At 40.3% G+C, this 144,179-nt stretch overlaps 3 protein-coding genes and 1 pseudogene across 6 annotated transcripts; 2 read left to right on the top strand and 2 right to left on the bottom strand.

Annotated features, from left to right (window-relative positions):
• Positions 1 to 32,980: 32,980 nt before the first annotated feature.
• On the bottom strand, positions 32,981 to 51,065 carry LOC108701791 (annotated as a pseudogene).
• A 2,966-nt stretch (positions 51,066 to 54,031) lies between these two features.
• tmc6.L (transmembrane channel like 6 L homeolog) lies at positions 54,032 to 87,114 on the bottom strand. 3 transcript variants are annotated; one of them, XM_041575603.1, is made up of 21 exons: positions 87,021 to 87,114; positions 83,358 to 83,457; positions 76,625 to 76,701; positions 74,174 to 74,251; positions 73,125 to 73,271; positions 71,200 to 71,305; positions 70,774 to 70,858; positions 70,317 to 70,571; positions 67,893 to 68,083; positions 67,578 to 67,722; positions 67,107 to 67,262; positions 66,652 to 66,824; positions 66,184 to 66,265; positions 61,400 to 61,497; positions 60,566 to 60,661; positions 58,529 to 58,604; positions 57,767 to 57,900; positions 57,152 to 57,328; positions 55,819 to 55,897; positions 54,767 to 54,859; positions 54,032 to 54,670 (listed from the first exon to the last, which is right to left on the bottom strand). In XM_041575603.1, the coding sequence occupies exons 2-21, from the start codon at positions 83,405 to 83,407 to the stop codon at positions 54,623 to 54,625; spliced, it is 2,346 nt and encodes a 781-aa protein (XP_041431537.1). In that variant the 5' UTR covers positions 83,408 to 83,457; positions 87,021 to 87,114; the 3' UTR covers positions 54,032 to 54,622.
• Positions 87,115 to 87,248: 134 nt separating this feature from the next.
• LOC108701032 (transmembrane channel-like protein 8) lies at positions 87,249 to 122,789 on the top strand. Of its 2 annotated transcripts, XM_018235165.2 has the most exons (18): positions 87,249 to 87,341; positions 92,448 to 92,602; positions 93,664 to 93,809; positions 97,907 to 98,044; positions 99,109 to 99,170; positions 104,453 to 104,543; positions 106,013 to 106,119; positions 108,940 to 109,079; positions 111,334 to 111,481; positions 111,601 to 111,771; positions 111,854 to 112,005; positions 114,442 to 114,562; positions 115,632 to 115,729; positions 116,864 to 117,047; positions 118,061 to 118,191; positions 119,385 to 119,543; positions 121,443 to 121,521; positions 121,622 to 122,789. In XM_018235165.2, the coding sequence occupies exons 1-18, from the start codon at positions 87,291 to 87,293 to the stop codon at positions 121,703 to 121,705; spliced, it is 2,217 nt and encodes a 738-aa protein (XP_018090654.2). In that variant the 5' UTR covers positions 87,249 to 87,290; the 3' UTR covers positions 121,706 to 122,789. The 2 variants fall into 2 exon arrangements, with proteins under 2 accessions (XP_018090654.2, XP_041431867.1); XM_041575933.1 differs by lacking the exon at positions 121,622 to 122,789 and having other exon boundaries at positions 121,443 to 121,557.
• Positions 122,790 to 128,018: 5,229 nt separating this feature from the next.
• Positions 128,019 to 140,284, top strand: LOC108701031 (meteorin-like protein). Its single transcript, XM_018235164.2, has 4 exons — positions 128,019 to 128,355; positions 130,402 to 130,802; positions 132,866 to 132,925; positions 138,832 to 140,284. The coding sequence occupies exons 1-4, from the start codon at positions 128,147 to 128,149 to the stop codon at positions 139,137 to 139,139; spliced, it is 978 nt and encodes a 325-aa protein (XP_018090653.1). The 5' UTR covers positions 128,019 to 128,146; the 3' UTR covers positions 139,140 to 140,284.
• Positions 140,285 to 144,179: the final 3,895 nt, after the last annotated feature.

The raw sequence follows: 144,179 nt of genomic DNA, 5'->3' as shown, positions 1-144,179 counted from the left end.
CAGCAACGCCCCTCTAGATGTGTTCCTGTGCTTGCAGAGCCTTTGTTTTGTCTATTGCAGTTGGTAGGGTGACTTGTAGTTAAAAAAACTGTAGTGCACAGTTGGTAAACTTCTAAGAAATAATAAGGAGGGTGCAGTCTCTTAATCAGGTCACAGCTTTATTCTTAAACACTTCACATACACTCTTGTGGCTTCCACACCAAGGCCAAGGCAAAACTGCTGCTGTTGCCCATCCTTTTCCTAAGAGCTTCTATCACTGTCTGAATGGCCGCCACCCCCTGTCTTCCTCTAAGTCTTATGTCCTCCCGCTTACAACTTTATTCACAACTTGACATTCTGAACAACACATTTTACATTGAGATATTGTGTGTTTTGCTTTCTTACAAGCTAATTCCCTTTAAATGCATAATTCACATCTAAATGCCATTTCAGATTTTGCAAATGAAAGAAATCTAAGCAACTTTGCAGCTGTCCCCATTTTTACATTTGCAGGTTTTCTTAATTGTTTTACTTTCTATTCTGCTGCCAAATGCCATCTGCTTGCTAGGATCAGTGTCCCTGGCAACCAGAAAGCAGGTGGAGTCTAGCATTTTTGTTCAGGTCCTTCTTTTTCATAATTGAATCTCATTTTCAAACAGAAGCAGAAAGGTTTCTACAGAGGACTTGCTTGTTGAAGTCGCAGATTGATCACATCTGTTGCAGATTTCACCGTATGCCGAGGTGGAAATGTTTTAAAACAGGAAAACTTCTGCAACATAAAAATGCAGCTGGTGAAATGCTACATTCCTAAATGTGTAATAGCACAGTCTGTGGGCTCTGTCACAGCTTGAGAATCTTCCCTTTCCACTGAGGGTCTGAGTAATACAAGTGCCTGCAGATGGCTGGCGGATTGGAAGCACCCACAGCACAGATAAGGTTTAAACCTCTTAAAGGTATCCCATTTCTCTTTTTATGTAGAACAAGAAATCTGGTTCTGTTAGCATTCCTTTGCTTATATGTATATGCACTGCTATTAACAAAGGGTGCACAATGATAACTATAGTACAAAATTGCCAATAAAATGAACTCCTTTTATCATAGCCATTATATTTTCAACCCATGGGGCAAGCAGCAAACCTGTTAAACGTGGCTCTTCATAGACTTCAGTGAAATATTCTCTGACCCTATAGGTGCAGGACCCTATGAAGAGGCAGATGCAAGCCTTTTTTTGCCTGCCTGAAAAGTTTGAAGTCATACAGTTGGCAAAATGCTTACCTATGCCCCATGTGCCATTGCCCTAATAAGGTTTTTCATAGGACATTAATGGTGGGACTGTGGATAGATACAAAGCAATCTTTGGAAGTCTAAAGTCTAAAATAGAATAAGGCTAGAAATGCTGTATTTTGTATACTAAACATAAACATGAACTTACTGCACCACAAGCCTAATCAAACAAATTTATGCTTTCAAAGTTGGTCACAGGGGGTCACCATCTTGTAACTTTGTTAAACATCTTTGCAAGACCAAGACTTTGCACATGCTCAGTTTGGTCTGGGCTGCTTCGGGACCGTCATAGATAAACAACACAAGTCAAATAATATCTGCCAGAAGCCAATACAACAAGACTGATTAATAATCAGAATATGCAGACTGCACTGTGTTGTCATGTGATCTAATGTGGATTTTATAGTTTTTGTATTGTTTAATACGAACTTTCTACAACTCTGCAGAACCAGTGGCTGCAGCAAAATAATCCTCCAATTTCACTGCATACAGTCAGGTTTCTTATAAAAATGGTACATATTTTTTAATTAAAGTATATTGGAGATAGGTTTCTTTTTCATTAAAGAAAGAAAAAATGGTATTTTATTTTTTTTGCCTTTAAATGCCCTTTAATTAAGAGTGAGGCATTGAACCTGTTATCCAGAATGCTCAGGTTTTCTGTAATTTGGATCTTCATACTGTACCTTAATTCTACTAGAAAATCATTGAAACATTAAATAAACATAATGGGCTGATTTTGCTTCCAATAAGGATTAATGATATCTTAGTTTGGATCAAATACAAGGTAAAAATTTGGATTATTTGGATAAAATGGAGTATATGGGAGATGCTATACCTAAAATAATAATAACCCTGCCATATTAGGTTATTATAATGATCTCCCATCTGACTGTAGGTGCATAGGCAGGGTAAGTGTGTCTATAGAGAGGCAAACACTATGCCTTCCCATCAAGTAGGAAATCATGTGGGTAGCAAAATGTTTACATTTGTCCCATGTGCCTTGGCCCTAACCAGATGATTGTTGGGACAGTGATGGTGGGACTGTGGATAGATACAAAGCAATGTAAGCAGGGAGTCTGTAGTTAAAAAAAATGTACTGGAGTTTCTCTTTTTGTGGCGCAGGAAATGGGAAGTTAGTTGGCCTTTCTGATATTGTAGTGTTCACAGATTTTAGAGCATTTTTCAGTGATGTTACAGAAGGCCGCAATTCTTTAAATGGAGGCACATAAGAACTATTTTTCTTGTGGCTAAGTGGTTCTGACTGCCAGTGGGAGGGGGTGGGGGTCTCTCTAGTTGGTTGTTTTCAACCCCCTCCCCTTGGCTCAAGGCAGGTATGAGAGGGGAGGAGATTAAAGTTTATAAGGCGAGGTGGGGTGGACAGGGGTCAGATAACCATTTTGTTTTTGTGTTTTTCATAGCTACGTTTGAGACAAAATGTGCCAGAGGGTAAGGATAGGGTTGCCACCTGGCCGGTATTTTACCAGCCTGGCCGGTAAAAATGATGGCTGATCCCAATGTTATTAATAGGGGAAAAAATAAATATATAGGAAGGCCGGTATTTTTTTCCAGAAAAGGTGGCAACCCTAGGTAGGGACTATGCTCAGGCTAGCTGGCTGTGATCGTACGGTTAGGCTTGTGTGGAAACCTGGCGTATGGACCACCATGGGGAGCGCTGAGAAGAAAGAAACCAGGGAGAGCAGGGAAAAGGGCTCTGTGCTGTTTTATTTTATTCAGTGCATATGAAAAACAGCAGAATGGAGGAATGTATTACAGTTCCCGAGCATTCTGGGACCTGTTATCCAGAATGCTCAGGTCCTGGGAGTTTCTGGATAAGGGATCTTTGGACCTTCATACCTTAAGTCTACTAGAAAAATAATTTCACCAATAAATAAACCCAAAAGGCTGGATTTGTTTCCAATAAGGAATAATTACATTATAATAAATTTTGATAAAATGGAGTCTATGGGAGATGGGCTTTCAGTAATTAAGAGCTTTCTTGATAACAGGTTTCCGAATAACACATCCCATACCTGTATTACATAAAACAGTGTCATTTAGAGTACATAAAATTCCAAAGTTATATGATGGAGTGATTAGGTGTTGTTAGGCCCAGTAGTGCTATATAACACAGGCTGAAAGTGTTCCCAGCATATATTATTATCAAGTATTTTAATAGAGCCAACATATTGTGCAGCACTGTATAGATATATAGATATAGATATAGATATAGATATAGATATAGATATAGATATAGATATATAAGCCTGGTGTATAATTTTACATTAAACCCACAAGTGAAAAATACAGATGAATGAATGCAACAACCACAATGTGTCTTTTTGCCATTTGGCAAGGTTCTCTTGTGCTTTTAGGGACAAAAAAGTCACAGCTTTGTGGTGCATTAAGTGTAATATATGGGAACAGCAATGTAGATTAACTATAAAACTGTTACTTATGGGAGCACTATATTAACTATTATTATTCCATGATCTCAAAATAAAATCTCTTTTCCTCTCTAGGAGGGGCTGAACCTGCGAGTGCACAAGTCCAACCTTCATGCCTGAACTCACTCAGTGTCTCCAGTTACAACTTCTACTCTGATTTGGGAGCAAGAGGATCCGGCAAAGTTTGGTTCCCATTAGGCGCAGCTCATTTTGTTGGATAAAGTCCTAAATGTGGTAAAAAGCAAAAGGAATGAACTATTTTCTTGCCTTTATCAGGTTATGTTGGCTTCATTAGGAGACAGGAGGCCATATGTGTCTTTTACATTCATCAGCAAACCAGAGTAGTTTTCTTTCTTTATATATTAAAGCCATTACAAATTACATTACCCCACATAACAACCAAACAGATTATACAGTACAGTTTCATACACATTATATAAGACCTCCTTGACTTGTACTCCCCTTACATGTTCATGCAGGATTTATATATCCATTCTGCAGTGTGCCCACAGAGATTAATAACAACATGCAGGATACCCATCAACTACCCACAATATCAATGAGCTGATGCCATACATTCATATTATATATTTTATTATTTTTGTGCAGCATGTACAGAAATGGTTATTTATTACTCATAAAAACAGGTGATATTTTGGCCCATCCTATTTGGCTCTACATTAATTTAATAAATAAAATATGTACTTCCCTATGTTGTAAGTGTTGTGCCATTTCTTCCACTAATTCACAATATATTGTCTGTGTTGCCAATGGCATGCCTTCTATGTAATGGAGTTCCTGAGTGGAGGAAATCTCGAGGATGAACTGAAGTGACCTGGGATGCTACCCAAGAAGTATTACATGCTAGTAGTACAATATTACTAAATAATTGCTTTATACCAATTACACCTATAAGAATGAAATATAATACAATATGTACTATTTGGAGCTATGGACCATCATATTCAAATTTAGTAGTTGATGGAGTTAATAATTTTTTCCCTGTTTAAAAGGTTCCATTCTATGAAGATGGTTTGCGGCCTACAATACCTGCATGGCCTCGGCATTATCCATCGCGCAGTATAGATTTCTTCATTTCTGTAATATTATACTGCAGAGACCACACACAGGTTGCTCTGCAAATCAGCAGCCATCATCTTCTTTGTGACTCCTTTTATCATTTTATAACAGAGACATAAACCTTGATGGCCTATTGGACCATCAAGGAAATGTTAAAATCTCGGACTTTGGCCTGGCGATGGCGTTCTAACCATCGCCTGGTCCAGAACCATAGAATACATGGCCCTGGAGGAGAGATTACAGTTTATTAACCATAAAATCAGGAAGTATAGGAAGATAACAGAACAACATAAAAATTCCAGTTGATTCCTTTCAAAGACATAGAGATTCCCCCTGACAAATAAGGAAAGATTAGTATTGGCATCCCCAGTGTAATAAATTGTTAACTTTTTTCCTCGGACCAGTGCTCTTGTATGAAATTAATTGCAGGGATCCTATGAAGCTTTGAAACTTGGCAAGTGATTTTCTTTGTCCTTTTAAGATTCTAAATAGAAAAGCATATAACTAGTGATGGGCGAATTTATTCGCCAGGCGCGAATTCGCGGCAAATTTGCGCGTTTCGCCGCCAGCGAATAAATTTGCGAAACGCCCGTGAAAATTCGCAGCAAAAATTCACCGGCGCCAAAAACGGGCGCCGGCGTCGAAAAAACGGGCGCCGGGGTCAAAAACGGGCACCGACGTCAAAAACTAGAATTTTTCGCGCGAAATCCGCTAATTTTTCGGCGAAACGGCGCAAATTCGCCCATCACTACATATAACGCAGCAGTAGACTGGTGGTCATTTGGCATCACCATCTGCTAAATGGCCACTGGCAAGTCACCCTTTAACAACAACTGGGGCACTGATGAACTCATTTGTTCCATGAAAGTCCATTAACCCAAGGTACTTTTTTGGCTGGATGAAGATCTAAAACATCTTATGGACAAGGTGGGTAGCAACAGTGGGCTAGAAGTGTTGCCACAGTCACAAAATATATTTATTCACCATTTCTGCTGGGATTCAAATAATTGTCCATTGATCCTTTAGCTGCTTGAAAAGAATCAGAAGCAACTCCTTGCTGTTCAAGGAGACATCAGGTGCCACCCATTCTACAAACCCATCAATTGGGTGGTGCTAGAAGACAAAGGATTACAATTCCCTTTCCAGCCAAGTACAGTAAGTACATGGTTGGGGAATAATAATCAGAAATGATTATAGCCCTGGGTGAATAGCATTGACTAGTGAAATCAGAAAGCAGCGGGTTTAGTTTGGGAAACTTGCATTTAAGCCTATAGGAAAATCTATACACTTAAGGCAGAAGGGATGCTCTATGGATAAAGGTAATGAGATGAATAAAATCACCAAGCCTGGATTCCTCTGTTTAATAGATAATAAATCAGCCCTAAAATGTCCCAAAACAAGAATGGAGCTTTCCATACAAAAGAAAAGGCTCTGAATATTTACAGCCACTAGGAGTGTTGTAGCATTAGTATCTGCAAAGGCATATATAGCATTTCTGTAATGCTCCGACACTGCAGAGAGGTACTCAGAAGGTAATAGGTAAGGCTGGAAGCCTGGGGTATACCCACAGATGGCAGGAGAGCCATCAACTTGAAGCCATAATAACACAGTTTAATAAAGAATAAACTTACCGAAATGGTGCAAACCGCAGTATGGGCAATGATGAAGAAAACAACAACAGGAATCGTAGTCAGATACAGGCCAAGGTCAGAACCGGGGAATCCACGGCGAGTGGCGAGAGAATCGTCGAGGTCATGAGTTCAAACACACCAAAACACCGTACAAAAGCAGGATCTGAAGAATTGTCAATACACTGGCAAAGGTCAAAACCAGCAAAATCCACAAAGGTAGAGATACAGGAGCTAGGGATACAGGCACTTGGAACAAAGACGGCAAATCTTTCAGGGAAACTGCAATGACCAAGCGCCAAGCAAGGGTCAGGGCTGGGCTTATAAATGGAAATGGGAAACACATGAGGATAACGAGATGGGAGGAGACATACTGGGAACAGACAGAGTCAGGAACATAGATAACAATTCAGAACCAGTCCCAATAGCTTCCAGTGGCTCACAAGGTAAGTGCAAGTCCAGGCTGGTCCTGACAACTTCCATCTGTAAAGTGTGTATATTGACATTTACACACTTGATTGTACTCTTTATAGTATAGTGATGAAACATATGGAAAACTGAAACACAACTACTATTTTTACAGAATCAAAACGCTTCACATGAACTGCTAAAAGCAAATACAATGACTATTCTCTTGTTCATAATAGATATTTTTAATTGTGTTAAAATTATGTTTTCCTGTTTAATGCCGCCATAACTTTGCCTTGACAAATTCACACACTAAAAATGTCTGTCTTTTTTCCTTCTCTACAGACACATTTTCAAAAATGTAAAGCTTTAAATGCAAATTGGATTCAATATTGGGCTGAAACTTTAAGTGAGGACATTCCTTAACGTCTACTCTCTTGACAATACTTCTATATAGATATGTCCTGCAATGGTCAGGCACCAATAGAATACTTGCAAGCAATTGGGTTTTAAGTGTAAAACTTCTCATCCTCTGACTGTGCAGGTAGTCAACAGGTATCTGGCTTGGGTACCCAAGTACAGTGCAGGCTCTAATAATTTTCAAGGAAAAATGTTAACCTGGTTGATCTGCTTCCTGAAGTGGTCAAATCCTATCCACATTGACATCACTTCAAGTCACTTCATGGGTCTGAATAAAAATAGCCACCTGCCGGTAGGGTTAGGTAATATGTCTAAGGAAAAGTCACTTGAGTAGGTGTGTTTGGGTGGGGTTGTGGATTGCTCCAAATGGACCTGCGTAAGCCGTACTAAACTATTATTTTCACCATCTTGCCCATCTGTCTTTATCTATTCCAAACTCTTCATATCTGCAGCTGCTGTGGTGGGCAGTTATAACTATTTCCACCCTCTACACTTATTTGGAGTGTAATCCAAGCTTACAGGTTCCAGACATAAATGGAATTTGTGTTGTATCAGGATGCATTTAGTTGTTATCATCCCCTTTGGGATTTATCTATAGATCCAGTATAACCCAAGAGACTGTCCTTCTGCTGAGAAAGATGTGTTATTATTGGTTCTTGGGATTCCAACTGAAAAATTTATTTTTGTAAATTTCTGATGTTATGGTGCTTTAAACGAAATTTACTAATTTTCTTATCTGCATACTATCTGGGAAAAAAACCTCCAGGATTAAAGCTCTAAAATAGGATAGAGTATTTTAATATTTTATGTTAGGGTTGTGGCTATATTTTGTTCCTGTTGTCAAGCTGGTTTGCATGTGTTCATTACCACACATATATTAATAAAGTTCATTAAATTCTATGGAGATAAAACATGGAAATTCCATGAACTGCCATCCTCTGGTGATGGGACTTCAGGACATGTGATGTGACATTAGGAGCTGCCACTGAGGGCATGAGTCTAGTAAGCTAAGGGCATGAAGGGCAGGAGGGCAGGATACTAATGAGCTAATCAGTAAGAAAATTCACCAGTCATTGTTGGAATTAACTGATTTTTTGGAAACAACAGTCCACTTGAGGAAGAATATAATATTTCTAATATATATTAGAATTAGAAATATTATATTCTTCCTTCACAACTGTGAATTTGAATAATACTATATGTGTAATGTATGATTCAGTTGTAGCGTGATTTAAGAACCTTGAAATACATTTTTATGTATTTTATGTTATTTGTTGCTATTTTAAAATACAGTGTTTATACTGCCACAGGAGACACACATAGGTTGTTACTGCTAACTGATTACTTATATTAGGCAGGCTATACATTTCAGCTTCTTGATTAGTCACTAGTGGGCACAGTTTCTTTCACTTGTATATTCTTCAACATGCGCTCAGTAAAGACTATAATATGAAGCTAGACTCTGTTGGCCAAAATATGCAAAATATGTTGGCGCTCTATAAATATAAGTTAATAATAATAATAATATTTATCAGGAGGACAATATCAAATCTGTGCCCACAGACAGGTGAAGACCTAAAACATACAAAGCCGTGTCTAAACTAATGGCCGAAAAAGAGAAAAGCTGAACGAAGAAAATTGCCGAAGACGCAAGGTAACCAGCAGAACACTGTGTTGCTGCAGGGGTCAAGAGTAATAGCATCCTAATGATTAAAATTGTTGCATTTAATGTATTTATCATGTTGAATTAACAAAATTAGCAAATGCTTAGTGAAACAGACAGTTACGTGAAGCAAACAACTGATTTGTCAATAATTGGATCCGTAAGCTGTGGTTGAAAATATTGATCTGAAGCAACCGGTTAGAATGTTCAGTGGTTATACAAGGAAGTGGTAAATGTGTCGAGAGGGGTAACTGCTGAGCAGGTCAGAAAGGTGGGGAATATCTCTAGGAAACCTTCAAGAGATCAATTCTCAGACCTTGATATTAAAAGGAATATTTTTATCAAAGCACAAAGTGGTTTGCTTTGCCTGGAAACAGTTGTACTATCGTGTTGACAAGAATTGCCTTGGAGAATAGTGTTTTACACTGCTTCTAATATTGTGCTTGTATGGGGTAGTGTATCCCATAGTGCTAAGTTTAAAGCAACTGGATTTGCCAGGCAGTCTTGAAAACTTACCCGAAGAATCCAGATTCCATGAGTGGTGAAACGATAATAATATAAATATTTTAACTATTAGCTACTGTATATCATGATATGGATGAATGAACCCTCTCACAAACATGGGGGAGTGGATTTTCTGGAACAGGTATGGGACATGTTATCCAGAATACTCTTGGACTAGGGTTTTTTTGGATTTCTGTAATTTGGATCTCCATAATTTAAGTCTACTAAAAATCATTTCAACATTAAACAAATCCTAGAGGATTGTTTGCCTCCACATCAGTTACAGTATCTCATTTTATGCACCATCTTGATTTCTTGAAAGAGGGTTATCATTGGGAGAAAATCATGAAGATTCTGGAGACAAGACCCTCCAGTGCAAGGCAAAATCTGCAAGTAAAATTAGTGATGCATCAAAGAAAGCAAAGCAACAAGAATTTTATAATAAAAATTAAAATGTGTGTAGCTCTTGGGAAAAGAGACCTACCTAAATGTCATTGTCTTAGCTCAAGATCACAGTAGGGGTGTTCTTCTTAAACATTTTTTATCACTGACTTAAATGAACATTGAAATATCTTGTATTTCATATTGGCATCCACAAGATGGTGCACTGGAAAATGCAAATGTTGTAGATTATATATTGTAACCGTTTGAGGTAACAGGGTCGTCGTCTCCTGGGGGTAGACGGGTGCATAGCAGTATTGGAGTCCACGCAAAACAACACAAAACTGTCTGGTAATGTGCAACTGGCCGCAACCAGTTTTATTTGTCTGGTTGGCAGGAAGACATGAATCAAAACAAACAAAAATGAAAACCTTGCCTGTCCGGCACTAACTAAACAATTAGCTTCTAACTAACTAGGTGAGGATCTAACATCCAGCACCTAACAGAAAACATTATTTGTGGCACAGCACATACTCACATGAATCTGTCTCTCTCTAACAGGCCTGCACTGCCTGCTCTTTTTCCCCAGGATTGAGAGAGACACACAATCCCTTCCCTACTTAAGGAGAGAAAACACCTGTTCCTCTCTCAGGTGTTGGGCAAACCCGGACCATCTGGAATCGGATCCAGCCCAACACTCAACGCTGTCGTAAACCGGGTCCTTTTTCCGGCTATTACAGCTAGCCACAGACCCGTGAAAAAATGTACATTTACCTGGTTGCTTAAAAACAGTATGACAGAAATATGGATGATACATACACCCCTTCAACCAATTTCCCAGCATTTTTGTTACAATATAAATATAGTTTCTTGTTTTTTTTCTCCCAAATGTTATACTGCTGTTTCTGACACAGACCACAGTTTAAGTGTTGCCTTAGCACTATTTACTTTAGCTTTGCAGACAATTCTCCTTATTTCCCTTAAGCTGGCCATAGACTCAATATGCCACTAACGGCATGGCTATATCGGGGGTAGGGATGTAGCGAACCGCCGAGTATGTGTTCGCGAACTTCGAACATCCGAAAATCGTTCGATTCGAACGATCGTAGGATTTTTAATCGTTCGATCGAACGATTTTTGTTCGAATCGAACGAAAATCGTTCGATTTTAGCGATCGAATGGTCGAATGGTCGAACGATTTTGACGCGAACGCCTATTGGCGAACGTCGCGCGACGTTCGCGAACTTGCGGCGGACGCGAACAGCCGATGTTCGCGCGAACAAGTTCGCCGCAGAACAGTTCGCTACATCCCTAATCGGGGGTAATCCAAACGTTTGACCACATGGTCGAACTATTGGATTATGATACGCCAAGGGGCTCCGACGGGTCGGTCGGGTTAAAATCAAACCTTCCCGAACTATATCGTGGGCAGATATCGATCGGGAAGATCCGTCGGAAGCCCCCATACACGGACAGATAAGATGTCAAATTGGTCTAAACGACCGATATCGGCAGCTTTATCTGCCCATGTATGACCACCACTACATCTCCTATTGTGTTATAATCACCTTGCAAAGGACTCAAAATATGGCAAAGCATAGCATCCTCAAACAGGTCTGTACATGTAGCTGCAGTGGGAACTACTAATTAGGTTTTGTAATCGTCTTTATCCTACTGTGAGATATCATTAAGCTATGCTAACATAAGTATTTCCTGTACTAATTACGAGTCTGCAGGAAACTTTGAGATTGTACAGTGTCTTAGTTGTTTCTGATGTGGCAAGATGTCAGGTCAGCCAGTCAAGTCAATCACTGCGTCAACAAAGTCTCTAAATTTCAGGCAAGTGAACCTTAGCATCCCATGATGATTACTTCAACATGTAGATTGGGACTTGAGGTTTTCAACTAAAACCCAGAATAGTAATGTTCATTAATATTATATTAAAGCATTACTGTTCTCAATTTTTTCTCTTAGAAAATATAATGGAAAAGCATGAAGGACCCCCCATGTGGCTTAATTCATATGTTAGGAAGTTAATTGGGATTGGAAAGGATGCAAGCATTTAAAAATGTTGTCAGTGGGGACATGTATTTATTTTAGGGCCTAAAAATACTGCAAGTGTTGTAAAGCAGCAATCAAGAGGGCAAAATTAGAAAATGAGCAACTGATTGCTTCACTTGTAAAGACATATACCTCTCCCCCCCCCATTATAAGAATATGCATAGTAAAAAGATGCATCTTGATATTAAAAATTCTATTTTGGCTACAAATGTGCTTAATTGGTTCTTTTCCTTGTTGAACAGGGGTAACTTTGTAGAACTACACTTTACTCAGTTTAAAAATGGTGTCTATGACATAGGATACAGTACGCAAAGTTAATACAAACAAGGTCACAGCTGCTGATGCAATACACCCACAACTCCACAAGTAATTAGAGAGCCTAGTTTAGTTTTAGCCAGGTCACTTTTTAATGGAACCAAAGAAAGCAAATGTAATTCCATTATTTAAAAAGGGATTACGATCTCAGCCTGGCAATTATAGCCCTGTAAGGTTGACATCTGTTGTAGGAAAGTTGTTTCACTGTTTCTTAAGGCATCACTTTCAAGAGTATTCTCTGCAGATTGGCATTATAATTAGTATTCAGCATGGCTTTATGAAGGATAGATAATGTCAAACAAATGTGATTACTTTTTATTATGAAGTAAGAAGAAACTTGGACAGTGGGGTTTCAGTAGATGTGATCTAATAAATCTAGCTGTAGCAAGCAATTTCAGCAACAGAAGCAGGCAGGGCTAGAACATTTTTGTCCTGTATTAAAATGGGTATAAATTGATGGCACGAGAGGGTAATTCTTCTACTTTGATAACTCTGTTAAGGCCCCATCTAGAATTTGCAGTGCAGTTTAGATTTTCAGTGCTTAAAAGTAATATGAATGAAATATAAAGTTCAAAGAACAGCAACTAAACTGATATAGGATATGAAAGGTGTCAGTAACGCAGATAGGATGGTCAAATTGGGATTGGTTACATTGGAGAATAGAAATCTAAATGGGCACTATACTATATGTTTAACATTAACTTATTTAATTGTGAACATTATAGTGCCTTGTTGTCAGAGACTTGCAATATTCGTGGATTATGTGGTAGTTTTATTGGTTGTTATCAGCCCTGTACCATGGAAACTATTGTTCCATGCAGCGTTTCCCAGTTCATATCCTCCAGCTGTGTAGCAGTGTTTTAGTATATCACCATTTGGGAATTGTGGGTTCATTAACAGATTTTATATTATTTATATTATTTAATGAGGTGGTTTATCAGCCCATTTATTTATTCTGGCTGTAGAATGGGCTGCATTTAATGCCCTAAGCAGACTATGTGAAATGTTATGATTTTAACAGTGGGATTGAAAGGGAAGGTAAAGAAAATATGACTCACGGGGCTCTGCTTTGATATTTACCCTCAGGGCACCCCTTTATCTGTGTAGGATTTTGCACTCTCCTCAAAGAACTGGCCTGATCAATATGTGCATGAGAAGTTATGACAGATTTGCCTGAGCTGGTTGTGGTTAGTCTGAAAGCATTCACTTATGTTGAGTCCTGGGGTGATTTTTGGAAAGCACCTCTCTTGGGGGCGCATCTTATCTCAGTGTCTGGGGTTAAATCTGGGTTACTTCTAAAAGGCTTAGTTTAAACTCAACCCTTTTTTATTGATACGGTGGGCTCATATATGTAGCCATCACTGATTGTTATCTCTGGAGCCATTGGCTAGCAGAATTTCAAAGAGCAGTTAGAATGAGATGGTTACAGGAACCACACATTTCTTTTGTGTTTGAAATCATATTTTGACAGGGAAAAGCACAACAGTGGTGTAAACTACTGTTGTTTTATTATAGCAATGTGTTTCTTCCTGTGCAAACTCTATGTCAAACCTGAAACATTTTATTACAAAATAGTAATTACTGCAGTTTAACCATGCAACAGAACCATGCAAAAGAAGACATTAGGCATGCTAGACTTTTACTGGGGTGTAATTAATTATGAACAGAGTTGATCTCTATGCGAAGCTGCCAAACCTTCTTAATTAGAGCCTTACTTATACTTAAATGAGGCAATAGTTTATGGTAGCAACACAACTGCAAGAGATAGGAGGATGGTGAGTCTTTTAGACAGGAGGTAGTTTAGGCCCAAGAGAGGTAATACTGTAGCAAGGACAGGGAGCAACATTCAGATATAAAAAGAGCAACACAAGAATGAAAAAAGTTCCTAGGAGATGCACAATAAGGGCTTTAATTGGTTATTTGGTAGCCCCAATGTGGTCTGGCAGCCTACAGGAGGCTCTGTTTGGCAATCACCTGGTTTTTATGCAACCAAAACTTACCTCAAAACCAGGAATTCAAAAATAAGCACCTGCTTAAAAGCTACTGGGAACAACATCCAAGAGATTGGTGAGCAACATGTTGCTCACAAGTCTCTGGTTGGGGATAACTGAGATAGGCACTAGATAAGTCTCAGTTAAATCAAATAATAGATAAAGCTGCTGAGATTTTAAACACATTGGGGAAGACAGATTCTACAGCTTTTTGGATGCCTTCCTGGCTCAGTGTATCAAAAAAATACATTCTTACACGTTTCATGCTTTCATGGGGGCAATTAAACATAGGCCTATGTGCTATTGGCAAGTCTACACCCTAAGTACTTGGTTTGTTATTGGAAGAATTCCTGGCTCAGTGGCTAGGGAAAGGCATTCGGAAGAGAGGGGATGCTTAGTTCAGATCCCTGAAGAGTGTGATTTCTACTTTAATTAAAGGTTTAGTTGATCTACCACAAATAGGGTAATGCTTTCCACTTTCATTACACTTTGGTTCCCCTCTAAATAACCCACATAAGTAATTAGCCTTCTATTGTGGCAACTGCATTTAAAAGGATTGTAGAAGAAGAAAATCTCAGAGGCTGTGCTCTTCTTGTTTGACTCTTGTAGGAGCAGCTGTTTCCCAACATCAGAGCAAAAGCAGAAGGGACCTCACTTGCACCAAATGGATCGTGCAGCCCTACGGCTCTTCCTGGCTTAGTAATTTTAAGATGAATCATAGAATTTGTTCTACACATACAGCCAGTCCGTTGAGACATTTCTATCTCTGTATGCTTAAACAAGCAAAATTGCATTTTTAATTATGCCTCTTTCCCCCGGGGGTGGCTGCTCCTTTGTTAAGGCAGAAGGTGCATTGGTGAATAATTAATTAATTGTGTTTGTGTATTGTTTAATTAGTTCCAAAAGCCATCAATAATGAATCAAAATTGGTTGGCAACATTTAGACTTCCACTCACATAGGAATGCAGGAAAAAATAATATCAATCAAAGCACAGAGGGAATGGAACTATCTGTATTCAGGTGATTAGTATAAGCGGCATTATAATATGTTGGATTTTGTATTCCTTGGGTTGGCCATGATTTGTCCCATATCAGATTGTTCTACTGTTCATGTACTGGTTTGGCCTTATATTTTGGACAAACACGTTTTTTTTCCCTACTCAGTATCCCATAGCAACCAATCAGCAGTTAGCTTATACACGGTTACAGCTGTTATAATATTGAAAGCAACCATATGATAGGTTGCTACAGTCTACTGGTTATAATATAACCCCTCACAGGGATATTATGTACCTCATCAGAAAATATTCAACCTGTGACCCTAATACCTAGAAAGATGTTGTGCTGCAAATTCATTTTAGCACTTGCCACCCTGAAAATCCCTTTGTTTCTATTTAGATATTGTGGGGGTTCACTCGCTGGTAGGCTGCAAAAGAGGCGACTTCACACACCAGGAACGGTTTAAGGGCTTCCTGCCCGCGTTTATTTTCCAGTGGCAGCAGAAGTTTCCCCTCGCAGGGGGAAGGTAACCAAAAAACAGCAGTTTAACAGAAATATCCAGCCTCCTGGCTAACACAAAAGAAATGCTTTGCTTTCTCTCCTGAAGCTGAGCAATACCAGCAGTTTGTCTCACACACATTCAGCACTGCTGCTCAGCATCAGGTGTACTAAATAGGCCTAGGGCCTCTTGAAAACCTGGCCTACGGATTTGGGAATCCGCCCCACCCTACTCTTGCGGGTTACCAGTAAGACCAGTCCCGGATCAGCAATTACAAAAACCTTGCAGAGAGACATAGTGTTTCTCTGCTAACAGCACTACTGGTCTCACCTCAGCAACAATATCTGAGAATCCGTGGCCCAACATACATTCCATCAATCACTTTTCCCCAGGAAACTGGGGACCTTTTTGTCACCATACCACATATCCCCCCCCTCTGCTCAAGCCCGTAGGGCTGAGCACAGTATGCCACCAATGCATGTACCCTGGAGAGAGCATCTGCATTCCCTTGCATCTTTCCAGGTCTATGTTCTACTGAGAACTTGAAATTTTGAAGGGACAAGAACCATCTGGTGACCCTGGCGTTCTTTTCCCTATTTTGGGCCATCCATTTAAGTGGGGCATGGTCAGTGACAAGTTTGAACTGCCTCCCTAAACAGATAGTATCTCAAGCTCTCCAGTGCCCACTTGATGGCCAGGCACTCTCTCTCTACAATGGCATACCTGCGTTCAGCGGGGGTTAGCTTCCTGCTTAGGTATGCTACTGGGTGTTCTTCCCCATTCACTACTTGTGACAGAACAGCCCCTAACCCAACTTCAGAAGCATCAGTCTGTACAAGAAACTCTTTCTTGAAGTCAGGAGCTATCAGCACAGGGTATCTGCACAGGGATGCCTTCAAGTTTAGAAAGGCTTCCTCTGCCTCTGGGGTCCATGTAACTGTTCCAGCTTTACTCCCTTTTGTGAGGTCAGTAAGTGGGGCTGCTAGGGTGGCAAAATTGGGGACAAACCTCCTGTAATATCCCACTATCCCAAGAAAGGCCCTCACTTGTTTCTTGGATTTGGGCCGGGGCCACTCCTGAATTCCCTCAATTTTGGACACCTGTGGCTTGACTACCCCTCTTCCAATCACATACCCCAAATAACGGGCCTCTTCTAACCCCATTGCACACTTTTTGGGATTTGCTGTCAGACCCGCCTTCCAGATAGAGTCAAGGACCGCTTGTACCCGGGGCAAATGACTTTCCCAGTCTGGGCTAAAGATAACCACATCGTCCAGGTAAGCTGAAGCATAACCTTGATGTGGTTTGAGAATGCGGTCCATCATTCTCTGGAACGTTGCTGGGGCCCCATGTAAGCCAAACGGTAGGCGTTTATATTGCCACTGCCCCTCAGGAGTGGAAAACGCAGTCTTCTCTTTGGCCCCTTCAGTGAGGGGTACCTGCCAATACCCCTTGGTAAGATCTAGGGTGGTAATGTAGCGGGCCTGCCCTAGCCTTTCTATCAGTTCGTCGACCCGGGGCATTGGATATGCATCAAACTTGCTGACCTCATTTAACTTTCTGAAGTCATTGCAAAATCGGATGCTACCATCCGGTTTTGGGACAAGGACAATGGGGCTGGACCATTCACTATGGGACTCCTCAATAACATCCAGCTCCAACATCCTTCTAATCTCCTCTGTCACTGCCTGACGTCGTGCCTCGGGTATCCTGTAAGGTTTAACATTGACTTTAACCCCAGGTCCAGTTATAATGTCATGTTTAATAATATCAGTAAGCCCAGGCTGGTCTGAGAATATTTGTCTATTCCGGATCAGAAACTCTTTCATCTCCTGCTTCTGACTGTTAGTAAGGGTCTCAGCCACTTTTACCTCAGGCACCTGTGGGATCTTTACCTCTACAACTGCAGGACAGGCGGACAGCGATTCCCTATCCTTCCAGGGCTTAATTAAGTTAACATGGTAGAGCTGCTCTTTTTTCCGCTTGTTTGGTTGGGACACCTTATAATTAACGTCCCCTACGCGTTCTATAATCTCGTAGGGGCCTTGCCATTTGGCCAGGAACTTACTTTCCACCGTAGGAACCAGGACTAACACCCTGTCCCCAGGATGGAAAGTTCGGACACGAGCCGATCTATTATATATGCGGCTTTGAGCTTGCTGGGCCTGAAGCATATGTTCTCTCACAAGGGGCATTACTTTTGCAAGACGGTCCTGCATGTCTGCAACATGCTCTATGACACTTTTGTGTGGGGTGGCTTCAGACTCCCATGTCTCCTTTGCCACGTCCAACAGCCCTCGTGGGTGGCGGCCATACAACAACTCAAAGGGTGAAAACCCTGTAGAGGCCTGTGGGACTTCTCTAATGGCAAACATGAGATATGGAAGTAAACAATCCCAATTCCTCCCATCTTTATCCACCACTTTTTTTAACATCCCCTTAAGGGTCTTGTTGAACCTTTCCACCAACCCGTCAGTTTGGGGATGATAGACAGATGTGCGTAACTGTTTGATTTGGAGAAACCTGCACAATTCCTTCATCACCCTAGACATGAAGGGAGTCCCCTGATCTGTAAGGATCTCTTTTGGAATTCCTGTGCGGGTGAACATGTGGAACAGCTCTCGAGCTATGGTCTTTGAAGAGGTGTTCCTTAAGGGGACAGCCTCTGGATACCGAGTGGCGTAGTCCATGACTACCAAAATATACTGATGCCCCCTAGCAGATTTTATTAGTGGCCCTACCAAGTCCATGGCAATACGATCAAATGGAATTTCGATTACGGGTAAGGGAACTAATGGGCTGCGAAAATGGGGCATTGGGGCCGATTTCTGACACTCGGGGCATGATTCACAATAGTTCTTTACATCTGCATGTACCCCCGGCCAAAAGAACCTCTGTAGCATTCGGTCTTTGGTTTTCTCATACGCTAGGTGGCCACCTAGTGGATGAGAATGGGCCAGATTGAGAACTGTTCTCCTATATGGCTGTGGGACCACTAGCTGTTCCACAATCTCTCCTCGAACCTTATCCACATGGTAAAGCAAGTCATTTTGTACAGCAAGGTGGGGAAATACACATTCTACCCCAGGATTTTCGGGGTTCCCATTTTTAACCTTGACATTTTCCCAAGCTTTAGTGAGTGTCGGGTCCCTTAGCTGGGCAGTTCCGAAGTTATCCCGGGAGACCTCTAGCTCAGGCATGCTAGGTTCCTCAATGGTCTCCGCAGTTACCTCAGATTCACCAGCTAATACAGCTAAGGGAAACAACTCACTATCTTCCAACCCATCCTCGGTACCACTTACAATAACACCTGACATGGGTGGTTCTGTTTTCTCTCCCCCAGATACTCTATTGTCCTTAACAGTTTCTATAGAAGTATCCAGTTCAATAGGGTGGGGTCTCACCTCACCATGCTCAAAACTTTTCTCAGTCTCTGGAGCTTGCTCCTGGCACAGTTCACGAAATAAGGGAAAGTCTCTGCCCAAAATTACACTGTGCAAGAGTATGGGAGACACTGCCACTTCATGGCACACAGTCCCTGCGGGGGTCACAAAAGTCACTAAGGCTGTGGGGTATTTCTTACAGTCCCCATGTACACACACCACTCCTACTTGACGCTGTGTTAAAGGACAGTCCTTCAGGAGCTGTGTGTTTACCAGTGTGACTAAGCTACCTGTGTCTAATAGTGCATTCACAGTGCGCTTACCAATCTGGACGACACAAGTTGGTACATCAGGATCCGCAACGAGACCTGGTCGAGCGAACAGAGACAACTTCCCCTCCGTTCCACACTCCATGGGTTCTGGATCAGCTGGGCAGTTGGCGGCAATATGTCCCCACTCTCTGCACCTCCAGCACTGGGGAGCTCCTCGGGTCTGGCGGGGGCTGTCTCCACGGGGTCTTCCTCTTGTTGAGTCTAGACCTGGATTACCGGGGTCCTCTGGGCTGAGCCTTTCCACTGTAGCCGACTTCTTGGATCGGTCCACTGCAGGAGTCCCCTTCGAGGTGGGCACCGCCCGCGTAGTGAAGTCCTCAGCGGCAAGGTATCGCTCCACCAGTTCCACCAACTGGTCTGCTGTATTTGGGTCGCCTTGGCTTACCCACCGGCGTAATTCAGGTGGAAGCGCTCTCAGGTATCGGTCCATTGTGACCCTTTCCACTATCTGAGGCGCGGAAAGCAAGTCCGCCTGTAGCCAGCGTTTCACAAGGTTAATGAGATCATACATCTGGGAGCGGGGTGATCCCTTAACCTTAAATTCCCAACTGTGGACCCGCTGTGCCCTCACAGAGGTGGTTACTCCCAGTCTCCGCAGGATTTCAGACTTCAGCTTGTCATAGTCCCTTGCGTCCTCGGAGGACAGGTCATAAAAAGCTTTCTGGGAATCCCCCACTAGTAGTGGTGCAACAATCATCGCCCATTGCTCCCTCGACCAGGCTTGCTGCTCCGCCGTCCTCTCAAAGGTACAGAGGAAGGCCTCCACATCATCCTGCCCAGTCATTCTCCGCAGGAGGTGGCTGCCTGGGATGGAGCGTGGCACTCCGGGGACTAGGGCAGCATCCCCAGAGACCCTGGCTGTCAGTTGTTTTACCACCTCAACTTGCAGCTGCCGATCTTTCTCTGCAGCCTGCGCCAGTGCAGTGATCTGGGCCTCCAACAGACGATTTGCCTCCTGCTGGGTGGCGTTACACTGCTGCTGTAGCAACTGGCTCTCCTGGTGGGCCTTCTGTAAAGTTGCAGTGCACTGCAGCAAAGCCTTGAGGACATCCTCCATTTCACAACTTTTAAGTGCACTGTCTCTTTAAATCCCACTTATAAGCTATACAGTCCGCACAATACCCACAGGAGACTTACTGTGGTTTGGCAACTTCCGCGTGTGGCAATCGCTGCCCGCATCCGAAACACCAATTGTGGGGGTTCACTCGCTGGTAGGCTGCAAAAGAGGCGACTTCACACACCAGGAACGGTTTAAGGGCTTCCTGCCCGCGTTTATTTTCCAGTGGCAGCAGAAGTTTCCCCTCGCAGGGGGAAGGTAACCAAAAAACAGCAGTTTAACAGAAATATCCAGCCTCCTGGCTAACACAAAAGAAATGCTTTGCTTTCTCTCCTGAAGCTGAGCAATACCAGCAGTTTGTCTCACACACATTCAGCACTGCTGCTCAGCATCAGGTGTACTAAATAGGCCTAGGGCCTCTTGAAAACCTGGCCTACGGATTTGGGAATCCGCCCCACCCTACTCTTGCGGGTTCCCAGTAAGACCAGTCCCGGATCAGCAATTACAAAAACCTTGCAGAGAGACATAGTGTTTCTCTGCTAACAGCACTACTGGTCTCACCTCAGCAACAATATCTGAGAATCCGTGGCCCAACATACATTCCATCAATCACTTTTCCCCAGGAAACTGGGGACCTTTTTGTCACCATACCACAATATTTAAAATTGGCCATAACTCATGATTCTTGTTGGGCCTGCCTGGTCTCAAGCAGGAGCTTGGTGTATATTAGGGTTGTGAAAGTTAGTAGGGATGTAAGGGTGGTCTTGAACCCATGGGACTTACAGGTTTGATTAATTCAGGCTAGCAACGTTCATGCAGGTGGCCAGCAAAACTTTCATTACAGCCCACCTGCCCACAGGCTTAGCTTCCTCTGATTCTGATGGTGGGCTTCTGTTGTCGGTGTATTTATATACTTTTGCTTACCTACTAGGGATGGGCGAATTTGACCCGTTTCATTTCGCCAAAAATTCGCCACCGGCGAAATGTCACAGACACCTATTAAAGTCTATGGGCGTCTTTTTTTTTTTACGCACACCGCCCTACAAGTCTATGGGCGTCATTTTTGCTGGGAAACAAGGCAAAAATGTGCCCATCCCTAATACCTACCCCACACATCTCTAACATCACCAGAGGGGCGCGGGTACATAAAGATCTCTTACTGGGTCAGCTCAGATCAGGATATTATTGGTTAGTATTTGGTGCAGACTGCTTGCCTCCAACCCGCACATATATCAGCCATGTTATAATTATGAATATACTGTATGATGTCCTGTGGTCCTTATGTTCTTCTCTTGTCATTATATTGTTACTTTTTGCATGGTATTTTTTCCGTGAATGAGTAAAAGTTGTGGATTGTTTATAAGGAAAATAAAACATTAGGACACGAGGAAGTCTGTTCAGTGAAAAGAAGTTTAAAGAGACCTTTTTCCCCAGTGTAAATGCCTTCTGCATTCTTAACAGTCCTGCTAAATGTATGCATTCAATGTATTGCACAGATTAAAAGTGGTTTCTAAGCAACTAGTGCCAAGCAGAACATTGTTAAACAGCACCCGTTAGGTACATTAATCACCCATTAGACAAAAGGAATAAGAAGGAATAACAAAAGATCCTACAAAACCCTCTAAAGTCCCTTTGACTCCTTGCTTCACTAAAAGTACCATCCACTTATAAACATTAATGCATCATGGCACCTCCTATCCCTCCCTCAGCTCGTACGTATAAATGCATTGATTTTGTCCTCTCATTTTCAATTCACATTGGCAGAATCACTAGCAAAATGTGGTTTATTCTCATGCAGAGCATGCCTAAAATACATCTACAGGTATGGGACCTGTTATCCAGAATGCTTGTGACCTGGGGTTTTCTGGATAAAGGATCTTTCCGTAATTTGGCTCTTCATGACCAAAGTCTACTAGAAATTCATATAAACATTAAATAAACCAAACAAGCTGATTTGGCTTCCAATGAGGATTATTTATATCTTAGTTTGAATCAAGTACAAGGTACTATTTTATTATTACAGAGAAAAGGGAAATCACTTTTAAAAATTTGGTTTATTTGGTTAAAATGGAGTCTATTGGGCAAATTCACTAATTCGCCAGCGTGATGTCTTTTCGTTACTTCGCTGATTTACTAACGGGTGCTGGCATAAATTCGCTAGCGAAGTGGACCTACTCTAGCACTACATCGCACCCTTACGCCAGGCGAAGTTGCGTTATGGCGAAGGGACGTAACTACGCTAATTCACTAACTTACGCATTTTTCTGAACGTTACCTCTTGCACCAGACTTGCCTTCAAAAAAAGTTGAAATTTTTTCTAAGTCCCAAAAAATGCTGGCGTCTTTTCCTTCTTTAAAGGTGATAGGCTGAAAAAGATCGTACATTTTTTTGGGGGTACCCTCCTTCCCCCTACATTTCCTAACATACGGCACCTAAACTATACAGTGGGCACATGTATAGGGCAATGTAACAACTCTATTTTATCTTATGAAGCTTTCCCAGGCTTGTGTAGTGTAATGTATTTGTTGCTACAAATAAGCCTGACGAAACTTCACCTGGCGAAGTGCGGCGAAGTGTTGCGAAGCCTGCGCTAGCGCAACTCCGCAAGTTAGTGAATTTGCCCCTATGGGAGACACGGGATAATGGGCTTCGGTATAATGGATCCTATACCTGTATTATGTATCCATAATGTTGCCTGAATTCTAATTTTCTAGAAACACAGTTCCCTTTGTAACCAGACGTTGCCTGATCTTCCCATCTATGGCTGTCATTACGTTATGAATGTTGCCACCTGAAGGATCTGCATTTAACCTTCTGCTCCATCTGTGCCTCTTCCTACACTTCAGCTGCCCTTCCACGCATACCTAATGTATATTTTTACTTATGCTCTCAATCACCCACAGTAACAGGTCCGTCACTCACTTTCAGTAATTTGCACCCAAAAGCTAACTTACCCAGAATTTAAACATATATAATTGTCATCTTGTATCTCAAATATTGTCTGAAGCTTTGGAACAGGGAGAATGGTGGGGTGGGGTTCTATGCAAAATGCAATAAAACTAGGGGAAGAAATGTCAAACCTCGGCACAATTGAAGAAGGGCCTGGATGCACCAGAGCCCATGCCATGGGGACTGGGAGCAGATTGCATCATCTATAGAATTGGACCTCATATAAAAAAGCTCATAACTAAGTGCCCTCTATGGCGCAAAAACTAGTAAGGCTTAGTCTGCAAGTAGCACCTTCCTGCAGCCCATTCTTTCTTTCTTCTATTGGAGATAAGCAAACAAAGGGCAAGAAAAGGACTGATACACCAGATGTTCACAAGTACAAGGTAATCATTGTTTCTCTGTGACACAAGTAACATATATGCCTGTACTCCCCCACACATATATTATAGTCCTTTTATTTTATATCACTACTATTCAAAAAAGTGCCACTCTAATGGCTCTAGCGGCTATCAATACAGCACCCCTTCACATTCTCTTATATCCTTATAAGACCACAACCTACAAACTGGTCTTCTCTATACAGCAGGACTAAATACAGACCATAGGCATTTATCCAAAGGTAACACTTGTGTGCCGTGGGCATCATAGTAACAGACCACCAATAGTTAATGATGAGCAAATTTATTCCCCAGTCATGGATCCGCGGTGAAATTCAGAATTTCCTCATGTTTTCACAAAACTGCGGTGAAAATTTGCCCCGAAAAAACGCCCATAACAAAGAAACTTTAATGCATTTGGAGAAAAAAAGTCGCCATAAGAAAAAACACCCATGGACTTTAATGCATTTGGAGAAAAAAAGTCGCCATAAGAAAAAACATCCATGGACTTTAATGCATTTGGAGAAAAAAAGTCGCCATAAGAAAAAACACCCATGGACTTTAATGCATTTGGAGAAAAAAAGTCGCCATAAGAAAAAACGCCCATGGACTTTAATGCATTTGGAGAAAAAAAGTAACCATAAGAAAAACGGCCATTGACTTTAATGCATTAGGACAAAAAAGTCCCCATAAGAAAAAAAAACGCCCATTGACTTCAATGCATTTGGAGCGAGAAAAATGGTTGCATGTAAAAACGCCCATTGACTTCAATTCGTTTTACGAAATTTCGGAGTTTCACAAATTTTTTCAGTTTGTCAAATTTTTCTCTGAAGTAAAATGGGACAGATTCGGCCATCACTACCACTGGTCTATTGCTACATACAGTAGTAAACTGGGCAAATGATTTGATTGGTATAGATTATGTCAACAGCAATGCTTGATTGCCAGTGTTTATAGCCTTTCCACTTTTACTGGTTCTTCTGTATACCCTTATTAATTATCCTTAGAAGATACCACAGTAGGTGAGGTTGAAAAAAGTCACGTATCCATGTTTAACCTTTTTTGTCTATGTGAAACCTGTCTAGCTGCTAGGTAATCCAGAGGAAGGAGAAAAACCACCCATCTGAAGTCTCTCCAGTTTGACAATTACATACATATACTGTATCATCATATTTGATCTGACTATCTGAGTATTTTTTTAACTGTACAGAAAATACTAGGTATAGCTGTGTATTGAGAGGTTAAATGACTTGTCTGATGGAGCAGGAGTCCCTCTATTGGTCAAGTCAGAAAAGGCAACAAAAAACACATTCTGTATATAAATGTGCTTTTTAAATGCAACTAAATAAATGTTGTGACTTCCAAATGCTACCTTTAATTCCACAGAATTTGGAATGCATGCCAAGCGCATGAAAATTCAGCAAGTTGCATCTAAAAAAAAAACAAGAGAAAAAGAGAATGCCTCCGAATCTAGGTTTCTTCAAATCTGTGTCTCAAACACATTAAACACATAATAAACATATGTAAGAGATAAAGAAGCAAACAGATATAGGAAAGTTAATGTTTTCCTAAAGTTTCCTAAAGTAAGGAATCCCTTATATAGAAACCTGTTAGCCAGAAAGCTCTAAATGATAATATTTCATTTAAAAAATGATTTCCTTTTAATCTGTAATAATAAAATGATAGATCCTCTACCTCTATCTAGGAAGGCTCAGAAATGGTCACTGCAGTACAGTAGCTTTATTTTATCTTACATTTTTAAATAAATAAATATTATGATGTATTTTAGCACTGGGGCATATGCTTCTGTTTATTCCCCCAGAGTCTCGTTAAAGCCATGGATTTCTCCATTTTTATTAAATACCAGGTCACCTAGCATCCTGGCAGTTGGCATGTGATACAGTGGGGGTATGGAGAGCATTTTCTGGGCTTCTCTGTAGTGATATCTGACAGTGCCAGGGGTCCACCTTGTCGCCCTCCCCCCTCTTACTGCAGGCTGTGCCTGAGGGCTATCCAATGCAGAAGGCTCTGAAGCTCTTCTTATTCAGTATACTCAGTTACAATGATGCTGTAACCCTCACGGTAGAGTCTTGCATAGGGTTTGAACATATGCTTTATAAAAGAATATATACTGGAGTGTATTATCTCCAGCCCTACCATATCTTTTTTCTTTCCCTTTGAGGTGCCAGTCCCTACACAGGTTTGCCCAGAGAACCATCTGTTCCTACACCTTTAAAGGGGTTGTTCACCTTTTGAGTTAACTTTTAGTATGATTTAGAGAGTGAAATTCTGAGATTTTCTGTTGGTTTTTATTTTTTATTATTTGTGGGTTTTAAAGTTATTTAGCTTTTTATTCAGCAGCTCTCCCGTTTGCAATTTCAGCAATCTGGTTGCTAGGGTCCAAATGACCCTAGTGACCATGCATCGATTTGATTAAGAGACTACAAGGAATCACTCCTTAATATGCACCCTGGTTGGTTCTGCTTTTCTCTGGTCTCATATGCCCTCTTCTCCCTTGTAGCTCTCCTTATATTCCAGGTGTTCTCAGCATTGATTGGTGTTACGTTCTGTTGAATATAGTGGCCAACTGCAATCAACAAGGTTTTTGGGGCCTGCCCTAAAACTCTCTTTGGTCCCCAGTGCCAGTTGAATGATAGGGCTGACCCAGACCCAGCTGAAGTTGAGGTCCCCTTACTCAGAAAGCCCCACATTGTCATTCTAATTTCTAGAAATAGTCCATGGGCTCACATTGACTAATGAGGACAAATAATATCCTGTTCATGTGTAACTGTGAATTTAATAACACCTATAAATAAAAATGTGTATGAATGATGTCTTCTATTTAGGCCTTGCTGGAAGCCTGACCTGTATCCTCATCAGCTACCTCTGTCCATAACTTGCCGTTTTCCATGGAAGGGGGCCGTTCAGCAATGACAATGGGTAGTGCTGCTCTAATTGGCAAAAAAAAACATTTCACACCTTGCAAATATTGAATTTGTGTATTATTTAAACAATGGAGAGACAGAACACAATAACTATTATGGACATGGGATAATACATTGCTTAATATGCAGAGCAGTCTCCAGTGTAATGTGTTATATGCAGGACTGTTATAGATATGTAGCCCTTTTTTGCTACTGCAGGAACTCTAGCACTGATTTTATTCCTTGTGGTGCTACAGGAGTCCTGTGTCTCCACTACATGGGAGAGTGCCGGCTTGCCAGGTTGGTGGTATTATAGCCAAATTGGGCTACTTATAAAAGTTACTGGTGGGTTTTAAAAGTCCAAACGCGCCAATGTACAGCATTTGGCTAGTTTTGGAATTGGGTGTGGGTCTGGACTTTAAAAATCCGCCCAATTTCCCAGCCCAGCTTTCCTGCTCTTATTATGTATGGCTGTTATTTTAATTTAAAAATCTTCTTATTCCCCTCAACCCTGGCAGTTTCACTATAGAAACAGACATCGATTTCCCCTGAGTGTGCCTGCTGTTCATTTGGGGGGGTGATGCCTATCGCCTCCAGTTCTGTGCACCTCTCCCCTCCGGACACCTGCATAATTTGTTTCAGTGTACAAATTTGGGCTACTTTTAAAATGGCTTTTGGCTACTTTTTTGTAGTCTTTGGCTGGTGCTGAAATGTAAACCTGGCAAATCTTGAGCAGGCGTGCATTCACCTAGTGTCAAGACAGACTGTGCTGTGATATCCCTCACTAGGAACTTCCACAATCACATGCACAGAGGAAAAGGTTGATGGTTTCTTTGCAGGACTCTGCGCCTTTAAATGACTGTGATACACTCAGCCTGTCAGTCAGGAGAAACTTCACTTAATAAAGCAGATTGTTTTGTCTCTGAACTACTGGGGGATTCCCACTTATGTGGCAGTTTCTTCAGAGTCCTGAGAAGAACTCCCTTTGGCTTTCCATGCCCTGAGAAGAGCACGCTTTGTTCTTCAGAGCCCTGACAAGGACTCCCTTTCCTTCTGCACCCTAAATAGACTGCTCTTTTCTGCCACTGGGGTTCCCTACTGACTTGTCACACATGGTAATATCTTGCAGCACCGGCTTGCTTTCACTCTGCTGCTTCTCTCACAGAACTTTCTGTGCAGGCCTTCCTTCCTGTCAGCAAACAGGAGTGGAGACTCCTCCCCCTCCCTGGGACTCCTCCCCCTCCTCCCTGCACATAAACAACACAGAGGAAATACAAGTGTACACACACAGTAGCTCCCTATAGATGTAGTGAAGCTGCCTCCATCGCCAATATTCAGATCTTATTTTATGTAACATATACAGAGCTGCTGCTGCTGCTGTTAGGGCTCTTACACACTGGCATTTTTTGCTGCACTCCCTGCGTTCCCCTTTCTTCTGTTCAGCCGCAAGGGGATCGCAGGAGTAAACGCACTCAATTATTGTCAAGGGGGCTGTACTCACACAGATGCATGGTAGCGCCAAATGCAGGTGGAATGCAACTAGCTGCGTCCCACCTGCGTTTGGTGCTTACATGCGCCTGTGTGAGTACAGCCCCCCTTGACAATACTTGAGTGTGTTTACTCCTGCGCTACGCAAAAAATGCCCGTATGTAAGAGCCCTAAAACAGAGCTGCTGTTGATGCAATGCCATGTCGTTCAAACTTTGTATGTTTCCATTGACTTTGGTCTGGCAGCGGAAAATCTGTTTGGGCAATTATTGTAACCCTTCTGCACACGGATCCAGAGTTAACGAATTCAGCAGAATATCAAAGGATATCCTGGATGAACCCAAGACTACAAACTTGTACCTGAAACCGGCTCTTTCTTTAATACAGTGGTTGCTGAGAAATGTACAACAAAACCATCCATCCAACACTTAAAATGATGATTGTGATTTACTGATCTCTAATGGCTGGCGGAGTTTTGAAGTTCTGCTCTTTTTAGCCTAATATCATATGCGCACATAGGGAATTATTTAATAACATAGGGGCAGCATGTACTGTGCAAAAATGGGCCTGGAGATTACTTGGTGGTGTTACAGTTTGCACTATATGGACGTTTTCAGCATGATCCGACCCGCTGTGAAAAAATGCCTGCGACAAGTCGCATGTGACAGAAATAAGGTAAGGGATAGAAATGTCGGATGAAGTCACATCATTGATGCGACGCGACACGACTGTCGGATGCAGACGTTGCACGCTGCGCCTGCATCCGACAGGTGTTTCACATCGGATTTAAAGGAACAACTATTGCATGCAGCAGAACTCCATACATATAACAGGCAGTATGTCAGTGCAGAGCAGGTTTTTTATATAAATATTGTCTGCCCCTCCTCTATGCCTATGGCAACACTTACTAGATGTCACTGCTCTTCACACATTCCTCCGTTGTCTTCATCATTTAATTGTGAAGCCTGGGCATTGGGATGGACGCCAGGTCCCATATTCTGGTGCACAAATAAGATTCTGAGATGATGCAAGGCTTTCCTTAATAACACTGTCCACAAAAATGGCTCCTGCCTGCTTGCTATAATTATGAATTCCCAGACTGAAGGTAATAAGATTCAAATAATTTACATACTGTAATTAAAGTTCATTTTGTTTGACTAATGTGATAAAATAGGATTTTGAATAATTGTTTTGGGTGACAGGTCCCCTTTAAAGGGGGCATCTCAATATCTATATCAATGTATATGAGAAATTTACTTACTTATCTTACATATTATTTCATTATACAAAACAATTATTTGGTTCATATTGCTTTTAAATCTAATAAGCAGGTACCAATCCACTATCCAATACACTGCACACATTTTTCTACAACCAATAACATTAGCTAATGAGTAATATAGAGCCAGTCTACATTCAAAGTTTTTATCGCCCCCCTTGTGGTTCCCACTGACCAAGGCCCGCTCCGTGCTCTTTGGGTGTTCCAGCTTGGAGGTTGTCAATGTTTTCGAGGGGTGAAGTAAAGCGTTTGCTCCTGAGGGGCCCTGAGGTGCAGCCTGACAAAGGGGTTACGCCCCGAAACGTTGCATCCGCAATAAATGAGCAAGGGTTTTCCCTGCTAGAAATAACCCATGCTGTGCCAGTGAATTTTCTCCTCTTCACGTTGAATTTGAGTTTGCCAACGCCTCCTTCATTGAGCACCTGGGACTCGTGCAGATGGGGAAGGCCAGGGTGTGCGAGGGTAATTTCTTCTCTATTCCAGGGGTCCCCAGACACCCAGTCCAACAATGATTACCCACATTTTAATGCTAATAATGAAATGTTGCAATCCAACAAACGTGATGCTGTTCTTTTTCAGTCATCTTTGCTGAAACCCACCAAGGAGTCATTCTTAGAGGAACTGAATCTCAAACATTGATTTGTTGTTGATTTGGTGTAAGTGACAGCTGACATAACTATCCATCACCACTGTAACATTCAAAGTCAAGCTATACCACCTTTTGCTTTAAACCATGACCCTTCTTCAGCTAAGTTTCCAGCCCTTCCACCAAATCTATAATAAGCCCTACCATCAGCAGCTCAGCCACTGCCTCCATCTCCAGTATGATCACTACCTCCATCTTCAGCCCTACCATCGTCTTCACCTGTGTTGCTTCCACCAATGTTACTTCAAGCAACATCATTTTGAAGCTGTAGTGCCAAGAACTCCAAGAGAGTTTGATAAATATGTTGTAGAATAAGATAACTTTATATTATACAATGCAATATTAGATATAATCAGTAAATGTTTGAATTCCTTAATAAGGTGAGGGTATTGAACAGACCACAATGGGGATGGAATAAATAGGAATAAAAGACAGCTGTTAAAGATAAGCAAAGCACAGTATAACATTTTAGCACATATCATCCAGGCTCTTGTATGGCTGCCAGATATTGAGTCAGGAAGGAATAGTTTTTTTCTCCTTCTGGCAGGGCAAAGCCCTTGTTATTTATTGCGTGATGCAACGTTTCAGAGAGGACCTCTTTGTCATGCTTGACAAAGGGGTCCTAACCGAAATGTTGCATCGCGCAATAAACAGCAAGGGCTTTGCCCTGTCAGTAGTATCCTTGTGTGCCAGTGTTTTTTCCCATATTTACATGTTGATTAGAGTTTACCGATCCCTCTTTCACTGTGCAACAGGAGTTCCTAGTCCGAAAGACCAGGGTCTGCAAGACGGACCATTTCGTTCTTTCTCCTTCCTCAGAAAAAAAGATTTCATTTGCTTTAAAAAAAGTCTATGGGAGATGACCATTGTGTAATTCGGAGCATTCTGGATAACTGGTTTCTGCATAACGGATCCCGTACCTGCCTTTATTGAATCTTCATACTGGTTGAAAAAGGTGTGCATGGCTGGCATGTTCTAAAACCAGACAAATATGAAAGTGATACGGATATGGGCAAAATAACGTCAGCATTAGATTTCTGACATTCAAATACCCAAGGTTTGCAGTGAATGTATGGGATCTGTTCTCCAGAAAACTCAGAATTACGGGAAGGCAGTCTCCCATAGACTCATTATGATAAAATAACTAAAAATTTCTAAAAATGTTTTCCTTTTTCACTGTAATAATAAAGTACCTTGTACTCCAAACCAAGATATAATTAATCCTTATTGGAGGCAAAACTATTTTAATGGGTTTATTTAATATTTAGATTATTTTTAATTTAACAGAGCTAAGGTATGGAGATCCAAATTACAGAAAGACCCATTATCTGGAAAAATCTGGATAACAGGTCCCATACCTATCTGGTCATTTTTATATAATGTTTATAAATACACCACGTATCTGATAACTATGCACAGTGTGCTTTCTGTTCTGTAGTGTGCCAGGGGTGTCGCTCAACAGGTTTTGATTCTTGTTTAAGCCCAGATTTAAATATTTTGCACCCCTAGACCACAGGGCCTGCTCATCCCCTCAACCCATCCGCTTCTCACTGCTTCCCCCTGTCGCCACTGCTACTTTTTCTCCTTTTTAGCAATCCCTTTCACTGTGAACTGGGCAGGAGGGAGATGCAATTGGTTTTCAAAATCTCCTGCTCCCCACTGGAGATGCAGCCCCAAGATTTTTCCTGCCCTAGGCCTGGGCTTTTGGGACCTGCCCACAAATCTGATCTGTTTGTACTCAGTTCTGTCAGACAAAAACATTCCCCTATTTGTCTGAAGAGTCCTTTGTAGAGAAAGCCACACCCACATACACTGTAGAACAGAAAACACACAATGCATGACAAAATAATGCATACTACTTGAACTTGCATGGAAACGCATGGGTAATATATAATAACGCTCATTTACAGCAGGTACATGGAGGTTATGATAACATTGAAGGCTTGGAGAATAAACCCATTCTCATTCAAGGTCATTTTCAAGGCAAATGAATATTTGTCAGGTTAATACACTGCTGTTTGCATACAACTGAATGCCTTTTTGGGAAATTCTATTCGAAGCAGACATATAGAAGCTGAGAACAGAAAATAATCTAATTAGATATAAAAGACATTACATTCCTGTCTGAAGAGGCAAGCTCTGTGACTAGTAGTCAGCACTGTTACCTTGCAACACTGGGGTCCTGAGTTTCATTCTGACGTAAGAACTATGAATTCAGTCAATGTAATATGGTAGGAATGTTCTACATTTACATAGCAAGTTAAAGGGGAACAATCACAAATAGGAAAATGTAATGTGCACTAATAAATAGCAACCAATCAGCATAAAGAATTTGATGGACAACTGTATAAAAGCAAAAGTCTTACGGTTGATATGATTTACTGCACCAGGGCAAACTTAGTACCTTGTATTACATATACTGGTTATGGTGTATCATGGAAAAATACTAAGCTTGAGGAGGGTGAAGACTGTGAGACTTGTTTGATGGACAACGGGATTTCAGAAGGGGTCCAGCTCTAATTCTAAATTCTTGCAAATAAAGGCAATGAATGAGGCATGATGCTAAGGAGTAAATCATTTAGAGAGAATAATGAGAGGATTTCTGAATGCGTGGAGCCAAGTTCAGAGATTATAGGATAGGGCTGAGCTGTTCACTGATTCAATTATGGTCAGTCTTTTTGCATTAAATGTGTTGGCTTACTGATACGTGAATCTGTCTACCAAAAAGCTGCATTAAAAGTATATAAGGCAAAGCACTGTGTAACTTGTCAGCGCTATATAAATAAATGATAAAAATTAGGGAAATGTGTTTAAAAGGAAATTTGGGTATTTATAGTATTTTCCCTCAAAATGAACTCTTTTTGAGAGCTAAATATCATCAGCAGTCAATTTATTTTGTGTTTATAGTCTCAAACTTGTTCTATAATTAAACTCACACACTCATATCAATAATATTTGGGGATTTTATTGTATTTAGCATGAATTGCACACAGAGCATTAAGTTGATATTAAAGAACTTTTCGGACCTCTGGTAAATCTTGGGATATAGAAATCACCCAGCCGCAGTTTATTTTATAGTGGCCTATACACAGGAGTGAGTAGTCACGTTTTCTTTAGGAGCGACCCCAATAAAAAAGATCTTTTTTCTGTATAAATCAACTTCCTCAGGGTTCAAACGGACTTTACATTGATGAAGTCTGTTTATACCGATAAAACGATCTTGTTACAGAAAATAGGACTACATTGGCAAATATCTATAGCCTCTTTTAAGCAGTTCACAACCGTCATGCACATGAGTTCAACATAATTCCCTGTTGTCTGCATTATGACAAAATATGTCGTCCATTATTTGGAAATTCCCCAAGCGTTGGGTTCTTCATATTTGTTGTAGTGAGACTCCAGCTGTTGTTTCTTCTGCTTACTAAGCTTGGTTGTACCTGAAACTTTACAGAAAGTAGCAACACATTCTTGAAGACATCTGGGATCTATGGTGGTGACCTCTGATATATATTCCTTGGTGGTCAGGACAAGTTCATGATATACAACCCTTTAAAGAGAAAAGCAAATTACAAAAATCAAGGGACATATGAATTAAATCATTTGTAAGGTTATGGTATCCGTTATCTGGAAACCCATTATCAAGAAAGCTCCGAATTATGGAAAGACCATCTCCCATAGACTAAATTATAATCAAATAATCCAAATTTTTTAAAATGATTTCCTATTTCTCTGTTTTAATAAAACAGTACCTTGTAACTGAGCCAATCTAAGATATAATTAATTATTCATTATTGAAAGCAAAACCAGTTTAATGGGTTTATTTAATGTTTAGATGATTTTCTAGTAGGCTTAAGGTATGAAGATCTAAATTACAGAAAGATCCATTATCCGGAAAACCCCAGGTCCTGTGCATTCTGAATAACAGGTCCCATACCTGTATTAATGTGATCATGCAAGGAAAACTCACAGCTTTGATAAGTTTCTACTAAAATTCTTACAAAAATGCAATTGTTTCTACAATGGGCCAAGGAATTCCTGCACCCACTCATAAATAAGATTATAAAATGGATATCACCACCACTAATGAACACTAGATGACAGTATAATGACACTAGATCCCCGCCAAAGTGGTGCCCTAACCACATAAGGATAATTTTCCATAAACTGTGAAAAGGATGAAATACAATTCCCCTATCAGTAAGTTTACCCCAGAAAAAAAACATTCTGCTGGGTGTGCTGTATAGTTCAACCTTGCTGTCCCTACCAGTCCACTGCAAGTGAATGGGTGATAGGGATGTTGGTGCGGCAGATGATATTCTGGCAATGGGGAGGGGCTGGCCAAATATTCTCGGACCATATAGTTTGCACCTTAGTGATCGTGTAACCTTTGTATAGCTTGAATGAACTGTCAACTAGGGATGCACCAAAACCAGGATTCGATTCGGGATTCGGGCAGGATTTAGCCTTTTTCAGCAGGATTCGGATTCTGTCAGACCGAACCAAATCCGAATCCTAATTTGCATGTGCAAATTAGAGACGGGAGGAAAAGCGTGTGACTTTTAGTAACAAAATAAGGAAGTAAAAAATGTTTTCCCTTCCCACCCCTAATTTGCATATGCAAATTCGGGTTCGGATTCTGTTCTGGATTCGTCCGAATCTTTCGCGAAGGATTTGGGGGTTCGGGCAAATCCACTATTTTGGATTAATGTCTTTAATTTACAATGATGCAGCAGAGTTCAATTTGGTGGTCTTGTGTCTGGAGGATTTGTAAATGTCCTCTCGGGTCTTTAGATCACATCTGCAAAAATGCTATGCTTGTTTGTGATTGTATGCTAAACTCTTGTTTAGGTAATATAAACTGTGTTTGCATGCTTGCAGATGCAATGTGCCATAAAGCAGCCCTTTTCAGTTCCACGGAACATCAAGTCAATGGCAGAAGGAAAGGGCATTTTTATCACCACACTGCTTCCTCATTAGGCTACAAAAAAAACAGAAATGCCTGTCTACTATGGTGATCGGTGTAGAAATAGTTGAAGAATAAAAAATACATACAGGTATTGGATCCGTTATCCGGAAACCTGTCATCAAGAAAGTTCCAAATTACGGAAAGGCTGTCTCCCATAGACTCTATTATAATCAAATAATCCAAAATCTAAAATTATTTCCTTTTTCTGTGTAATAATAAAACCATACCTTGTACTTGATCCAAACTAAGATATAATTAATCCTTATTGGAAGCAGAACCATCCTATTGGGTTTATTTAATGTTTTCTAGTAGACTTAAGGTATGAAGATCCAATTTACAGAAAGATTTGTCCGGAAAACCCCAGGTCCCTAGTACAGATACCTGTACTAGAGCACATTCCTACCATTCTGGCTGCCTGTTGAAAAGAGCACTGGATGGGTGAATGTAGACAACCTGTTGGTGTATGAGAGTCCAATATCCCTCCTGGTGGTCTTTTTTTGCTGCATTTTGGAAAATCCAACTGCATATTGCCTTCTGTACCCACACAGTGGCTTTTCCACAAGATACTACATCCAGTTTATGCCTGTAAAGATGGCATAATGTTTACTAAACAAATAACCCTTGAAGGTGATACCGCCTTACTCTGAAAGAGGAAAAATACATAAAAGTAGTGAGAAGTCTATAAAACACACAACATTTGCAGCTAGACCTGCATTTATTGCCTTCTTGCTCCTTTCCTTTATTTTTTCCTGTTGGGGGTTAGCTGTGTTGTGCGAAAGAAAAGGCTCTAAAAGGTTCCTTCTCTGTGGTTGGTCAACATTTTTTGTTATTGCTCCTCATTCTGCATGTGATATACATATCACACACTTTCTACATTTATGCACCAACTAAATAAGGAGATCTAAAGATTTACCAGAGCTTTTTATAACATTTGTGTTAGCACTGTCTGTAATGAACTCAATCAATATATTTTAATTAACCTGCAATCCTCCACTTTGTAAGGACAGATAAATGTCCAGTTTGATTGGATGTAATGCCCTGTCTCATTGTATGTGGCTGCTTCCACACTTGGGATTATTGGGAGATGTTTTCTGATACTCTTTATCATAGAAAGTAATTTAGGGCATGAGGACATGGAGGTAATTGAGAGCAAGGCAAAGAGAAGCCTCTACAATTTGCTTTAAAGTCAGCCTTCCTGCCTCCTATAAGGCAACCAGACTAGTCCCAGGGTCAGTCCTTACATTCACCTGTCTACAGTCTCTGAAGTTACTTTTATCATTTGTGAATTTACAGCACAAAGACCCAAAACAGCAGATTTATAATATCTACCTGCCCATAATGCCCAACATCTGTTTCCAGGATATCTTGAGCGCGGTCTAGGGAACAAGCCTGACTCAAGTTTTCAGTTTGTTTTTCCAGGAATTATAAACTGCGAGTAATATCAGATTATCACCCTCCGTCTGATAGAACTTTTCTTTTTTTTCTGGTTTATATGAGCCTGTTTGTCCTAAAAAGAGAAAAACCAATCAATCATGTCCATTGTTACACATACAGTACTTCTGCACCATTCCACTCCAAGTTATTTATGGAACAAATACAAGCAAGTTTTTTCATTGGTACCTAATGACGTGGCAGATAAGAAGCTGGAAAGTGCATTGCAATTAAGCCAATTGGGAATAGAAGGACTTCTGTTCTAGATTTCCAGAGTCAGATTTGTAATGGAGAAGATTCAGCAGTCGGGCTCAGTATCTGCACAAATTTATCTTCACAAAACCAAAAGCCATCCGGAGAAACAGAAACATAGATTTAAGCTGCAGATGCTGCTGCTAAAGAGACTGACTGGTGCAGCTACTCTACTAGGAAGCTGTCAGGCTTGGCCACAGGTGACTGGCTGGTAGTTAGGAGCCTTGGTGCTGTATAACACGGCCGGAAACATGTTATGCAGAAGAGTATTTTAATAATGAAAAGTATGGCAATATAACTGATGAACAAAAGATAAATAATATAAGTTCTTACACCAGGTTGGTGGTCGAGGGCAGGCAACAATAAAGCAAGTCCGAGAAACAGGCTGAGGTCGGGGGCAGGCTGATGGCAATAACAAGTCCGTATGGCAGGCCGAGGTCGGAGGCAGGCTGATGGCAGAGGGTAGTCCAGTAAACAAGCCAAGGTCAATTACCAGGAGATCCAACAGACAGCAGGTAAGGGGAACTGTAGTAGAGAACAAAGGCACAGGGAACAAGGCAGGAATCTCAGGAACAAAGCAGGAATCTCAGGAACAAAGCAGGAATCTCAGGAACAAAGCAGCAATCTCAGGAACAAAGCAGGAATCTCAGGAACAAAGAGTCGCAGGAACAAGGAGTATGCAGGATCTAGCTTGGGAGCTTCAATGATCAAGCACCGGGGTATCATTAGTAACAGGCTTATAAAGGCCCTTAATTATCAAATTACCAACACCTGGTAGAGCAAGAAGGAGGAGGAGGAGGTGAGCAAACATAAAAGGTAGAAAGTCTTTAATCATACCAGTAGAATCAGAATCCAAAGGTCTCCAGTGGCTCAATGAAATAATGCAGGAGCTTGTAAGTGTAAAGTTCAGAGTTCGATCCCAGGTAGCTCCTGACAGAAGCAGACTTCTGGGTCAGAGCACACAGAGAAATGCAGGTCATCTGTTGACCGATGTAATTCTGGGTAAAGCAGTTCAAATATCTAAAGGGGAGGGCTAAAATATACCTATTACAGCAGTTCAGGTGGATTAAGCACTAAAAGACTATGGTCCTGGTGATGTCTGAGTCCAGGTGACCCCGAAAGCTTGCAAAACCAAACCAAAATCCTTATGAAAACATGAGCTAATGGGTCGCTTAAATTATACCTGTCTGTTATGAAGTGAAAAGTTTAAGAAGGCCAGAACCCCCAAACCAAAGTCCTTGTGAATACATATGGGTTTAAAGCGTTTCCACCTGTAATGACAATGGTACAGCAGGAAGCAAATCAAATCATGGGATAGTAAGAATCTTTTGGTGGTGGAAATACAAATATTAAAATCTCATGTACCACCAGAGATACAAGCCACCAGTAGTTCTCCACTAACAGAAAAGACCCCCAGTCACGTTATCACTACAGCTACTCACAGGAGGACCTAACTCCTTACCTTGGGCCGGTAGAAGTCCTTCATCATCCAGTGCACCAAGAGTCTACAGCTGCTCCATTGTAGCGATCAGTTTCTCCATTGGGGGCACATCCATAAAATCAAATGAGAGCAAATCATTGATTCCCATAGCCTGAATAAAAAAAAAAAATAAGAGTAAGCAGAATGATGCAAAACTATTTTAAAATACAGAATACTTAGAGGTAATTTATTAAAAGTTGCAAAGTCTGCACCACATCCAGTAGCCCAAAGCAACCAATTGGATGTTTGCTTTTAAAAAAGTGTCCCGTACATGCTACCTATTCATTGGTTACTAGGCTACTAGATGCAAACCTTGCACAATTCATCAAATTGACCCCAAGACATTTTGTGGCCCATTAGCTCATGTTAAAATGCAATCCCAGCATCCCATAATGAAAGTTTAATCAACTGGAGGCTTCAGATGGGCCACCCCTGGTTTATGTATCTTAACCCCCGATACTACTAGGGGGTGAAAGTATGGATTCCAGGAGAGAAACTACATTGGCAGTGGTGCAATTGAAAATAAAGTTTACAACATATGTACAATATACAGAAATACAGTTCTGCGGAGTTAAGCTTATGTCGTCATCTGGCCAGTTTGGGACCAAACCACCAAGTTTTACATGGTGGGGTTTAATGCATTTTTTGAGAAGTCACTTTTTGTGTATGGCCCATTTGATAAAGAATTTTACATTCACTGGGTTGGACTCTAAGATGGACATCTAGCACCAACAAAGTACTGGGCTACTGCGCGGCACCAGAAATAGTGATGGGCAAATTTATTCGCCAGGTGCAAATTCGCGGCGAATTTGCGCGATTCGCTGCCAGCGAATAAATTTGCAAAACGCCCACAAATAAATTTGCAAAACGCCCGCGAAAATTCGCTGAAAAAATTCAAAAAAACGGACGCCGGCGTCAAAAATGGGCGCCGGCGTCAAACACGAGATGCCGGCGCCGTTTCGTAAATTTTTTGCCGAAACGGCAAAAATTCGCCCATCACTAACCGGGAACAAGTTTCTAGTCATATTTACTGTATGTACAGGTAAAGACAGTTCAACCACCATTTACATTCCCAAGTTCTCAATTCACTTGTATGTAATTTTTGGTGAACATACTGTATTTATCAAAGGGTGAAAATAGACCTTGCTCCAGTATATATGCCCCATAATCTAGTACAAGTACACAAACAGCAGGGGAGAGTTTTTGTATGATGTAGAGAAAGATATTCTGAGACAATATGTAATTGGTTTTCATTTTTTATTATTTGTGGTTTTTGATTTATTTAGCCGTTTATTCAGCAGCTCTTTAGTTTGCAAAATCAGCAATTTGGTTGCTAGGTTCAAAATGAACCTAGCAACTATGCATTGATTGGATTAAGAGACTTGAATATGAATAGATGAGGACTGAATAGAAAGGTGAGTAATAAAGTAGCAACAACAATACATTTGTAGCCTTACAGAGCGTTTGTTAAATAGGTTTCAGGGACCCACTGTAAGACGCGTCGGGAGAGTTCAACGCTCTCTTACCTCCCGACGCGTCTCGTCCTGGGTTCCTGTGCGCAGGCGCGAACTTCCGCATAGTTTGACGCCGAGTCATGACGCACACGTCGTGGTGCGGTGGATTCGGCACCGCATATGAATTTGGTGCCAAAACGCCTTTAAAACTCCAGTCCTCCATCTTGTAAGTGCCCAAGCTAAGCTTTAGTTTACTGTTCCTGCTCAAGTGTATTCTTCTATCTGATTATCCAGTTTTTTTACTTCTGCCCGACTTACGATTCCTGCCACCTGCCTCTGATTCTTCCGCCTGTTTGACTAAGTCTATTCTAGATCCTTGCCAGTACCTCGTTTTCGGACTATTTGCTATAGATCTGCACTTCTTTGTTGGTTTTCTGCAGCAGAAAGCCTGAGGCCCCAAAAGGGTGTCCTCAACACCGAAGACCGCAGGGTTTTCCTGTGCAACCGAGTGTACTCATCATCATGCTAGGTTCTGATAACTAGATCGTTACACCCACATTTGAAAATTCTAAAGCTTAGCTTGTGCCCACAGATAACAAATCCAGAGGCAAAAATATGAGCAAAGTACTGTATTTTCACAGTTCCACATGGTATCTAACAAACCAGTGATGAAATATATACAGTACCCACCAATGAATGGTTTCCCCCATATATGAGAGAATACAAGACATTAACAATGAAGTACTAGAACCAACATATCTTTATCTTTAACTATTCAAAAAGAAAAAAACATTATATAAATAAAATAACAACTCCATATCTGTGAAATCGGAGTTACTATGAGTTGATGAATTCCTGTCTTGGAGTTGTAAACTTTCTGCTTCACAAATCCTGGATCCACCACAAAATATATTCCATCGATAGTAAGGGAGGTTTCTGCAATGTTGGTAACAATCACAACCTGGAAGATTTTTACTTTTAAATCTCTCTGCATGACTAAAAATATTCTTATTTAAGCTCGATATCTTGCCTGACTTTTTGATATAAAAAAAAGACAGTGAATTAAAGCCTAGAACTTTTTGCAGCCGTTTCACCAATGGCATAACTATCATACAGTGTATGCTGTATAGATGTCCCCCACCCGTTCAGTTGAATTTCACAATTTGCCACAAACAAGTAAGTTCCTGGGTGCACTATGATGAAGTGCCGTTTGTTCTGGGCAGGAAACGCGTAGGCTTAACTGCACCTTTGATTGCCACTGTGTGTCACATTGTTTGCTGGAATAAAGCCATATTTGATGAAGATTATAAATTCCCTATTTTCTCCGGCTGAGCGCCCGCACTGACTGAACTCATCTTGTTTCCTGGGTGCACTATATTTACTATTATTTCTAATTATCTGGTTTCTGACTCTTGGCTTTGTTTCTAACTACCCTTATTATTGCCTGCTCTGACCTGTGCTTTAATCTGATTCCAAAATTAAGATATCCAAAAAGTGAAATAAGTTTGAACTTTGGCCTGTTCCTTCCAACTTTCGCCTTTAGAGGTTATGTGACCTTGACAATTGGCCTTTTAATTTTCAATCAAGCTCTGAGACAGTGACCAATGCAATTTACCCAATATGGGGATCAGTATATGGTAGAAAAGAAACATTATCCTATGTCTCAGCTAGCTTAAATATATTGCAATATTAGGACAATATTTGGACAAATAAGCCATGAGCAGGCAAAAATATACAAACTTCATTGCCACACAATATAACATCCAACTACCTTTCTGCTCCCAGAAGGTGCTGGGTCAAATACCCTTGTCTGCATTTCACTGGACAATTATTATTATTTTTATTATTATTATTATTATTAACATGTATTTTTAGAGCACCAACATATAAACAAGTAGGATAAACAACCTTGGCACAACAGGTGAAAGAGAATTCATTCTTTCATAGAGAATTTCAAAAACAGTATCAATTTCATCCTGTCCTGTAAGGAATACTTAAATATACCCTGTAAGGAGCAAAGAAACCCAAGATTATCCATCCATATTATGGGAGAAGACAAGGGTGGTTTCAGCCCTGAAGAACCCACTAGAAGACAACCTGGGTCTTAAATCTACACTGTTTTTACCGGCAACCTACCTGGTGGTTCTGTCAAATGTATCTGCATGACTGTAATTAGACTGGCATCCAAGTAGACTATCTCTGGCTCCTTTGTATAAATAATCTCAACAGGGTATGTCCGACCAGGAATGGTGAAAATTGGAACCTCATAAAAATACTGGGAGAATTTGCCAGCATCCAGTGTTGCGGAGGATTACTATGAGTTTCATATCTTGCTGCTTCTTTACAGTCTGGAACAAAGTGAAACAAGATCAGGTATTTGACGATTATCTTTCTTTGCAACATTTTGTGTTGTTTCACGTTAGGAGCACTGCCTTGTTCTCCTTGATCTATTTAAATATAGTGACATGCTGGGATGGGATGAGGAAAAATGTCTACAGAGGCTGCCTTCCATTGAATATATTAACAAACCTTCTTATGGAGACCAAAAACCACATGGATATGAATGGTTCGCTCATGAGCCTCATCCAACATGATTATGGCATTCTGTGTCCGGTCAGGGTCTATAAGACATTCTCTCAGTAGCATACCATCAGTCATGTACTTTATGTTTCTGGGCTTGTATAATCCTTAAATTGAATAGTGTATCGAACCTAGAGCAGAACCAGAAAATAAGTTTATCACAGTGCTGCAAGCATGATATTGCTTTGTAAACAAAGTATTGTGTCTTTTAATCAAGCATGCTCAAAACTAGTCTGCTTCTGTATGAACACTTTCCTTTCTTTCTCTGGTGTGCTTCAACATTAATACATCAGTTTCTGAAAAGCAATATTTAGCATTGGTAAGACAGTTGCGGGTGTCCTAAAATTTTAATTCAATAAGGTTTTTTTAAAGTTTTTTAAATAACATCCTTGTCGTAATTGGAGGAACCAATAGAGGAGATTATTTGGTTAATCCATTTATGGGTTCACCAGTATACTCCCACAAGCCAAAAAGCAGGCCCTTTAATTAGCATAAAGGAGAAGCAAAGGCTAAAATTAAGTAAGCTTTATCAGAAAGGTCTATATAAATACACCAGTAAATCCTCAAAGTAATGTTGCTCTGAGTCCTCTGTCAAAAGAAACACCACATTTCTTTCCTTCTATTTTGTACACATGGGCTTCTGTATCAGACTTCCTGTTTTCAGCTTAAACATCCAGGGCACGGCCTTGAGCATGCTCAGTTTGCTCCTCTCCCCTTCCCTCCTCCCCTCCCTGCTGTAATTTGAGTCCAGAGCTATGAGCGCGCGGGAAGAAACTCGGCAGGAAGTGATGTCACACCAAGCCAATATAGCATCATATGCTATCATAAACAAACAGAGAACACTTCAAGAGCTATTTGATCAAGTATGGTAAAGCATTCTGCAAAATAAATATAGTCTTCTAGCTTGCACTATTGTGGCTAATCTATTGGCAATAAACTGCTTTAGTAGCTTTCCTTCTCCTTTAAAATGATATCAATGCTAAATTAGGCTTTGAGCTTCAAAGACTGGGACCAAAACAAATGATTGAACATTATTGTGCATTACATTGCCATGGACAATTTATTACATAACTGTTAATAAGGTCTGGCACAAGGCAGAACAGAATATTCGATGGGTGAGAATTTATAGAAATCCCTACTGATGATCAGAGAACAGGCTTAAGGGCACAGTAAATCCCCAGATTTGTGCTCAGTATAGGGAAATGCCTATGCTGGCATGGAGTTCTGACCCCATGGAGTTAGTAATAGCTCTTACAGTTACAGTATAATGGCTATGGGACATATTTCAACCATGGATATATATATATATATATATATATATATATATATATATATATATATATATATATATATATATATATATATATATAGCCATGAATATCCCTAAAAATAGAGCTCAGTGATGTCATCAGTTACAATCTGTTCTTAGTGATGTAATTTCGGTCACATGATTCACTGAAACATGTCTATTATAATAAATAACGCACCCTCTGTTGTTAAATGAGGATTTTAAAAGTCAGCTTGGAGATCCAGGACCTGTATAAAAGCACTCAGCCTTTGGCCTCATACATTTATATGGTCACGGGACTCCTCTTTGACTTATAATATCCTTATATTTAAAATAGGGGGTACATCATTCACTATTTATCAATACTGTTCCCTTTTTGTTGTGTAGGTTGCCTCCACAGTGCAATTATAATGTGAGTGTGTAAGTCAGAAGCTTGCCTCTATTAACAATATGGAAAGAAGGAAAAACTATGAGTTTGCATACGTTTAACTCTTGTCCCAAACAACAGCCATATTCTTCAGACACTCTCTTAGCAACAGACATGGCAGTGACTCTTCTGTGTTGGGTCCAGCCTATTTTCCCTCTGGTAGTGTAACCGGCTTCTGCCAAATACTGAATGATGTAAGTTGTTTTTCATGAGCCAGTTTCCCCAAAAACAATGAGAATCTGGTTTTCATGCACAGCCTAGACTAGAGGATAAGAATCAGGACAGACTATGGTTATGAGATAACAGAGAGGTAGCTGACCATCTGTCTTATCATATTTTCTCATTAGGCATTGACTATCAATCACTGTGCTAGTCCTATATTCATTTTCTGCTGTCTGACTAGTCTTGTTCTTTTCAGGCCAATTTGGGACAACATTAAAGCTCAGTTGACACCAAATATAATAAAAAGGTATTTTAAAAGGCATAAAAAAATAAAGGGGCATAGCTTTCCTGAATCCAAGTCACCAAGCAACACTTTCACATTAGGTAACAGAATTGCACTTTGTTGCTGCAGAGTTTCTTCTGGGAAGCTACTCAAATCTGCAAATAGTCATTAACGGCTACTAATGTTCACACTTTCTAAAAACCCTTAAACTTGAACAGGGCAACATGAAAGCCACTTTGAGCAGACTACTTTGCTTTTCTTCTGTTTCTCAGATCAGCAGATGGCCTGCTATGGCAGTTAAAATGCTTTAAGTAAACCTGAGCAGGAAACATTTGTTTGTTGCTTTTTAGTTGGCCCGGTCATCTTTATGACACAAATTTTTCTCCTACCATTCATTCAAAAGACCCAGCTATGTTTTTCTGTGACTTTTACCTGCACAAGTTGCTCCTTCAGCTTGTAAATGGGGAGACTTTCCCTTTGTTCCACGATTAACCTCTGTATCTTTTTCCCATAGGATGCTTTGTTGCCACCAAAAAGCAAACTTCTTCCATTCTGGAATATCATTTGGCATCATCCAATTCCACTCATATTAGCAGCAATTTATCTTCCATCAACTGTAATGTAAAGATATATTTAATATTATCATAAAAATATGTGCTGAAAACAATTGGTAACGTTTAATAACAGAAAATAGTTCATCAGACTTGAGCATGTATATTACAATATTTTCAGTCAATCAAATATTTCTACCTCGTTGTCAGGCCTTACGGTTGTTCTTTAAGCTTTGCTACCTTGAGATTATTGTGAGGATCTGGGAAAGCCCTGCAAGCTTGGTACACTCCTTGCAACATGCTACATTGGGAAGGCTGTAAAAAATTTGAAAGATAAATGCATGGCTAAGAGCTTGGTGTAGGGAGGAGGGTTTAGAGTTTGCTGCTAAATTGACTTTCTAGTAACTGGTTTAGATCAGATATTTCATGACAACCAACTTTGAATAAAAATAAATGTAATACAACATGGAGCAAATCTCTCCCAGCTAGACAACATTTCATGTTTCAAATAAGCAACCCAATCTCGAAGCAGCATTTTGATCAAAAACATTCTTTAATTTAATCAAACATGTACATAGTGTTTAAGGGGTTGCTCACCTTCCAACACTTTTTTCCGTCCTGTTGTTTTCAGATTGTTCACCAGAAATAGAAAGTGTCACGACCGGTACCCAATACCAGAACAAGTGCCAAGCACCCTGGTCTCGGCTCGGGTTCACCAGTAGTGTGACCACCGTTGGGCTTCGGGAGGAGCCCTCAACTTACTTGGGTGCCACCTGGACTTAACGAGAGTTGCAAAGCGAGTGAGATGTTCTGGCTGGCAAAGGGGCACGGCTGTTAGCAAAGTCTTTTGGGCCGAAGGTCACTGTACAAATGGAGCAGGCAAGAGAATTGTCAGACAGGCTGGGTCGAGGCAGGCAGATATCAAGAATCGTCAGGCAGGCAAGGGTCAAACAGGGTTGTCAATCAAGGGGTTAAGCAGGAAGAGTTGTCGTAGGCAGGCAAGGGTCAGGATACAGAATGCAGAATAGTCAAGAACAGGCTGGGTCAAACACGGGTAATCAAACAGACAAGATACGGAACAGATCGGATGCACAAGGCTCAGGAACCACTAGAAACAAGTTCTATCACGGGCACTGGCTGGGGGTCAGAATGGGCCTTAAATACACTAAATTTTCATGCCAAAACGTGCGCCTGTACCTTTAAGAGGTGCACAGGCACGCCGCGCGCGCCCTAGAAATCAAGATGGCGCTGGATCCGGCGCCAAGGAACCACGCAGCGGGCGTCCCTGTTGCACAGGTAATATTATTACAGAAAGTCCTTGAAAAAAATCTTTATTTTCTATGCCAGATGGTTAGTGCTATTGAAGTGGGTATGCCCTGTTATTTGTTAGTGGATGTTTAATTGTTTGTTTTTGAGCAAGTGCTGCCCTCTTGTGGCCTAAGCAGTGCTTTACAGATTAGTTTAAATTCAATATTTAAAGGGATACTGTCATGGGAAAAAATGCTTTTTTCAAAATGCGCCATTGCTGCTTTAGCAGAATTCTGCATTGAAATCCATTTCTCAAAAGAGCAAACAGATTTTTTTATATTTAATTTTGAAATCTGACATAGGGCTAGATACATTGCTAGTTTCCCAGCTGCCCCGAGTCATGTGACTTTTGTTTTGAAAAACTTCAGTCACTCTTTACTGCTGTACTGCAAGTTGGAGTGATATCACCCTCTCCCTTTCCCACCCGGGAGCCTAACAACAGAACAATAGGAAGCTAACCAGAGAGCAACTCCCTAACACAAGTTAACAGCTGCCTAGTAGATCTAAGAACAGCACTCAATAGTAAAATCCAGGTTCCACTGCAACACATTCAGTTACATTGAGTAGGAGAAACAACAGCCTGCCAGAAAGCAGTTCCATCCAAGTGCTTGCTCTTTCTGAAAGCACATGACCAGTCAAAATGACCTGAGATGGCTGCCTACACACCAATATTACAACTAAAAAAAAAATAATACGCTTGCTGGTTCAGGAATTAAATTTTATATGGTAGAGTGAAGTATTTGCAGTGTAAACAGTGTAATTTAGAAATAAAAATAACATCATAAAAATCATGAATGAATCCCTTTAAGTACATTTGAGTTCAGAACATAGGGTTTATTGTTATATTTCTTAGTTATATGCCAAGTTAGCTGTTGGTTTTGTTTAAATTTTTGTTAGTGAGTGCACCACTGTAGTAAAGGCCTCCAGCTATGTAGTTAAAGTTGGAATTATTGTGTATAAACCGCCCTCCTGTGACTGCAGCATTTCTGTTACCGCTTGTGTGGATGTCTGACTAGCAGTGTTTTATGTTTTAATAAGTTGTTTTGCAGTGGGTTTGAAGCAGAGCAATTCTAAAATGAGGCCATCTTTTGGGCCCGTCGCCCGGAAATCCCAGCTGAATTTGTTTTATTTGGCATATGGGTAATGGCTGTGGGTAGTAGCACAGCAACTCTATTCTATATAATCTAATAGACATAATGCTATTTTGGCTTTAGTTCACCTTTATGCTAAAACGGAATAAGAGAAAACGAACTACTACTTTTTTTTATAAAAATTAGTTGCAATCTCTGTAGTTTGTTACAATACTGACATGAAGTAATGGAGTCAATAACAAGCACTATGATGTTTCACCCATCACAGACATGGGTAGGGAAGGAAGGTTGCCGGGGGTAGGCTGGTGGCTTGTCAGACCCACCTCCTTCTGTGGGTTTCAGGCCAACCCGTACTAGGGTGGTGCTATTAGGGAAGAAAAAATAAGCAAAGGACGTTAGGACTCATTTACAAAGTGCTGATAAGTGCGGGTGCTCTAAAATGAATGCAATGGAGACTGAACATAGACAATACATTCAGCTACTTGCATCCAGTTGTGCTCCTGAACTTCCACATGGTTCCAATGCATCCACCTTGCCTCTTCTGGTGAATGGTGCAACTGCTGAGGAACCCCGGACCTGTTGGCAACTGCAGAGTTTGTGTCTTAAAAAAAGGGAGGAGATATTCCTAAAATATATCATAGCAATGAGTTGAAGATTTATAATTTTTGTCATTTATGTTTATGAAGCTAGAGAAACATTGAGTTAAAAGCAGCTAAGTCCATGTCAGGGGCCCAGTATGAACAGCTCACGCTAAAAAACTGCCACTGGGTATTGTAAGGCACCAACCTCAGTATTCCAAACAGCTGTGACAATCCACATTGCTCCGGTCCCGATGATGAAAATTTGCATGAATAAAAGGGAGGGGACAGGAGTGACTAATGGCATTGGGCCCATGGCCGCTATGTAAATCCGGCCCTGGTAATTAATCTGGGGTGATTGGCACAGGAGAGCTTGACCCACTAAAGATGGCCATAGATGTAAAGATTTTTAATCCAATCCAATCATTATCGTGAGACCACGAATATTTCGAAACAATTGTTTAAATGTACAATGTGTCCATCAACTAAAAAGACCATTTCAGGCGATATTGCCAGCAAAACTGAAGGTTAGCTGCCTGCTTGGCCCTGCAGACATAGATAGATTGCACTTGGAACGATAAAGATTTTTTAACCTGGCAGATAAATTTTCTGACAGATGTCGGACGAAAAATCGTAAGATGTTCGATCGTTCGAATCCCACTAACCGCACGATAATTTCGAAGGATTTGTTGGACTTGGTCGCTAAAATAGGTCATTCGGCAAGAAAAATCTTTGCGTCTATGGGGAGCTTTAAGGAAAGCAAAGCAAAGATCTGCTTAAAAAATGCTGAAAAACAAACTGTAATACTGTATAGCATTGCTCAGAAGAGCACAGAATACACATATAAAAGGTTTAGTGGAGGTTTTTATATATATATATATATATATATATATATATATATATATATATATATATATATATATATATATATATATATATAATACGAACGTAGTCAGAGCAGGTTGACTACAGAGCTAAGAAGAAATGAAAGAAATGATGCAAGATAAAGCTTTACTGAATTAACACAACACCCTTTATATCTTGGTGACTTAATTTAGACTACAGTGCCACCATGCAAAATGTATTCTCATAGTAAACAAATTAAATTGACTTCATGAATACTTTCTGACTAAAAAGGAACATTGGGACAAGGGGTATATTTCAAAATAAATGAACCAGTGAATAGAGAAGTGTTCCTAAATGTGACAAAACTAAAATTGCTTGAAAAATGCCAGGGATTCCAATCTAACTCTTATTAATACATGTATAGATTTATACTTATTACTTTTTATTGCATAACTTTACTACTCTACTTTCCAGCAGTATACTGATTAATGGAGACATTTCAGTATAATTTTATATAAATTTAGATCCAAACTACACACAGATTTGAATTGTTTCTAAAACTCAAATGTCTAAGGTTTATTAAGCACAAAAAACTCGAATGTAAGAATTTTGCACCTAAACGCTGATATGTTCATATAGAAGTCAATGGGAGTTGACCTAGCAATATTCCAATGGTTTTTTTTAAAAGTTTTTTTTAAAGTTGCTAGATTTATTGAAAATAGCAAGTAGAATGTGATTTCACCACCTTCACATTTTTTCTTGTTTTTAAGAGATTTCATTTTTAATACATAAGTTCACATTCAAGTCTGGTGAGTTTATTCAAATAATAATTCAAATGGTAATACACAGGCCTCTTAAAGTTATTATCCTTTCTTATATAGTTTGGCACTATATAAGAAAGGATAATAACTTTAAGAGGCCTGTGTATTACCATTTGAATTATTATTTGAATAAACTCACCAGACTTGAATGTGAACTGTGAACACCTGCAGTATCGTTTTTTTCATTTATATCAGCCACTCAGAGGACAGTTTACTTTCTGAATTGGAGATAAAAAATAAAAAAAACGTGATCGCACAAAAAACGCTACAACACTTTTATTTTTTCCCCTATTGCTTATTTGTGAAAAAACTCAAACAGAACAGCCAAGGTCATGTTTTTTCATAAGAAAAACCTGCACACAAATAAGAATCATGTTGTTTCTTTTTGAAACACTCACATTTTCAATAAACTGTGAGAAAAAAAAACATTAACTTGCTTGAGATAATTTCCATTGACGTTTCTAGAAACTCAGCCCCTTTGACTTGCCAAGGTTTTTTTTAATGCAAATTTTATTTGTTCATTAATAAATTGGAGCCGTTTGAGCTACTGAATAAAAAAGTTAAATAACTAAAGATGAATTACAAATTGTTTTATGATAACACCATCATCGTGGAATTTAGTTTCCAGGAAGAATGTGAGGAAAGGTATTGTAGCGGCAGCAGCGCGGTTCTTCCTTCAGTCGAGGTTTGAATAAATCATTATAATACACAAAAGCCATGAATATCCTGTAAATTATATCCTTATAAACGGTGAGTTCTGATGTCATCAGTTATAAACGGTGAGTTCTGATGTCATTTCAGTCACATGACTCACTGAAACTTCTGTATTATAATAAATAAAGTACCCCCAGTTGTAAAATATGAGGATATTAGAAGTTACCTCGGAGTTCCATGACCTGTATAAAAACACTCGGCCTTCGGCCTCGTGTTTTTATATGGTCATGAAACTCCTCGGTAACTTATAATATCCTTATATTTTACAAGTGGGGGTACTTTATTCACTATATATTTATCAGTTCATTCACCAATTTAAAATGTTAGAGGAAACACTTTACTCATTTTGCTGGTCTGGGTTACTTTGTCACAATAATAAATTACAATTTGCTTGAGATAATTAAAAAAAACAAAATAAAGACAAATGACATGTAGTTTTAGAATGACCATGTTACTTGGCAATATAAGATATACGTTTAACCACATTGACTACAGTTTAGTTAATGCAATCCCATAGTTTAATTAGCACAATCTTATTTTATTCAAGAACAATATAGTGATGAAGAATCTGAAAGCTCTAGCAGCGATCTTTTCCCCCATTTTCAGGTTTGACTTAAATATTGTACTTGATCATTTCAACACACGGAAGGGAACATCACAAACACTTTACTCATTCTGTGGGTTTCCTCTATAGTGTTCAAATCCTCCTCCCCTCCGCTTTCTTCTTTAAATTGCACGAGCATGAGGCGGGGGAGGGGGGTTGTGGGCAGGCACAAGCAGGAGTGTCTCTGCACCCTATACGCCCCTGCCTACATATTATTGGGTAAAACTCCAGAATTTATCTTAGGGAGCAACACATGATTTTAGATAGATGATAGATTAGTTGAATAGTGAAGTAAAACTTACAGTAGAAACCTGTCTTTAACACCTGACAGAAATAACATTGAAGAACAGAAACCTGTCTATAAACACCTGACAGGGATAACATCGAAGAACAGAAACCTGTCTAGAACAACTGACAGGTGTTCTAGACAGGTCTCTGTTCTTCGATGTTATTCCTGTCAGATGTTCTAGACAGGTTTCTGTTCTTCGATGTTATTCCTGATAGGAATAACATTGAGGAACAGAAACCTGTCTAGAACATCTGACAGGAATGACATCAAAGACCAGAAACCTGTCTATAAGGGCAGGACTAGATGATGCGTTTTGACCCGACACTTTGCAATGCGACTAAACGCATGCGTCGTGTCGGATGGTTTAGTGAAAACGGAAGTGAAGGAGAATCGCACTAAACAACTACGCGCGCTGCGTTTCATCCAACAGTCGGATCAGTGTAGTTGTTTACGTGCGATACTCCTTCACTTACGTTTTTACTAAACCATCTGACATGCGTTTAGTCGCATTGCGACGTATCGGGTCAAAACACATCATCTAGTCCTGCCCTAACACCTGACAGGAATTACATCGAAGAACAGAAACCTGTCTATAACACCTGACAGGAATAACATCGAAGAACAGAAACCTGTCTATAACACCTGACCGAAATAACATCGAAGAACAGAAACCTGTCTATAACACCTGACAGGAATTACATAGAAGAACAGAAACCTGTCTATAACACCTGACAGAAATAACATCGAAGAACAGAAACCTTTATATAACGCCTGACAGGAATAACAACTAAAAACAGAAACCTGTTTATAACGCCTGACTGTCAGGAATTAGTGAAAAGGGAAGTGAAGGAGAATCGCATGTAAACCACTACGTGCGCTGCGTTTCATCCGACAGTATCGGGTCAAAACACATCATCTAGTCCTGCCCTAACACCTGACAGGAATTACATTGAAGAACATAAACCTGTCTATAACGCCTGACAGGAATTAACAACTAACAACCAACATCTGCAAATAATAAAAAATAAACACCAACTACAAATTGTCTCAGCAGTCTTCTCTTCATCCTAAAATTTACTTTAAAGGTAAACAAGCCCTTTAGACGCCCAAAGATTTATATTCTGGTCACTGACCATGAGAATTGCAACTATGTAGTTCTGTGTAATTCCAAGGGACAAATAAAAAAAGAAAAGGTAAATGAAAAAAAATGTAAATTTAAAAAAATAAGGTAAATTAAAAAAAAAAGGTAAATTAGAGACAGTTCTCCATTATTTAGACATCTGTCACAAGTGATATTCCTAAACTATACAGGGAGGAGAACCTCCTTCATCCTGTGTCTCACCACATGGGCTTAATCTGTGCAATGATATATATTTTATTTATTGCAGACATTGTTCTCCCAGTTAGTATTATTAATGCTAGATATACAAGTAGCGTTATATGTGTTGGGGTACTAGGTCTATAAAGTATGAGTGGGTGATAGTGTTCCCCATCTACGACAGACATTCCCTTCATGCAGTCCCTGTGGGGGGGAGGAGCTCCTTTATGAACAGGGGTGCCAAACTGGTTCCCTAATCCATAAAAAGGAGGGGAGTCCAATCTTTGTTCCAGATAGAGCCTTAGGCAAAGTTAGCCTTATTAAAGAATATTGTAATATGCCCCATTAACAAACATGAGAGAGTTAACATGGATAATGTTCTGCAGGGCTCAGCATTAGAGTGAGGAGGTATGTTCTGTATTTACAGGAGATTTTTTCTGAACATGTATTGTAGCATGGCAATATCGCTGCAGGTATGGGATCCATTATCTGGAAACCCATTTTCCAGAACCCCAGGTGCTGAGCATTCTGGATAACAGGTCCCATACTTATACTATGATTTTATCTGACTTGCACTACTGTGTGCCAGTGTTTATCTGGGTGCATCATGGGTGATTTGAAGCTTTGTGTATCAGATATGAACTTTCACTTGTTCTAGGTACCTAGGAAGTTGCTTTATGCAATCAGCTTGGGGTTGTAATGGGAATTTGGTGAAGTAACAGCAGAAATTCAAAAGCCACTAAAATATAAAATAAAACTAAACCGCATAAGTGCTCATAGGACCACTATGAGCAAAAGTTTTAGTTTTATTTCTTGGGTTTAGATTCCACTTTTGTGAACCATCCCTTGTTACTGAACCTTAGTTGGATGGTTTGAATTAGGGCCTAGAGATCCTCATAGTTGCTCTGGATGTAGACTTAAAGGGGTGGTTCACCTTTAAGCTAATTTTTAGTATTTATTTTTTTTATTTTTTAAAAAAAAAATGTTTTAATTTTTTGCCGTTTTCTTCTGACTGCTTCCAGCTTTCAAATGGGGGCTACTGACCACCATCTAAAAAACAAATGCTCTGTAAGGCTACAAATGTATTGTTATTGCTACTTTTTAATATTCATCCTTCTATTCAGGCCTCTCCTATTCATATTCCAGTCTCTTATTCAAATCAATACATTGTTACTAGGGTAAGGTGGACCCTAGCAAACAGATTACTGATGCTGCAAACTGGAGAGCTGCTGAATAAAAAGCTAAATAAATAAAAAACACAAATAATAAAAAATGAAAACCAATTGCAAATTAATTAATTAATAATAGGAACAGTTAACTGAATTAACCCTTTAAAACACAGATTGTAGTATTTATTGGTGAATATATACAAGACCAATCAATACTTGTGGTTCTACTACTGTTTTCTAATGCTCTGTACATATGTTATTAGTGTACAGCCTTAGAATGTTTGTATGTCAGTGTGAGCATTGCAACAGAAATATACAGACACATGAAAGTGTATTAAAGATTTATTGAAACAGGAAATATAAAAGGCAAAGATTCTCTGGCAGTTTAATACAGTCTTTCTTAACTTACGGGGGAACCAAAGTAAGCCAGTGATTTAGCTTTGTGACCCAAAAATTGCTTATGACTTTTACTATTTTCCACTGTAGGAAGAAGCATCACATTGTAGGGAATCATGAGGAGTCACCCATAAACAGTACAATGCATATTTTTTTTTTCGACCCATAGGTATAGAATCAGAGTGTTTCAGTAAATCACGCATATAGTCAAAAAACCCAATACTGTTTCATAAAAAATAGGTTCAGTAGTTATGTGAGCACACGTCGCTAGTAGTCATAACACAATAGGTGCAATGCTTCCATGAAGGCACATAGTGGGTAAAACAGTGTTTCACTATCCTAATTCGTAAGGCTCCAATACTTGTATCTGGATAGCAGGTACAGCGGGAATCCATATTTCCACTGTATATCCTACTCATCCCAGACTTGAATCTGGAGAGCAGGCATGAGCATTGCCCGCAAGCCTCCAACTCTTTAGCCTGGACAATATGCACGTATGGGAGGCAATTTTTCAGCGCAACCGTTCAGTCTTCTGCGAGCTGCTTATTGAGTTTTCCCTGGAATAAAGGAGCCTGCAAATGCACAAATGGAAAAGTTAGCACCCAATGTACATATCATACATGCAAATCAGTGACATAAGAACTTGAGGTATATAATAAGAGTCTGACCTTTCGTTGCTGAGAATGATGCTGGTTCTCTGTGCTCCTTTTCTCATAAAATGAATGAAGCCTGTTGATCAAAAACCGCTTGTCCTCTCCTTCCTGCAACCAGAGACAGCACATCATAATATGGAAAGCACTTTAAACGAAGGGACACTTGGAATAATGCCTAATCTCTCTCTCTCTCTCTATAAAATATATGGTGAATAAATTATGCCTATTGTTTTAAAATATAAATCACAAGGAGTTCCATGACCATATAAAACTACAAGGCCAAAGGTCCAGTGCTTTTAGAGAGGTCCTGGAACTCCAAGGTGACTTCTAATTGCCTCATATTTTACAACAGCGGGTACTTTATTTTTTATATTACACAGGTTTAAGTGAGTCACATGACCAAAATGACATAACTAAGCACCGATTATAAATTGTGACATGACTAAGCACCATTTATAACAAATGACATCACTAAGCACCTTTAAAACTATATAATTTACAGGATTTTTGTGGCTCGTGTATTATATATATTACCACAAGGAAGCTGGAGATGTTCAACAGGAGCCCTGCTTTTAGCAGTTTCTCATGACACAGCTTCCTACGACTTTTCTAAGGGTAGGACCACATGGACGTTTTCGGCACGATCCGACGCGCTGCTACAAGTCACATGCAACAGAAATAAGGTAAGAGATAGAATTGTTGGATGAAGCCTCAACGTTGATCCGACGCGACACGACTGTCGGATGCAGACGCAGCGTGCAGCATCTGCATCCGACAGTCGTGTCGGATCAATGCTGTGACTTCATCCGAAATGTCTATCTCTTACCTTATTTCTGTCGCATGTGACTTGTCGCAGGCGTTTTGTTGCATCGCTGAAAACATCCATGTAGTCCTACCCTAGACTGTGCTTAATAAGATACAGTATTTAAGGGGGCACAGTTACACTACTTGTTGGCATACCATGTACATCTTAATAAATTAAATTTCATGATGTTTTCCTATTTGCCAGTCATCATGGGTAATCACAGATATTAATCATAATAGAACCCCCCTTGCATGATACTCACGTTAGAGATCTGCTCCTTCAGAAGGTTTATAATTTTCCTCTGTCCATTCACTATTTGAATGTGGAAGTAAATTACAATCCTGGGGAAAAAAAATCACACATACGAATTCATCAATCATCAATCAATGCGAATTCATCATTATATAAATCATTTCTCTGAACAAAAATGAATCCTATTGAAAATGCCTAGGATCTTATCTACAGCAGGTCAGGAGTCAACAATTCAACTAATTGCTCTTCTAATAAAACCTACATATGAACGTGTGTACAAGGTAACGCATAGAGCTCTGGCATTTTTAGAGTAGTCTATCACATGTTTATGGTAGAAATAACAATGGTGTTTACCAGGGCCAGGAGCAATGACATAACTGTGAAATCACTGTACCCAACAGCAAATTTTTAGGACCCCCATTAACCAAACCTTGGGATGATCTGTTACACACACAAACATACTGAAAAACTCCAGCCTCCCAACTGTCTTCTCGAAAGTACAGATCATGTATTGCTTAGGTGTTTTTTTATCATTGGCATATATAAGCAGGTAGAGAAGCACCCATAACCTTCCATTCCTGCTCCCATATAATTATAAGTCTGACAATGGTAGTACAGGAATTGCATTTCTTATCTGGAAACCTGTTATCCAGAAAGCTCTGAATTACAGGAAGGCCATCTCGCATAGAGCATATTTTCAGTAAATAATTCTATCCTTTTTCTCTGTAATCATAAAAAAAAAAACTTGTACTTGATGGTAAGTAAGATTCATTAATCCATATTAGTGGCAAAAAGTGATGGGCGAATTTGCGCCGTTTCGCTTTGCCGGAAAATTTGCGTATTTCGCGCGAAATTCACAAACGGCGGAAAATTAGCGAAACAGCGATTTTTTTCGGGCAAATTTTCGTGGGCGTTTCACGAATTTATTCGCTGGCGGTGAATCGCGCAAATTCGCAGCGAATTCGCGCCTGGCAAATAAATTCGCCCATCACTAGTGGCAAAACAATCCTATTTGCTTTATTTAATGTTTACATTATTTGTAGCAGACAAGGTCTGCATTGCAGATAATACCTGTACCACCAGCTTGTAGCCTGAAAATAGTAGCTGCATCAGTTTAGTGCTTCTATGCCAGCTAAAATATTCTGATGGAAAACCACCTCATACATGTGTGAGATATTTATTATTATTTTATTATTAAATTCTTATTTCCCTTGACTCACTGCTACCTTGTCTCAACAACAATTTTGCTTGTGTGAATGCTTTTTTTTTTTTGACACTTGGTTTCATTAAGAAAGAACATTAACTAAGGACCCTCTGTAGGTTCTCCCTTCCCCTGATCTTACAGAAGGACTCCAGCTGCCAAGTACAAGAAGAATGTATTCTCCACAAGATAATGATGAATCCAGCTAACCCAGCCCAAGCCAGGATTAGATTTCTCCAGCTCCCGCATATAAAACTTCCCAGCTTCATACATTGAGGTTAGAGAGCGGAAGGGGCCACATATTCCTGATGGCTTCACCCTGATGGAGACAGACAGTAGCAAATTTAGGAAAACAGACACATGAAAATAGGAAAAAGTAAAAGTGCAAAAAAGATCTGATAAGGGAAAAGAAGCAGAGGAAAATAGAAAAGGATGAGCAAGGATACTAAGGATAATCTTCATATAGTGTCTATATTGTTCATTATTAGAGCTCGCTCATTTATACAATAATTCTTAATTATAAATTTTCCTCTAGAACTTTTCTAACATCAGGCAAGCTCCCACACGTACACCTTAGTGAATGCTAAGAAGTCTATGACCATCCATGGACATGATGAGAGATAGAATTCATAATGTAGTAATGAATTTTGGCTAGCTACACCAGTAAGTGCCATGCTGAAAGACTTAGTTGCCCATACAGCCCCCTCTTACTAATGTTTCATCTCACATACATTTTTTTCCTGGTGGCAATACTTACGACCAGACAGTGTAGGAAAAGAATACAGAGGCTCCCAGGAAGGAAGGGAAGCAGAGCAAAGTAAGAAAGGCGGTGTTCATATGAGAAGCTCTCCAAGGTTTGGTGGGAGACCTGCAATTTCTCATCAGACTGGCCTGTGAGAAGGAAACAAATCAATTTTAACTTTGAATAGGAAAATCCAAAGTCACTGTGGCAAACGTTTTTGTGGTTGCAAAAGTAATTTATTGGCTCAAAAGGTAGACATCAACTTGGCTATTATTTTTGTATTTCTGGCACGCAAACATTTTAAATGTGATTATATTTTTAAAGGATAATGTGGATGAAGCATTTTTAACTTATTTAAACATAATTCTTACTTGGGCCTGTATACAGACATTTTATTTTTGCTCTGCTCACTTATAACCATCCTTTGCACAATGTGGAGGCAGATTTAGAAAAAAAAAAAGAACTCTTCTCAAATGCTTATTTAAGAAAAAAAAACACGACAAAACGTCACATGCCAGAGAGAATATTATTGTGCCATTCATTTTGAATGAGGCTGAAAATCTCGAATGTTTTTATAAACTGGGAAAATAAATAAAGTTATTAGAGAACATCCCCATTGATTTCTATACAACCTTGCTTGCTTTTACTAGCAGAGTTTTTTCTTGCGACTTTTCACTGTGCTTTTCTTTAATAAATTCAGACTATTCAAGGTTTCGGGTAAAATAAAATAAAAAACAACTCGATATTTAACAAGTCAGCCCCATAGATGTTTCTCACCTTCTTTATGTAGAACAGGAGCAGAAGCTTCAGGACTTGCACAACTGGGAGAAGGGGACAAAAGAGTAACCCAAGCCTAAAGAAATGCAAAAAGAATGGCAAGAGCACTAGTAAATGGGATGTGAAGAGAGTCTTCTAAGTTCATACAGACCAAAGGTATCCACAGTGACAAAAAAAAAAACTTGTATCTTACTGAAGGGCAATGAAGAACAGAATAGGAGCAGTGCACACATTTCTGTTATAATGGAGCTTAAGGAGAAACAAACCCCTTGTTAAAAAACCTTGCCCCCCCTACCCACAAAGACCCCCCTCCCCCCCCCAGCCTAGCTGCTACCCTGGGCAAATGCCCCTAACTTTTTACTTACCCCTCTGTGCAGATTCAGGGATCGGAGTTCACAGCAGCCATCTTACGGGTCTCATGTCTTCTTCCAGCACGTCAGCAATTTCCGTCAATTTCAGCGCATGCACAGTTTTTGCGAACTGGAAAATTGCTCTAACTGTGCATACGCCGCCACGCCGGTCCCGTTGTCAGATTACAGAAGATGGCTGCCGTGAACTCCAATCCCTGAATATGCACCGAGGGGTAAGTAAAAAGTTAGGGGCATTTGCCCGGGTTAGCAGCTAGGCTGGGGGGGAGGAGTCTATGTCGGGTAGGGTTTTTTTTAAGAAGAGTTTTTTTTCTCCTTTAAAGGATAACTAACCCCTAAAAATGCATGTGGCTAAATATTCCATATATTATGTAATGAACTTAGTGAACCAGCCTAAAGTTTTAGCTTGTCAATAGCACCAATGATCAAGGACTTCAAACTTGTCACAGGGGGCTCTGAGCAGTTGTTGAGAAGCTAAGCTTAGGGGTCGTCACAAATTATCCAGAAGAAAATGAGGTTTGTCTGTAATACAAGCTGATGCTACAGGGCTGATTATTAAATTCTGATGCTAATTGCACTGGTTTCTGTGCTGCCATGTATTAATTATCTGTATTAATTACTAATCAGCCTTTTATTGTGACATCTATATTCTATGTGTACTGTATATTGTGAGTGGGTCCCTAAGCTCAGTAAGTGACAGCAGCACAGAGCTTGTGCAGTGAATCAGCAGAAAAGAAGATGGGGAGCTACTGGGGCATCTTTGGAGACACAGATCTTTACTGCTAAAGGGCTGTGGTTGCCTTGGACTGGCCTGGAACAGAAGCACAAAACATAATGTACAGCATTTCTACCTACTTCTTTGGTTAGGATTTCTTTGTCTAGAGAGTTTTGTTCTTTAAAAACAAAAATGTATGGTTTCACTCCTTTTCAGGGAGTCATGGACAGAGATATGCAAAATACTCTGTTATGTCCGTGTGGACATCTACAATTAACAATTTAATAGCACAGATACAACCATATAAACAAACTGGCAGACAGCCTGTTTCAATCTTTTTAGTTAATGCAAAATACTGGAACATGGCTTCTAAGCAGTAGGACTTGGAGAGTAACCAATGGAAAAAACTATCAAGGTCAGGGTGAGAAAAGGAGCTAAATGGTGCAAAAGAACCCTTCATAATACAAGTCATGTACTGAAAGCCTTCTGAAAGCAAAACTCGTATCTCTCATGCTATACATTTCACTACCTGAAATTCCATATGTTAAAATCTCTCACTTTTTGAATACAGTGCTGTGAGTTAGCATGGGGCTTGCGTGTCCCTTTTTTCCCAGAATGCTTCTACTACATGCCTTTGGTTATTTTCAGGCCTTTTCACCACAACTTTGATAATTTCTCATTTGGAAACATTTGACAGAAAAGAACCAAAGCTATAGGCCCAGAAACCAAGGCATACTGTTATTGCAGTACTTCACAGTGCACAAGATGAACTTCAAATTAATTTGCATAATAGGATCTATAATTCAGGTATTTATAATGCATATCTAAAATAACACTACCAAACATATGCTCAGTGGTGAATATCTGTTTCCTTGTTTCACACAAGAATCCGTTTTAGCTGTGAAGTGTAAAAACCTCTAGGTTAAACCACAGGATGACACAGGATTCTCTCACCAGGCCAAAGTCTGACTATATATCAGCTCAAGCACATTCCGAGCAATGTCAAATTCTGTCCGGCATCTCTTTTTGTATTTTTTCTCAAGGATGATCCTGTAAAAACAAATTGGGAAAGGAGCATGGATAAGTATACAGAAGTAGAGAAAAGATGATCACGGCAAAGCACGTTTAGTGAAGTTTCATGAAGGACACAACCCTGGGATCCATACACCAGCAATTGTAGGAAAAAGTATAGAAGCATTCTTCAACAAACCATACATTTCTCTCTTGATGGTAGTAGTACACATAGCAGCACAGTCGTCCCAATAGGCTTAATATTCCCTAGGACTGTGGCTGTAGACTGTGGTATACCAGCAGGGTCGGACTGGGGGGCCCGGGGCCCACCGGAACTGCTGGTCCAGGGCCCCCCTCCAGCCCCCTACTGTGATGTGCCGACTGTGTGAAGGCACCGCTCAGTGCGCATACATGAACGGTGCCAGGCGCATGCGCGAGCAGCGTCGCTCGGCGCGCATGCGCAGACTGTGCTATGCAGCGCCGAAAACTTTTTTCCCCCAAAAATTTAAATATCGGAGAGGGGGTCTGGCCCGACACTGTATACCAGACAGTGTCTGTAAGAGTCAGGATTACAGTCTTTGAGAAGCAATAGTGGCTGTGCAATAGCAAGTATCTTATGAATAAATGGTGCCTGTAACAGCTGGGAAGAGACCAGGGCTGTGGAATAGCACGTATGTATATAAGATAAACACCCTTTCTGACTCACCCTAAAACTAGCCCTGCAAACCATCTGAGAATGGCCAAGAGGATAAAATATTGCTATGAAAAAACACTTACCTCCAAAGAAACTCTCCAACCAGGGTATCTAACAGACTGAACAAAAGATCCATGATCACAAAGCGATACAATTCCTGCCCAACAAATGTCTCCCAGCACTGAAAGAAAACATCATGATACATAAGTCTCTGCTTAAACATGGTTCCCTGGGTGGCAAAACCTCAGCTCTTCCTATGTGCTAAAACTAGCTCCCTTGCAAAAGAACCCTACTGCTAAAACATCTGTCTACAAAACTCTCCCAGCACACCCATGGATGATTTTATTCCTCTACAAATACAGACACATACAGCTTAAAGGAGAACTAAAGCTCAACATGTGCAGTGTATGGCAAACTGATGTGAACTTTAAAGGCCATGAATCATTACGGTTATAGGGCTGTTGAACCTCTATTGTCAGGTCACCTGCGGAGGCCCAAGAAAAATATTTGTGGGGAGCCCATGTCTGCATAGTTAAGTCACTGAGTGTGCAGTAGCTTTTGCAAGCTTTGCAGTCCTGTGGTTATGACCCTATCACTTCTTCTTATTGATAGGCATTGGTTCTGTTTAAAGGGGTGGTTCCCCTTTAAGTAAACTTTTAATTTGTTATAGAATGGCTAGTTCTAATCAACTTTTCAATTGGACTTTATTTTTTCTTTCTTATAGTTTTTAAACTATTTGCCTTTTTTACTTCTGACCCTTTCCAGGAGTCAATGATCCTATCCAAAAAAAAACAAAAACAAAAAAAAAAACAAGTGCTCCGTGAGGCTACAAATAGAACAAGATTTTTGATACTCACCGTTAAATCTGTTTCTCTGTAGTCAAAAGGGGGACACGAGGAATGATGGGGTTAAGCTCCACCCTCCAGGAGACAGGACACTTGAATAATTAAGGGCCATGCCATACTCGGCTTAATCCCGTACACTGTGCTCACCAATCAGTTTGTCCCAAAAAACTTTAAACATGAACAATAACAAGTTAACTCTACCAGCAGAATTGTTAACCAGGGAATCATCCTGGACACGACCAACTGGTCAAGGCTTGTCCTGAGGGCGGGAAGCCGTGTCTCCCATTCAACTACAGAGAAACAGATTTAATGGTGAGTATGAAAAAATCGTGTATTCTCTGTAGTTTTAGGGGGACACAGGGAACGATGGGGACTTAACAACGCAGCCCCTAACAGCAGGATGGGTATGAGCCTAGTTGCTATGAATACGCTATTTGAGTATGGACTGCAGCACCTTGCACCTGAGTGAAGCCTCGGCAGAAGAAAATGGTTGATTGTAGATGACCAGGTAGCCACACTGCAGATCTGGTCCAGAGAGGCCGAGTTACGCACCTTTATTGCAATGTGAACAGTTATACTCTGGTTGGAAAGCAATAAGCGAACTTGACCTTTGATCTTGGTCGGTTTGTCTTGTGGGAGACATACTAGTCATGGTGTTGAATTCTAGACCTAAGAATGTCATCTGATGGCTGTGTTGGATTTTGACCAATTGATGGTCCAGCTGAACTTCTGAAGTAGTAGGATGGCCTGATCTCGATCCTTCCTTATTTTGTTCTCCAACCTGGCCTTGAGAAGGAGGTCGTCCAGATATGGGGTCACTAATTTCCCCTGTAACCGTAATGTTGCTGCTGTTACCCCCATCAGTTTGGTGAACACTCAGGGTGCTGATGATAGGCCAAACAGCAGTGCCACAAATTGGTAGTGACGATTCGCGAATGCAAATAATCGTAGGTGCCAGTGTTGAGGAGGCCATATTGGAACATGAAGGCATGCATCCTTGATGTCCAGTGACATCATTAGTTGTACTTGTTCTATCCCTCGGATCACCGATCAAAGGGTTTCCATTTTGGAACAAATGGACCGAATAAACTTGTTCAGTTGCTTGAGATCCAATACGGGTTTGAAGGATCCGCCTTTCTTCAAAACTATAAACAGATTGGAATAGAACCCTAAGAATCTCTCTCCAACGGTGGCACTGGTATGATTACTCCCGTTTGCTCCTTCCTGGTAACGCAGTCTAAAAAGGCCTGCGCCTTTCTTGGGTTTGATGGCACTCTACCTTCTGCCATTGAGAGGAACGTGATTGGCAATTAGGTGTATAGGTAACCCGGGAGTATGTAACCTTTAAGTCTGCTCTTCTGCACTGCCCCAACGGAAAAGCTTATACGCCTCACGCGCTGCACATGTTGCGTCTGTGGCTGCCAAGATGGCCATTTCCAATGATGCTCGCAAAAACTAAAATAGCGCAGGCTTTCCCCCTCCCTGCCGAGTCCAACCGGGCCCTCCACTGCTCTCCCTGCCGGTCGGAATGTGCTTATTCCTGGGCAGGTACTACCAGGCAGCGTCGTCTCTCCTTGGCTCCCTACTGTGGTTACTGCTGGATGGAGCTGGCGTCTAGACGGAGGCTCATGCAGGGCACGAGAGTGGGTGAGAGGTAGGGGGAACTGTAACAGAGTGCAATAAAGGGCCCTGTGCTACATACCTACTAGATGTCACCTTACTGGCCAGACCTTCTGCCCTCAGAGTGTGATGCAGGGAATGTCTGGGTGGTCGTTATAGCCACAATGGCTACAGAATTGACCTTCAGTGTAATCCTGCTCCTGGGGTCACCCAGGGTGCCAGCATGTGCTAACCGAAGAAAATCTCAAGGATGACATTGTCCGTCCTACTTAAACTGATTGGTGAGTACAGTGTACGTGGTTAAGACGAGTATGGCACGCCCCTTAATTATTATTCAAGTGTCCTGCCTCCTGGAGGGTGAAGCTTAAGCCCAATGTCCCCCTAAGACAACAGAGAAATTGTTAGTTACTTTTTATTTTTCATCTTTCTATTCAGGTCCTCTCCTTCATATTCCAGACTCATATTCAAATCAATGCATTGTTGTTAGGATAATTTGGACCCTAATTACCAGATTGCTGAAATTGCAAACTGGACAGTTGCTGAATAAAAAGCTAAATAACTCAAAAACCTGAAATAGTAAAAAATTCAAATATCCTTTTTGATACACATACAGGCAATTTGACTGTTATTCTGGTCAAATTGCACATGGCTGAACAGCTTCCTTCAGGTATTGGTCACATAAGCAATTATTTTTTATTCTTCAACAGCCTAAGTTCTATTAAAATGTGTTATTAAAAAGTATTATGTAAAGAGCTGAAAACTTCATTCCAGGGCTTGGGACACAAGTTATTTTTCTGTGTTGCAAATAGACAAAAAAAGAATACTAATCATTTTAAAAACACACAAAATAATAAGGAACAACTAAAAAGTTGATTTGAATGGGTGCACGTGTAACATACTAGAAGTTAATTATAAGAGAATGTGTAAGCTCTCGTGGGCTCTGACCTCATGTCTCTATTTGTATATTTCTTCCATCATTCATAACTGTTTAAATTCTGTCATATTATCTGTGTTCTCTATTATAAATAGAATAGACTGCAGAATATGCTGGTGCTTTTTAAATACATAATACTGTGCTGATTCCCTGTGCCTTCTATAAATAAACGTAAATTGAACAGCTGGATTGATATTAAGGTCCCGGCCAATCTCCAGTGTATGGATTTGTAAGAGTTATAACAAACAAGGGAAAGTTGTGCTCACCACTAATTTTTAAAAACATTAAGCGGGGGTGCAATGAGGTTGGGACCACAAAATTCACATAGACAAATACAAGAGATCCTCTGCACTCAACCCATTATAAATATATTAATAACATGAAACATTTTGTGCCTTAAGCTACTAAAAATGCCTTACCCTTTAAATAAAACAGGGATTGTTTGTCCATATACTGCAATATATTTAAGATGGCCAACTACGTCAGTCATCCCTGGGGTGTCCAGTCCTACACTCAACTTGCACATGATTCATTAAGAATTCAATTGCTTAATGATACAAAGGGACTAAGTTTTACCCACAACTTACTTGCTGCTTTTAAAGTAAAACTCCCAAACTTGGTTGACTTTATAATGAAGCAATTGAATTCTTAATGAATAAGATGGAAGTTGAGTGTAGGACTGGCCACCCCGGGGATGACTTTAATTTAGTTGGCCAGCTTAAATATATTGCAATATATGGACAAATTATCCCTGTTTTGTTTAAAGGTAAAGCATTTTTAGTAGCTTAAAGTGGACCTGTCACCCAGACACAAAAATCTGTATAATAAAAGTCCTTTTTAAATTAAACATGAAATCCAATTTCTATTTTTTATTAAAGCATTCATAGCTGTTGTAAGCTCATTTAAACATCTCAGCTGTCAATCAAATATTGTCTGCCCCTCCTCTATGCCTGGGCATAGAGGAGGGCCAGACAATTACTTTCACTTTCCATTCAGCACTTCCTAGATGTCACTGCTCTCCACATATTCCCTCGTTCTCTTTACCATTTAATTGTGTAGCCAGGACATGGGAATGGACATGGGGTCCCCGATTCTGGTGCACAAACAAGATTCTGAGATGATGCAAGGCTTGCCTTAATAACAGTGTCCACGAAATGGCTCCTACCTATTTGCTATAATTATGATTTCCTAGACTGAAGGAAACAAGATTCAAATAATTTATATAGTGTAATTAAAGTTAATTTTGCTTGACTAATGTGATAAAATAGGATTTTGAATAATTTTTTTGATAACGGGTTGAGTGCAGAGGACCTCTTGTATTTGTCTATGTGGATTTGTAAGAGGACATTGATACAATATTGCTTGGCCAAACAAGTTGGAAATTGGTTCAGTGAAATTGTTGTTTAAATTATACTAAGAAAGTGTTCAGCAGAAAAGTAATTATACAACTTGTATAAACAGGACTTACCTTATACTCCAGAAATTTTGTCTTCCGCATCAGCCAGTGGTAACACATAACACCAAGGACAACAATCTTCAGGATAAGGTTCCTAAGGCATTCAACATGCATATGGAAGAAAATTACAGATGAATGAATCACAGTTAGTTTTATGATACAATGGATCTCCTTTACGAGAATAAGGGCATCTTTTGTATATGTTAATATTAGTACTTTTGTCAAACTGCCATACCGCAAGTAACCATGTAAAGATCAACACAGCATAGGTGAAACAGCTGACTGGAAACATAGTTTCTATAGCACTGGCAATATAGTCCACTACAGACAGTGCTGTAGCTTTAAAATGTGATTTGGTGCGTGTTTGTGCTGCCAGCACAAACACGCACCCAAATTGTTTTTAAAAGCAACCACTTTTTTTTTTCTCTTGAACTTGAAAATTCATTAGTTAATAAATTATTCTCTCCATGTTGCACTGACCTGCAGATGGCAACATAAACCTCTAGCATAGGAGAGTCTAGCTTCTCCCACAATCCTAGAGCGTGGTACATGTATGGCAGCAGCAGATTGCACACAGACACAGCCAGTGGCAGTGGGAGGAGCATCGCCTCCACCTCTGGTTCTCCACCTCTTTTTACTCGAGCCCGATGATCCTGCAGAAAATTCGACAATATAATTTTCATATGGCTCTCCCAACATATGTTACATAATTACAGTACAATTAAATAAACAAGGTGCACTGGAAGGGTATCAGACATAAAATTAAATAAACCAACTATCTCATAGGTTCTGTTTTTGGTCAATCAGAGCTTCAGTCTAATAGAGGACCACAGGAACACATCCCTTTATAAAATGTTTAGTGATTGCAGCACTGTTTGTTAATGTAGTGGGTACAGATTTTGCACTGGGGCCATAGAATAGTCTAAATATTTTACCTTGTGTAGATGTTCTGACAGCAGATATACAACTACTGCAGCCCCAAGCCAGCTCCCTAAACACAATGCCCAGGAGAGCATGAGAATGAAAAGACCCTTCAGTTGCTTCTTTAAGAGAGTTGGACGGTCACTTTGTAGTCTTTCACTGAGCATTTCCTAATAACATAAGTCACCAAATCATTACATAAACAAACAGCTAGGGAAACATGATTTATACATTGCTTATTCAAACTAATCTAGAACTCTTTGGGTAATTACAGACAGGATATTTTGGATCTGTGAAAATCCAATCTTACATATTTTGTGCAATTACTTTACCTGCATCGATTTGCACTGCCAATAATGGGAAAGCAATTTTTGAGGTGTTCTGCAGCAGCAGCAATAAAATGCCCCATCTGCCATATACCCATAGAAAAAAACAATTTGATAGCTTGCAATCTATGTTGATGCAATTGCAAAAAAATTAATTACCTTTAGCTGCATGTGTATATTTTCTCGCTGTCTCTGTACAGATCGATTCTGAGTAACTTTAAAATCCCATGAACTGAATACTTTGACAGCCATAACTCCACGGAAGAGTCCCACACGGAAGCTATCCCCAAAAGAGCATGACATCCTGAGGAAGGAAGAAGGAATGAGAGAAAGTGTACATGAATGAGTAATATCAGGGATTAGAAGGGATAGAAAATGTGCTGATAAATTATAAATGGGAAGAAAACATAGATTGTGGGTGAAAGACAAACTAAGACGAGAAACAAGGGGATGCCAGAAAACTGGACTGAATACCTGTAAACTAGGATAATGCAAGTGCTCACAAATGCAGTTCCAATTGTAAACAAGTACGCAAGTGGCATGTGGTAGGGAAACCAGGCCCTGCCTGCAGGACAGGCTGTAATGTTAAATCCAGAGGAACAATTCTCATTCAGAGTAAGGTTGCTATAATACCCATAGTACATGGGAGTACTGGAGAAATAGCCCTGAGGGAAAAAAGGTGGAACAAGACAGAGGATGATTAAGATAAGACATTCACATTTAAAAAAAAAAAAAAGTTAAATCTACCTACACCTAAAGTATATCTCCACCTCATCACCTAAGAATAATAAACCTGGGTGCATATATAAAGATTATAAACAATTATTTTTGTCAGTACCGTGAGCAGTGTTTGTACATTCATAGTCCAGGTTGGCAAAAGTATGTGAACTCATGTGTTCAGTCAGAAGAACTAACTTCCACCAGATGTTTCCTGTACCAGTAGACTTGCACATTGTTTAGGAAAGGTTTTAGACCACTTTTTCAAAAAAATGTACAGTTTATCAATATTTCTAGGACTGCTTGCATGAACAGCTCTTGTCAAATCATGGCAAAGCATCTGGCTTGAGGTCTGTATTGGAACCTACAACAGAAGACTTCGGCACACGGGTTAATTTGCTGAACGGGGATAACTCCTGTTCATGAGGTCAACTACTGCCTCATCTATGAACAAAGTTCCTGAAAATTGTTGTCAGGAAGCTCTTCTGCAAACTTGAGTAACACATTTAGCAATGTATATTGTTTCGGAAAGGAGTGGCTGCCTCTGTTATGGTTTTTAATTAAGACTATTCTTGTTGCATTTCTAATAGTGGACATAACACAGGGGTTTTTTTTCACCTCTTTCAGCACTGCAGGTTGTACTCTTGTTGTGCTCTAAGCAGAACAACCACTGCTAGGGAGAGCAGCAACAGCACTGAATATTCTGAATTTGTAAAAAAAAAAAAATTGTCTTACCCTGAATTTATTAACCTACATGTGTAAGAAATTGCCATCTTGGTTTTGACATTATATGTTTTACCCAAACTATGATAATGTATACATAAAGGAGACATAGGATAAATGAAAAAACCCTAATTTTGTAGGCAATTATAAGTAATATATGGTGTTGCTTTAACATGGTGCTAAAAATTAATATTATCTTTAAAAATCGCCCCTTTATTAGTGCTCCCTACAGATGTTCTATGGTCCCTGTCTGGGTTTCAAATGAGGGCTAGGTGTGTCCTAACGGTCCCTACCAGAAGCAGTAGGAGGGGGGACAGCCAATCAGAGCCCTGCAGTCACAAAAGCACAGACAGGCTTCAGTTCCCTAGCAGGACCTGCTAGCTGCGGATTGGTTCCTGTTCTACAGTGCAGTGAGCTGAGTGCCCCTGACTCCCCTGCACAGCCTGGGAATTTAGGGAGCAGGAAGAGGAAGAGAAGGGAGGGATTATTAGGAAATATTCAATAAATCAGCTCTATCCCCCTTCTATTTTGGTAAAAATAATGTAGCTGTATCATGTTTATAACTGTAAATATTGTAACTATTGTTTTAGTCTAAGTGTAATTGTTTAATTGTCCTAACAATTAATTTACCATTCAAAGTACATTTTACTATACACTGATTGGAGTGGATTCTTTGTCTGCTTGCTCAAAAGAACCGTAGAGGTATATTATTATTTATATATTATAATCTTACACATGCCTTTGAAAATGCTTTCATAGAGCTTTATTCCTACACTTCTTTTAAACATTAAATAAACCAAATAGGATTGTTTTGCCTCCAATAAAGATTTGTTATATCTGTACAAGGTACTGTTTTATTATTACAGAGGGAAACTAAACTATTTGTTTAAAATGTATAGCAGATGGCCTTCCCATACGTCAGAGCTTGCTGGATAATGGATAAGGAATCCCTTAACAGTATATTGTTATTGAAAATGATTCTTGTCCTACAAGTTCAACTCTTTGCCAATTCAGCACCCAGGAACAGATTTATCAAGGGTCGAATTTCAAATTCATGGGAGTTTTTTAAATTCGACCAATCGAAAATTATTAAAAAATGGAATTTTCTAAACTCGGGTGAATAGGATGGACTCGAAAACTCGAATTGAATTAGAATCAAATTCAATATCAATTTTAAAAACTTGGTTCAAATTTGTTTCTCCAAAAAAAAAGGCAGCAAACCACTCCCAAATTGAACGCTGGACATCTCCCATTGACTAAAACAGCAATGTGGCAGGTTTTAGGTGGCGAATAGTCGAATTCGAGTTCTAATTTATATAGTCGAATCGTTTGATTCTAGTTTAATTTTCACTTCGACCCTTGATAAATCTGCCCATTAATTGTGAGAACAATATACAGTAGTAAATAACTAGAGGAACTTTCAACTGATCTGACAAAGTACATTTAGAAGATACTTACAGCTCCTGTGAGCAGTTCTAGGCCAGTGAATACACGCAAATTGGCTATGCTTAGTGGATGCACAGCTTGCGGAATTACAATGAATAGGATGCAAAGAAAGCACAAGAAGATATTGAATTCTAGAAGAGTCTTCAGGAAGACAAAATATGAAAGGACACTAGATCCAAAGCGTCCACCAATTTGCTTCAGTGCCACATGCCATGGTCGCAGAGAGAGGAACACAGAGAGGGAGAAGATCCAGCACCGGTGAATACCCTTGTGGAAGAAGAACACCAAATGGTTTTTTCCTGTATTATAACATATATCTAGAATTGATAAAAGAGCTCTGCAAAGTATAATGTCATGCAACAATTTAACTATTGTCTAAGCGGAACAGACCCATGGTATGCAGCCTGAAAAAGAGGGGCTTTGGCTGTTCACATTTCTGTATTACTATCCTAATTACATAAGTACGTACCATTGCTATATCATCTCTCAGCTGACTGCAGCAAGGGTTGACATTTCTTTGTCGCCATAATCTACCAGGATCATTTATACACTGCCTGACAGATATAAGTAAATATTAGGGGACAAGCAGTCAAGTGATGAAAGAGTTGTAGAAACAGTAGTTTGTTACTAGGGATGCAACGAATCCAGGATTCGATTTGGATTCGGCCTTTTTCAGCAGGATTCGGCCGAATCCTTCTGCCCATCGTCACAAAACAAGGTAAACAAGGTAACAAGTAAAAAATGTTTTCCCCTTACCAACCCTAATTTGCATATGCATTTGGTCCGGTATTCGACCAAATCTTTCGCAAAGGATTCGGCCGAATCCAAAATAGTGGATTCGGTGCATCCCTATTTGTTACATATGTTAAAAAAAAAAATAATGTTAAAAACCCACCGTAGCTCCCTTTTTACATTCAGACTCAGAGGAAGGCTCTTTAGGAGGCGGCTTCTATTGGTTCCTGATGTTGTCTGAAGCTCGGATACTAACAGCCTTTGTTGTTCTGCAGAGAGAAACTTAATTGGGGTGAACAGAAATGCAACTTTGACTGCTGCGAGGCCAAGACTGGCAATCTGTGGATTCTGGCAAATGCTGCTGTAAGGTGCCATAGGCAGTCACTATGTATTGGGCTAGTGAGTGACTGTTTTGGTGTTTTTGAAATTTCAGGGCCTATTTTGAATGCAAGTTTGAACCTGACTTCTGCAGCCCATCTATCATTTAATATCAACACTAGTTATTGTCTTGCTATAGATTCATAAACTGATGTAAGATTTTATGTTAAAGGGGAACTCCGGCTTCCAAACCAAAATTTGATAAAGAGGTCCACATAACACAGACACCCTTAATATATCCATCACAGTTACCTGTTTCTTTAAAAAGTATGAATAAATGCCATCTTTTATATGCCGAAAACCAGCTGTTTTAAGAAGAAATAAAGCCTGTCTATAGAAGTAGCTAGAAATGTTGTACATTATGTTTTGTGCTTCTGTACCAGCCCAAGGCAACCACAGCCCTTTAGCTGGGAAGATCTGTATCTCCAAAGATGCCCCAGTAGTTCCCCATCTTCTTTTCTGCTGATTCACTGCACATGCTCTGTGCTGCTGTCAATTACTGAGCTTAGGGACCCACTCACAATATACAGTACACATAGAATAGAAATGTTACAATATAAGGCGGATTAGTAATTAATACAGTTAATTGCTACATGGCAGCACAGAAACCAGTGCAATTAGCATCAGAAATTAATAATCAGCCCTGTAGCATCAACTTATATTACAGGCCAACCTCATTTTCTGCTGGATAATTAGTTACGACCCCTAAGCTTAGCTTCTCAACAGCTGCTCAGAGCCCACTGAGCATGTGAGTGTCACAGACACTTTCCAAGATGGTGACCCCCTGTGACAAGTTTGAAGTCCTGGATCAACTTCAATATATTAAGGTAGCAAATCATGTTTCGGGGGTACTTGCTGCCCGAAACATGTTGTGTGAAAGGCACAATAAAGATTGAATAGCAGTTATTCTGCTTTTTGCTGTTTTTCCTTGATTTGCTACCTTAATATATTGAAGTTAACCCTGTGGTTGCCTGTGACGGAGCACCAGTGCGAATCAGGAATATCCAACCAATGCTGGGTGCATGCGTGTTACCTTCGAATGTGAAGTCCTGGATCATTGCTGCTATTGACAAGCTGAAACTTTAGGCTGGTGCAATAAGTTCAGTATATAAAATATGGCATTTTTAGCCACATTTATTTTTAGGGTTTCTCTTTCTGCATCATTTGAAATCCAGGCAGGGAAGGAGGGACTAAAACACTGATGTTACAAATTGCAACAACTACTCCACAGCTTACAGACAGCATGCATGAAGTACATAACCCACAATGCATTGCACTGTGATGTTCCTTTCCTTATTGAAATCATGTGTGCAGGGAATTGTGAGTTTTGGTGGATGCCGAGGACAGCTGGCTGTTGATATAAAGTAACAATAGTCAGCCATATCAGCAAAGTAGTCCGAGAGATCAGCAGGGGACTAGGCTTAGGGAACCGTCAGAAACCATTAAAAATCATGAAAAGTCTGCATATTTTTTAAATGATGTATATTGCAAAGTAGCTAGAAATTACTTTTCAAAAAGCTTAAGTTATGTTTTTGTGGAGTTTCCCTTTAATAAATTTGGCCTTTAGAGGAATATTAAAAAAAATAAAATAAATTCATGAAAAGTGTTTTAGACCCTACATCTGTACCATACACTTTACTCTCTCAGGCTGTAATGTAGCTGTTTTACTCTCACTACTACAAACCATATTCACACTATATAATCCCTTACCCTCCTGTGCATCAGAAACGTCATCTCTAAGTCTCAGACTGGGCCTTGCGCTGCGCTGTAAGCTGTAAACAGATGGACGTTTCCTTCCTCGTCGCCTTCTCATGGTGCGATTATAGTACTCTGACAGCATGGCCCCCTGGGAGCGCCCTGTATTTTGGAAGGAAAGAATATCAGGGTAAAAATGAAAAGATTCTGCCATCCAGTGGTCTGGACGTTACATATGCCTAGACTATTCTATACAGGCAAAATAATAGAACATATTAATTAAAAACATGAAGGATAAGTCTGTGATATTATTCTGAACTCCACAGACATACAATATAAGAAATATTTTCCCAGTGTCAGCCCATGTATGATAGGCTCTACTTCTTAAAAACAAAGGTTAGACACACAGAACGGCATAGAAATCCACAGACAGATGCAAGAACATAATGAGCTGCACATCAGTACTGGAGTATTAAAGACGACAATATTTTCTTTCTCAGCTGTTACTGCTCAGTGCCAAAGTATGTAGATCCTTGATCCAGCAAGTAGTATATATATATATATATATCTACACACACACACAGAGGTGGCATGGACAGGCCAATGCTATCAAAGGGATTGCTCACCTTTAAATTAACTTTTAGTATGATATAGAGAGTGGTATTCTGACACAATTTGCAATTGGTTTTCATTTTTTATTATTTGTGGTTTTTGAGCTTTTCAGTTTTCAATTTCAACAATCTGGTTACTAGGTCCAAATTACCCTAGCAACCATGCATTGATTTGAATAAGATACAGGAATATGAATAGGGCCTGAATAGACATATAAGCAATAAAAAGTAGCAATAACAATACATTTGTACAGAGCATTTTTTTGTAGATGGGGTCAGTGACCTCCATTTGAAAGCTGAAAAGAGATAGAAGAAGGAAAATTATTCAAAAACTGTAAAAAAATTAATTAATGAAGACCAATTTAAAAATTTGCTTAGAATTAGCCAGTCTATTACATATTACAATTAAGCTTAAAGGCGTTCCACCTCTTTAAATAGTCAACCTTAACTCACCAATTGTTCTGCTTGGCATGTTTGCCAGAATTTTCATGGTGGCTGTAAGATGGTCATCTTGCTTGTAAAAGGCAGCATCTACCAGAGATATAAATCAATGATAATTGCAAATTCAAAAATAAGTTCAAATACTTTATGGTAACATAAAATGAAAGGAGATTGTTGGTAGCATAAAAATCCTATATTTAGAACGTAAAGCCCCACATTGGATAATATTTTATGCCCAATTTTATGTGTAGCATGGGCATGTAGGGCCACCAAGTGTATGTTTTGTCAGGTTGTGGATTGTGAGAAGTATCTTAAATACCCAGCTTCTGGTTAAACACACCGTATAAGGGGTCCCTACTTCCAAACATATTTCAGCAGCACTCCATACCTCCCAACAGTCCCTTTTTCGGAGGGACAGTCCCTCTTTTGACAGCTCAACCTGCAGTACCTCATTTGTACTGGAAAGTCCCTCTTTTCTCTGCACTGAAGAGCCAGAAAAAGAAACAAAGTTTCTCACTTAATTGGCTTTTAGCAGAGCCCAGAGCAGCTACCAGGTGCAAATAAGATACTTTGTAAAAATTTTGAGACACAAAAACACAGTTTAGATAAGGAGAAATATTTTAAAACTTTCATAACCTGCCAAATTTTGTAAAACAAACATGGTAATTAGGGGGGTGTGGTCAAAAAATTGCTGCGCTACGTGCGGAAAAAAAAATGTTGTCCCTCTTTTTACTTCCAAAATGTTGGGAGGTATGAGCACTCAGATATAGTGAAAATTCGATTTATTTGTGCAACAGGTGAAGCTTCACCTGTTGCACAAATAAATTAAAGTTTCACTATATCGGAGTGCTGCTGAAATATGTTTGGAAGTGTGGATCGGACCTGAGCAGACAGAGTCACAAAAAGAGCAAAAGCAGCAAGGATTGTGTACCACTGCTTTGTGTGTTTGAGTATAAGGGGTCCCATTACCTGTAACATTACATTTGTTCAATATGTGAATTGAAAGGATATAGAGCATGTTGCCAGAATTAAACAGAGCATAGGTTTTTCAGTAGACAGGCACTTTGCTTTGAGCACAATAGCAGGTAAGGCAAGATTGTGTCTCCAGGTCAATACAGGTATGGGATCAGTTATCAAGAAACACATTATCCAGAAAGCTCCAAATTACAGAAAGGCCATCTCCCATAGGCTCCCTTTTATCCAAATTTTTAAAAATGATTTCCCTTTTCTCTGTAATAATAAAACAGTACCTTGTGCTTTATCCAAACTAAGACAATTAATCCTTATTGAAAGCAAAACCAGCCTATTGGGTTTATTTCATGTTAAAATGATTTTCTAATAGACTTAAGGTATGGAAATCCAAAATACGAAATTATCTGTTACCAGGAAAGCCCCAGGTCCCAAGAATTCTGGATAACAGGTCCCATATCTGTTCTGTTGATTTTAAACAATTGAGAGGTCTTCTGGATTTTCTGACTGTGAACCTGAGTACCTCAGAGTTAGGTGAAAGTTGGGATGTGTATTAATTTTGGTGATTGTAACAAAATTTTTTTTAAACTATGTGTTTTTTGGGACTATCACTATTGGCAGATTTTGAGATGTAAATGCTGCCATGTGATATTTAACCAAGCTGTGTGAGAGTTTGCCTATGATAAGGGACCTATGTGTTCAAAATACATCAGGGTTTTCCCTTAGCTTTTGCTATGTCATGACCTTCAAGAAATTTTCAAACTGCCTGAATTTTTCTTTTTTGGATTATTTTAAATGTGGACCATAGAAGGAGCTGATTTCTATGGCATCCATCTGGAAACTAAATATCCAGATATCTACAAAATACAGGAAAGCCATCTAGCATACAGTACATTTTAAACAAATACAGATATGGGATCTGTTATCCAGAAACCCATTATCCAGAAAGCTCCAAATTACTGAAAGGACACCTTCCATAGATTCCATTTTATCCAAATAATCCACATTTTTAATTCCCTTTAATTCTGTAATAATAAAACAGTACCTTGTACTTGATCAAGACTAAGATATAATTAATTCTTATTGGAAGCAAAGCCAGAATGATCCATTATCCAGAAAACCCCAGGTCCTGAGAATTTTGCATAACCAGTTCCATACCTGCAACTGTTTCCTTTTTCTATGTAATAATAAAACATTAAGGTATGTGATCCTAACTATTGAGTTTATTTAATGTTTTAAGTTATTTTTAGTAGACGAATAAGGTTATCCAAATTTCAGAAAAATCTGGAAAACCACAGGTTCCAAGAAGTATAACAATCGCAGGAAATTCTTATAAGTGGCTTTAGGCTCAGATTTGATGGATATTGGTTACACAGAGACATATTGTGACTTCAAGGCTTGCAGATGTAACCCTCAGTAACATGTACTTTTGGATTTGTATCTCAGAAAAACAAACAATAGCCACAAAGTGCATGTGAATCTTATAATGGTTACCTGGGTCAACGTTATGTTGCTGTGGCCCAAGTCTTGTTTCATGTTCTTCTTCATCTTCAAGAGTGGTGCGAGCTGGGCTGTAAGCAAGCAAAAAAAAAAAAACTTTTAGTTTAGTAACAAAGTACTTATTCTGTACTGTATCATTAAGACTTTTACATAAATTTTTCCTCATGAAATACATTACTTTGCTATAAAACTAACAAAAACTGATACAACACTTATACATTGGTTACATATTGCTTGTATCTAGGGCTGCCACCTTTTCTGAAAAATGTTACCGGCCAGTGGGGGGAACGGGAACAAAAGGGGTGGTCTGTGACGCAAAAGGGGACAGAGCCACATAACCGTGATGCAAAAGGAGCCCCCTTTTGCATCACGGTTATGTGGCTCCGTCCCCTTTTGCAACATCACGTGATGGCCAGAAGGCTGAAAAAAAGTTAAGTTCTGAGCGAACTGGGGCGGGCCAAGGCCTTTTTTTAAGGGTATTACTGGCATTTAAATTGCCGGTAAATTTGTAATACCAGCCCCGGTAGGTGTTTTACCAGCTAGGCTGGTAAAATACCGGCCGGGTGGTAACCCTACTTGTATCCAATCTCAGTCCCTTTCAGTAGATCACAGCACACTACAAAGAAAGAAAGTAGCCTGTGAAGCCCATGTAAACCCTACTGACTATTGGAGGCTACTTTCTTTGCGATTGGAGGCCATTTTTTGTTGTTTGTAGTGTGCTGTAATCTACAAAATGGGACCAAATAGTGGAGATCCATTGTGTAAAACGTATATATTTTACTATGCCACCTGACTGCTCCAAGTTATATTATAGAACCTGAATAAAAAGGCATACATGACTGACGCAGAGGGGAACTGGCTATAAGTGCAACTAAAGGTAGGCAGGAGGCCCTTGCCTTGCCTGCTTTATTTTTGCCTAAAAGGAGCACGGCCTGGGGAATGAACCTAGCGACTAATATACTGGAATCCCCAGTGAATTTAGGTTTACTTGTGATCTCTTAAAGAAAAAGTTAACATTCAGAATGAATACTTAACCTACTGATTTATATCATACGTGACCACTTGCATATATATCAATAAACACTGCAATTTTACATCTTTTGTGTTGAGCCCCTATTTTGTGATGTTCGGTGTGTCACTGACTAATCACCAGACAGGAAATAATGCATGTTCTAACAGAATCAGAAAGACTTGTGGGTGTAAAATATACATCTCTCTCTCTCTATCTATTTTGTTCCCTTCCTGTTGTTCTGCTTTTGGGGGGGGGAGTGATATCACTGCAGCTTGCAGAGCAGCAGTTAAGAGTAACTGAAGTTTATCAGAGCACTACTTACGAGGATGAGGGCACCTGGGCAACTACAAACTTATAAATATAAAATCTCTTTTCTCTTTTGAAAAAATGATTTAAATGCAGGATTCTGCTGGAGGATTGATATTAACTGATACATTTTGTAAAAAAAAGACAAAGTAAAATTGCAGTATTCTACACTGAATTATCCAATAGCACATACTACTGGAAAACATCTTTCTCCCGGCCAAAGCTGATATCCCAAAAATCACAATTCCAGTTAACAACTCTGCCTCTTTTTCCACTTCTCAGGCATTGTGCATTGGGGTTATTTTTAATTCTGCCCTACACTTCACATTACCAATCAATAACTAAATCATGGCACTTTAACCCACAAATCATCTCCAAAATATCCACAATCCAAAATATCCAAAATGCCAACAAAATTCGAATTCACTCTCTAATGATTTCATGTATTGACAGCTACAACGCTGTATTGATTGGCCTACCACTCACGAAACTGTGACCACTCCAGTCCATAGTCATTGCAGCTGCCAGGCTCATACACCTCAATAACTGCTCTTTCTATTCCATTCCATTCTGCTAATTCCTACACCGATTTCTGCTAGCATAAGAATACAATTCTACCAACTCAGAGCTCAGCCCGCCCTTTCTCTTATGAACAAGTATTGAGCAACATTCTCTTTATGCTCTTTTAAAGGGGTTGTTCATCTTTAAATTAACTTTTAGTATGATGTAGAGCAGTGATCACCAACCAGTAGCTCGTGAGCAACATGCTGCTCCCCAACCCCTTGGATGTTGCTCCCAGTGACTTCTAAGCAGGTGCTTATTTTTGAATTCCAGGCTTGGAGGAAACTTTTGGTTGCATAAAAAACAGTTGTATTGCCAAATAGAGCTTTCTGTAGGCTGCCAGTCCACATAGGGGCTACCAAATAGCCAATCACATCAATTAATTTGCATCCTCAAGAACTATTTTCATGCTTGTGTTGCTCCCCAACCCTTCTTACATTTAAATGTGGCTCACGGAAAAAGGTTGGGGATTCCTGAGAATGATATTCTGAGACAATCTGCATTTGGTTTTCATTTTTTTATTATTTGTGGTTTTTGAGTTATTTAGCTTTTTATTCAGCAGCTCTCCAGTTTGTAATATTAGCAATCTTGTCGCTAGGGTGCAAATTATCTTAGCAACCATTCATTGATTTGAATAAGAGACTGGGATATGAATAGGAGAGGGCCTGAATAGAAAGATGAGCAATAAAAAGTAACAATGACAATACATTTGCTGCCTTACAGAGCATATGTAATTAGATGGGGTCAGTGACCCCCATTCAAAAGCTGGATACTGTCAGAAGAAGAATTAAGAAAAAAAAAAAAAAAATAATGAAGACCAGTTGAAAAGTTGCTTAGAATTGGTCATTCTATAACATACTAAAAGTTAACTTAAATGTAAACCACCCTTTAATGATCTACTCCCTAACACTTGACTCATCGCCTCTTTACATATAAGACTTTGTAAGAGCTGCACCACTTCGATTAAATTCAGTTTCACATTCCAGCGGATTTCTTCCAAACTCTGACTAAACAGTAAAGCTTTTATCTCTTTTTATGCAGCACTAGGGCTCTGGCTAGTTGTCAGCCACATAGTAGGCAGTCTCTTTAGGATCTTTTGCTCCTGGGCTGATAAGGCACAATCTGGGCTCCTGTGTAGGGTTGCTACCTTTTCTGGAAAGAAATACCGGCCTTCCTATATATTTATATTTTTCGCTATTAATAACATTGGGAACAACCATCATTTTTACTGGCCAGGTGTCAACCCTACTCCTGTGGCACTAAGGCTCTGCTGTATAATTATCTGGAAGAGGGCCCAACCATTCTGTTGAATAGTGCCACAAGATTTGATGGTGGCCCTATGCACAGATCCTGAGCAATTCATATGAAAACTGAAATGTTTCTTTATATTTGGTCACTTAAAACCATTAAGCAGTAGAGGTATTCATTTCCCAGACTTAGTATTCAAATAATAGGCTGTTCTTTATCATTTGTGGCCATTGACAACAGTAACAGACAGACAAGGAATACTAGACACATCTACTATGTATTTGTATTTACTATGTAGGCACCGGAGGACCCATGCCAAGGATGGCAACTTAAGGGGAGAAGCTTTGGGATAGAGTCCTGCGGTGGGTTGGGAACCCGTAGAATACCCCACAAAGTAGTTGAGACTTGGTTTGAATATCATTCATGCCCCGACTATACAGGCAGCTCACCAGCACCCTTTAGATGTAGGTGGTTACATTGTAAGCAGCCATTGGAAACAAAAAGCTAAATCTCAGTCTGAAAATGCTCTGCAGCATGATGTCACTTCCAGGCTCAGTGACATCACTTCCAGGTCCTGTGCTGCTATCATCAGGGGAGGGAGGTTAACTTGGTGGGGGAATGAATGCCCGCCACCCGCCCTCCCGCCACCAGCCCTCCCACCACCTGCCAGAGCCCGACTTCCGGGTTTTTTATTATAGACCCACGCTGCCCCGCCAATGACGTCACAAAAGGGGCGGGACAAGGGTGTGTGCGTCTATAAAAGTTCAACCCGGAAATCCAGCATTTGGAAGGTTGCGTCTCGGAAATGGGGGTGCGAGGTTGGCCCGAACCAGCCTGACCCGCAGGTAAACCCACGGGTGCCGGCCAGCCCGCACATCACTAGAATGCGGGTAAGGGTTGGGATATGGGTAAGTGGGTATGGGTTGAGTATGGGTCTGCAAAAACAGACCAGCGCGGGTCTCTACTTTGGGACATCTATATAGAAAGATATTGTTTTCTAAAACACAAACAAGATTTCCCCACCCCATTAGAAACATTTGCCTAAATACAGTGGCAGATATACAGCTGGGGTTGAGGGGGGGGAGGGGAACACGTTTAAAGTGTACAGGTTTAAGGGCACCTACCATATAAAAATGTGTTTACCTCAGCAGTGGTGTGGGCTAATGGAACCTGCAATCCAAAGGGGGAAGCAATAGTATTTTTTTTTTTACAAGAAAATGTCCCTTGCCGCCCTAGGCTGGAGCCTTGGTGGCCTCTCCACAAATCCAGGCCTGAGTATTATTGGGGTACATGCATGTGCATAATGAGTCCCCCAGCTCATGCTTTAGGCACACGTGTGTGACTTTGGATTGGTCACCCCATCATCCTGCGTGTACATAATGACTGAGCTGGGGCACTTGCTCATCATGGGCATGCGTGTGTCTCAATATGGCAGCCAACACCACACATGGGGGATTTACTTGAATAAGTACAGGCATGGGACCCAGCAGTGTTTTAGGGAGCCCATCCCTCCCGGGCCACGCTTTAACTTTTAGCACCAGAGCGGGTCCAGGGGGGCAGCATCCCTAGTGCAGTGACCGCTATTGCACTCGCTGCCATAGCAAGGCCGAAAAAGGGAAATTTGGCTCTTAAAAGTAACCAGAGGCTGCTCCATGCCACCAAGTTCCTAACCTTGTCTCATGGCCGGAATGGACTCTGATCTGTTATCCAGAATGCCCGGGACTAGGGGCTATTTGGATCTCCATACCTTTATGCTACTAAAAAATTATTTTAAAGGGGTGGTTCACCTTCAAACAACTAGTTGTTTTCAGATAGATCACCAGAAATAACAACCTATGCCAATAAGGCTCCATTTTCTATGGGTTCTAATATTGAAGTGTAAAGTGTAATTTTTCACCTTCTAAAGCAGCCCTGGGAGGGGGGGTCACCGACCCTGTAAACGGATACATTTAATTGATACATATCTTATGCCCCTGCTAAGCAGAATCTCTGGGTTTCATTACAGGCAGCTGTTAGAATTGATACAATAGTTGCTAATACTCCAGAGATGCTGCTGAGAAATGTATCAACTAAGGGTAAGGTCACACTGAGCGTTTCGGGGAGATTTAGTCGCCTTGCGACTAATCGCCTCGTCTTTGAGGCGACCAATCTCCCCGAACGCCTTCCCTCACTCTTGCGCTGGCTAGAATGAAAAATCACCGGCGCTAAGCACACGCGGCGATTATTTTTCCTAAGTCAAAGTTTTTTTTAAAGAGACAGTACTTCAACTATCGAATCGTCGAATAGTCAAACAATTTTTAGTTCGAATCGAACTCAAAGTCGTAGTCAAGTAGCCTATTCGATGTTTGAAGTTCCCAAAAAAAAACTTTGAAATTCTAAGTTTTTTTTACTTCGAATCCCTCACTCGAGCTTAGTAAATGTGCCCCTCCATGTTGCAAAATTGTAACCGTTCAGAATCTGCACCTCAGATTCTGGAAAAACAGTAAAAAATGGAGAGTAATTGAAAAAAGTCTTTATTTCTGGGGAACAATCTAAAAAAACAATTGAATTGAAAAAAATGTTTGGAAGGTGAACGACCTTTTTAACATGAATAAGACCCAGTGGGATTGTACGGGCTCCAATAAAGAAGAATTAAATCTTAGCTGGAAATAAAGTACAATCTACTTTTTTGTTATTACAGGAGAAAAAGGATTTTGTTAAAGGGATACTGTCATGGGAAAAAACATTTTTTTCAAAATGAATCAGTTAATATTGCTGCTCCAGCAGAATTCCACACTGAAATCCGTTTCTCAAAAGAATAGATTTTTTTATATTCAATTTTGAAATCTGACATGGGGCTAGACATATTGTCAATTTCCCAGCTGCCCCTGGTCATGTGACTTGTGCTCTGATAAAATTCAATCATTCTTTACCTCCCTTTCCCCCCCAGCAGCCAAACAAAAGAACAATGGGAAGGTAACCAGATAACAGCTCCCTAACACAAGATAACAGCTCCCTGGTAGATCAAAGAACAACACTCAATAGTAAAAACCCATGTCTCACTGAGACACATTCAGTTACATTGAGAAGGAAAAACAGCAGCCTGCCAGAAAGCATTTCTCTCCTAAAAAGCAGGCACAAGTCACATGACCAGGGGCAGCTGGGAAATTGACAAAATGTCTAGCCCCATGTCAGATTTCAAAATTGAATATAAAAAAATCTGTTTGCTCTTTTGAGAAATGGATTTCAGTGCAGAATTCTGCTGGAGCAGCACTATTAACTGATTCATTTAAAAAAAATGTTTTTCCCATGACAGTATCCCTTTAAGGGGAGATAGCCCTCGCGTAATTCAAAACTTTCTGGATAAGGGGTTTCCAGATGGATTCCATACCTGTAGAACTGTTTCCCCAGCTTCACCTTCAGTGAATAAAAGCATTGTATATGGTGCAGCCTACACACAGGGCACAAATGCCATTTATATGACAATGTTGTACAGACTGCTGCTGCTGAACTGTAGCTCCCATGAAAAAAAAGGATACTAGGAGTTAGATACCAGTTGTGTATCGTCTCTCCATAGCAAACAACCACTTGTTATTGATAGACTCAGCGGGTCACACTCACCTGTCTCCCTCGTTATCTTCAGGGATGTCCAGCAGAAAAGTAACAGACATGGTGTCACTGCATCAGGCCAAACAGGTTCCCTCCGTCACCTGGCCGGAAACTGATAGAAGAGCAGGGCGTGAGAGAGAACACTAAAGAGTTAATGAAAACTTCACGGCGAGTGTGAAAGTGCAAACACGGCAGGGAAGGGGCCGGCAGCTTTGTGAGCTGGACACAACAATGACTTGCTTTAACGTTTACCGAAAAAATATACCTCTACCACTTTGTATTCACAAACAGGGAAACCGACATAGCTTCAATAGACACAGTTCTCGCAGCACCATGAGTTTTTAAGCCAGCATACTGCACCCCACCCCTCTCTTGCACTTGGTTTATTCTTTCACCTCAGGGAACACGCTCCCAACTATACCATCCCCAGAGGCGGGACTTGCGAGACTGCATTAGCTCCACCCATTTTGCATGTTGGGACACAATTTTGCTAGTGTGTGTGTGTGAAAAACAGGGACAGCATTCCCAGAGTGAAAGACAGCTATCACATGCTGTAATAGTCATAGGTAATGGCACCACATTCATTACAATAAAGCTGGCCATAGATATATCCTTATCCTTCCTACCTGCCACTAGCCATTCACATTAAATAAAGTAGTAAAAAGAACAAGTCAGATGATGGTCTAGTCATTAAAATCACAGACAGCAAGTGTGCGAAACTTACGTCCGATAAATAGTAGTGAGTGTGACAGCCACCCTTTGATATCATCAGATACATGCAGCGATAATATCGGCTATCCGATCGACTGAATGACCGAACACCATGTCACCAAAAATGTCGGGACACTCCACACACGATTCGAAAATCATGCGAATTTGTATCTTTGTGTCTGTGGCCAGCTTAAGAGTTAAGGGTCCTCCAGACCCCGAGCACATTATATAAAACAAAAAAGGTACTGACTAGGGTTACCACCTTTTCGGGAAAAAAATACTAGCTTCCTATATATTTATCTTTTTTCCCTATTAATAACATTGGGATCAACCACCATTTTTACCGGCCAGGCCAGTGGCAACCCTAGTACTGACTCCTCAAGCTCTCATTGTGAGTAGGTCCAGACTGGAAATCTGTGGTTCTGGCAAATGCCAAAGGAGCTGATGTAAGGTCCCATAGACAGTCAGAACTATTTGGACCTCTGTGTACCAGGGCCTATTTTGACTGCCAGTCCACACCTGACTGTGAAGTGGGTACTTCTACACCGTTACGTTACATACTGTAATCAGTGCTTACTGCCCAAGCATGTTATGCACAGTGACATACAGTAGTAAAATAATAATTTAGTCTGAAAAAAGACTAAAGCTGGCCATACACGGGCCGATAAAAGCTGCCGACAAACCGAGTCGGCAACTTATTGGCCCATGTGTGGGGGCCCTCTGACGGGCTTCCACGATCGATATCTGGCCGAAAGTCGGGCAGATATTGAACGGGCAGGGTTAAAAATCCTATTGGATCGCTGACCGCCCATTCTCCTGCATTATGATCAGCCCGACTTCAATGTGGGCATGTCGGGGAGAGATCCTCTCGTTTGGCAACATCACCAAACGAGCGGATTTCCCTGTGTATGGCCACCTAAACATACATCAAGGTCAGCCCTTTGTCCAACTGAAACCTGCCTGACTGCTAGTTGATCCAAAAGGCAGTTTTACACAAGCACATTATATAGTGTAAGAGGCAATGGGTACTGAAACCTCAAGCACATTATAGTAAAAGGCAACAAGTACTGACCCCCAGCATAGCAGGTACTGACAGACATGACAGGCACATAATATCAAATGAGAAGCAGGAAAATTGGGGGACATTTTTGTCAAAATTTGAGTATTTAAGAAAAAAAGTCCGATCAAACTAGAATCCACAACCTTATTTATTATTTAAAAAAAGCACGATTTAATTGGATCGGGGACAAACTCGATAAAATGGTATGAGTTTTTTACAGAGTTTTTTCCCAAATTGTTTGGGTTTTTTTGGGGTTTTTTCCGAAAGCCCAAATTTTTCAGATTTTTGCCCGGAAAGTCCACAATAGTCAGATTTCTTCCATCTTCAGGGTTTATTAAATCTTGAAAAAAATCAAGTTTTGGACCTTAATAAATAACCCCCTAGGAGTAAGGTCATGGGCTCGCTAAGCAGGTTGTCTGCTTTCCTCTGCAGGCATTTTTTTTATAGAGGCAGAAGATAGCAGATCCACTCTTATGCACACACCCCTGTTGACATGCTTTGTATCAGCCTGTGTGGAGCTACACAAAGTTCAAATATGTGCAAAAACACAAATGCATGCATATAATATGCTTGGGGGAGTAAGGAATGCCTCACACAGAATGTAATGTAGGGTTACCAGTACACACTTACTCTCACTGTATATAATGTGCTGGGTAGTCACTACTCTCAGCCTTTATTTTTATATAATGTGCTAGGGGTCAGGGCCTACTACTGTCATTGTGAATGTGGTGCCATTACCCATTTCTCTCAAGCGACTTTAAGCATATGCCAGCTGTCTGCCCATCTGTGCCAGCTAACAGAACATACTCCATACCTCCCAACATTTTAGAAACAGAAAGAGGGACAAAAAGATTTGCCGCGGAGTGCGGCAACATTTTTTGACCACTCCCATTGTGTGGCCACACCCCCTAATTACCATGTCCATTTTACAAAATTTGCCAGGTTACGAAAGTTTGAACATATTTCTGTGTTTTTTATGTGTTATTAAAGTTTTGCTAATGAAGTTGAATTGTCCTTTAAGATATGAGTCTTAGTTCTTCCAATAGACCTCCTTATCTAAAACTGAAACAAAAGTATTTAGCTATCTATTCTATGCTTTCTGTCAAACGCCAATTAAGTTTGAAACTTTGTATCTTTTTCTGGCTGTTCAGTGCAGGAGATCAAATAGAAAGTCACAACATTTCAGTAAAAATGCAGGACTGCAGGTTGAGCTGTCTAAAGCATGACTGTCCCGCTCAAAACGGTATGCATACTCCATGTCAATAATGGTTCCCAGCACCCGCCAATATGTTGTATGCTTAAAATATGTTTCGATTGTCCAACTTTTTTTTATCACTGTATGCCACTAGTGTCACTTATAAATGCTTATTCTGGAATAAGCAAGTGCACTGGCAGGTATTCTGTGATTCTAATGCTGGTAAAACAACGTTGGAAAAAAGTGCTCCCACCTGTACTTCTGCCTGGTTCCCCCATGAAACCAGAAAGAACTGTAAGAGGTAGTGTAAATCCACTACATCTGATAGCAGGTTTAGGTCAGCCTATAATTAGCCAACTTTATCCTCCCCAAGCAAAATAAATCAAAAATTGGATTTTGATTGGCATGGATTACCGCACTAGAGCACTGTTAGTAAATCAGAACCAAGTGTCCACATCCCATCTGTCCCATCAGGGGGTAATCCCAGGGTTCCGTGACGTCAATACGTGTAATTCATCAGCAGGCTGGGTAGGCACACCCTGCAAGTGCAAGGAGCACTGTATGGGAGTGCAAGTATCTTTTAATCCAAATTTGCATGCGTTAACTCACGTGCAATTTTGCATCGATTTTAAAACAAAACGGTTTCATTTGCGTTCATAACTATGGTTTCTTATTGTACAAACTCAAGTTTAATCGAGGGTCCTCTTACCTGTCTATTGCCTGTTGGTGTGGTGTCAACTTTATAGAGACTGTGATTGCAGGTTTTTCCTCCTAAGGTACATGAATTCTTTATTTTAGCTTTTCCGAGCTGCTGGTACAGTAGTTCTTATTTCTTGTAAATAACTGATGTCGGATGTTACCTTTTTAGTCCACCCCCATACTGTATGTCTAGTGGTTTCCTGTTCATGACATGGTTTCAAACATCCTGCTTTATCTTTAGAAATGAGAGAAGCACCCAGAGAAGCAACTGGGTGAATTAATGAGAAAACCTACAGGACAAGATATGGAAGTCGGAGACAGAGGCTTGGGGGTACATATGCATTTAACTCTCCTATGTAGGACATGCCTATGTGTACGGTATATTCTGGGGTACATTAAATGATGTAGGATTAAGTTATGAAAATGCGTCCCTTGCTTAGCTTTCAATATGTCTTAGGTCCCTTCGTCAGGAAATCATTTAGGTCCTCTTTTCAGGATGCAATGCTTATTGCAAATTTCAGTCAACACAGTATATCATTTTAATTCCACTCTTTCCTATGCTGGCTGGACTGAAGCATATAAACAGAATGTGACAGCACATCAACGTTACTGAGAACCTGTGGCTGCTTTCATCTTTGGTGATTTTTATATTTGCAACTAGAGACTAGTCTTGCCATTGCTTTTATGTTTATATGGCATTGCCCTTTGTTTTACAAATCTCATTCTGATGTCTTGCACCAAGAGCAAGGTATTATTGCATGTACTGCAGTGAAGATTAAATTTTCATATATATAACCCAGTTCATCACATTTATTTATTACAATAGGACATTTATTTAAAATAGACAATAAATACAATTCTGCAAGTTTTTTTTTTCTTCTGAAATAATCCTTGCTCTCAAATCAGATAAGGTCCTGTTCAACACAATTTTATAATAATCTTTATTTGTATGATTTTGATTGCATAAATATAATTATTAGGAACATTACTTTAGCCCTTTGCACAAAATGCCATTCTATTTTTCAACTTAGGAGGACAGCAGTGGTCACACAAAAATGGACACTATTTCATTAAATGAGGTTGGCCTGTTATATAAGCTGATGCTACAGGGCTGATTATTGAATTTGGATGCTAGTTGCACTGGTTTCTATGCTGCCATGTAGTAATTATCTGTATTAATTATTAATCAGCCTTATATTGTGACATTTATATTCTATGTGTACTGTATGTTTTGTGACAGTCCCTGAGCTCAGTGACAGCAGCACAGAGCATGTGCAGTGAATCCACAGAATAAAAGATGGGGAGCTACTGGGGCATCTTTAAAGACACAGATCTTCACTGCTAAAGGCTTGTGGTTGCCTTGGGCTGGTACAGAAGCCCAAAACATAATATACAACATTAATTTCTTTAGTTAAGCTTTAGTTCTCCTTTAAGCCATAAAACAGGGCTGTTTTTAAGGTAGGGCAGAATGATGTGTGTCATCCTCAGCCTGGCCATGGCAATTTTGGTAATAATATTACAATACAATGTTAAATGCAGAAGAATTCACCTTTACAGTACAGCCACATTACAGCAGTAGCAACCTGCGCCTGAGTTTTTAGATTCCTCTATAATTAAATACACATTTCATGGGTTTATTTCCCCTGATGTGTTTATACAGTGATCATATAGCCAACTCCAGGTGTCTCTCTCTCTCTCTATCCCACCTAGGCATGCCTATTTTACTAATTCCATTTTTTAACTTAGGTTTTAACTTAGGTTAGTTTAATCACTGTGTTTTATGTGATCTAACGTTTCCATGTATGGTGGATAAAGTTTGATATCTTTTGACTTTATACAAAAGAAATGCAAAATGCAGGTTGGTGTTGCAGTTCAGCAACATCAGGAGTGCTACAGACAGGATTTCCATCAAGGGATGCCTCTGCAAAAATGCCTGTGTTTTGGAAAGTTAGACTCTTAGTAGCTTTGTAAGAGTGCAGGCAAGAGGGGTCATTTACCCCGGGGTGCAAGTGCTGTGTCCCTTAGTGCTCACTTAAGAAGTGATTTTTGCACTGCACTTTGCCTGGCCAACCAGGGTTGCGGTGATACTTGGGGACAAATCTTGTATGTTTTGTCACCAAAACAACAAAATATATATATACAAATATATATGTATACACACACACACACACACATACCTGTATATACATACCCCTCTGAATTGTATCTGTAAGTTACCCTCCCAGACTGTAAGCTCTATGGAGTAGGGTCCTCCATCCTTTTGTCTCCTTGACTTAATCTGTATTGTAATTATATTTTATATTTATGTGAATTGTATTTCTAATAATGCACTAATTTTCCTTAATATTGCAGTGACCCCTTGTTTGTTACTGCTAATTAATTGTTTTCTGTACAGTGCTTTGCCCTCAAGGAGCGCTATACAAACAAAAATATACATACATACATACATACATACAAAATTATGATATAATTGGTATCACTGAGACCTGGTGGGATGAAACATGTGACTGGATTGTGAATTTAAATGGTTACACCCTTTTTAGGAGGGACAGAGGGATTAAAAAGGGTGGAGGAGTGTGTTTGTATGTAAAGCCTGAATTAAAGCCATGCGCTAAAGAAATAAAAATAGCTGGCACTGGTGAGGGTGTAGAATCACTCTGGGTAGAGATTTCGACTGGGCAAAAGGTATCAAAAAGAATTATCATTGGTGTATGCTATAAACCACCTCGTATAAGTGTCGAGTATGAAGCCCAGCTACTCTTGCAGATACAAGCGGCTTCACAGCTGGGTCAAGTTGTTGCTATGGGTGACTTCAATTATCCAGACATTGACTGGGGTAATGGGGTTGCTAAGACAGAAAAAGCTAGTAGGTTTGTAAATATGCTGAATGACAACTTTTTATTCCAGCTCGTTCAAGAACCTACTAGGAATAACTCTCTTTTGGACCTTGTAATAACTAACAATACTGAACTCATCTCTTACATTTGTGTGGGTGAGCATTTAGGGAATAGTGATCATAACATGGTCTCCTTTGAGATTCTGTTGCAGAAGCAATTCTATAAGGGAGTAACTAAAACACTAAATTTCAGACGTGCAAACTTTGACAGTATAAGGGCATCTCTGCAACATATTAAGTGGGAAATGCTTTTCACAGGGTTAAACACAGAACAAAAATGGGAAGTCTTTAAAATGCTGCTTAATAAATATACTTGTCAGTATATTCCACTTGTAAGCAAGGAACGTCGTTGCAAAGCAAAACCTTTTTGGTTCAATAGAAGCGTTGGTGTTGAGGTGGGTAAGAAAAGACGTGCTTTTAAGGCTTTCAAGTTAGCTGGTACAGCCGAAACATTTATAAGGTACAAGGAGGCCAATAAATCATGCAAAGAAGCTATAAGGCAAGCTAAAATTGCTATAGAAAAGGATATTGCAGCAAGCAGTAAAAAAAATCCAAAATAATTTTTTAAATATGTCAAAAGTAAAAAAATGAAGCAGGAAGGGGTGGGACCCTTACTATCAGAGGGGAGTCAGCTGGTTGATGAAAACAAAATAAAAGCGCAGATTCTGAACTCGTATTTTTCATCTGTCTACACAAATGAAGAACCAGTAAGTGAAGGTTTCCTTCTTAACACTCCCAATTCTAGTAATACAACTAATGATGCATGGTTCACACATGAAGAAATTCAAAAGAGACTTGAACATGTTAAGATTAACAAAGGTCCAGGGCCAGATGGTATTCATCCCAGGGTAATTAGCGAGCTTAGCTCTGTGATTGCCAAACCTCTTTACTTAATTTTTCAGGATTCATTGAGATCTGGCATTGTGCCGAGAGACTGGCGAATTGCTAATGTGGTGCCTCTATTCAAAAAAGGATCCCGTTCTCAGCCTCAAAACTATAGGCCAGTTAGTCTGACGTCAGTATTAGGAAAGCTTTTCAAAGGGTTAATAAAGGATAAGATACTGGACTTCATAGCAAATCATAATACTATGAGTTTGTGCCAGCATGGTTTTATGCGTAATAGATCTTGCCAGACTAACTTAATTTCTTTTTACGAGAATGTAAATAGAGACCTCGATTCTGGGATGGCAGTGGATGTGATTTACTTAGACTTTGCTAAAGCATTTGATACAGTGCCACACAAAAGGTTACTGGTTAAATTAAGGAATGTTGGCCTGGAACATAGTATTTGTACCTGGATAGAGAACTGGCTAAAAGATAGACTACAAAGAGTGGTGGTAAATGGAACATTTTCTAATTGGACCAGTGTTGTTAGTGGAGTACCGCAGGGCTCTGTACTAGGTCCCTTGCTTTTCAACTTGTTTATTAATGACCTGGAGGTGGGCATTGAAAGTACTGTTTCTATTTTTGCAGATGATACTAAATTGTGCAGAACTATAGGTTCCATGCAGGATGCTGCCACTTTGCAAAGTGATCTGTCTAAACTGGAAAACTGGGCAGCAAACTGGAAAATGAGGTTCAATGTTGATAAATGCAAGGTTATGCACTTTGGCAAAAATAATATAAATGCAAGTTATACACTAAATGGCAATGTGTTGGGAGTTTCCTTAAATGAAAAGGATCTAGGGGTCTTTGTAGATAACACGTTGTCTAATTCTGGGCAGTGTCATTCTGTGGCTACTAAAGCAAATAAAGTTCTGTCTTGCATAAAAAAGGGCATTAACTCAAGGGATGAAAACATAATTATGCCTCTTTATAGGTCCCTGGTAAGGCCTCATTTGGAGTATGCAGTTCAGTTTTGGACTCCAGTCCTTAAGAGGGATATAAATGAGCTGGAGAGAGTGCAGAGATGTGCAACTAAACTGGTTAGAGGGATGGAAGACTTAAATTATGAGGGTAGACTGCCAAGGTTGGGGTTGTTTTCTCTGGAAAAAATGCGCTTGCGAGGGGACATGATTACACTTTACAAGTACATTAGAGGACATTATAGACAAATGGCAGGGGACCTTTTTACCCATAAAGTGGATCACCGTACCAGAGGCCACCCCTTTAGACTAGAAGAAAAGAACTTTCATTTGAAGCAACGTAGATGGTTCTTCACAGTCAGGACAGTGAGGTTGTGGAATGCACTGCCGGGTGATGTTGTGATGGCTGATTCAGTTAATGCCTTTAAGAATGGCTTGGATGATTTTTTGGACAGACATAATATCAAAGGCTATTGTGATACTAAGCTCTATAGTTAGTATAGGTATGGGTATATAGAATTTTAATTAAAAGTAGGGAGGGGTGTGTGTATGGATGCTGGGTTTTCATTTGGAGGGGTTGAACTTGATGGACTTTGTCTTTTTTCAACCCAATTTAACTATGTAACTATGTAACTATGTAACTATACACACACACACATATATGAAATAGTTTTTCCACACAATTATATAGAGTTTAATTTACTTATAATACATATGTATAAAAATCTTTATACAGGAATCTGGAGTTCTAGAAGAATCGTTACATACTGACACCACAACTCAAGAACAGGCTCCCATGATAAATAAGTCTTCACAGAACAGTTGGTCTGGTATCAGATCTAAGGAACTCAGGGAACATTCTGTGTCCATGCAAGAGAAACGCTGTTTAAGGTGAACATAAACAAATATGTGTGCAGTTACTGTAGGATGATCAGGGATGCATATTGTCTTAATGATGACCATGTATTGAAGCAGCTTTCTGTTGGTCCTAAGTATTTATTTTTACTTATAAAGCACTTCTTATTTACAGTGCTGTTTAGGTACAGTTGTGCACCTTATGGGGCCTATTTATGAAGCTGTGGGAAATTATTTACACCGGTTTAAAGTGGTGTAAAATAAATAGTGTAATTATGAAGCTATGGTATTATTTAATGTCATTTATTGCAACCTTTGAAATCATCTGTTAAAAGGAACTAGTTGTGGTGTTTCCTTTTACGCCATGAATCACCATAAATTGACACCACCTCATACATGGCATAAGCTATTGATGTGCAGGGGTGTAACTACAGAGGAAGCAGGCCCTGCGGTACTGGAGGTATAGGGGGCCCCATAAAGCCCAAATAATGAGCAATTTCAAAAACTATTGGACGAACAGGATAACCTCTGGATATGTTTGGGGCCCTAAAATTACTTTGCTGTGGGGCCCAGTTATATCTTGTTATGCCACTGTTGATGTGTATTTCAAGTTTGGTTTTGTACACAGCTTGATAAATAGGTAAAATGGTAAACACAAGTAAGATGAAAGTTTATAGAAGTTCTTAGATTGATAAACAGTAACACCCCATACAGGCATAGACCTGAGGAATTCAACATGTTGAGAGGCACTTTGAAATTACAATGTGAGCACAGTGGATAAAGCATGGCCATATTTATATATAGGCACTGAAATGCCTGTACCTTGGATGACAGTTTTAAAGGGGCGGCCCTCTGTGCCTACATTAAAATTAAACATTTTTAAAAGAAAAAATAAATGATCTCCCCAGGGATGAGGGGTGCCTGGCTCAAGCACGGACATGACATCACTTGCACACGTACTGTTGTCTGATAGGGTGGTGTCCTTTAGTCTAGGGTGGCACCAGACTGAAATACAGCATAAAGTCATTTATACTTGTAGCACTCATTTCTGCCCTATGTGAAATGTATCCTAAATAGACGAATGTTCTTTATAACAGGGAGAAGAGGAGCCCCAGAAATTCCAGTACAACCCCCTGGAGACCATGGGCACAACAGCGCTCTCATGTTAAGGCAGCCTGGGAAAAAGCACAAGAAGTTCTGTCATTCTTCTTACTGTGGGATAGGACACTAGTTCAGATCAGCGGTAAATTATGTACAACAGGTTGATAAACTAAAATCAGAGAGTGTACAGATCTGGTTGCATTAAAAATTAGGGGTAATATGCACACTTGTTTTTATACAAGAGATCTGTCCACTAGAAAATCTGGGTCTGATATTAAATGAATTGACTTTGAACAACCAAAGTTCTTTTCAAAATCAGTGCTGCACATCAAATGCCCTGAATGTAAGTACATGCGTATTTCATCAGGCTGATTTCAGCCGATACGCGGGCATTAATCACCTATCTTGGCTGCACTGGAGCCATTGTGTCGACTTGGCTGCAGGCACACACAATGGATTACGGTAAAAAAACATGAGAGTTTTTATTCTTACGCCAAAATCCACCATGTGTGACTGCACCTGAGCCAAGTGGTTCTGGGTGCAGGCAGGCAGGACGATTTCAGCCCTTGTGTGGCATTAGCTTAAGAGGCACAATTTTTCTCTTTTAGTGCTCTGACACTTAAGTCCATAGCATTTGTAAATCACTTCCCATAATTCCTAATAACTAAATAAAATGAATGGAAAACGTATTTGCTGTATCAGTAAAAACATAAAAAAATTATCTAAATTAAATTTCTATCTGATTAATTATATGAGGTATAAATATAAATATAATAATATTATATGAGCCCTTTAATGGACCGATTCACTGTTAAAAAAAGACAGAAATATATCTCTTAAAGTTACTGGGCTACAAAAGTAAACCCCCCTATAAATGTGTGGGTCCATGTCTGGACTGTTAACCTGTAAACATTTGGCAAATGTCAAAGGGGCTGCTTTGAGATGTCATAGACAGTCACTATGTATTGGTCCTGCCTGGGCCGGTTCCCCTGTCTGCCCCTTTGTTTGTTCATATAAATGTTTTTACACTGACATCTCAAAGTGTCCCAGTACTAGCTTATGACTATTAGTTGTATAGTCAGCCTTTATTGTCCTAGGGAGTGTGTTTGTGCCTGTTGGCACATTCCCATTATGAATGCCAGTACTTGCTTTGACACATGCGATGACATCAGCTCACTGACTCATATCACAACCTTTGAATCTGATCCCTGTGTTTGATTATTGCCAATTCCTGACCCTGCTTGTGTGCTACCAGCCATGCCCTCCTATATGGACATTGTCTTTGAGTCTGTTAAACTATCTGATGCCTTGCTGTGGTCCTTTGCCTGTTATGGCCATCTGTTTAAAGGAGAAGGAAAGGCTAAAATTAAATAGGCTTTATCAGAAGGGTCTATATAAATACACCAGTAAACCCTCAAAGTAATGCTGCTCCGAGTCCTCTGTCAAAAGAAACACCACATTTCTTTCCTTCTATTGTGTACACATGGGCTTCTGTATCAGACTTCCTGTTTTCAGCTTAAAGGGATACTGTCATGGGAAAAAACATTTTTTTCAAAATGTATCAGTTAATAGTGCTGTTCCAGCAGAATTCTGCACTGAAATCCATTTCTCAAAAGAGCAAACAGATTTATTTATATTCAATTTTGAAATCTGACATGGGGCTAGACATATTGCCAATTTCCCAGCTGCCCCAAGTCATGTGACTTGTGCTCTGATAAAATTCAATCACTCTTTACTGCTGTACTGCAAGTTGGAGTGATATCACCCCCTCCCTTCCCCCCCCCAGCAGCCAAACAAAAGAACAATGGGAAGGTAACCAGATAACAGCTCCTTAACACAAGATAACAGCTGCCTGGTAGATCTAAGAACAGCACTCAATAGTAAAAACCCATGTCTCACTGAGACACATTCAGTTACATTGAGAAGGAAAAAACAGCAGCCTGCCAGAAAGCATTTCTCTCCTAAAGTGCAGGCACAAGTCACATGACATGGGGCAGCTGGGAAATTGACAAAATGTCTAGCCCCATGTCAGATTTCAAAATTGAATATAAAAAAATCTGTTTGATCTTTTGAGAAATGGATTTCAGTGCAGAATTCTGCTGGAGCAGCACTATTAACTGATGCGTTTTGAAAAAAACATGTTTTCCGATGACAGTATCCCTTTAAACCTCCTTGTCCCGGGCGTGAGCATGCTCAGTTTGCTACTCTTGCCCCCTTCCTGCTGTAATCTGAGCCCAGAGCTATTAGTGAGCAGGGAGAGACTCATACAGGAAGTCACACCAAGCAAATATGGCAGCCGCTATCCTAAACAAACAGAGAGAGTTTCTAGAGCGGTTTACTCAGGTATGGTAAAGGATTCTGCAGAATAAATAGTGTTATAGCTTGCACTATTGTGGCTAATCTATTGGCAATAAACTGCTTCGGTAGCTTTCCTTCTCCTTTAACTTGTTTACCCTTCTTGTCTTTTTAATCTGCCTGTGCATAAAAATCTGCAACCTGTTTTCAAATACCTGTTCTGCCTGTAAACCAGTCCCTTCTTCATTCTTGGTCCACACTCAAACCAAACAACCAGCTGCTCCTTTCATTCCCCTCTTCAAAGCACTAACTATGCCCCTTCTAGAATATAGTTGCCGTTTTGGTTTCCAGAACTCAAAAGGGACATTATTGAAGTAGAGAAACCTGACTAAGCTGATGGAAGATCTTATTTATGAAGTAAATATGGCCTATTCTGCATTATTTACTCTAAAGGACGGGTGCTTAGGGGAGATATGCTCATTATATTTTATGTACAAATATATAATGGTGCTGTATAATAAATTCTTTAATGCTTTTTTATGTTTTATTCACCAGTAGATCCTTCTAGAAGAAACAAGGACATCCCTTTTTATCAGAATAAAGAAGTCTCCTCCGTAAAGGGGTGGTTCACCTTTAAGTTAACTTTTAGTATGTTATAGAATGCCTAATTCTAAACAGCTTTTCATTTGGCCTTCATTTTTTATTGGGTTTTTTTTTAATGATTTGCCCTTTTCTTTTTACACTTTCCAGCTTTCAAATGTAGGGGTCACTGACCCGATCTAAAAACTAATGCTCTTTAAGGCTATAAATGTAATGTTATTGCTACTTTTTACTACTCGTCTTTCTATTTCGTTCCTCTCCTATTCATATTCCAGTCTCTCTTCAGATTGAGGCATGGTTGCTAGGGCAATTTAGACCTCTAAATGCAAACTGCTGAATAAAAAGATAACTCAAAAACCACAAACCACAAATACATTTACTACTTACTTATTTTTACTACTTACTAACTGTAAGTTCTACTACTAACTGTAAGTTCACAATATCACAGTATGTCCAAAGTTGTGGAATTCTCTCACTGAAGCAGTTGTGCTGCCAAATAACAGATCATTTCCAAAAGAGTTTGGATGACTTTTTTCAGGAACACAAGGTTGCTGAAGTCAATGCTAGGACTGGTTTGGTTGCCACTGTGACATCAGGAAAAATATATGGATCATCTAATAAATGTTGGAGAAATTGTGGTGGTTCAGGTATATTCTTGCATATTTGGTGGTCATGTCCGGTTATACAGACTCTTTGGAAATCATTGGAGATTATGATCCAAAAAATCTTAAAAATTAATATTTTGTTAACTCCAGCCCTAGCACTATTGGGCATCATGGAACCAAACTTGAGGTTGCACTACAATAAAGCTCAGATATATTTGATATACCACTCTCTATTTGCAACTAGAATGGCAATTGCTAGGAAATGGAAATCCCAAGATACTCCTTCAATACAAGCAATTGTTAATGAATTGAATCAAACTGCAACATATGAATGTTCTTTTGCTCGCTCTCAAGGAATAAATTCCAAAATAGCAAGCTATTGGAAACATATGCATGTATGTGATGACTTATAAATCTAGGATTTATAAATCTAGGATTTATGTAACTACTTAAACAAATATGGAAAAGTTTATCTCCCAGAGTCAGGTGGTGTGTGTGTTTTTTTTTTCTCTCTTTTTATAATTATAATTTTCTTTATTGTAATTTTGTAAATTCATGTGGAAAAAAATCAATAAAAAGCTAAAAAAAAAAAAAAAAGGAAAAATATATTCTCCAAACTGGAGATGGTGTTAAAATGAATATTTTTAGACCTTCTTCTGACTAAATTTAAAGTGCATCGTTTTTCAACTTGATCTGTTATGTAACTATGTAAAATTTTTGCTTCCATAATTCTCTGCAGGAAAGTTTGGTACTGGCATCAACTCCTATTTTCTGTTCCTGCGATTCTTGATCCTGTTGAATGTTTTATCCTTCTTTCTCACCAGTGGCCTAATCATTATTCCCACCATCCTATCTGCAGACAGCCAACAATCCCAAGGTCAGATATACTTTGCAGCTTGCATGGTGTTTATATAAAACAAATCATATGTGTTGGGCTTGCTAAAATAACATATGTATCATATGTATACCTTACATTGATGCCTATTTTTAGTTTTCCTGTGTATAAAATAAATACAGCGGCCCCTCACACTGAGCAGACATTGTTAACTAATCATGTTTATGTCATGCTCAGGCTATGTTATGATATGTAAAGTGTTCTTTTACATTTCCCTTCATTATTTGGAATTCAGTGTCTGCTTCACACAATCTAAACCTGCTTCTGAATAAAATTATAGTCAACTGAATGATAATTAATTACAAGGTCCAGGACCAGATGGTATTTATCAAAGGGTACTAAAGTATCTCAGTGCTGCCATTATCAAACCACTTGACTTCATTTTTCAGGATTCCTTGTGGTCTGGCATGGTGCAGAATGATTGGCATACTGCTAATGTGGTGCCACTGTTCAAGACTTTGAGCCTGTAACCACTGTTAGAATTTGTGGCAGGAAAGCTATTGCAGGGGGTAATAAGGGGTAAGACACATAAAGGAGAAGGAAAGTCTTGGAAAGTCTTCTTCCACTTGGGGGTGCCAAATGTTAGGCACCCCAAGTGATTGTATATACTTACCTGAAACCCCAGGCCAGTGCTCCCATCAGCAGAAAACTGCACCGTCCCGGGGTTATTCCAGCGATCCTCTTCCTGCTTCTTCTTTCTTCAATAAATCCAAAAGCTGAACTTTAACTTAAAAGTTGGCTATTTCGTTCTACTACGCATTGCGTCTGACCCAGGAAATTAGAAGAAAGAAGAAGCCGGCAAAGGAGCGCTGGAAGAATTCTGGGCTGGTGCAATGTTCTGCTGATAGGAGCACCGGTCCGGGGTTTCAGGTAAGTAAATATATTCACTTGGGGGTGCCTAACATTTGATACCTCAAATGGAAGAAGACTTTCCTTCTCCTTTAAATACATTACAAATCACAATACTATGAATTCACACCAGCATGGCTTTGTGGACAATAGATTTTTTTTTTTTTTTTTAATTTGAAATTTTTATTGATTTTCAGATAACAAAGACATTTCCAGTGGAGACTGGGGAGAAGAGAGAAACAGCGGTGAAGCAAGAAAGGTGAGTAGAGGTGGGGAAGGGGAGGGGGGGGAGGGAAGAGAAGATAGCTGGCATTGTCCATGAATCCAAGCTGTGCAACCGGGGGGGGGGGAGATGATTCGAAGATTGTTAGATAACCCGGTGCCGTTGGTTCAACCAGTGGAAAGTTGAGGTAGTCATTGTGTGCCTCAGTTTTCAAGAACGTGCTACTGTAGTGGTCAGGTGGTAGTTGTTGGATGCTCCTGTTTCTCCTCTTGTGTGTTGCTAGACCTTTGGCAACTTGTGCAAGGGTCGTGGCAGCATATTTTTCATGTATGAGGTTCGAATCTATTAGATGGAGTAGACTTTCTCTGCTAGGTACAGCCGTAGATTTCCAATGCCGTGGTATCAGTAAGCGCGCTGCAGTGAGGATGTGAAAGGTTAGTTTTCTAGCCTCTGTGATTAGGTCGGGTATACCATGGTTTAAAAGTGCCATCGCTGGTGTAACTTTTATCGGTGTGTTGAATATCTCTGAGAGTAGGTCGTTGATTAATTGCCAGAACGGCAATATTTTGGGACAGGACCACCAAATATGTAGCATGTCGTCCTTCGCAGTGTTACACCTCCAGCAAATGTCCGACTCGTTAGGGAACATCTTATGTAGCGTTGAATGTGTTTTATACGATCTAAACAATATCTTTCTACTGTTTTCAACATGGTTTGTACATTTGGTGTATTTGGAAGCAATAGTTGCTATTCAGGTCCATTGCGTTAAAGGGAGATCAATGTTGAGGTCCTGTTCCCATCTTTGAATGTGTAACGGTTTGGTTGGCCCTAGGCCAGGCATAATAGCTTGGTATACTTTGGACAGTCCTTTTCGACACCCAGCATTGCGAAAACATATGCGTTCAAAGGGCGTGGGTAGTCTGGATAGGCTTTCTAAGTGGGAGTTCAGGAAATGTCTAATTTGTAGATATTTGTAGAAATCATGTTTGGGGAGATTAAATTGAGTTTGTAAAGTCTCATACGTATTTAGACTATTATCCAGAAAGAGTTGTGCTATGCTTGTTATTCCAAGTGCTTCCCAATTGACCAGAGAGATATCAGGAATTTCCGATTCTAGCATCCTGATAGGAGAGTGTTTTGTTGGAAACGTATGAATGTGCTCAATCTTCTTCATTGAAGTCCAAATTTTTAAAGCCGTCGAAGTGGTATGGTAGAGTGAGCTGGGTTCTGTTTTGTGTACGGGAGATTTTGACCACATTAATTGTTGCAGCGTACGTGGATGGATCTGTTCTTGTTCTATTTCTAGCCATTGTTTGCAGTTGACCGGGAGGTTCCATAGGGTGAGTTGTTCTAAGATAGTGGCTTTGTAGTAGTAATCTATGCTTGGAACACCAAAGCCCCCCTCTTTCTGGCTTAGTTGCATTAGGCTTCGCTTGATTCTAGGCTTTGTCTCTCCCCATACAAACGTATCTATAGTGTTTTGTGACTGCTGGAGGAAGGATTTTGGCACCATGATTGGGAGAGTCCGGAAAAGGTACAGGAACTTGGGCAGGAGCATCATCTTGACTGCGGGAATTCTTCCCATCCAGGAGATATAAAGAGTCTTCCACTTTTCTAGTTGCGTCTGGGTTGCTCTCAAAAGTTTTGGATAGTTACTATTGTATGTTTTCACCACTGTATTGCCTAGTTCAATACCTAGGTAGGATATTGTATCTTTCCTCCATTGGAATGGGTATAATTTCTGCAATGCTTTCTTGTCAGTCGTTGCGACATGTAATAAGAGGGCTTGTGTCTTGTTAACATTGAGCTTGTAATAGGACACTTGGCTATATTCATTCAGTATCTGAGTTAGCTTTGACAGTGATGTCTCTGGATTGGTAAGCGTTAACATACTGTAATATCGTCCGCAAAAAGCGCTACTTTGTGGTCTGAGTGGGCGCAGGTGATACCCGTGATGTCTGGTGAATCTCTAATTGTTTTTGCTAGTGGCTCCAGGATCAAGTTAAATATTAGCGGGGAGAGGGGACAGCCTTGTCTCGTCCCATTTGTGATACAGAAGGGTCGTGAGAGAAAGCCCATGTTGGTAACCTGCGCAGTGGTTGTGGAGTAGAGCACCAGGATAGCCTGTAAGATCTGCCCTCGAAATCCAAAAGCCTGAAGGGTTTCCTCCAGATATAGCCAGTGGACTCTGTCAAATGCCTTCTCGGCGTCCAGAGATAGCAGGAGTGTAGGTGTATGGTAGTGTGTGGTTCTTTCAATCAGAGAGATGAGTTTTCTTGTGTAGTCTGCACCGTGTCGCCCCGAGGTGAAGCCTGATTGATCCTTATGAACGATGTCAGGCAGAATTCCCTTCAGCCTATTGGCAATAACTTTGGCATACAGTTTGGTGTCACCGTTTAACAATGAGATGGGCCGAAAATTTGGGCATTGGTTTGGGGTTTTACCCGGTTTGGGGATAGTTGATATCGTAGCTCTCAGCATCTCTTCTGGTATTTCGCTGTGCTGTTGTATGTAGTTGAAGAGACGGGTCAGTTGAGGGACCAGTATAGATTGGAAAGCTTTATAATAGGCAGCGGACAGACCGTCCGGTCCTGGGGCCTTCCCTATCGGAGTGGAGTTGATCGCTTTCTGGATTTCTTCAGGTTGGATAGGCGGGTTTAGGAGATCTAACTGCGTCAAAGAGATTTGAGGGAGGTTGGCGCGCACCAGAAAGTCAACGATATTCTGTTGTATCGGTTGAGGAGTATTGGCGTCTCGCTGCAAATTGAGAAAAGTAGCATAGTAGTCCGCAAATTTATCTGCTATGGCTTTGGGATTCGTAATTTTCCCCCCATCCTCGCTCTTCAAGTGGTCAAAAGCTTGGTTCACTTGTCTTTGTTTCAGTAAGTTTGCTAGTAACTTTGAGGCTTTATTGCCTTTCGTGTATTGGGCGAGGCGTAGTCGTTGGAGGTGGTATTGGAGGTGGTTTTGCATTTTGAATAGGTCTATATTTATCACAGAGCTGATTCTTCACGTCTCTAATGCGTTTTGTCGTTAGTTTGTTAGGGTGAGCTTTATTTTGCAGTTCAAGGTCTTGCAGTTGTTTAGTTAGTTAGTTTTCACGTTGTTTTTTAAGCAGTGAACCATATTTAATAAGTTGACCTGGGAGCACTGGCTTATGTGCACACCAGACTGTAGGAGTCGGGACCTCGCCATTATCATTAAGAGTGAAGTATTCCTGTAGCAGTAGGTTGCAGTTGCGGGCTATTTCACCATTTAGTAGCAGTGATTCATTAAGTCGCCAGTGTGAAGTGAACGGTGGCGATTTGTGGAAGTTACTCGTCCAAATTACGTGCGTGATCCGTCCATGTCATCAAACCAATTCGTATCTCTTCAGTAGCTTGAAGGGTGTCCTTATCCGTAAATATATAATCTAGTCTAGAGTATCTGGTATGCGAGTATGAGTAATGTGTATAGTCTCTTTCCGTTGGGTGGGACGATCTCCAGGTATCAAATAGATTATGCTTTTTCAAAAGGTTTTTCAAATTGAGTGCATGAGTAAGTACTTCTCTTCTAGGAGTGTGGTCAGTTTCAGAACTGGTGTCTAATTCCTGTATTAGTTAGAAGAAATTCCAGTGGCACCTGTATTAGTGGCACATTAAAATCACCCACTACTATTATCTTGCCTTGTTTCAGTTTGTCCAGTGACCTAAAGAAGGTGCGGTAGAAATAGGATTGCTTCACATTTGGGGCATAGACGGATGCCACGGTGTATATTTGGTCTTGTAGTTCAATTGTGACAATGAGGTATCTGCCTTGCGGGTCTGTCAGTTGTTTAAGCACACGGGGAGTGATGGTAGAGTGGAACCAAATTGCTACCCCTCTTTTCTTCACTGAGCTGTTAGCATAAAGTTGCAGTGGGTAATCTTTGCATGCTAATCTATTAGGTTGTTCATTAGTGAGATGGGTTTCCTGGAGGCACAGTATGGAAGTCTTAGACTGTTTAGCCCAAAGAAGAAGGTGGGACCTTTTGTTCGGGCTATTGAGCCTGTTAACATTTAACGTGGTAACAGTGATCGCCATTTGTATGTGGTGTGGGCGTGGTGCTGTGGTTTGGTACTCACTGTTTGATGCTGCATAGAGTTCGATGTTTGAGGCCTCAGGAGTGGTGGTAGGGCTGTAGTTTTAGCTGTTTCCGCACCCATCTTCGGCACTTTCCTACTAAGGGTCATCAAATCTTGGCCAGGATTGGGGGGGGTGGGGAAGTAGGGAAAGAGAAAGATAGAAAAGGCAGGAGAAAAAAAGAACATTAGTAACAGTAATGTAAGAACTTTTACATAGAGAAACATATATACATCAATACTGTAAATAGCATCGAGTAGAGTGGCTTCTGGGTATTGATGGTTGTCATTGATAGTCCTATCTGACTCAAGAGTTTTATCGTGCAGTGTAGTGCACTGTGAAGCCATAATCGGGGGGAGACGGTCACATCATAGGGGTTCTTCCGTCGGGGGAGAGTGTCAAAATCGTTTGAGTGTCATCAGGTGTGGAGTTGGTTATCTTGCTCGTCGTCAGGAGAAGTCTACAGCTGGCGCAGGTCTTCAAGTGACATCTGAAGCTATCTCTGGTTCTCGGTCGAGAATATCTTGTCTGGCCTCCGTTCTGCGATGTGCAGATTTTTGTACGTGCCAATCCTGTGGAATTTTGGGCTGTTTAGTGGCTGCCAGTGGCAGGTTTTCTTGATTCGGCAGGAGGTGCCATTGCTGTAATAGTTGAGCACCATGCTGTGGCATCGCCATGATGTAGGGTGAATCTTTGTAAATGACCCGAAGTTTCACCGGAAACAGCCATCTGTAGGGTAAGTTTGCCTCTCGCAACACTGTGGTTATGGGAGTAAAGTCTTTGCGTTTTTTCATCGTGTATGCCGAGAGGTCAGGATAGCATTGGAGCATATTGTATTTTTCAGGAATGTCCTGTTTGTCCCTAAACGCCTTCAGGGTGAGTTCCTTGATATGAAAAAAGTGGAGCCGTAGTATCACTTCCCTAGGCACATTTGGGGGAGCATTCTTGTTTTTTGGCAGCCTGTGGGCTCTGTCTATGAGGAGGAGATCAGGAGTTTCTTCTGGGAAAATCTCTTGGAGCATGTTGCTAAGATAGTGATGCAAGTCTTCCATTTTAACTTGTTCCGAGACACCCCTTAGCCTGATGTTGTTCCTCCTGTTCCTGTCCTCCAGATCAGCCATTTTACTGTTTAATTGGGATACTTCGTGCTCAAGTGCTGCATTGGAATCTATCAGCTCATTGTGAGAGCTTACTAACTCTGCCATCTTTCCCTCCAGGTGATCAGTCCTGTCCCCTATTTGTCTCACTTCTCAATGAAGCTCTGTGATGGCGCCTCTGAAGTCTGCCTGAATATCTGTTCGCAGGGAGGTGAGTAGACTTTTAAGTATGGGCAGGGTAACAGTCTGCTGGGATCTGGCATCGGGTGGCGTGTGCGCCTCATTACTTGCCTCATCGATCGTGCGTGCAGGGCTGCTGCCGCCATAGTCGGCGCCATCTTGGAGGGAGAGACACACGTCTGGCAGCGGTCCGGTTTTGGGATAGAAGGCCGTCATCTTCGGCGACGGTCGCTTCCTCAGCTTCCCCATGATGTCCGGTGGGTTTAGGTCGGGTTTCCGACCCTTTGGCTGGCGTTTAGGGTGCTCCAGCCTGCTATGCGAGTTTCCCCCTTACGGAGCTCCCTAGAAAGCTTCCGTCCGCATCGGCAGTTAGCTCCGCCCCCTGTGCACAATAGATTTTATCAGACACATTTAATTGCACTTTTTTGGAAATTACATAAATGCTAGTTATACACTTAGGGGCACATTTACTAATGGTCGAATATCGAATTCCTGCGATCGAAGGAAAAATCGTTCGAAGGATTCGAAGGATTTTAATCCATTGATCGAACGATTTTCCTTCGATCCCAAATTGGTAGGAAAGCCTATGTGGACCTTCCCCATAGGCTAACATTGGTGCTCGGTAGGTTTTCGGTGGCGAAGTAGGTGGGCGAATTTTTTTTAAAGAGACAGTACTTCGACTATCGAATGGTTGAATAGTCGAACAATTTTTAGTTCGAATCATTCGATTCCTAGTTGAAGTCGAAGGTCGAAGTAGCCAATTGGAGGGTCGAAGTAGCCAAAAAAATACTTCGAAATTCTAAGTATTTTTTATTCTAATCCTTCACTCGAGCTAAGTAAATGTGCCCCTAAATGGTAGTATGTTGTGGGTCTCCTTAAATGAGGATTTGGGGGATAACAAACTGTAACTCTAGGCACTGTTACTAAACAGTCCTATCTTGCATAAAAAAGGGCATTAACTCAAGGGATGAAAACATAATCTTGCATCTTTATAGATCCATGGTAAGTTATGTATGCAGTACAGCTTTGGCCCCAGTCTAAAATAATTATATTATAATAAGCTGGAAAGAATGCAGAGATGTGCAACTAGACTGGTAACAGGAATGGAAACATTTAACTATGAGGAAAGACTGTTAAGGCCGGGGTTGTTTTGTCTGGAGAAAAGGGGAAATCATTACCTTTTACAAGTAGATCAGAGGACACTATACACGGACAGCTGGGGATCTTTTTTCACAGATAGAGCGAAAAACAAGAGGTCCCCTTTAGACTTTTTTTTAACAACGAAGGTGGTTCTTCAGTGTGAGGGCAGTGAAGTTGTGGAATGCCCTGCTGGGTGATGTTGTGATAGCAGAATCTATTGATGCTTTTAAGAGTGGCTTGGATGACTGTCAAGTAGAATGTCCGTGGCTATAGGGATCTGAATATCTATGGCTAGTTTACATTGATACATGGCTTGTGCAATAGCATATTTTCAACTGTTTACATTTTACCCATTTTCAGTGCTGTTGCGTGACCATCCTGTACCCCCTCATGATAGGTTATCTATGAGAGTCTCTCCTTACAACAGATCTGTAGAAAGCATTTTCTTGGATATATTTACTGGGGAAGTGAGTATCACCCTCTTAACTTTCTAACTATGATTGTTATAATGTATTTATAAAAGCTTTTTTTATATTAAAGGGGTGGAAGCAAATAATGGCTTAGCAATGCCATGGTAAAAAGAACCCTGATTTAATGTGTGCATTCTGGTTTATTACTGTTATTATTATGTGCATTCAGGTTAATTACTGTTATTATTATATATGGACATAAGGGCTCACTTATGACAGGGCTAATTTTCAAATAGAGTTTATCTTGTTTTCGAATATAATCTACAATTTGCAGAACAGGGTGGTAATATGGATGCAAATTTTGTAAAATCACTTGCAGATTTTGGCAGCCAGCCACTGTAGTAGTGAGGATAGCATAATTTCCAGTTTGTAGCAGTACATTAGCATCTAGTTCACCAGGCATGTGTCAGTTACCTCCTTGCACACATCATGCCAGGGTAGCCCTGGAATTACCGGCAGGCACAGGTATAGGATTGGTTATCCGGAAACCCATTATACAGAAAGCTCAGAATTACAAAACGACTGTCTCCCATAGACTCCATTTTATACAAATAATCCAGAGTTTTTAAATCATTTCCTTTTTCTCTGCAATAATAAAACAGTAACTTGTACTTGATCCAAACTAAGATATAATTAATCCTTATTGGAAGCAAAACCAGCCTATTGGGTTTATTTGATATTACATGATTTTCTAGTAGACTTAAGGTATAAAGATCCAAATTACAGACAGTGTCGTAACTACCGGGGGAGCAGGGGGTTCAATTAGGCCAGGGCCCGCGACCCCCCAGCAGTCACGCTGGCTGGAGTAGGCTGAAGCGCCGCACGGACGAGGGTGGGGGGCAGGGCCCGACTGCACGGGCCGCACCAGGGCCCGTCCCCACCTAGTTCCGTCACTGATTACAGAAAGCTCTGTTACCCAGAAAAACCAGGTCCCAAGCATTCTGGATAATGGGTCCTATGCTTTCATTGGTGGTACTTCAAAAGGCTTACTTACGTACACAAGCACTAAGGACTAGTTTAGGCACATGATTCAATTCTAGTGTTCTCTTCGATGGAATTCTGGAAATCTGGGGAGAAATGCTGCATTTTGGGTGCAAAATATAAATTTTGCGTGCAAAATATAAATTTTGCCTATTGAGCACAATTGCCTTTATAAATAGTGTCGTGTGCCCATACATGTACCTTAAATACTTGCAGTGAAAGTCAATGCATTCCTTCAGCTCAATGAATTACATGCAAGTGCACTCACTAAGTAAGTCAATCCTAGATTTACTGGCATTCTTGGCCTATGCAGGTTTATCAATAGCCACAATTGACTTGCAGCAGGTTAATGAGATTTATGTAATTCCATTATTAATGCTGGGTGCACCCCCCAATCCAACACAAAACCAGCAAGTGCCACAACTTGCACATGGTTTACAAAAGATACTAATTTGTGTCTGTATGAGTACATTGGCAATTTGAAATAGAAATAGGCACTATACGACTATCTCTATACAACTGAGAGCACAAATGTTTCTTGTTTATTGATTTTTACATTTTTAAATTTTAATATGTAAATGAATGTTTGGAATAAGCCTTTTAGACAACATTTTGTTGGTGCTTCAGAACTTCATCTTTAATGTCTACTTTTATATTTAATACCTTTCTGAGCAAGGGTTGTCTCCTTTTCTGCAAATCTGTCTTCTTCTATCTGTTTTCTTTCATTGCTATTAACAATAATAATAATAATAATAATAATAATAATAATAATAATAATGGCATCAACTATGTGGCAATCATATTCTAATGACGTGTATCTCCTGCAATAAGCTGCAGCTGATTTCTTGCATGTTCCTTATATTGGTATCAATTATTTTGCAAAATGGCAAATTTCTTTGGTGATTTATTATTCTAATCTTAAAGGAGAACTAAACCCTAAAAATTAATATGGCTTAAAATGCCATATTTGATATACTGAACTTATTGCAGAAGAAGTTTCTTCTTTTTAATAGCAGCAATGATCCAGGACTACAAACTTGCCACAGGGGTCACCATCTTGGAAAGTGTCTGCGACACTCACATGCTCAGTGGGCTCTGAGCAGCTGTTGAGAAGCTAAGCTTAGGGGTTGTTGTAAATTATTCAGCAGAAAATGAGGTTGGTCTGTAATATAAGCTGATGCTACAGGGTGATTATTAAATTCTGATGCTAGTTGCACTGGTTTCTGTGCTGCCATATAGTAATTATCTGTATTAATTACTAATCAGCCTTATATTGTGACATTTATTTTCTATGTGTACTGTATATTGTGAGTTTGTCCCTAAGCTCAGTAAGTGACAGCAGCACAGAGCATGTGCAGTGAATCAGCAGAAAAGAAGATGGGGAGCTACTGGGGCATCTTTAGAGACACAGATCTTCGCTGCTAAAAGGCTTGGGTTGCCTTGGGCTGGTACAGAAGCCCAAAACATAATGTACAACATTTCTAGCCTACTTTTTTGGTTATGCTTTAGTTCTCCTTTAAAGAGTAAGTTCATGTAACCCAAACATGGTAGAGGCACATAAATTACACTAACTACTCAAGTGCAGTTGCCATTAGCAACCAATAGGGTCTTTGCTCTCACTTACTAGCTTGTAGAAGACCACAATAAAAAATAATTGCTGATTAGTTGCTATTAGCAACTACACGTACAATTTAGGACCCATGTTTGCAAATCAGTCAGTATCATCTGCATATGACAGTAGACATAGTTGATCTCCTATGATATAATATTAACTAATAATAATATAACATATTTTCTATGTTTTATGAGCTCATCAAGTATCTGATTTCCACACAGGGTTTCCTGGAAAACTCCCTCTTTTTCTATGGCTACTATAATAAAGTGACTATTAATGGCTCTTCATTCAACATTCGACTAGCATATTTGCTTACACCCCTTTCTTTTTTGCTAGTCTGTGGTCTTCATCTTCTGAGGTGGTAGGTAATTAAAATACAGTATTCGGAGACACAATTCTGGTATCTTCCTTCCTGTATCCACAGTCATACAATGTTGCTTGCCTTATTCAGATATAAACTTTGCTCCAACAGCCCTAAACCTTGTCCTTACATTCTTAGACCCTGTAGCACCACTATCAAATGCTTGCATGCTGTTTCTCTTCTATACATATCATTTGCTTAACAAAGTGCAAAGTGCATTTCTAGTGTTTTGCATTATGACATCTGTGCCTGATTTGCTAGGCGTATTTTCATTGTGGGTTCTGACATTTCATTATGGGGAACCTTGGAGCTACAGGGCACCCCAGCGTCAGTTGGGCTGAGCATGACTGATCTGAACAGAACTGTGGGGCAGATTTTTGGTGTTTGGCAACAAAACACGCTAATGCAAGCAGTTGCTTTGAGTGCAAGTACATTCAATGACTAGCATCAATTTGCATGACTGCAGCAAATTTGCACAACCGCAACTGCATTTGCATTACATTCCGTAAATGATCCATATATCTTAACATTTTAAAATCATCCAATGCTTATACCAACATCCCCTATCCACTTACTGGATATTCTCTGTATTTTCATTATCATCAGGCCTGGATTTGAGGAAAGGCCACCTAGGCCTGGGCCTAGGGCGGCAGGATTTTAGGGGGGTGGCATGCTGCCCAACCGAACCCATATTGGTTCAAAAACACTGGGGATGCGCTGGAGATATAATCATTTTTTAAATCCCCCATGCACGAATCCCCATTGATCATGTAAATTTGCACGAATAAAAGTCGGGAAAAGGGCGACGAACGGCAGTGGGCCTAGGGGCACCCACTATGTAAATCCGGCCCTGATTATAATATACCGGTATGGAATCCATTATCCAGAAAGCTCTGAATTATGGGAAGGCCATCTCCCGTAGACTCCATTATAATCAAATAACTCAAATTATTAAAAATGATATACTTTTTCTATGTAATATTAACACTATACCTTGTAATTGATCACAAATTTGCCTCCAAAAAGGATACAATGCATCCTTACTGGAGGCAAAACAATGCTATTGGGCCACATGTTTACTGACTGCTATAGGTCAGATGATAAGAAGGGGACCCTGTTCTGACTTGCACCTGTGGCATTTGTAGAATTTGTATGTGTGAATGACATGCGAGTCAGGGGATAGATGGGGAAGGCAGGGGGGAAATGTATATGCCTCCCCCTTGCCTACCCCCCTGTCAAATGCAGACATTTTGAGGAACACAGCGAACCTTGTTCTTTGAAGATTATTATAAACAGGCAGAGGAGAGCCTAAGGATTTGCTGGACTTTTTGGGGGAAACCGTAATTTCCTTGGACTCACACTGACTTTGGACTTTCAAATGCAGACAGTGATGTATTCAATAAAGAGCTGAGGCTTACGGTAGTACAGGGAGTAGGCATTGTGCAATGTGCAAATGAACGATTGTGGCTGCATTTCCACTTTGCACACTGCCTTACTTGCTGTAAATGATTTCTAAGGCTAGGACTACACTACTCGGATCTTGTCCTGCGGAGAAACACAGGCCGAGAATCTGCTGCTCCTCTGCTCCTCTTCTGCTGCATCCAAGTGGAGGTAATGATTCCAGGTGCAGGCAGCACAGCAGAAGGGGAGCAGCTGGGTTTCTCCCCAGGTCAAGATCGATATGGTGTGGCCCTAGCCAGTGTCGGACTAGGACACCAGGGGCTCACCCAAAAACCTTAGACCAGGTGCCCACCAAAAAATCATAGATCAGGGGCCTTCTCTCAGTACTATTATTCTTCTTCTCCTCACTCAAACTCTATTCTCCTAGTCTTTATTCTTTACATACTATAATCTATTATTCCATCTATTTAGCCTCTTTGTTCTCAAATAAATAGGGAATGGCCATGAAATAGGCCAACTGTTTAGCAGCACAAGGGGCCACAGACACCTGGGCCCACAGGGAGTTTTCCTGGTATCCCGGTGGGCCAGTCCGACACTGGCCCTAGCCTAAGATACTTAAAGGAGTGCACATGAAGAATTTTTTTGAGGGGGGTCCTCTTGACCTTTCAGCTATGCACAACTGCCACAAGCCAATTAATTCTGGTTCAAATTTCATAGACACCTCTCTCTCGCTGTAAGTTTTAGAAGTTTTATATCTAGTTTTTAAAGACTTTTCTAATTTGAACTTTAGCATGTTCTGCACATATACATACTGTTTACCTCTCCCTTCAAATGTGTCCATCTATCTTCCCAGCACTATACGTGGATTGACTTTAAGACGGGTGCGGAGACGAGATTACAGGACTCGAATAAGCACAAAAGTTTTTTCAGGCTGGGATTTCTGTGTGCAAGAAGATGAAAACTGTGCAAATAAACAGCAGATGCTCAGCAATGAGTTCAAGGTGCGTAACAGTGTTTGAATCCTCAGTGGTGCATTCCTGGTTTACTCTGGGTTTGAAGGCTTCCAATCCTGGGTGCAGTTTTTTGGACTGATTGTCTCCTGCTTTCTATCTCCTTTCAGTCTCACCTTGAGGAAGAACGATGGCATGTGAATACAGTGGGACAACCTCTTAGAAGAAGACTCTGCATCCTTACTATACGTGTGTTACTGAACTGCATAAGCCTGACATTCGTGATTGGAGCTTTCTATTGTGTCCACCTGGCAACAGGAGTATCTCAGGAATCTCAAGGGGTAATGAACCAAAAATGTGCTCCTGAAAGCATTATGCTTTTAAATGCTGTTTGACAATAGTTCTTTAACAATTCTTTTTCAGGATTCAGTGAACACTGTACTTGAGTTGATGATTCAGTACTTAGTTCCAATTGTCATCTCCTTGGTTCATCTAATACTGCCACCAGTCTTCACGTTTCTAGTCAAATTTGAGGGCCACTCACCCAGCATGGAAGTCAATCTTACTCTTATCAGGTGAAAAAAGAGGATATAGCACCTCTATTTTATCCTATCACTGTAGGCTCTTTTTATCTTTGTGGTTCTTGTCTGCTATTTACCTCCTTAGTTCTTTTTTTTTTTTTTTAAACCTTTTATTTATTTTCAGCATTTACATTCTTCATTTTAGAATTTCACATATTTAGGAGTAGAGTACAGTAGCCTGTTCAGAATTTTAAGAAGAGAATATTATTCTCTATTTATTAAATAAATAAAACAGAACTTAAACATGGTGGTTCACCTAGTCTCCCAGTTTACATAATAGCATTATCTTATGTTATAGTTAATTAATACTTGTCTATGTATAATACATAGGTACATATATTACATTAGTATTGGGTGAAGGAAGGGGTCACACCAGAAAGGACATCACCACCAATTCCTATGTACTGTACAAGAGTTGTTTACCTTTGAGTTAACGTTTAGCATTGCCATTCTGAGACAAATTTTAATTAGTCTTCATTTTTTATTTGTGTTTTTTCTATTATTTCACTTTTTGTTCAGCAGCTCTCCAGTTTGAAACTTCATTAGCTATCTAGTTGCTGGGGTCCATATTATCTTAGTAAAAAATAACAATAAAATGTGTAGCCTCACAGAGCAATAGAGTTTTGGCTGTTAGGATTAGTTGACCCCCCCCCCCCATTGGAAAGCTGGAAAGAGTCAGAAGGAGAAGGCAAATAATTAAAAAACTATAAAAAAAAATAAAAATAAATGAAGACCGATTGAAATGTTTCTTAGAATTGGCCATTCTATAACATGTAGAAGTTAAAAGGATACTGTCATGGGAAAAAATGTTTTTTTCAAAACACATCAGTTAATAGTGCTGCTCCAGCAGAATTCTGAGCAAACTGATTTTTTTTTATATTCAATTTGGGCTAGACATTTTGCCAATTTCCCTGCTGCCCCAAGTCATGTGACTTGTGCTCTGATAAACTTCAATCACTCTTTACTGCTGTACTGCAAGTTAGATTGATATCACCCCCTCCCTTTACCCCCCCCAGCAGCCAAACAAAAGAACAATGGGAAGGTAACCAGATAGCAGCTCCCTAACACAAGATAACAGCTCCCTGGTAGATCTAAGAACAACACTCAATAGTAAAAACCCATGTCCCACTGAGACACATTCAGTTACATTGAGAAGGAAAAATAGCAGCCTGCCAGAAAGCATTTCTCTCCTAAAGTGCAGGCACAAGTCACATGACCAGGGGCAGCTGAGAAATTGACAAAATGTCTAGCCCCATGTCAGATTTCAAAATTGAATATAAAAAAATCTATTCGCTCTTTTGAGAAATGGATTTCAGTGCAGAATTCTGCTGGAGTAGCACTATTAACTGGTGCGTTTTGAAAAAAACATGTTTTCCGATGACAGTATCCCTTTAATGTAACTGAATCAGTCTCAGTGGGGCTTAGCTTTTACTATTGAGTGTTGTTTTTAGATCTACCTGGAGCTGTTATCTTGTGTTAGGGAGCTGTTATCTGGTTACCTTCCCAATTGTTCTGTTGTTAGGCTCCTGGGGGGGGGGGAAGGGGGTGATATCACTCCAACTTGCAGTACAGCAGTAAAGAGTGACTGAAGTTTATCAGAGCAAAGGTCACATGACTGGGGGCAGCTGGGAAACTGACAATATGTCTAGCCCCATGTCAGATTTCAAAATTGAATGTAAAAAAACCTGAAAAATGGATTTCAGTGCATTCTGCTGGAGCAGCACTATTAACTAATGCATTTTGAAAAAAACATGTTTTGCCATGACAGTATCCCTTTAACTTAAAGGTGAACTACCCATTTAAACTTAAGACCTTAAATTAATTCCATTGGTTTGCTCAGTAGACCTTCATATGGATTTTTATAACTGTGGTTCCCAAAAAATTATTGGTACAGTCATACACATGCATAGTCTCCTTGCTACTGGACAGTCTTAGCAGGCCCATTTTCCCTTTGGTGCCACAAACATGAAAGCATTTTGGAGAGAGATTAGGGTACTATTTAGCCATACTTAAGCCCTCCTTTGCTTTCATTGCATAGCTTCTCTTTTTTTTTTCTACTAGACACAGTTTATTTTGCTTCTTCTCTCTTTCAATCACTTCTGTTCTCTGTGTTCACTCCATTTTTTTATACTTTACATACCCTTTTCCTCTCACACCCTGCCAAATCCTCCAATTTATCTCTACTAGTACTCTCCAAATCCTTCCATTAAGCTTTCTCAAGGATACCAACTGCAAGTATTTCCAACTGTGTAAATGCTCCCCAAATCACTTTTTTACATACGCCCACTTGAGTAAGCTCATGTCAAAAAGGGGAGTATATTTTTTCCTTTAATCTGACAGAAATGGAACACCAGAATTTTTAGGACTGATGCCGATACTTTTTCAAAACTCCTCTTTGTTTAACATCATCTTAACATTTCTATCTCACAGGTGTTTGTTTCTCAGACTTGGCACTTTGGCGATTTTCCTCTTCTCTTTGGGGCAGAAGATTTTGTGTTTAGATAAATCAGAATTTTCATGTTCCTCTTGCAGCTACAGCTCAAATTACCAAGTAAGAACATTCACCACTAGTTATCAGAAATAGCCACTATCTCAAGGAGACAGGCACATAATTAATAATTAATAGTGGTACACAAAAAAGAATCTAGATGGTGGCAAAAACACGATTTACTAAATCTTGGTGATTAAATAAATTTGTCCCTTATGTAAAAGAATTGAAGTCAAATGATATTGACACATGAACTATAGCAAAAACCATCACCATCAGGTCCCTCTAAATGTGGTTATGTGGAAATGTGTTTGCATGGGCAAATTTTAGCAGAAGACTCCGTTACTCAGATTATTTCCATGGATTGTGCAGGGCTTCTGTTTGGCCACATGGACTTAGTGGTCTACAGCAGGGATCCCCAACCTTTTGAACCCGTGAGCAACATTCAGAAGTTAAAGGAGTTGGGGAGCAACACTAACATGAAAAATGTTCCCGGGGTGCCAAATAAGGACTGTGATTGGCCATTTCGTAGCCCCTATGTGGATTGTCAACCTACATTGAGGCTTTGATTGGCAGTGCACCTGGTTTTTATGCAGCCAAAACTTGCCTCCAAACTAGGAATTCAAAAACAAGCACCTCTTTTGAGGCCACTGGGAGCAACATCCAAGGGGCTACTGGTTGGGGATCACTGGTCTACAGTATATCTGTCTGGCCAGGGATTGTCCACGTTTTAGTTGGGCAGGTTTGCATAGGTCTGCATAGTACCCTTACTTGAACTATTTGTAGGCCCTATCTGACAAATATCCACTCTTATGTAGCTTAAGAATGCAGGCATATCCATCAGAAAAAAATATTACTGAAGACCCACTGGGACTCTATATGATTTTAGGACATGTCACACATGTAAGCTGGGGAGCACTGACACATACAAGGCTCTAGGCACTGCATTAGGGTATTGCTGCTGTCATCTGCCATTAACAATTCATCGCATTGATATTGAGTACTCTCTTTTTCGGCCACATTTCCATGGAAATGACTCACCTTTTTAGTTATAGTAATAATTTGAAGCTTCTGTTTGTGTCACTTTAAATGAATCTGATTGTTGCATTCTTTATTTTGTGCGTGTGTACAGTGCTGGGAAACATCAGTGGGACAGGAATTCTATAAACTTTCCGTGTTTCACTTTCTCAAGATGCTGATGGAATTCCTGCTGTTAAGTTTGCCTCTAAGGTATAAACACTACGCAAACATATATCCTTGCAAATAATAGTGATATGTTAAAGGAACAGTAAAGCCTCTTATAAATAGCAGTATTTCTGAAGAGCACTCCACACACCCAGTTTGTCCCCCCCCCCAAATTCTGCTTCCTTACCATTTGAAAACAAGCAGTATGGTTGAAAGGCCACATTCCTTGTGTCTGGAATCACTTGTGAGAGAAGATTCAGCAGTGAGATAGTACTCTTCAACTCTGGACTGTACTACCACTGTACTGGACTGCTTGTTCACAACAGGATAACAGACCAGTATTGGGGGGGGCAATCTGGGTGGTGGGAGAGCTCTCCATAAATTAGACCATTGCTTAGTGATGCTACTGGGGACACATAAAAAGTAATACTGTACCCCTTATTTATATTTTATGTCTATGTCAGAACATTAGCAGACTTCATACTGTTCTATTGAATGTCTGAGTGCACTGTGTTAGGCTTGGGGAAGCCCCACCTTTCCAAAGTTTATCACAGTGACAGAATGGTGGAGAGAGTGAGAATCCTTTGCAAAAGAGCCTGTCCCTGCAGCAAATCTTGATCATATCAAAAAGGAAGACTTTCAGGGAGTTTTCAAGGGAAGAATTTCTTCCACTCTAAAGTAGAAGGTCACAAAAGGCTTTTGCTCTAAATCGAATCCTGATTGCCATTCTGTTCCCTGCTCCAATGCCAACTAGCTTCAGAGAATTGAAATGACATAGCAGCTAAAGACAGAGATCATTTAACATTATATCATAACATCATATCATATGATAATGACCCAGTTATGAAAACTTGTCTATGAGACCTTATATCATGTTACCATTATGACATAAAAAAAAAACAGGACTGGATCATTATAACCCTGATGGAATGGGGTTAGCTGACATCTTTGTAAAGAGTTCAAAGCTGCCATACAAATATCATTGATACTGTATAAATGTACACATTTGCATCTGAAAATGTTCTATGACCTTAACCTGGAGGACTGGTTAATGTAATTTCATGAGTCATGTTATGCACTTTACTTGAGCATTAGTGTAATTTCCAGTGTCCCCAGTGTCACATAATGACAGTGTCTCTATAAGCCAATTGCTCAAACTAGTTCTTTGCTGCTCTTCAGATTCATGGCTTCACGGTACCAATGCTGGCTTATCTCATGGTTGAGTCAAGAACAGTTCCAGCTTCCCCTGAATGTTCTGGACATGGTATATGGACAGACCTTGGTGTGGGGTGGCCTGTTCTATGTGCCACTTCTTTCACTGCTCAACATAATCTTTATCTTCATCACATTCTATGTTAAAAAGGTGAGTTTGACATGAATGAATCTAAATTTCAGAAGTGGCTTTATACTGTGCAGGTAGGAAAATTCAGAAAGAGTAGGCACTTTACAAGGTAGCTAAACACTGACTGATTCGGCCAAATCGGTCTGATCCAATTGCTGAACCTGGGGCCAATGATTGGACCATGCAGTGTGAACTACAGATTCCTGCTAGACCAGGACTGCATCATTGATGTGAGGATGTGGTCCTCCGATGGGATTTTTACACTTGACCGGGAGGCCTGTCAATGGACCCCATACACTAGACAATGAGCTGCAAACAACTACTGTATATTTTTAAAAAATTTAAAGGAGAACAATTGGCAAATTACGCTTGGGGGGCAAAAGTTAGGCACCTCCAAGTGATTATATTTACTTACCTGACACCCCAAGCTGGTGCTCCTATCAGCAGAAAACTGCGCGGGCCCACGGTTCTTCCAGTGAGCACCACGGAGCGAGCCTCTTCCTCAGTCTTCTCGCAGCTGCACATGCGAAGTGGAGCGAAAAGCCGAACCTTAGCAAAAAATCCGGCTATTTCTACTGAGCATGTGTCTGCCCTAGGAAATTTGAAAACTGAAGAAGGAGCAAGAAGACCGCTCCATGGTGCTCACTGGAAGAACCCTGACAGGTGCATATTTCTGCTCATAGGAGCACCGTCTCAGGGTGTCAGGTAAGTAAATATAATTGCTTGGGGTGCCTAACTTTTGGCACCCCCAATGTAAATTGCCTTTCCTTCTCCTTAAATAAACATATTGCTCCGGCATGCTAAAAGAAGCCTTTTTTATTTAGAGGATAGTGTCATTTGAAAAAGCTTTAATTTAAAGAGATGTTAATAAAGTTGATGTATGAACTTGTCTATAAGGGTGTGAAAACCAGAATGTATTTTATAGACAGCATCTTTTTATTCACAAACACGTTTTCACCCGATTATAAATTTGCATTTTCAAGTTATGACAGTATTTAAATGAAAAAATATGTCCATTTCTAATTTTCTTCAAGTATTATCTCTACCATCTATGTGATGCACCTCAAAAATTATTCAGAGAGTCAACTTCCAGAATCTTCTTTTACTTTGCATTGTTCCTGAGTCTGATGACCATTTATTTCCCCTTGATTTATATGGTGACAAGGTGAGAAATGGCTTAAAGGGTGTGTTTTTTAAATTCTTAGGTTAGATGATCATTTATTTCCTCTTGACTTATATTGGGATAAATAAGAGGGGTCTGTAAAGGTGTGTATACAAAATAAGAAGCAGCAGCAAATGATGTAATAGTATGCAGCAGCAAGGGTAACACGCAGGGAAGCTGAAGGACAGGTATGATAAAAAGAAACCTAGAGGTAATATTTAAGGTATTAGTAACAGTCAATACAGTTATGGGATCTGTTATCCGGAAACCTGTTATCCAGAAAGATCTGAATTTTGGGACTCCATTTTATCCAAATAATTAAAATATTTAAAAATGATAATAAACAGGACCGGGTCAAGGTATTTTGGCACCCTAGGCAAGGGCTTCAATCAGTGCCCCCCACATCCGGTCCCGCATTACCATTTCCCACCTTACCATTCTTATTGCCCCCTGTACCTATGCCAGCAGCCATCATATTGCCCCCATTTGTACTTGTACCAACAGCAGTCAATCTCTCAGATTGCCCTCAAGGCCCAATCTGTACCTGTGCCAGCATAAGACAAAACATCCATCATATTGTTAACCCTAATCTGTACCTATGCCAGCAGCAGCCCAAAAACCCATCATATTGCCCCTAATTTGTACCTGTGCCAGCAGGAGCCAAAAATTCATCATATTGTCCCAAACATCTGTGTACCTATACCAGCAGCCACCATATTGCTCCATATACCTGAGCCAGCAGCAGCCAATCCCTCATTTCGCCCCCAATATGTAATTGTGCCAGCAGCAGCCAAAAAATCCACAATATTGCCCACAAATATGTACTTTTGCCAGCAGGAGACAAAATCCATCAAAATGCTTTCAAATATGTACTTGTGCCAGCAGCAGCCAAAAATCCATCATATTGCCCCCAAATATGTACCTGTGCCAGCAGTTTCCAAGAGGGAGGTGGGGAGTGCTTCTGCCGCAGTACGAATCACGGGCAAGCGAGTTTTGGAAAAGGCGGTTATTAAAATTGAAAAACTATTCAAGCAAACCCCAGGTTCCCAAGCATTGTGGATAACAGGTCCCATATCTGTATACAGTGTAACATCTACAGTAGTGATCTAAGCAGATTTGTTCTTTCTCATGTATTGGCATTTCTATGTGTATTCTCTATAAACTTACAGTATATTCCAAATCTTTGTTTTTCTTAGTGCTACACCATCTCCATCATGTGGTCTGTTCACTAATCATAACACATCATGGGAGGCAGTTCAGAACATTACAAGGTCTGCGCTTCCGGCAACAGCCCTCACTGCCTTGGAATATTTCAGATCAGACCTTTGTGCCTATGCCTTGCTGTTTGTCCTAAGGTATTCATATGTTAGGTATTCACAGCTTGTCCAAATCTCTCTCTAGTGAGCTAATCAGGTGCAGCACCAGCACATCATAAATAAAATGTTACGGAAGGGCAAAACTGAAGAATGTTAGAAGAATGAAAGCAATCTAATCTACAGTATGAACATTATATATTATTATCACATTAGAAAACACAGAGCTTTATTACACCAGCCCTGACATTGAAGTCCATTTTATAACCAAAGAATCATTCCCACTCTATTTCTACTTATTGTCTTTCATGCATTTTACATTAAATAAAAGTATGTAGTCTAAAGGGGACATTTAAAAAGTGACGGTTATTGCATAAATATATGTAATTTATTAAAGGTATTAATGGCTAAAGCCACTCCGTGCACCACATAATTGCACTGGACATTGGTTTTGCTTATTAAGAAGAAATATGCACCCACCCTCAGCTGTGCAGTAGCTCCAGGGTTCCATCAGTGGAGGGAATTCACTAAAGGGCAAATTTTTGCCAACGCTCCGTCACACTTCGTGCCACTTCTCCAGGAGTAAATTCGTTACCAGTACGCCATTTCACTAAAATGCAAAGTTGCATCTCAGCAGCCAAACGCTGGCGAAGTTTATCTAGCGTTAATTCATCAGTATGAGCATTTCTTTAGAGATCTTTCGTTAGCTATCAGTTCTGCCTAGCGAAACTGCATCAGTACTCTTACACTTAGGTCAATGTGAATAGGGTGGGTACATATAGGTCGTATAGACATCTTTATTAGAGATGTTGGTGCAAATACTTGAAGTGGCCGCATATTATAACACATGTCCAAGGAAGCAAAATAGATCCTCTATGCCCTACACATGAGCCCACCCTAATGTGGCATGCCCCATAAAATGTTTACACAAAATCTTTAATAGTTAGGATTTTGAAGCCAATCCCGCTTTAAAAAATGAAAAAATGCCAGCGTATTTTACAACTTTAATGAGTTTCCGGCATACAGGATATGATGTCACTGACATAAGATTGAGGAGGATGTAGCTTTATCTTATCAGTTCGCCTGGTCTAAGATGACAAAGGAAACTCTGGCAAAAGGGTTAACATTCTGTAAATTCAAACTTTAGGGCGCAAAACTGCGCTAGTGATGGTCTCTTTCGTTAGCGAATTGTCATCTACGCCAGTTAGTAAATTGAGAATGTCCCTGTGGATGAGATTTCTGGCGAATTGTCGCTAGCAATGGCCACTTCTGTACCCAGTGTGTTGTGTCAATAGGGGCACCGGGTCTTATGCCTAAACAATTACACACTGTCACTGTTTTATCACCATAAGCCAGAAGTAACACCATCCCCACTTCAAAAATGTTACTCTCAATTTACAACAGATGCTTACACTATTATATTTATTTTGATGCATTGGACACAGTTACCCCCCCCCCCGCCCCACACACACACATTTGGTGTTAAAACCCCATTCTGGGCAAAAAAAACATGGATGCACCCGAAATTGAACTTTACACACTGCACTTGCTCTTGTAAATAGGCCTTACATCTGCACATGAATTCCTCTTCTACATATTTGCAGTTGTAGTTAGATCTGCCATATGATTGATGTAGTCCCTTAGTAGCGATTAGGGTTGCCACCTTTTCTGAAAGGAAACCATCATTTTTACCGGCCAGGCCGGTAAAATACCAGCCAGGTGGCAACCCTATTAGCGATGCATAATTTGGAAATCAGACAATTTGTGCTGTTCTGTCTTTGTATTATGCCTTATTTTCTGCCAAGAAGCTAATATTTACAAATTAAAAGAATGCAGAAAAGTACCCTCATATGTTACCGTAAAAGGAAAATAAATTTTAAAAAAATTCATATTTTATGGTATATTTCCCTTTATTTACTAACTCTTCTTCCTCTCTCACAGCCTCCTGCTCACCTTTTATATTTCCCAAGTGCGCCAGTATGAACACATCATAGAGCTGCTGAAGGATAATTTATCCAATGTACGTTGTTCTGTGATCCTTTTGGTGGGTGGGTGAGGGTGTTGACGATGTGTATTTTGGGACATTTTTATGTGATTGTTGTTTATTTTACTCTTTCTAGCAAATCAAGGATAAACTCTTTTTGGTAACAAGATTAAGGCAAGAAAATCAACCTCAAGGACAAGAGTCTTCAGAAGGCATTTAAGATGTTCCTGTAATACAATGGAATCATATTACCCTGTGTTTGGCACATCGGAAATGGACACTGAAAGATCATAACATGTTATTGTAATAGGACACAATTATTCTTCTGATGCAATACATCATATTAGTTCTACATTTTATTCAGTACAGGTCATTAGTGTCCTTACAGAACCTGAGAAGTTTGTGTACATTTCAGAACAGAGAGCAGGGACCTGTTTTCATTCATGGGTTTTCCTATGGCTCTTTCCCATTACAGGCCATTAATGAAGCTGAGAAGTTTGTGGACCTTCCAGAATGAAACAGAAGGATCTGTGTTCACTCCATGAATAAAAGCTCTTTTTGGCAGCATTTTATTCATTCATGGGAGGAGGGGACACATATAAACTCTCCTGTCCCCTAAATTTCATGCTATTCAGACCCAGGGAGTTAGGGAGCACAAATAGCCAGAGAAGAGAAACCTTTGATAAAATATTAGCAAGGAAAATGAAATAAATAGCAGGGTGGAGATATCACAGGGAGAAGGCAAGGGCCCAGGGCAGTTGCAGTCTCAATTAGAGTCTGTGCATTTTGAGAAACACCAGATATATATTTTTTTAGCTTTCAATAATTTTGTATTACTCTCTTGATACCACTAATACTTAGGGATCACTAGAAGAGTGTTATCGCTTCCACTTCTATTGTAGATATTTTATACCCTCCGTGGTTGGCTAGATCCGTAGAATCAATATTAGAATACCAGGCAATTTTGCTCATGCTAATTTCACTCCTTGAAGACTAGGCACACCACATGGCAAAAACCTTCTTTACCAACACATTAGCAATCGAAGCCAGAAAATGTTTTTATGTGTTTATCCAAATGTCAAAGTGATCCGGTTTGGCGCTTAAGAATGGGAAAACCTGAAAAGTTTTGAACCACATTTGCTGGAATTCCCAGTTGAAATTTGGGAAACTCTTGCTTTATGTGCGATTCAATCTTCCTTAAAGCATTTAGTAAAAGCAGCATGCCAAAATACTTTATTAAATTTTAAATTATTTTTTGCCTAACCGTAATTGTAAACAATTTTGCAATATACATTCATTACAAATTGTCTTTGTTTTTAAGTTATTTGTATATGTATTTGTTAGTTATTTGTAGTGTTTGTCTGCCCCTTTCTATTCTCTGCCCTGAGTTTGAAACAATGTAAGACAAGGCAGCTGTTTAAAAAGTAACAACTAGGAGTTAAGCAAATGCTGCTTTCAGTAGCAATTGTTGACTTGCCCTTTAAGGGAAGGGACTGACAGATCTGACCGTTCCCTTTGGAAAGTATCAGCTACAGCAGGTCAGGGGAAGACATTTTATTGGGATCTGGAACCGAGCCTGCAAGTTTTATGTTATGTTTTAGGTAGCCGAGAATGAGGAGAGTATAACAGTGCTTTATTAGCAGGCTCTCGTGCAGCCATTAAACAACAGTCACTTTCACTTTTAAGCTGACAAGAAGTATGCACAGTATAAGTCTGAGCACAGTGACATCTACAGGCCATTTGTATAAATACCACATATTCCCCCTATAGTAGAAAAGCATTTAGACAACTATAATAAACAACAACAATGCATCTTAAAGCAACAATATACATTATTCACATCACATAGTCCTGGGTCCATGCAGGTATATTTCTGATTCTCTCAGTACACCTTATAGGTTCACTTTCTTCAGGCCTATTGCAGTTGACGTCAGGAGTAGGAAAATGTCTTTCATCAAATGGAGCTTCTCCAAAGTCATATCTAACAATTCCATATGCGTCCATCAGACAGTTCATATGTGTATGGTCCTCGCTGGCGTCTCACTTCAAGTGGTGTAGTAAATTTACAGTGGTGTCCTTGTTTCAGTATTCCTGGTTTCTTAATTCTGACTAAAGATCCAGGCTGAAAGTGCACTTCTGTCACCATGTTTTCTGTCAGTATAAGCCTTGCATTTGGCTTGTTGCCGTTCACAATGTCAGCAGTAGACGATTTTGTAGGCACAGTATTTTGTGGAAGTTTGATTTTTGCAACATGTAACTTAGAGCGCATCTGTCTGCCATGTGATAATTTAGGTGGAGATGATTGGGTTGTTGCATGGCGCGTTGCTCTGTAGTTATGTAGGAACTATATTGTAAATACTTTCCAAGATGTCCCAGTAAGATTTGCTGTCTGTAGTGTTTCTTTCAGACTTCTGTTGAATCGCTCCATTTCTCCGTTTGCTTGTGGGTAATACACTGAAGATTTCCTATGCACAATATTCCTCTCTCTCAGAAAGGATTCAAACTCATATGAGACAAAATGTGGTCCGTTGTCTGATATTAACTCCTTTGGATTACCTTCTCTGCTGAAGACTGTAGACAGAAATGTTATTACTATAGCTGATGTTATATGAGAAACAAATGCAATTTCTGTCCATTTACTGTAATAGTCTATGAAGGTTATAGCAAATCTACAGTCTATAGGAGCATCTGTAAAAGGACCGACAATATCAATAGCAAGTTTTTCCCATGCTGAATCAGGAAATGGTAATGGTTTTACAGCTGGTCTCACCTTAACTTTGTATACAAAGTTCTTTGCACAGCCCAGTGAAGTGTTGCTTTGTGGTGAAATTTTAGACACTGGCTGTGTGGCAGGCACTGGTGCTGTAGTAATGAGACCATCAACTAATTGTAGGTTTAATGCAGCAAAGAGATCCCTTCCAAGTATAGCAGTACCCTTATTCACAATGTAAAAGTCACATTTTGCAGTATTTGATTCAAATTGTACAGTCGCTGGCAAGCAACCAAGCACAGGGATTGGATCCTTTAAGTAACTGACCAGTTTCAGGGCAGGTGCAACAAGCAGATCTTTTGCAAAGTATTTCAAGAAAATATCCTTTGGTAGTATAGTAACAGCTGAACCTGTATCAAGCATCAGGTTAATGGAGTGTCCCTTGTCAGCAGAAGCAGTACTGACACTGAAAGTGCATATAAACTTGTCTGGAACAAATGTACAAGCTTTATCCACACTTAATACTGTGACATTTGTAGTAGTGACTTCATGAACATCTTTAGCAGAACTATGGCAGATCTTAGCAAAATGTCCTACTTTTGTGCATTTGCGGCACCATTTAGCTTTTGCAGGACATATAGCTTGCAGTGCGTTGTACCACAGCAAAAGCAGTATTTTCTATTTGTATTTGCTGTATGGTTTTGCAATGTACTGTAGGTGAATCCCTTTCCTTAGCACTGTATTTTGCCTGTGACTGTGCATTATTTGGCCACAGTGTTGAACACTCCCAGCAGTTCCCTGACTGAGAGTTTTAGCCTCTGCCACTGCTGTTTCAATTTGGCTACCAACTGTAAAAAGCCTTGCAAGGGTTAAATCCTGCTCTAGGAGCAGTCTCTCTCTAATGCGAGGTGAGTTTGTTTTTCCACTATTTGGTCTCTTAGCATTTCATCTGTTAGATTCCCAAACTCACAGGTAAGAACCAGCTCCCTCAAAGCTGCTACAAATTGTTCTGTGGATTTGCCATTACGTTGTCCACGTTGGTGGTATTTATATCTTTCAGCAAACACATTTACTCTTGGCATGAAAAAGTTCTTTATAGCAGTAAGTGCAGTTTCATAAGTATCATCAGCTAATGGTAATGTATAGAATATACGCTGTCCCTCTGCTCCCAGGCAGTGAATAAGTAAAGCACGCTTTCTAGCAGCAGAAATCTCCCCTTGGTCAGCAGCAATAATGTAATTTTCAAACATACGGATCCAAGCAGTAAAAGGTATGGTAGGCTCACCAGGGTTTGGAAGAAAAGGTGCAGGCTGCTGCAGAGGTAGAAGAGCCATCTTGTCATCAATTTGTTATGTTTTAGGTAGCCAAGGATGAGGAGAGTATAACAGTGCTTTATTAGCAGGCTCTCATGCAGCCATTACACAGCAGTCACTTTCACTTTTAAGCTGACAGGAAGTATGCATAGTATAAGTCTGAGCACAGTGACATCTACAGGCCATTTGTATAAACACCACATTTTACCATTGCACAGACGTATCAATCTCATGGGAGTCTGGTGCGGATCAAGCAGGAGAACAGAAGCCTTGCAGGAAAATGACAGAATCATCTCAAAGCATACAGCAAACAGAGAAAGAGAAGAGGTAGCCATGCATGGAAGTATATGGGTGCTAGTTTAGCTCTAAGCCATTAACATAATTTTTACTTTGATAATAAAACCACTCTCCCTGCCTGAGTATCCTCAAGAGGGTCACACTATAATCCCACCATTGAGAGTCTCTATGGTTTATAGTGAGAGGATTAAAAGAGACAAATAGATGTTTTTAACCTGTGTAAGCAGCTTGTATAGGGGACAATACCATAAGGAATAGAAAGAAAAAGAAATTGCTCCCTCTGCTGCACAGATTGACACTCATCTATGGTGATATCTTCAAATATACAAATATTTCAGATGTCCAAGCCATGCTACTTTATTAGCATCACATCCTGAGAAAGGGACGTTATGAGAATGACCATGTAAGCGGAATATTTCTATGGATCACTATTCTGAACATTCTTTACTATAACCCACAGAGTTTGTGTTCTGTAGTATGGACCTATTGTTTACTATGACCCATAGAGCTTACTGTCTACTAAATTGTGACACATAGAGTTTACATTTAGTAATATAGCCCGTTTGTCTACTGTTATCTACAGAGTCTGCGTTGATGATGAGTGTGGCTTTAATGCCACGTGTGCTGGGGCTTTTTGACTTAAGTAACTATAAAAATCCATAACTTGTAGAGTCTCATAGGTACAGTAGATCCATAGATATGTATTGTAGGGCCCTATAATGTCTGAATTTGTTTTGGTTTTAATTGTTTTTTATTTTAGCATGAAGTAGATGAAGTTGTGAGCTTTGGTCAATTGTTAGGAATTTGAAATGCAAGAGTACTTAACATATTGTTCTGTGCATTGTAGCCAGTAGATGTCACTGGTGGTTAGGACATATAAAGGGATGGGCTAATGTATGAGATAAAGAGCCTTGCAGACTTGAAGTGTTGCTTCTCAAATTCTGAAATAAAGACATTTTATTATATTGGTCTTAGAATATCAATGTCTACATCACTGATATTAAGATGAACTTCCCTTTCAACAGCAAAACTCAAAAAATCAACAAAGTCTGAAAATCAGGACTCACTCCTAATGAAGCATCTATTTGCACAACATGTTTTGAGTCTGGATCGCTCATTGCCAAGACACATGTGACAAAGTGCCATCCAGTCTACAATTTTATTGTGCAAATACTGTAAATGGTTCATAAGAAGTTAGTCCTGCTTTCTAGCATGCTTCCTGTATTATTGGAGTTTTGCTGTTTTTGTGCTACAACATTGGGGGGATTTAAAAAGAATAAGCCTGTAGTGTGATTTGTCTGGCAGAATCTATGGTGCATTAAATGACGCTCTTACATGCTCATAGTACACTGTGATTTAATACCATCACCAAAAGTTTTCCTATTACAGATGTCAAACTTACAGGCCTGTAGTTATGTGACTGAGAACCAGATCCTGAATTTGAATACAGGTTACCAATTAACCAATCTCTGGTACAATGCCTGCAGTAAAGTGCTTTTGGCAACCACAGAGCTAAGCTCCTTTAGGGCTCTTACATACGGGCGGTTTTACCATTGCGCTTTCTTCCGTTCAGCTGCAGGGGAGCGCAGGAGTAGACGCACTCAATTATTGTGAAGGGGGCTGTACTCACACAGACTCATGTAAGCAACAAACGCAGGTGGGACGCAGCATGTCGCATTTCACCTGCATTCGGAGTACAGCCCCATTCACAATAAGTGAGTGCGTCTACTCCTGCGATCCCCTTCGGCTGAACGGAAGAAAGCGCAAGGCAGGGGAGCACAGGTAAAACCGCCCGTGTGTAAGAGCCCTTAATATACCATGAGTCAAACTGACAAGTATACTAAACTACACTAAAACCTTTTGAGCTGCTTTATTAACTAGTTCCTGATTGGTGTAAACTGGTTGAAACCTTTGCCTTTTCCCCTGTTTCCATCAACCAATTTAGCTGACTCCATTACTATGAGTGCCATACTTCTGCTCCATTTTCAGTTTGTGATTTAATTTTGCATGCTTGTAAGTAAATACAATTTATACTCACACTGACTTGTAAAGATTCCACTGCTCCCCCAGGGCTAATGCAGAGTTGCACAGTGGAAGTGGTCAGCCACCATGTTTGGTGACTTGTCATTCTTTCAGTGCATCAGGACATGGCTTTCAGTGTGTGTGACAAGCCCTGGTCACTTACAGTTCAACACATGGGGTGGGGGGGGGTCTACCATTACTAGTCCAAACCATTAACCATGCCACTAGCTGATTTGCTTGACGTGAGCCAGCAATTGCCATTTGAATAGATGTCCATGAATAGAGGTTTCATTCTTTCAGAGCAGGAAGCTGAAAGTTGATGCTGAAAGCAGAGGCAGGTTTCCTGGCAAGAGACAGTGAGCAGGCAGTGCCATGCAGATACACACAGCTTGTAGATCAGACAAGACATCCAGTTAGTAACAATATGCTGAGACACAAGCTGTTGCACTTGGGGTGTGCTTCTGGGATGCTGCTACTGGTGATGCTGAAGCTGGGCTCTGCTGGGGATTCTTGCAGCTGGAAAGGAAGGTAAGCTCTCTCATCTGCACCCACTATATACCTCCAAACTTGAACCATTTCAGAGGACATTCCCTGCTACAGTTAATGCCAGGAACCCGGAAATTAGACATTTAACAATTATATACAGTTAGGTCCATGAATATTTGGATAGACAACTTTTTTTTCTAATTTTATTTAATTCTGTATATAATATACACAACATACTTTACACTTGCACTCAAAATATAAATATAGCCCTTATGTGACATTATATTCATATATGACACGTATGATTTGGGAGATACTGTATCGCGTACATACTGTATATACGTCATATATGAATATAATGTCACATCAAATAAGGGCTATATTTATGCTTTGAGTGTATGTGTAAGTGTAAAGTATGTCATGTGTATATTATATACAGTATAGTGTATTATATATTGTACCAGGCATTCTGCATTGGGTTGGTTCTTATATCATATAATCTATGCTGTGTTCTGTGAAGACACTATCTGTGTGTTGGATGTCACACACGGTTGATAACGTTTTTTTTTTTTGCTGAACAGAAAAAATGTTATCACTGTGCTGAGCAAAAAAAAAAACATTGCCCTGGCTGAATGTATCAATCAATATTTGTAACAATCTGGTATTATCTTCTTGGGGCAAAAAATGTATTTTTTTAAATTCACTTGAAACATCAAAAAGAAATGTTACTTTTGCAGCAATAGATTTCTGTCATCTCTTTAGTGAGTTTTCTGCACAGACAGGCACGTGTGTACTTAAACGGCTACAAAAGGATTAGTATTATGTGGCGTCATTGCTGTGATATCAGCCACTCTTGTGCAATTGGTCAGTAAAACAGTATATTTGGCGACATCACATGAACTGATGAAAACATGTGCCATTAGCCTTCTGAGAAAAGTTGTGATGATAAACCATGTTTGCCATCGCCTCAGGGTCGGACTGGGCTAACAGGACACCGGGAAAAAACCTGGTGGGCCCCTCTGGCCCAGACTCGCTTTTGGCGCTGTCCCCGAACTCTCTCCCTGGCCATAACCATAAGAAGAAAAAAGATAAGTGCAAATAGGTTGGAGGGGGGTTGCAACTGGGGCAGGGGGCCGGGGGGAGGGTTTGAAACTTTGAAGGTTCTTTAAGCAGCAGCCCCCCAGTCCGACCCTACAGATAAACACTCATACTCAATAGACAGACAGACAGACAGACAGACAGACAGACAGACAGACAGATAGATAGATAGATAGATAGATAGATAGACAGATAGAGCTACGGAACATGTCTCTCCTGTTGGTGCTCCTATTGTTCTCCTTTTGTTTATTAAAGGGGAACTATGGCAAAAAAGAAAATGTAATATGTTTCATCATACTGAAATCTGAAACTTTCTACATTTAATCAAATCAATATTCTGCATCGTTTCTGAAATATTCCTCTCTCAGCATCTGTTTCTCTTCATTCTGTCTTCATGCAGCAGTTGGGTGTCAGATGAATGATCCAATATATCTTATAGGGGGGCTCCTTTGGCCTTGAAGATGTATTAGAGCTTACTCTATTAAAATTACCAGGCATCATGTCTCTCTACATGCAGAATTTGTGCAAAAGAAGATGTATTAGAGCTCACTCTATTAAAATCACCAGGCATCATGTCTCTCCATATGCAGATTTTGTGCAAAAGAAGATGTATTAGAGCTCACTCTATTAAAATCACCAGGCATCATGTCTCTCTACATGCAGAATTTGTGCAAAAGGCAGTTAGATTTTGTTTGGAATCAGTTATTTGAGTGAGCTCTAATTCATCTGCTAGGAAAGGAGCCCCCCTATAAGATATATTGGATCTAACTGTCAATGAATATCTGACACCCAACTGCTGTATGAAGAGAGAATGAAGAGAAACAGATGCTGAGAGAGGAATAGTGAAGATAAACTTGATTATTTCAGAAACGATGCAGTATGTTTAATTGATTGTATTAAGAAAGTTTCTTATTTCAGTGTGCTGAAGCTTATATTAAATTTTAATTTCGCGATAGTTCCCCTTTAATATTGTGTCTGTGACCTTTTCAGCGGTTTGATTCGGAACCCACATTCCCGTGCAGTGGAACAGATTCATCTCCGTTGCACACAGGGTTCCTTACTATGGATGTACCCAACCCGTGCCTTACGTGTTATTCTGGAACCCAACCTGGCCAATGGCAAGTACACCTCTGCCTGCATGAAGCCGTCTTCATCCTTCCATGGGGCCGACATCTATGTTGAGAAGGGAGACAAGATGCACCTGCTTGTGAATGAGGCCCATGGCACCCAGCAGCTCTATTGCTTTGGCATGGATACGACTCACAGAGTAACCCTCCTCTTGCTGGCTAATCCAGAGCAGAACATCAGAGGGGGGACTGTGGGCTTTCAGTATGAACTGTTCAGCAGGAGAAAAACAGGACTGGGGTTGCAGAAACTGGCCCTTAGTGAAGGTAAGTCAGTGGCTTTAATATACTGAAATAAAGAACCTAGTCAAGTCCAGATATGAATACACAGTGACATCAGATTCCTATATATACAATATAAATCCCCCGAAAGCCCGGTCCTAGTGCGACAGCTTTAGAGTGGCAGCTCTTGGGTGCCTATTTGGTAAATAAACATTTTCACAAAAAAACAACATACTAGTGATCTGTGATTCAACAAAAAGTCCCGCCCCCTCTCCCGAACCCACACCAGTCTCTGCAATCTGCTGATAATTATAGACCTGCGCCTGGCCCACCCATCACTGATGTCACTGAAAGGGAGGGGCAAAGAATATAAAAACAGATGTAAACCTAAATGAAACATTTTAATAATTCCAGTAAATTTATAGCTAAGAAACTGTCCAATATGCATTAATTACAAATTCTCTATTATATTAAAGTTATTTGTGGTTGCCTTTGCTATTGAAAGTATTTGTGTTATTACCTGTATGGAATTAAATTAAAAACCATTAAAAGAGATTATAATACAAGATTATGGACATTTCTAGATCCCCTAAAAAGGAAACGAAAATCTCTTAAAGGGGTGGTTCACCTTTAAGTTAACTTTTAATTCGTTCTAGAATGGCCAATTCTATGCAACTTTTTAATTGAGCTTCATTATTTATTTTTTATAGTTTTTAACTTATTTGCCTGTTTCTGACTCTTTCCAGCTTTCAAATGGGGGTCACTCAACCCATCTAAAAATAATGGCTCTGTAAAGCTGCAAATGTATTCCTATTGCTACTTTTATTACTCGTCTTTCTATTCAGGTCATCCGATATTCATATTCCAGTCTCTTATTCAAATCAATGCACAGTTGCTAGGGTCATTTGGACCCTAGCAACTAGACTGCTGAAATCCAGGGAGCTGCTGAATAAAAATTGAAACAACGCAAAACACACAAATAATTAAAATCAATTGCAAACTGTTTCAGAATATCACTCTCAACATCATACTAAAAGTTAACTCAAAGGTGAACAACCCCTTAAGGGCTCTTACACACGGCCGTTCCGACCTGCGCTCCCCTGCGTTCCGTTTTTTGGCGTTCAGCCGCAGGGGAGCGCAGGAATAGACGCAAGTCATTATTTGAAATGGGCCTGTACTCACTCAGGCGCGTGTAGGCGCCGAACGCAGGAAAAATGCAGCATGTTGCGTCTGAACCTGCGTTCGGTGCCTACACGCGCCTGAGTGAGTACAGCCCCATTTCAAATAATGACTTGCGTCTATTCCTGCGCTCCCCTGCGGCTGAACGCCAAAAAACGGAACACAGGGGAGCGCAGGTCAGAACGCTCATGTGTAAGAGCCCTTAAACTTTACATGATTTGTGAATTCAGATTTAAGCCCAATTGTTAAAACTGCTTCGTTTTGAGAATAATGTATTGTGTATAGTGACTTAGCACCTTTAGGACACTTACAGACAAGCGTTTTTATCTGCGCTCCACTGCGTTCCGGTTTCATGCGTTCAGCCGCAGGGGATCGCAGGAGTAAACGCACGCCATTACTGTCAAGGGGGCTGTACTCACACAGACGCATGTAAGCGCCAAACGCAGGTTGGGAAGCAGCATGTTGCATTTTACCTGTGTTCGGCGCTTACATGTGTCTGTGTGAGTACAGCCACAATAAAAATAATTCAGTGCGTCTACTCCTGCGCTCCCCTGCGGTTGAACGCATGAAACTGGAATGCAGGGGATTGCAGGTAAAAACGTTTGTCTGTAAGAGCCCTAAAGGGGTAGGTTACCTTTAAGTTACCTTTTAGTATGTTATAGAATGACCTATCATCAGCAATATTTCAACTGTTTTTTTTTTATCTTTTATGTTTTTTTTGTTATTTCCCTTCTTCTTCTGCCTCTTTGCTAATCTAACGGGGGGCACTGACTGCTGCAGCCAAAACTATTGCTCTGTGAGGCTACATGCCTCTGTTTGACTGTAATTTTCTTTGTATGAGGTGTGTAGTAGTAAAGTCTTTAAACTCCCCATTCATTTAAAAGAGCTGAATAAATGATTGTCTCCTTTCTCCATCGGTTCTTTTGCAGCTGCCTGTCAGCCGTGTGATGATGCAGACCTTCTAATAGCCGTGTGTAGCAGTGATTTTGGTAAGTGGTGAGCTGCACTTGTATGATTTGTACTATTTGTCTGGAAATGAGCAGAAGCTCAAAAACAGAACTCGATTTAATTGCACGATGACTCCCACAGTCAGTTAGGACTCCTATGGCAAAAAACTTAAGTTTTAATACTAAAATGAATTTAAATGTATAATTGTGGACAATATTGTAAATCCTAACATTGTATCAGACACTCAGAAAAGTCTGGGAGTTATAGTCGCACACAGTATGCAAGACTGGCTTATATAAAGGCACCATCACACTGTAGGCAAAGGGAGGTGGGAGAGGGAGTCCAGACTGTGTTAGAAACTACCAATTGCACCCCGGTGTGCTTATCACCCACCCAACTCCTATATAACTAAAGCCATGCAGGGTGTACCCAGATAGTTAAAAGAATTATTCACAGGCCCGGATTTGTGGGAAGGCCTGGGCTAGGGTAGCATGCTGCCTGCAACTGAACCAGGAGACGGGGTGGCCTAGGGACGCACCTTTTGGAAATCTGGCCCTGATTATTCATGCAGAAATTATTATTATTAATGGCTCAATACCATGTGCTGTAACTAGATGTTACTGGGACCCATAGCATTATTTTGCAGGCCCCCAAAATGTCTATAGATATTGACCCGTTTACCAAAATTTATTGAAATTGTATATGAATTAGGGCCTCACGTGGCCACTATACCTCCTGGGGCCCCCCCAGCAGCCGCAGGGTCTACTTCCTCTGTAGTTACGCCCCTGGTCCTATTATAGAATAAGGCAATTGTACTGATTGCAGTAGTTCACCAAAATGTTCCAATTAAAAATAATGAGACCTGTAGTTACAAAATTTGTAAAGGCACCGTCCTACTGCAGGCAAAGGGGAGAGGGAGTTCTGACAATGTACACAACTACCCAGTTGCACCCCAGTGTACTTATCACCAGGACAAAATTTCCTGGGCCCCCTGGGCTGCACCCACCGCAATCCCCACCTACAGGTCCGCCCTCCCCACCACACAGTTAGGGCTCTTACACACGGCCGTTCCGACCTGCGCTCCCCTGCGTTCCGTTTTTTGGCGTTCAGCCGCAGGGGAGCGCAGGAATAGACGCAAGTAATGATTTGAAATGGGGCTGTACTCACTCAGGCACGTGTAGGCGCCGAACGCAGGTTCAGACGCAACATGCTGCATTTTTCCTGCGTTCGGCGCCTACACGCGCCTTAGTGAGTACAGGCCCATTTCAAATAATGACTTGCGTCTATTCCTGCGCTCCCCTGCGGCTGAACGCCAAAAAACGGAACGCAGGGGAGCGCAGGTCGGAACGGCCGTGTGTAAGAGCCCTAAAAAAACAAAAAAAATATTGGTGGCTAGGGTTCCCACATGTTAATAAAAAGATATTGGTGGTCAGGGCCCCCCATAAAAAAACATTTTTGGCTAGGACCCCACATGAGAAAAAAAAATTGGTGGCCAGGGCCCCCCCACATTATAAGAAAATTGGTGGCCAGGGCCCCTTAAACATCCATGCCTTCCCGAAGTCAGCAACTCTCACAAAGATGGGGGGCCCGGCTAATCAAGGAAGTGTGGAGTGGCCGGCCCCCCCTAACAACTCTCCCCCCTGATGGCTGCCCTGCTTATCACCCACTACGGTTGCGACCTTACCCCTTTAAAACTGAACACATTTGGAATCCACAGGGGAGCTCAGGAAAAAATTCCCGTGTGTAAGAGCCCTTATGTGCAGCCATCAGCCATGCATCATGCATTTAAATGAATTGCTAATTAGCCATGCAGGCTATGGATTCCATGTGTGTTGGTTTAGGTGGTAACCCTATCACCATGGGCATCCACAGAGGGGGGCAAGAGGGGACTGTGCACATAAGTTTCCACCTGTTCATGCATTGGCCCCAGCTTACTGTGGTTTCTGTCGCGATCCCTCGAAGATTTTTCTTCTGTGCAGCAGAGTTTTCTTTTAGCTCCTTCCCTAGCTGCTCGCTCCCCCCTCCCTTGTCACTGTGCTGCCGGATCGTATTACTTCAGCTGTGACAGAGAGAGCAGCCAGGGAGCATCTGATTGGCCAGTAGCACAGATTGCAGCGCGGGAGAAAACGAAGGAAGGAAAGCCCTATCTATTGCAGTCTGCAGCCTTGTACTTGTGAGTTCTGGGGGTATTTATACAATTGCTTGCCCCTGTGCCATCTGTTTGTGTGTTCTGCTGGTATTTATGCATGTACTTGCCCCTGTACCATCTGTTTGTGAGTTCTGGGGGTATTTATACATGTACTTGCCCCTGTACCATCTGTTTGTGAGTTCTGGGGGTATTTATGCATGTACTTGCCCCTGTGCCATCTGTTTGTGAGTTCTGGGGGTATTTATACATGTACTTGCCCCTGTACCATCTGTTTGTGAGTTCTGGGGGTATTTATACATGTACTTGCCCCTGTGCCATCTGTTTGTGAGTTCTGGGGGTATTTATACATGTACTTGCCCCTGTGCCATCTGTTTGTGAGTTCTGGGGGTATTTATACATGAACTTGCCACTTTGCCATCTTTGTGTGAACTAGGGTTGCCACTTGTCAGACAACCGGTATTTTGAAGGGTTGCCCGGGTCAAAACTTTCTGGATGGTTTTTCAAATTAGGGAAACTGCTTGATTGACCCGGCGATCGGCTGATCGCCGTGGCATAGCTCCAACCCCTGATGGCAGTGACACACCCACCTATCTCACAGGCCCGCCCACAGATGCCTCCTTGCCCCACCCTGGAAAATTTTCTGCGGACACCCATGCCTATCACCCACCCATTCCCTATCTATCTAAAGCCATGCAGTTAACAATAACAACAAATGCAGACAAAAATCAAAGTATCAGGTGCCCAAATAGCCTGTGAAAAGAGATTCACCTTAAAAAAGTAATAATTGGTGACTCAGTAGCATGCATTGTTGTTTAACTGGTAGTCAAACTATTAAAAAGAGAACTGCTAAGCACAGTGCCTGACACACATTCACACACAGCTTTCTCATAGGTGTCACACCCTCCAACGCTTCTATCTTTAAACATCCAGGATCTCAATAGATGCACATGCAAGTCATATCATATGCACATTTCTTGGTAACGCCTCCTTACTCACAGGTATATTGCCTCCTCTGTCTCTACCACATTCTCCCTAATAGCTCAACATAAAGCAGAACCAAAGTGTTCCAAATCCTTGGGAATTGCCCAATAGCAATTAGTCAAACTTCAGTGGCTACACAAATGAGAGGCATGTCGGTTCAATAAAAGGATAAGTAGGCTACCACGGAAAACTGTAAACAGATCATAAATATGTATCACAAATCTCAAAAAAAAAGTGTTGGCAGTAGGTGGAAGTCATGGTTAACGGGAGATCCTGAAAATAATTATTTTCAGTGGTGTAACTATAGAGGAAGCAGATCTCTTATTTGTGTAGCCATTAAAGTTTGCCTAGTTGGGTTTGTAGTAGTAGTGGTGTGCGGGTCGAGAAATTCTCTACCCACACTTGACCCTAACCTGCCCCCTCCAAATCCATTTCCCCTCTATTTATAGACCCGCACTCATGATGTCACAAAAGGGGTGGGCAGGAGCACCAAAGGGGCCCAAAGCCAGCAGTGCTAGGTTGCAGGCCCGGGTTGAGCTATTCTTTTGCTCTCCCCGCCCACAGGAGTAACCAGCTCACGGGTTTCGGGCTGGGCTGCACATCACTAATTTGTAGCACTTAGGTTCTACCTTATGTTGATAGCTAGCTATTAGGGAGAATGCTCACACTGCATGGCTTTAGTTATATAGGGGTTGGGTGGGTGATGGGCACACTGGGGTGCAACTGGGTAGTTTCTAACACAATCAGAACTCCCTCTCCTCCCTTTGCCTAAAGTGTGCTGGTGCCTTTATATAAGCCAGCCTTGCATACTATGTGCATCTACAAGTTCCAGCCTTTCTTTGAGAGCCTGATATAAAGTTAGGTTTTCCTTTTTTTTTTGTCCAATTTTATATACTTACCTGGCTCCAGGGCTGTAATATATGATAACTAAGTACTGTTGATATAATATACACCAGGAATATATTTATGGTGGCTACTACTAGAGTGGTGGAGTTTCACTCTTTGGTTTAGGTTGCCATCTACTTTGCTATACTTTCATTATACACCTTAGTGTTGTAACACAATTATACATTTTCATTCGTTTTAGTTAATTAAAAGTCATTGCCATAGGAATCCTATCTGGCTTGGTGCAATTTAAGCAAGTTCTTTTCTGAGTCATATTCCCTCAGATGCACATTTCTCCTTTCACCTTCATATCAGGAGAGTATGGTGTAAAATTCTCTGAGTTGGTTTGTTTTGCCTGTACTATTTGTTTTTAGTTTAACATGACAAAAATATGGAATGAGTTGGACTTCCCAGTGGTGAGTAGACTTCCTATGGGATTTATAAGGGTCTCCTTATCCTGAAAGCCTAATGCATGTTTTGTTCTTTTTAACCTTTGTGATGCTTTGGATCATGGAATGTCCATCATTGGTATAATAAGCAATATTCTCAGATCTGTCAATTCTAAATAATCAACTGGGCTTCATTGATTACATGGCTATGGGCAACATGGCTAATCAAAGAGCCAATCGACCAACCACAGTACAAACAGTTAAGTGTTGTGGACATCACTGCCCGCATCATATGAACCTGGACAAGTCTCATGTATTTGATGTCGAATCATACTTATTGTATTCAAGCAAAGAAAAGTCACCAAGGCAAACATCCCATATGCCATAACCCTTATCTTTAATGTCTCCTTATCTGCTCATTAAAAAGCTTTATCTATTTACTATGTAAAAGTGGGTCTTGTTCTAACTATACTTTTAAATAGCCCTAATTTCTCCAATGTCCCACTTAGGGCAGAGACACACCCTGCGATTCGGGCTTATCACCCTGCGATTGCCTGGCGACGAATCTCCTCTTCTTCAGGCCAACTAATCTCCCGGCACTGCCTCCCCTGCCAGCTAGAGAGCCCACTCGGAGCGTTTTGTTTTCTGAAGTCGCACAAAGTTTCCATGAGGCAACTTTCGGCACCTTCAGAAAACGAAGCACTCCAAGTGCCATCCCGCCTGCAATTTACATTCTAACTGGTGAGAAGGCAGGGTGTAGTAATATACAGTATATATAGACCGATTGTAATCAATCCTTAGGTAGAAGGTATCCTGAGTTTTTATGACTCCTTCAAAGGAGCTCATCCTGTCTTGTAATAAAATGCAAGATAAGAAATAGGTGGGACACATTCCAAGAGACCATCTGGAGAGGGTCTTTTACATTTCAAAGAGGAACTGTTTGTACAGTTGTTATTGGTAAAAGGGACATCTAAAGAAATTAGCTGGTTTTCCTGTTTAACTCGTCATCAGCCAATCAGAACCATTCCCCATTTGGGTCAATGGCATAGAAACAGTATAACAATGGAATTGGTTTTTGGCTGAAGAAGAAGAAGAAGAAAGGGGAAGGAGGGCTGAAGAGATAGGGAAGGGGAGCAGGAGAGATTAGGAAGCAGAGGAGAAGAGGAAGGGAAGAAGAGGGAGAGAGAGAAGGAAGGAAGTATAACCTGTGGGCACATTTTGAAAGATCTCTGTATCATTTGCTGTCTCTGGGCTGGATAATCTGAATAAATCGTTTCATCTCTGGGAACCTTGGTTGCATCTTTTACCTGGCTGTGGTAAATTGCGGACTCTACATTTGTCTCATAACATTATACGGATACAACACAGGGGAGGCAGTTCAGGTAGATTAGTTGCCCCGAAGAAGACAAGATTTGTCGCTGGACAACTAATCTCCCTGAATCGCAGCGTGTGTCTCTGCCCTTATAGTTGCTAGCTTGGGAGTGCAAACAGAAACTTCTGCTCTAACTAACCTTATTGTCTTGTTTTTTCTTTTTGTGCACAGTAGTGAGAGGCTCCATCAGGAATGTGAGTCACAATCGGGAGTCCCGTGTATCACTGGTGGACATCAGTGCCTGGAGAATATACAGACAGCGGAACCGCAGTGATGATCCCACTGGGGGCTGGACTGGATCTATCAAAACTTTACTCCAATGCAGAGTAAAGAAAGGGCCAGGAGATTTCTTGTTCACTGGCAGTGAGCATTTTGGGGATGCTTGGCTGGGATGTGCTCCCAGATTTAAAGACTTTCTGAACATATATAAGGAAGCCAAACTACACAAAAGGAACCCCTGTGAGTTCCAAACTGACTGAATTCCGGGCTCTCCTCTCCAGACTGTTGAATTGCCAGTTTCGGTATAGTTCAGAAATGTGTTTTCTACCAAATAGGAGAAACAAGGGATGGTACAGCAAAGTCAAACCCAATGTTGCATTTTGGTTATGTGCCTGGACATCCTTTATGGTCACTTGAGGATTAGGGGAAAATAATTTATTCCTCTTTGCAACCAAGGGAAATCAGAAGACACTTGTAAGATCCTATGAGTTGCAGCTTCCATCGTGTACTGAAAGTTCCTTGGGTCTAATTCTGGCAACATACAGGGAGGTATCTGCCTTATCAACATGAGGAATTTTGTCAGATAAAAGGAAATTTTTTACATAACTATATCAAGTGGGGACCCATATGACGTTTTCCCCTTTGAATGCTAGAGTTACTCGTTAGCTGAGTATATTTACCAACATGTACAGCTGAAATCTTTTTGCTTCAATTCAAGCAGATTCCAGTGCCAGTTTTACCTTCCTCTGGCCTTGCATTGATACCAAACAGTCAAATATGCAGCACTTAGTGAAATAGGGGTGCACAATGTGTTCACCTTCACATACTTTCCACCCTGAATCCATTAAAATTGCATCAAGATTGTCAGCTTGATAAAGGACCAGTGAGGCCTGAAACATTGCTGTGTTATATGTAATAAAGGCAGATTTAATACAGGTATGGGATCTGTTTTGCGGGAACCCGTTATGCAGAAAGCTTAGAATTACGGAATGCTCATCTCCCATAGACTCCGTTTTATCCAAATTTTTAAAAATGATTTCCTTTTTCTCTGTAATAATAAAACAATACCTCGTACTTGATCCCAACTAAGATATAATTAATCCTTATTGGAAGCAAAACCATCCTATTGGGTTTATTTAATGTTTACCTGATTTTCTAGTAGAATTAAGGTATGGTCAACATAAAGCAGGGCTGTCTAGCCGGAGGCCCACAAATATTATGTAGCCCTCCAAGAGATTTCTTTCTATGGCCTCCAAAGTGCTTGAGATCCAATGATCACACTTTTCATTATATTAAAGAAAATAAAAGAACCCCTCTTCTATCCGATAATCCTATGGTCCATTTCTAATAATCAATTTCAAATTACTCAACTTGCTTAATAAATATAAACGTGAATTCACCTTAACTATGTTGTTGCGTATCCTTAAAAATATAAATATAATAGTGGATATATCAATTCATTAAAAGTTCATTGTTTGGTTGTACAGTATTGTGACTTATAAATTAGAGTGCTAGTTCATTGATTTATTAAAAAAGGTGGGCAGACTCAATCAATTAAAATCAATTATAAGCCTACCATTCATTACCAATTAATTCAATTGCAATTGATCCACTACCTAAAGTGCATTAGTGTTAAGAATTCATTAAATGAATTATAATACCTAAAGTGCAAGTGCATTAGTCCAACTTAGGACTTATGAAAAATGAAAATTAATATGTGACCAAATTAATTTAGGATAAATCAATTGCATAGCAACTCAAACCCGATATAAAAGTAAGAAAATTGATATACGAAGAGGTGGAGTTGTCCCAAAACTTTCTACCTATTGTATTTACTATCCCTAGGACACCATAAAGCAAAGAAAGGCTGCTTTGCTTTGTGGTGGTCAAGTTCAACTATAAGTCTGTATATAACCTGCCTAACTGCTAGTTGATCCAGAGGAAGGCAAAAAAAACAGTTTATAGCCTCTCCAATTTGCCTCGGAGGGGGAAAAATTCCTTCCTGACTCCAAGATGGTAATTGGATCAGTCCCTGGATCAACTTATACTATGAGCTATCTTCCATAACACTGTATTCCCTCTCTCATGATATGGAAATGCATAAAGCATTGCATTAGTGTATCAACAGCGGCGATCCTTGCCTTTTCACCTCCTGAGGCGGCCTTCCTTTGCCACCCCCACCCCTCCTCACGGCGCTCACCTTTTTCAGCGCCGGAGGGGGTCCGGGGCGGTGCACGTCGCTAGTGCAGAGAGTGCAATTGCGCTCTCTGCACTAGAAGGGCCAAATTTCCGGGTTGAAAACCAGCTCTTAGTTAGCATTTTTGACACCCCTGGCAACCAGGGTGGTGCTGCAGCCTGTGGCTCAACTCGCCTCATTGGTGGAGCGCCCCTGTGTATCAATAGCGTAAGCAGAACCTGTGACTACTTGGTGTATACCTTTTATTTTGTTAAACAACAGAGCAGGCAAATTATTTTAATATGAATAAACTCCCTTGTGGAAGGATACAAACGGGGGAATGTAATAAATGTCGCAAAGAGCAAAACAATTAGCACAAATAAGAATAAAAAGTCTTATTTCGCAATGTAATAAATACGCTTCCTTAAACTATTTAATTGCGAATTTTAATTGCGCATTGCGAATTTTAATTGCGCATTGCCCACTTTTAAGAAGTGCTTGAAGGTGTTGTAATCTTTTGGAGCAAACATAACTTTTTCAGTAAGAACTTTTATTACATTCACTGTTGCTAATTATACAATTTGCAAAGCTTCTTCCCCTGTCGGAAGTGGTCGCTAAACAGTTTCCAGGTTCGCAAAAGCTATATTAAATTCGCACAAAGGCAAATTTGTTTGCACAGAGTCATAACTTTTCGCACTGCATATATTTTTTCCGTTACCGACTTTTATTACATTTCCCCAATATAATGTTTGTTAGACTGGTTCTCCTCCTGAGCACTTTTTAAATAGTAAATTCATTAGCTAAGAGTATTATCTGGGAGACAGATGAGCTGGAGACGAGTGTGACATATGGAGCATCTCACCATTGTTTCGCAAGGAATTAGAATGCAATAAAAAGGTGCGATTAACAGAGCTACATTTCTTTGTGTTGTGCTTTCTTTTGCCGCACACAAAGAGAATCATTGATATTCATGTGTAATTAGCCATGCAATGAGCTGTATTGTCAAAGATGCTGAGCAGCAAATGACTTGTGAAGTGTGCAGGGTTTTTAGATATACTGGATTAAATGTCTGACCTGCGGCTGTTGTGGAAACTTCCACTCTTTTAAAAGGGTGAAGCTATTCTCAGAGTGATTGAGGTGTCCCCCACCTACACCCCACATGTCTGAATAGCAGCTCCGTTTCGGGCCCTCCTACCCATCTGCTCCAACGCCGGCTTGAGACAGACTCTCCAAGTTTATTTTTGTGACCCTTTTGTGCCTTCTTCTCTCAATACCAATTAAGTAAGCAAAATAAACCTAAATGCTTTATTGTCTGAGGTCAATGATAGTGGGACAGATAAGAAGTTGGAAATGTTAAGGTTAGAAATCAAGTTTAAAAGGTTTGTATACTTGGGTTAATGGGGTGAGTGCAAGTCAGCACTTATAATGGTACGTTGCTAGGGTGTTATTTTTTGCACATTGATTTCCTGATTCACAGTATCCAGAATAAAGTTCAGGCATGAACAGTAGGTAATTTAAATTGGCCAAGAGACAGAATCTGAAGCCTTAATTCATAACTAACCTATGAAGTGGAAGCTACTGCAATATGTGAGGTCAGTAATATCTGTAACAGAGCTGAGCAAGATGGTTGATTTTTATAAATTCTGAGACATTAGGAGCCGTTTGCTTGTTCATTGCACACAAGTGTTTCAGTACTAAAGGGTGCAAGAACTTGACTCTTAGTGGCAGATTTATTAAGGGTCAAATTGTAAATTCAAATTTTCGAGTTGGATTTTTGGTCAAAACTTGAATTCGAGATTTATCATACCTAGACCCTGGGAACAACTCAAATTGACTATGTCGATGTTAATAGCCTTCCTGATATTTGAGGGGTTTTTTTTTTAGAAAAAACTAGATTCGATTCAAGTCAAGTCAAATTCGATTCAAGTTCCCGGATCGGTAATATTCGTTCAAGCTTAAATAAGATAATATTTGAGTTCATTCGAGGAAAACTCTAAGGGGGGGACAGATGGGGAGATTAGTCGCCCAGTGACAAATCTTCTCTACTGCTGGCGATCAATCTCCCTGCACTGCCGGCAAGAATAGGAATCGCCGGCGGGATCGCTCCGATTTCCAAAGTCGCCCAAAGTTGCCTCACAAGGCAACTTCAGAAATCTGAAGGCAGTGCAGAGAGATTAGTCACCCGCAGAAGAGGAGATTTGTCTCTGGGCGACTGATTTCCCAGTCTGCCACCACCCTAACATTCGACCTTTGATAAATCAGCCCCTTAGTGATTATTTAACAAGCACTTGCACCCTTTGGAACGCTGCATTCAGCATCAAGTGCTGGATCTAAAATTTGGCCCCATTTTAGCCTCTGTAACATCTTAATTTGCGCTTCTGAATTGCACACAAGTTGGAAGGAATGGGGGGGGGGGGACACCTCCTGTCCTTCAGCAATACAGCACTATGTAACACAGTCAGTCCTGCAGCACAACTCTCCTAAAAAGCCCAGTTTTGGCCTCTTTTGCAACTTTGAACACTGTGTTCTGTTCAGTACTAACTGTCCCCGACATCTCCTGTAAAATCCTAATTCACATGCTGTTTTATATAAACTTACGGAGTTTGGTGCTTTGCCATACTAATAAGTGATTTTATATAGGGCAAACTCAGGTAATTAAAATCGAATGGAATTATATATAACATCCTCAAATACCAAGTGAGATGTATCATTATCCAACAGTTTAAACACATTTCCAGGGGCTGACATAGGACATGGCATTTCAGTTTAGCCAAGCCACCCACCATTTCTGACTCCCTTTCGTCTAGAGGGGAATCAGTGGCTTGGAGGAAAGCAGATGTAAAGCAGAAGTCCAATACTGTAATAGGCTTTTGCAGACTATAAATAGAATGTTTCCTTCTGCTTAGAAATTGAAGCTTGGGTGATCTTCCAGAAGGACAATGATGTCAAGCACAAAGCCAAAGTAACACTGGAGTGACTCAATGATGAATGTCCTACAATGACCCAATGACAGCCCTGATCTTAATTCAACTGAGAATTTGTGGGACTATGAGCCTTGAGGGGAACATGCAACATCTGCCTAACCTGAAATTCCTGGAGCAGATCTGCCCAGTAGAGTCCAAAT

The sequence above is a fragment of the Xenopus laevis genome, chromosome 9_10L, assembly GCF_017654675.1.
Source record: "Xenopus laevis strain J_2021 chromosome 9_10L, Xenopus_laevis_v10.1, whole genome shotgun sequence".
Lineage (NCBI taxonomy): Eukaryota > Metazoa > Chordata > Amphibia > Anura > Pipidae > Xenopus > Xenopus laevis.
The sequence above is the reverse complement of the archived record's forward strand: the minus strand, read 5'-3'. Positions and strand labels throughout refer to the sequence as shown.

Excerpts from the sequence above, each read along its gene's own strand:
- tmc6.L (XM_041575603.1), bottom strand. The coding sequence starts at position 83,407 with ATGTCTGTTACTTTTCTGCTGGACATCCCTGAAGATAACGAGGGAGAC. Across the intron at positions 57,901-58,528 it reads TCCTGTTCTACATAAAGAAG|GCCAGTCTGATGAGAAATTG; the intron begins GTGAGAAACATC and ends TCCTTCTCACAG. Across the intron at positions 54,671-54,766 it reads ATCATTCTCAGCAACGAAAG|GCTCCTTTATTCCAGGGAAA; the intron begins GTCAGACTCTTA and ends GTGCATTTGCAG.
- LOC108701032 (XM_018235165.2), top strand. The coding sequence starts at position 87,291 with ATGAGAAAACCTACAGGACAAGATATGGAAGTCGGAGACAGAGGCTTG. Across the intron at positions 119,544-121,442 it reads GCCTTGCTGTTTGTCCTAAG|CCTCCTGCTCACCTTTTATA; the intron begins GTATTCATATGT and ends CCTCTCTCACAG. Across the intron at positions 121,522-121,621 it reads TGAAGGATAATTTATCCAAT|CAAATCAAGGATAAACTCTT; the intron begins GTACGTTGTTCT and ends TACTCTTTCTAG.
- LOC108701031 (XM_018235164.2), top strand. The coding sequence starts at position 128,147 with ATGCTGAAAGCAGAGGCAGGTTTCCTGGCAAGAGACAGTGAGCAGGCA. Across the intron at positions 130,803-132,865 it reads GAAACTGGCCCTTAGTGAAG|CTGCCTGTCAGCCGTGTGAT; the intron begins GTAAGTCAGTGG and ends GTTCTTTTGCAG. Across the intron at positions 132,926-138,831 it reads CGTGTGTAGCAGTGATTTTG|TAGTGAGAGGCTCCATCAGG; the intron begins GTAAGTGGTGAG and ends TTTTGTGCACAG.